Source organism: Anoplopoma fimbria, chromosome 18, assembly GCF_027596085.1.
Source record: "Anoplopoma fimbria isolate UVic2021 breed Golden Eagle Sablefish chromosome 18, Afim_UVic_2022, whole genome shotgun sequence".
Classification (NCBI taxonomy): Eukaryota; Metazoa; Chordata; class Actinopteri; order Perciformes; family Anoplopomatidae; genus Anoplopoma; species Anoplopoma fimbria.
In genome coordinates, this window is record NC_072466.1 from 3,998,164 (window position 1) to 4,136,452 (window position 138,289).

The 138,289-nt window shown below is 40.1% G+C and overlaps 7 protein-coding genes across 10 annotated transcripts; 3 read left to right on the top strand and 4 right to left on the bottom strand.

Moving 5' to 3' along the window:
• Positions 1-29,731: 29,731 nt before the first annotated feature.
• opn8a (opsin 8, group member a) lies at positions 29,732-44,235 on the top strand. Its single transcript, XM_054619053.1, has 4 exons — positions 29,732-29,804; positions 37,263-37,556; positions 39,885-40,210; positions 43,882-44,235. The coding sequence occupies exons 1-4, from the start codon at positions 29,732-29,734 to the stop codon at positions 44,233-44,235; spliced, it is 1,047 nt and encodes a 348-aa protein (XP_054475028.1).
• A 6,983-nt stretch (positions 44,236-51,218) lies between these two features.
• opn8b (opsin 8, group member b) lies at positions 51,219-63,252 on the top strand. The gene is made up of 4 exons (XM_054619055.1): positions 51,219-51,288; positions 59,657-59,950; positions 61,303-61,631; positions 62,920-63,252. Exons 1-4 carry the CDS (start codon positions 51,219-51,221, stop codon positions 63,250-63,252), a joined length of 1,026 nt encoding a protein of 341 aa, XP_054475030.1.
• A 4,878-nt stretch (positions 63,253-68,130) lies between these two features.
• On the bottom strand, positions 68,131-84,600 carry mmut (methylmalonyl CoA mutase). The gene is made up of 13 exons (XM_054618267.1): positions 84,521-84,600; positions 81,769-82,203; positions 80,920-81,287; positions 80,663-80,820; positions 77,343-77,514; positions 77,018-77,266; positions 76,677-76,788; positions 74,558-74,673; positions 73,020-73,135; positions 71,929-72,060; positions 71,681-71,828; positions 69,834-70,001; positions 68,131-69,326 (listed from the first exon to the last, which is right to left on the bottom strand). Exons 2-13 carry the CDS (start codon positions 82,163-82,165, stop codon positions 69,198-69,200), a joined length of 2,265 nt encoding a protein of 754 aa, XP_054474242.1. The 5' UTR covers positions 82,166-82,203; positions 84,521-84,600; the 3' UTR covers positions 68,131-69,197.
• Positions 84,601-86,456: 1,856 nt separating this feature from the next.
• Positions 86,457-95,682, bottom strand: fkbp1b (FKBP prolyl isomerase 1B). Its single transcript, XM_054618522.1, has 4 exons — positions 95,489-95,682; positions 94,836-94,883; positions 87,990-88,102; positions 86,457-87,283 (listed from the first exon to the last, which is right to left on the bottom strand). Exons 1-4 carry the CDS (start codon positions 95,523-95,525, stop codon positions 87,155-87,157), a joined length of 327 nt encoding a protein of 108 aa, XP_054474497.1. The 5' UTR covers positions 95,526-95,682; the 3' UTR covers positions 86,457-87,154.
• Positions 95,683-96,307: 625 nt separating this feature from the next.
• On the top strand, positions 96,308-101,439 carry wdcp (WD repeat and coiled coil containing). 4 transcript variants are annotated; one of them, XM_054618518.1, is made up of 4 exons: positions 96,308-96,415; positions 97,058-98,999; positions 99,621-99,741; positions 100,614-101,438. In XM_054618518.1, the coding sequence occupies exons 2-4, from the start codon at positions 97,077-97,079 to the stop codon at positions 100,805-100,807; spliced, it is 2,238 nt and encodes a 745-aa protein (XP_054474493.1). In that variant the 5' UTR covers positions 96,308-96,415; positions 97,058-97,076; the 3' UTR covers positions 100,808-101,438. The 4 variants fall into 4 exon arrangements, with proteins under 4 accessions (XP_054474493.1, XP_054474492.1, XP_054474496.1 ...); XM_054618517.1 differs by having other exon boundaries at positions 96,336-96,399; positions 100,614-101,439; XM_054618521.1 differs by lacking the exon at positions 96,308-96,415 and adding an exon at positions 96,534-96,569 and having other exon boundaries at positions 100,614-101,439.
• A 245-nt stretch (positions 101,440-101,684) lies between these two features.
• mfsd2b (MFSD2 lysolipid transporter B, sphingolipid) lies at positions 101,685-121,465 on the bottom strand. Its single transcript, XM_054618724.1, has 15 exons — positions 121,428-121,465; positions 120,318-120,710; positions 116,262-116,387; positions 116,047-116,171; positions 111,017-111,140; positions 108,926-109,004; positions 108,630-108,805; positions 107,248-107,338; positions 106,359-106,480; positions 105,788-105,871; positions 105,280-105,363; positions 105,030-105,139; positions 103,267-103,410; positions 102,872-103,048; positions 101,685-101,874 (listed from the first exon to the last, which is right to left on the bottom strand). Exons 2-15 carry the CDS (start codon positions 120,690-120,692, stop codon positions 101,826-101,828), a joined length of 1,866 nt encoding a protein of 621 aa, XP_054474699.1. The 5' UTR covers positions 120,693-120,710; positions 121,428-121,465; the 3' UTR covers positions 101,685-101,825.
• Positions 121,466-125,400: 3,935 nt separating this feature from the next.
• On the bottom strand, positions 125,401-131,214 carry ubxn2a (UBX domain protein 2A). The gene is made up of 7 exons (XM_054618898.1): positions 131,082-131,214; positions 130,746-130,808; positions 129,970-130,072; positions 128,843-128,952; positions 127,634-127,771; positions 127,006-127,167; positions 125,401-126,308 (listed from the first exon to the last, which is right to left on the bottom strand). Exons 2-7 carry the CDS (start codon positions 130,787-130,789, stop codon positions 126,125-126,127), a joined length of 741 nt encoding a protein of 246 aa, XP_054474873.1. The 5' UTR covers positions 130,790-130,808; positions 131,082-131,214; the 3' UTR covers positions 125,401-126,124.
• Between the last annotated feature and the right edge of the window lie 7,075 nt (positions 131,215-138,289).

Consider the following 138,289-nt stretch of genomic DNA (forward strand, 5'->3'; position numbering starts at 1 on the left):
ATTGTTGAGAGCAATTTGCGGTTTCCATTCTTAAAGAGGCACCATCCCAGTGGCAAATGAAATAAAGTCAGTATCCCTTTTCTGTATCCCCCCCCCCCCCGTTGTCAATATGAAAAAGCTGGGTTCAATTACGTCTTTGGCTTTATTCTGGTATCACTTCCAAATGATTTATTTAAAATGGGTTGGGCAAAAAATAATTGTATTTTAATTCTGCTCCGTGTTTGTGTAACACAGAAATTAGAGCATATATCATTTTCCGAAATGCAATGATGAGTTTGCAACAGCCCTGCGCAGCAGCCTCTGTATAGCATTAATATGAGAGCAGTTACTGTGTATCTTCAGTAAAAAGTACTGTGTGCAGTATTATGTATCCTGTATCTTGACTTTACTGAGGTTTAATTAACCTGTCTATCAAAAAACTTCTTTCCAACACACCTTTGCATTTACAAAGTTCATCAGCGCCAAAACACCAGTATTCAGAGGTTTGAAAAGAGAAGCTGAATGGAAGCAAATAGCATCTGGTTTAGCAACACACTGTGAGCAGAACCAGCAACAGATCAGCATACATGAATACATTTCATCTGGTCATTACTGTGCAGTCGTGGAGCCAAGCGCTCCAGCCAGTTTCCAGCCTCCTGTCACTTGCCGGTATCCGACACTGATGAAAAATGCAGTGTGTTTCGATCACCACAACATTAGCATTCTGTTTTCTCTATATGTTGAGATCCGATGACTCCCAAGTGCTGATCTAGTATGATAAATGTAGTGCTGTTTAACAAATACATTTCTCTTTCTTTTCCTTGGGTCATCTGCATTTGCCTGTATAAGTATAAGAGTGGATTTGTGACAAAGGTCAATCACTTAAAACTTGGAAATTTTAACCAACCAGAAATCAATTATTTTCATTTTTAGTTAAAAAGTTGTATAAATTGTAGTATACAGGACGGGAATAACTCACTCGGAGGCCCCCAAAAAGAGAAGAGTAAACAGTTGGGTCCCTATAACACTCTCTAAAATAGTTTGTGATTGGTGGTGATCATCTGATTACACTAAAAGTTATTTATGGATATGAACAGTATAACAAATATGAAAGGTACGATAACTAGATTTTGACAGAAGGTGTCTCTACAAGGCGTGACAGGATATCAAGATTTGGTTAAAATGTGATTAATCTGAAGAGAATCCTTTTAGAGAAATGCTAATGACTGCTTTGTCAGCTCCATCTGTCTAAATAAATGATAAAGTTTGGCTCAATATCACTGCACAGCAATGTAATAAAATATTAAGGGTGAATAACTCTGAGCGCCCTGGTAGCTGAGAGCAGACCACATACCCACTGAAACCTGGTTCTATTTCTGCTGGGAAATATTTGAAATCCCACTCTAAGTACCTGTGTATTTATATCTATAAAGATGTATTTTGGTCTATTATTCATTAGTGCAATTTAAAGGGCTACGTGTGCTCTTCATAGATGTACAGCAAGTGAAAACAACTTTCCAAATACTAGAACAGTGATACATCTGGACTTTTGTGCATCTTTGCTTTAATTTATTGTTTTGGAAAGTACCAGCGTATGTAGTGTGTACATTCGAAACACGGACACATCTGCAGCTTCAAACTACATTAATATACATTGGAGCATTTGCTTTTGACCTGAAGGCCAACTATTCAATGATTTTACCCCCGACTTGAAAATGACGGAACTACTGAATATTGCATCCATCTTAATGGCATTGTTTACTGATGCTGTATCCTGACACACCGACCCTCTGTGAGTTTTTGACTGTGTGATATGCAACTCCAGACCCGTGGCTATTAACTCCAGCCTCCTTTCATCTGTCTGTCCTGTCTTTTTTTTGTTTTGCTCTCTGCCCCTGAAGGGTTGTGCTCACGCATGCCACCCTCATAATCAGCCATTCTGATATTCAAATGAGTACAGAAAAACATTATTCGCACATGTGCAGTTGATGACCAGAATACATCAAGGGACAGCTGGCAGGAAAATGGCCTCTCATTTTTTTTTTTTACTTTGTAAGAAAAAGGGGGATAAAATGAATAGAAGTGAAGCATAAGGAAGAAATATCGTGAAAAAAGAAAAAGAGGCCAAACTGAGGGAGCAGTAGAGCTGTTAAAACACGGCCAGATTACACGACCGTCTGAGCAGGAAGGAAACCGGGCTTTATACACTGCTCAATAACTTCCTGTTTAACATCCGCAAATCACAATCTCACAAAAGGATTTGAAAAAATAAAAAAACGAGTATACCAGAGACCTGGTGTCATCTAAACACTGCTTGTGTATTTATGTGACTCCACTTGTAGGAAGTTGACCGCCACCAGGTTCCTCTGTGTGTGTGCGTGCTGGATGGGATGTGTGTATCATACAGAGGAGGATGTTATCAACATGGCAGTGATGAGAGATGAATGGCGTCCCTAAGGGGTCGGCTTAAGCCCCTGCACATGTGCAATAGCCACTACCACCCACTAAAAAATATGACTCCTGGATACTTTTCCGACTTCTGGCTCTGTTCATAAATCAGCAGCCGGACAGCGAGGCCCTGGCTCTTGGCAGAGTATCTGACGAGCCTCCAGTGACTGGGCCTGTCCGTCATCCTGCCACTGCTACCTCGGGCCGCTTAATTAATGTAGCAATTGAATGCTGCATATCATAATGAACACACAGCCCCCTCTATCTGAGCCTTCCTGGGCTTGTTATTCTTGGTCCCCGTTAAGGATACGTCCCCGTGTATGTTCGTATATTTATAGGTAATGGATCTATTAAAATGCATGAGAACGAATTAAAAAACAAATAAATGCGAAGGTGCTCGAAGGAGCCCGGAATGTTTGGAAAAGGGATTTTTTAGTTTGATGTGTTTTCACAGGGTAGCTGTCGAATTTATCACTTTCACTTTTGTTGGTGTTACTCCGTCGCCTCATTTCATCATTGAGAACACACAGGCTGTTTTCTGCTGCCGGGATTTTTCATTTTATACGAGGATTCCTGCCCGCTGCAGTGTAAAATATGTTCAGGGAGCTCACTTTAAAAAAAAAAGTTAGCTAACCGGTCCAATAGAGAAGAAATAAAAGGCTCACTTTAACCAACCGAGTGATGACTGAGAGCTACATGTACCTCTTTTTCCACCATTGACCGTACAGAATATCTAACCTGTATGGAGGGTTATAACTCCTTGGGCTCATTGCTCACACTCAGATGGAGGGGTTTCTCTAAGCAAAGGGGGGAACTGTATCAATCTGACAGGCACAGGTAGAGGTTAATGCCTTCCCATTTGTAACTATTTGCTCTTTGTCATGCCACATCCCTCGGTTATAAAGACTTCATAAATCACCTGCGTCGATCCTCTGCGATTCTAAAACGAGAGACAGGCTGATTTACGGCTACAACTTCTAACAGACTTCTCATCCTTTATCCTCCTGTACAGCCCCCCCCACCCCCACCCCCACCTCTTTGCTGAAGCAACGATTCCCTTAACTCTTGTTTTTCACTCTCTCCTCTCCAGGTGTCTGGACTCTGACTTAGCACCACAGCTAGCCAACCAACACACACACAGGAAAAGGATCTACTTCTAGGGAGGGCTAATAGGATGTGACATCATTTATGGCTGACTGGGGGTAAAATGTGTGACATGCCAACCCTCTAAGGCGGGTATGTTTTTCAGTGAAATTTTTCAAAACCTGTCACAGAGCTACTCAACAGAGTTTAAGGCTGTTTTTTTTCATATTTGGTTCCTTATAGCCGTCCAAACGGATGTGAACACTCCAGAAAACCTCAGACCCTCCGAAAGGAACCGTAGGCTTTCTGTTAGGGATGCCACATTTGACCAGTTGTTGATAGTTATCCGTCAATATTCAGTAAAAAGAAGGATGTATGGAATACCCTGCCAAGCATGCTGCCCCTGCGACACCAACAGCACAAATGTCCTTTTGCGCACTCCCAGATCGCAGTCACACACTTTTAAACACAGAGTTTGATATAAGCATAGTAGTTTTACTAGATTTCGACTTAATAATCAGTGAAAATACCCATACTGAAGTGTTTATGTAGATGGCCTTGAACACAGATCAATTGTAGGATTAAGTTCTGGACCGATTTCAAGATCAGCAGGTGGGTTTATTAGTAGTTTAACTTTTAGAATCTTGCTAAAATCACATATCAGCTATCATAAAGTCCTGTGGTTGATTCATTGCTTTCACACCACAAACAAACTGCACCAGAGTCCACTTGGAAGCGGACCAAGACCCATCTTTTCAAGCAGTCTTGGTTCGAAATGAACCATAATAACGGTGGATCGGCCCCGCATTTGTTTTAACCACACCATATGGATAAGAGGACTGATTTTGGATGGTTCTATAAGTGAAAACACCCTAAAATGAAGCTGAATCACATAGCAGTAGAGTTTCAAATAGCAAAGGCCTTGTATGGGGTTTTTCTCTGCCTTGTTTTTGACAGTGGAGCATCTCCCTCTGTCACAAATCTTGCATTTTGATCAGGTCGACCTTGGCCTCCGCTTGGGAGGAGGGCTTGTACATACATTTGGCGATCTTCCTTCTGAATTATGACCCTGAGCTTTTGATGGCAAAGTAGCTGCATGCACATGATGCACTTTCCAGATCAGGAGAAATAAATCAACAAACTGGACGTCAAGTCACACACTTGAGGAGCACTAAGGGGGCTTTAACCTGTAAATCTTATGTACCTGCTGAGATTATAGACCTCTGCAATATTAATATACCTCTCATGCTTAAATAGAATTCTATACAGTAACCAGTCAAACACTTGTTCTTTTTTTTTTTGTTTCAGGCCATGTGCTGTTTCTCAAGCTTCACTGTTCTTGTTGTACTGGGAAGACCTTCAATGAATCGACTTTGAACCCCAATCCAATTTCTCTGTGCAACTCAAAACCATAGAGTGAAATTTTTTAAAGAGTCTTTGTTTCGGTCATTGAAGAAAGGAAACATTCTTTCTTGGATATGTTTGTACTGAAAATAGTGGACTCTTTGTTTAAAAAGACTTTAATTGTATTGTGGCTCCATGTCTTCATTTCCGCTGTGGAGTTGGGTAACAGTATATTCTCAGTTTGCCTTCGACCGGGCCTTTACGTATGCGTCTCTTTGTGCATTTGCAAATCATTGGGGAAGCCTTAATCTTCAGTACTTGAGGAGAGAAGGGGGCAACCCCAATAATCTTGTTTGACAGCTGGGTGCAGAGGCGGCAAGGCGATGATTTCCCACAATGCAACAGTAAAAACAAACTATGTGAGCGTGTGAAGAGGGGTGGAGGGCGCTGTTCACCACATTTTGGAGCAACGTATGTATACACTACTCCACATATATACTCCACATGCGCATGCTATCGGCCGTTAATCCAGTCCACTTCACACACGTGTGTTATGACAGGCACAAACTCCTCTGTTTCCAGATTTCTCTCACTTTCGGTCTGTTGTTCTTTCAGTGCAGGCTGATGGCTTTTAATCCTGGTAAGACGGGTCAAACCACTACTGCTACCCCCATCACCACCGCCATCCCGAGATCAGGGATATTTACACAGGAGGAGAGAGCGTCTGTGTTTGCCTCTTTAGTGGTTACTGTCAAACCATCATGAACCATTCCTGATGATACGGAGGGAGGGGAAATCTTTTATGAGGCACCAAGATGCCCATTTGCTCTGTATCACGATTGTTTTGTGGCATTGGAGACCACTGCCATTCCTGCACTGCAGCTTTTTTTTTTGGTATTTTTGAATTATCTTGACATAGTAAAGACACACTGGTCACTTTATACAAATATATAAATACATAATCAGCACTGAAATCTGTTTTAACCTGAGTGCAACATACTACTCTCCTTCGGCTGTGTTTCTGATACAGGTTTCCCACCTGTAATGTACTTTCTGCAAACTTTATGTTGCATTTTACAGAGGCAAATCACTTCAATACCTCAAAACTATACTACATTAGATTGCGGTTTATCTAAACACCGTTTGCATTAAAACCAGCATCAACCACACACACCGACATGCTAGTTAATGAAACAAACTGAAAGCTGATATCCATGACTTTTCTCCCATTATCGCCTCCCACAGCACAAGAAATATACAGCAGTTGTGCTGGAAGATTCTGTGGAATTCTGTGTTATATATTAAATTCAGTCAATATTAAAATGGTTTGGTTTTTAAAACATACTACAAATTGCAAATGACCATCCTTATAAATATAAATGTCTGAAAACATCACTTTTGGTAACTAATGTACCTTAACACACATAAAACAGCAAAGGGAATTATGTTTTTTACGAATATTTAAATATTTGAGTGGTTTTTTTTATGTAATTCTGGTCAAACATTCCATGGACTTCAAAGCTCTGTGGGCTCATATGAACGAGTCTCTACTGCACAATTTATGAATAATAAAGACTATTTTAAACTGTGATTTTGCACTTGCCTCTCTAGCGCTCGGGTTAATGGTCAAGCGTTACCGCAGTGTGCAGCGGTCGCCCCTGTTTGGCCGAACTTAACAAACCTCATTATTAGACCAGGGAATCTCTTTATGACAGCCACTTCTAACTAATGGCTCACTCCTCACAATGGCTGGACACATAATGCTTTCACCAGCACTGCTCAGCCTCTTGCTTGTGAGCTGTTGAACAGACACGAAACACACAATGTGAGCGTGTATATGCGTGTGTATGCGTGTGTATGCGTGTGTATGCGTGTGTATGCGTGTGTATGCGTGTATATGCGTGTGTATGCGTGTATATGCGTGTGTATGCGTGTGTATGCGTGTATATGCGTGTGTATGCGTGTATATGCGTGTATATGCGTGTGTATGCGTGTGTATGCGTGTATATGCGTGTGTATGCGTGTGTATGCGTGTATATGCGTGTGTATGCGTGTGTATGCGTGTGTATGCGTGTATATGCGTGTGTATGTGTGTATGCGTGTGTATGCGTGTGTATGCGTGTGTATGCGTGTGTATGCGTGTATATGCGTGTATATGCGTGTGTATGCGTGTATATGCGTGTATATGCGTGTGTATGCGTGTATATGCGTGTGTATGCGTGTATATGCGTGTATATGTGTGTGTTCATGTATGAGCGTCTGCTCTGTCGATACTGGATCTGCAGGACGTAGTATGTTGACCCATGGGACGGGGGACGGGGGGGGTTCACACCGACGCACACGCTACGACACACAAACACACGCTGTGGTTTCTCCTGCGGCCGCTCAGCTCATTCAGGCTGTGACCACCGTCGGCAGCCCCCACCCCCAGCCAGTCCTGCTCCCCCATCCCCGGGGATCACACAGCGTTGCTGGGCACTCACATCCTCGGCTGTGGGCAAAGAGCCAGCAGCTGGGGTTAAGGCTTGGGGGAGGTGGGAGGTGGGAGGTGGAGGGGACGCATGAAGGGCAGAGAGAGTAATCTGAGAGGAGGATTCATTAAGGAGGAAAGAAAAAAAAAAAAGGTGGATGTGAAGAGGCAAAGGGAAAGAGGAAAAGGTGGTGGTCACCTATCACATACTTTATCATACACAAGAGTTCCAAGTGTGCCTGTCATCCCGGAGACTGAAGCAGGAGAGCTGAAGAGTAAACGTCTGTGTGCTGATGGAGATGAGGCGACGGTGACATCGGCTACACTGTGGCTATTGTACCAGAGCGCCGGAGGAGTTTACTTTAGGTGATCTCTCAATGCAAATTAAATATATTCAACATCAATGTTGTTACAATTATAAAACAGAACTAATAGAACCAACAATATATCCGCATAATGTGCAGTATTACTTTGTGAATTATTGCATTCCAATATCATGTGCAATAGTATTTTAATTAATGAATCTATGTGCAATATAACCTTTGACCAATATTTAATATTAATGACATTATCTCTCTAAATATCATGCTCAATGTTACTTTTCTAATTTAGTTTCCATTAGGCACTGTTGTTAGTATTACTTCCTGTACACTTTGTTTTTTTACTCTTGTATTTAATCTTTGTTGTTGTAATTTACTTTCTCTTATTTTATTTACCTTACTCTTATTGCTATTCAATTTTATGTGTCAGTATTACTTCTTTCACACTTAATAATTGTTATGCTATTGTTCAAATATGTTTATGTTTTTGATTCTATTCTTCTGTTTTAATCTTTAATGAAACGTGACACACGAATGTCCGTCGGGACTAATAAAGTTATATCTTATCTTTTATTTGCTTTTCCTGACCAAAATAAGCAACTGTAATGTGTTTATTTGAACATTACTACTATAACCACCATGAAATGTGTTTGTTTTCAAGTTTCTTGCCTGTAAACTATTATTCTAACAAAATGTGTTTTAGCTTCGTCCACTATTGTTCTGGGCTCCCATCAAGGGATAGAAGAAGCTGTGTCATCACTGGGGAGGTAATAAAGTGGGAAATCTCATGCTTGCCCTCTAGGCCTTTTAATCCCTTCTTTTCCTAGACACACATCAGCACATTTAGGGTGTGAGAAGGGAAAGAAAGAGGCGAAGATGGGACTGAGAAGTGTAGACATTGAGCAAGGACAGAGATGGAAAGATAGCAGTAAGGAGCAGCCTGTCAGGAGATCAGAGAACTGGAGATCATTGCTCAGCAACAAGTTCCCCAGCATCCTTTTCCTCAGTTTAGGCCCTGCCAGCAGCCCCACATAAACACGGCCGACCTGTGGAAAGTTTCACTCCTCTCTGGAGGGTCCCCTTCTCTCCTCGCTCATTTTATATCTGTCGATCTGGCCCTTGACTTTTCTTGCCTTGTTTTAGGAAAATTCCGCTGGTGGTGTGATGGTGTGCGCCCCTGCAGCCCTAGCGTCTGCCATGCGACTGTAACGGAGGCAAATTTCCAGTTTGTGTTTGTTTTAGGCAAACAGATCAGTTGCCACTTCATCCATTTAGTTTACTTCTCTGCCCTGGAAGTTGTACCAGACGCTGGCGTGGGCGCGTGGGCTCCTGAAGCCCAAAAATCCCCACCCCCACGCCCAACCCGTCACCTCCCTCCCTTGAGCTGCACTCTATTTTTTAACTTCATGTGACAAAGTCTTTGATATAAGGCTTGAAGCCAAGAGGGAATGGGAGATGGAGACAGGGAAACATTTGCATAGGCTTGTTAAAAGTCACCAATTAGGAAAAAGGCCTCACACATAGTAGCTCGGGCTTTGCCAGGGCAACGTCTCAAATCAGGACAACATCGCCATCTGCAGGACAGGAGTAGGACTGAAAACAATAAAACAGTTGTTCCACATCCCAGTGCTACCAAAATAATACAATTACAACAAAACAAGAAAGCTTTAGTTTAGTCCCGACACCACAACTTCAGGAAAAGTCAAATTAATGTCTTGCTTTTTGGCCTCCTCAGCTGCAGGTGGCGCTCCGATTCCATTCCCCGTTCACGACTGCGGTAAGAGCTTTGGATGGCGGCCTTGTTTGTTTAGCCAACAGTGTTGACGCCCACCCACAGGTGCCAAAGGTAAAGGGAGTACCTTGCCAGCTGTTTGCAAGCCACAGCAGCCCCTGCACTGCTCGGCTTCACCCTGCTTGACTGCCTGATCTCACAGGAAGGGAGGAAGTGGTTGAGTTACCCAGCAGCAAATTTGAGGTTTATAAAAGGGAGAAGGCCGTAAAAAAAAAAAAAAAAAAAAAAAAAAAAAAATCCAAGTGCAGTTTCCTTTAACTCAGCAGCTAGCCAAGGTGAGGTACTCATACTAATCTGTAATTCTTTCATTTTCATTAGTCAACGTTGGGATTGCTCTCAACACACAGTCAGAGATAATGGAGAAGAAACATAAAAACGCTGCCGTTCTTGGTGTTATGATTCAGTGGCGTGCTTAAATAGAGAGACTTAAGGTAGCAGTTTCAATTTCACGGACGCTTGATTGCCTTGTAAAGTTAGATTCATTACACTATTAATCCGTTGTTACCTGTGTCACACCAGGGAACCACCCACAGCGACCACAGGCAGGCCACACACACGCTCTCCGCGAGACCAATAATCAAAAAAAATGTTGCTTATGACATCCGTCAGCGCTCTGGCTAGCTCGCAAACGGTGCACACATAGTCTAACTGCAGGGGGAAATACCTTTTCATTCCTTGTGATAGCATAAAGCTGCATTTTATTTGAGATGTGAAATCAGTTAGGCATGTCCAGCATTTGCTTACCTTAGCATGGTCCTGCCTTTGCCAAGAAGTAATGGGAAGTGGGGGTAAGGTAGAGAGAGCTGGCAGCGTAGCCCGGCTTGTTATTGCCAGTACAACAGAGCTCAGTTCACACTCAGCTGTGGCATATTTAGAGAACTTCAAGTAAAGCAGCGAGAGGAGAAAAAAAAAAAAAGCTTTTAAATCAGTTCCACTCTCCAGTAAATTACAACCCTGCATTTTTAATTTCCTCTCTCCATACAATGTTATTCATTGGCATCCAAGCCAAACACGGGGCCCCTGCAGCCAGCAAAGCTCTGCAGGACAAACTGTCCTCTCATGCATTCGCTACCTGACAGGAGCACAGGGGCGTGACTGTAAAAAAAAAAAAAAAAAAAAAAAAAAAAAAAAAAAAAAAAAAAAAATATTCATTCCTTGATGTAGAAATGAGAGGTGTGCGAGGTGGAAGGAAAAAAACCGGGGGAGGAAAAAGAACAAATAGAGACTAATTGTGTAGATCTAATCAACACTAAATGTTTACATGCCCAGAATTTCATCATAAGTGGTTTGAGATAGTCTAAACCTGATCACTGACAGCACTAATTGGCAATTAATTTAACATGTTTGCGCAAATGAAAACTGCGGTCAAGAGGTGTCGGCAGTTTTTAAGAAGATCCAGACGTGACTAAAAAGTCCTGCAACATACTGAAGATACAAAACTGCTGCCACGTCGCATGCTGAATTTGTAGACTTTGCATACCAATATTTCATGGCAATAATATTGCAATTACACGCGAAGAAGAGAATGTGCATACCCAAACATGCTTAGTCCACGCCTCAGGAAGCTGTCTAAGCTCCCCCAACCACTAGAAAGAGACAGACCTGGCTGCTGAAATAACATTAAGAGCCTGTTGCTATGATAACAAAGCCTCATTTGTTAGAATTACATATCTAAATACCATCTGAAAACCGTGGCTCATTCTGATTAAGCAGGGTCTTGTATCAGTGTAACATTTCAAACAGCTTTAACACCCACAGTAGTGTGTAGGCCCCTGTACCGTATATCTCCTGTTTGCAACCAAGCGACCCCTCCAGTCTGGAGTTAGATTTCATGTTGCATTGAGCAGATGTGTTATCAAGTCTGAAACGGATTTTGTTTTACTTTATCTGAGCCTGACTGAGTGTCAGAGGCTGATGCATTAGCATTATGCAGGAACAATATGAGTTAAAGGGGTCTTTTTTACCGTCACAGTATGGCTGCATTTGTCATCAGGTCTGAATACCGTAGGACTGTTTGACAGAGATGTCGAACAGGTTTCGAACATGAAAGAGGATACGAGATCTCATTTAGCGCGCCAGACTGCCAAGACTCGCCGTGGTTCTGCTAATTCAGCTGTTTCTGTGCCACACAGGGCGATAGGATAAGGCACCTGGCTTTTGCTTGGACAGGCCTTGCATGTCTCCGTAATCCGGAGAGACAGCGAGGGCAGGGCCCGAAGTCCTCGTTAGATTTAGCCCAGAACACAACAACATAATCATGTCGTTACCCTTGGGCCATTCTGCCACGTTGTTGTTGCGGGTGGGAGACACTGGATTTGATTTCAGCAGACTGAGCTGACCTCTGCTTCACGGCCCACCAGAACAGGAGGGAAACTAAAGCAAGGCCGTCCTCTCCCCGCTGGCACCCGGCCAAGCCAAACATTTTAACTTTCATAGACAAAAACAAAGCCGTTTCGCCTTTCTTTCCCCCCAATTTCTCCCAGTTCTAAAATATATATGTTTTTTTTATAAAGCATTGAGAGGACATGTTTCTACTAACTTTTTTTTGGTCTTGCAATTTTTTGTGCTGCCGTTGCAAAATTCTCCCGAAAAATTCCTCCGCACACCCCCTCCGTCTTTCTGCTCCAGTGTTGATTATTTGCCTTTTTGTCTTTTCTTTCCTCCTAAATGTGTTATTCATCCTGTTCCGTGTGTCTCCAGGCACACTTCAGAACTGGATATAAAATAAACAGTTGCGTTTTTCACCCCTGTCGCTGGGCCCTTGACTGCATATACCTGTAACAATAAACGGCTGGGGTTCTGGGATTGTTTATACTCATCTCTAGCCGTTCGAGGACAGAGGCACAACAGGAACTAGACTGTGTGTGTGGATTTGCTAGGCGGACGCCCACAACGAGGCACAGGGTTGGTGGATGCTACTAGACCATGATAGAGCGGAGGCTGCTGGCAGGTAGTGTGGACTCTGTCTGGCAGAGCTGAAGTTTACCTTGGAGTGACACCAACCATCTGCATGCTATAAGGACTAAATTGCCAGCTTGATGTCCAGCAAGCGAGACAAAACCGTTCCACATACATGAGAGTGTGTGTGTGTGTGTGTGTGTGTGTGTGTGTGTGTGTGTGTGTGTGTGTGTGTGTGTGTGTGTGTGTGTGTGTGTGTGTGTGTGTGTGTGTGTTTGTGTATGTATGTGTATGGCTGCGTAAGAGAACCAGACAGAGACAGAAATACTAAGCCGGAGCAAACGGAGCCATTGCTGTGCAGGAGCCATCTCGTTCTGTGAAACTCATTGGTCCATTTTACTGCTTTGTTTATAGTTAAAGCTGCTCTTATCACTTTTTTTTTTTCTTTTTTTTTTACACAAAAAATCGGATGAAATGACTATCTAGAATGTGAAATGGGCAGGGAATTATAACTGACATTTCAGTTCTTCTACAGAGCCTTTTAAAGTCTCTCAGCTCATGGTTTTGGTTATATAGAACGCAACTTCACTGTTTTGACACTAATGACCTTTCTGAACTGTGCTTTTACTGCTTTTACTAAGACCTGGTAGGTCCTTTCAGACCAGTACCGTTGACTCAGTACTTTAGTTATGTGCATTGAGCAATTACAGCGTAGCTACAGAGCCTTTGTCCGTATCCTCAAAATTGAAACTTCATCTTGGGGCGACATGTTTCCAATGCCAGTAGAAATAGTCGATACCGTAGCCTAACGTTAATGAGGTTGAAGAAAGTGTTCCCCTTTTTAGGATAAAACATTTAGGAGAGTAATTTACACTACAAACCTTTAACCACAGAGATCATTGCTCTCTATGAATGAATGAAAGAAGTCTCCTATTCCGACATGACACGAGGCAAAACCATAGGCTGTATATAAGAAGTGGACGTAGTCATCGTGACATCACTCATTGGTTTGTGGACTGCCGTTTCGAAGCCTTGAGTTTGGTGATTTTGCCATGTTGGATTACGGCCGTCACCATGTTGTTGTTTTTTGCAGCCAAAGAAACGGGAGTGACCATATTTGGAATGTGGAGAAGTGACATAGTGACACAGGTAGCGTTGGCGACTGCCTAAAGCATACCCTGCTTTGTGGTGTGTTTGACTCTAAATGGACCATAATTTACTAAATAAACATCATGCTGTATTGAAGAAGACTTGAAACTAGAGATTGAGATCATAAACTCATGTTTACTGAGGTAATAAATCAAGTGAGAAGTATTGGTTTCACTTGGAAGAACTGCTGGTTGCCAACTCGGCAAAACAAGGTGGTGCGATCAATCAGAACCTTTGTCATGAGTATCTACAGATGGACTCCTCACGTCAACTCTAAATCCAGCTTTATGTCACTGACCTCTTTCACATGATGTGTTTTGCACCAGGCAAACAGGATGTGCTGCTTGGAGTCCAAGTCCCTTCCTTTTCTCTGTTTCATCGCCTTCTGTGTTGATCCTCTGTGTATCAATAAAGCAGATACGACAAAAAAGTACACTGTGGACAGACATAAGACAAAGGAGGGTTACAGTGAGGTAACCTTGAGAATTGGCAGTTTGTGCTATAAAGTGTCTAGCTCTAGCAAATTCACTAAATCTAGTTGGGTTGGTATGCAGAGAAAGCTTCATAAATAATCTTCTCAGCGTCTCAAAGCACAACACGCCGGACAGATGCCTTCAACTCGGCTGACAAGAAAAATGAAAAGCCTTCATTACCCTTAAGTCATCCAGGGGAAACAAACTTTAACAACTCGAGACAATCACAGTATGGATGTCGTTTGGCCAATCCACGGCCAGCTCCGGGGTTCTGATGAGTTTTCCAGAAGGATGTGGGACTCACAAGTGTGGCAGCTGCTTAAAATAAAGTGACAATATTTAATGGGGTTTCAAACCTCAGCGAGTCACTGCATCCTGCCAAACCCCCTAGTGATGGCACACACCCAAACCCCGGTTTTATCGAACAGGACACGGTGGAGTGAGCTTGTTCTCTCAGCTCGGTGCCATTAGGAGGCCTGGATGTAGTCGACTGTGTTGGAGATTTTGCGTTTCCCATCAGCAGGGAGGGTTTTTTTTATACGTGCACATACATCAACGTACGTAAAAAGCTCTCCTGACAATCGACGGCATCAGAAAATCCTGTAAAGTCGAGTCAAACCCAACAGGTTCAGGTCAATTTCTGAGCTCTACGGCAAAGCTGTTTTCATTATGATGATAAAACTAATAATGAAAAACACTCTCTGGGGGTTTTCACTTCATCCTGTATGTGACTAGAGTGTAATGTGTGCAATATCGCTTTATCTCTTTCGACTGTCTCTGTTGCAGGCGGTTCGTCTTGTGATCAACGGCGGCTGAAAGAGGTGTTCAGTCACACACATGTGAGAGAGAGAGAGAGAGGGGAGGGGGGGGGAACTCAGAGACTAACAGGAAATGCAATTACTGTCTGTCTGGGCGCAGCATTCCTCAACAGTATGGCCAATTTCACAGCAATTTCAGTGAGTCAACAGGTCGTATGTAATCATAATGAGCACCTGAATGTTTTCGCACGGAGCGAAGGGCCCCTTTCGCGGTTTTATCCCCTGACCATTTGATGCTTCTAATCATCTGCAGGCTATTCAAACTGTACACAGGAGCTGCGGGCTCGTACAAGTCCCTGGAGGAGGCCCACCGCCCTCTGTGTTTGTGGAATACTGTCATTTAAACACTGTGTCAACAGGGATCAGGTTCCCCGCATGGGTTTTTTTTTCTTTTGCTGAAAAGGCTGGCGGCGTACAGCAGGGGTGGACATTGTGCTGACAGTGTGCTGTCAGGGACTCAGGTAGTGAGTGGGTATTTTACGCTGCAGGTCATTATGGCACCACACTTTTCAAGTTGAGTCTGACAGGTTATGGTGAGACTTTTGTGTTTGGGACTGTGCAGCAGATAGCAGTTTTAAAATGAATGGCTGCAGGGCGGATTTGATACCTCTAACGTGTAGTCTGACCCCTCACTGCATCAAACATACAACAGACATACAGAGCTTTAGGGATTTCTGAGACGACTGCAATAAAGCTGCTACTTTGCTTACAGTTGTGTCATGTAAATATTACATTCATATGTATAAATGCACACATACAAATCTCAAACACAGTATATTTTGTCTATGCTTTCACATCACACCACACATGCAGTAAATGATTATAAGTTCTCTTAGAAGGTCAAATACTCCGGACAGGGCATTCTAGTGCCTGGCCGTACGATGGAAAAGAACAGAGACACTTAAAGAAGGAATGTGCTTTTACTGCAGAGAAAACAGATAACAAAGGCCCTTTTTACGACCAACTGATGAGGCCTTCAGAAAGTCTAAAAGTCTAAACCAAGAGCTGCCTCTCTCTTTTTTGGACCTATCATATTCAACTCATAAAACCTATATAACATGATGCGCACTCTGTATAAGCGCCTTTTAGTTGCTGAACTTCTCAGTACTGCTAGGCCCGTGCACGTATAACTGCTGGGCGATATACTCCTGTTATCCTACAATAAATGTCACATTTGTTTTAAGACGAATCTGGTGTAGAAGTCTCTCTTGTTTTCCACTCAACAGTTGCCTAAACAGCAATGCAGAACAATACCTGTAGTAACAACTTCCAACAACAGCATAGGTGTTGTTTCTTATTTTATCTTTAATAAGTTCTTTTTTTCAAAATTCAGAAGACATATGCAGATATTTTAGTCACAATTACATCATCAAGTTGAGTTGTTATTCTTTCTAATACCTATGCTAGTTTGAGCAATGCTAGTGGCACTAGCCAAAGGACCAACATTCATGAATGAATAAAGTAATGAATCCTATGGACTATGATGATGACACTTCGTCTATCATCATAGCAGATTGACTATTTATTAGTGAAACACAGTTCCAAATATTGGACAGATTTACATGACATTTGGTACAGATATCCATGGTGCCAAGAGCAGGAAATTGGTGATCGACTGACTTTCCCTGTAGTGTCACGAACAGGTCAAAGTTTTCACTTATCCTGTGAAATATGTCAACATCTACTAGATGGTTTGGCAGAAAGGTTTGTCCAGACATCCACGGTTCCGAGATGATAAATCCTACTGGTATTGGTAGCCCTCTGACCTTTCTTCTAACACCACCATGAGGTTTGACATTTGTGGTTTTGATTGACATGTCTCAACAGCTACTCGATCGCATCGACTGTACATAAGAAGTGGACGTAGTCACCGTAACGTGACCAATTGTTTTTTGGACTGCCGTTTTGAAGCCTCGAGTTCAGCGTTTTGGCCGTCGCCATCTTGATTTACGGACGTCGCAATCTTGGTTTTTGCAACGAGTGAGCTAAAGTTACCATATTTTGCAATCACAGTAAGTCCGTCCTAAAGCATACCCTGCCTTATTGTCTTTTTAACTCTAAATGGACCATAATTTACTAAATGAACATCATGCTGTGTTGAAAAAGACTTATAACTAGCGATTGAGACCATAAACTCATATTTACAATGTTTACTGAGGGAATGAATCAAGTGAGAAGTAGAGTCATTTTCTCATAGACATCTATACAACCAGACTTTTTTTATTTGCAACCAGAGGAGTCGCCCCCTGCTGGTCAGTAGAGAGAATGCAAGTTTAAGACCCTTTCGACATGATGTTGTTACCTGCTGGATTGCCATGAAATTTGGTACAGATATAAATGTCCTCCACAGGATGAAGTGAAACTAGAAGTAGAACTAATGCTATTCCCATCATCCTCAGCTGCACTGAAGTTGATACAGATTTGCAAATATTAGCAGCATGCTATCACACTAAACAATGCTGAACATGGTGAACATTATACCTTATTTACAGCAGTATGTTAGCACCCTCATTTTGAGCATGTTAGCACCCCAAAATGTCCCTTTAGTTGATAGAAGTTCAGCATGACAGAGACTGAGCATTGGTCTTGTTGATTTAGCTGCTGTCTCAGACGTGTCACAATCCACAAAAGTATCTGAAATCTTATCAACCATATCGGATTTTCCTGCTTTTTGAAATGTTGCCTTTTTCTCTTGATAAAATATATTTAAAACAAAACGTAGAAATTGAAGTAGCTGCACGCATACAGATACAGCAGAAGCCGACCCACAACTGTATCGAAGGAACACACACATGTTCACTGATACACAAATGTACACTGATACACACATGTACACTGATACACACATGTACACTGACTGCACACAAGCAGCTGCTGTGAGTCCAGGTCGTCTGTGCATACCTCTGTCAGTGCCAAAATGATTAAACAAATACCCCCTTTGTGCGCAGCAGCCTTGATTAAGCTGAGTTGTATGTACCCACTGAAAAAGAAATACAGGAAAGTGCCTTTGGTGGTGCCAAAATTCACTTACCCTGTTAAAACATCGCTGCTGTCAAAGTTGTTTTTACTCTCTCACATGGAAACTAAATTTATCAGGCCCCTCCTGAGCATTCAGGCTTTAAAAAAAAAAAATCTGAATGAGTGTGATTATTTATGTGAAAAATAAACATTGAAACTGTATCTGCATTAGTGGTCACAGAATGCTGACACCAATAAATTTCAGCAAGGGATCATTTGCAGTGCCACCAGAGGAGTGGAAATAGGCTTGTTGTGGTTTACTTAGTAGATTTCGGAACATGATACAAGCCCAATAGGATCTGACAAATGATACACCATTAAGGAAGAGATTTGTAATTTAAAGATATGCGTAACAGTTGTCTCATGAAACTGTACTCAGTGAGATTCACAATTACAATTATATCCCACTTTAAGATTAATTAGGATTTCATTAGCTTGCAAGTCATTTCCTCCAACATCTATATCTATGTCAGATTGATGTGCCTGAATAGAAGAGCGGACTGGAGGAGAGTAACATTTTTGACCCAACATTAAATCCATAACTGCCTAGAATCTATATAAGTAAGAAATATCATACTGTATAATTGTACATGTATTGTGAGCGAATGGAATGAATGAGATGAGCAATCCTGCTCTCTAGTGGTGGTAGTCGGTCTTGCAATTTAATGACTAATTATTTTTTCCCCCATTCCTACTCTATATATAAGTTTAGATCTGAAACCAGATAAGCACCAACAATATTGATTAGATCATCTTTCTTTTTTTTACGCAAAAATACACAAATATTCGGGTTCCAGCCTCTCAAATTTGAATATTTGGACATATGTGTATGTCTTTTATGGTGGAAAAAATGAATTTCTTTGGGTTTTGAAAAAAAAAATAAGACATTTGAAGATGTCACTTTCTGGGAAAATGTACATTTGTCAATGTTTTTGGACATTTCATAGATCAAACAATAAACCAAGGATGACGTTAGCTGCAGCCCTAATTAATTCAAAGTTTCTCAAAAAACAACATTTGTATAAAATCATTTCTCTTCCAGTAGACGTAAAAAGGGCAGGAATTCATATAAATTTGCTGAATGTATCAGAAACCCTGAGACCTGGTTGAAGCTTACATCTTACACTTCTCTGCATTACTGAAAATACCCCAAAAAGCCAGATTTATATGCTCTTAAAGAAACTTTTAAAATAGCCTATAAAGCTACTTTCACATTTGAAAGCTCCTAGAAAACAAGAGCTGATTGTCTAATATTACATTTGATGTCATGCAGGCTGTAATGTGTTGTCATCCATATAAGTAGCATCTACTCTCCATTTATTCTCTTACACACTCAGACAACGCCTTTCTAGCTTAGCATCTCTGTTTGAGATGATGGATCACTAAATTATGAATGACCCTCCTTTTGGATTCTTTTGATTTCATATTCTGATAGCTAGATACTGTTACGTTGCACACACACAGCAACCGAATACATTACGCCGAGGCCTTCTGAAGAGCCTGCATTATTGAAGTGAGGTTTCGTTTAAAACCATGTTCTCTGCCTCTCTGGAAGTTTTAGCAGAGACGGTGTGGCACCATTGCACATACCATGGGACTCTGATAAATGGAACGCTCGCTTAAATGTATCATTCATGAGAAATGCTTGTAAGGAGAGGTTTAACTGCTCAGCCTGTCTGCCTTCATACTGTTTTATTTTGTTTTCATGGGTGCTTGACAAGACTGATAAAAAGGCTCCTCCTATTAGACATTGCCTTCCCTTTGAGTTGCTGCAGGTCTTTCTTCTTTTTTTTTTTTTCCAATAAGCAGATCAATAGCAATCAATTACATTACATTACAGTCATTTAGCAGACGCTTTTATCCAAAGCGACTTACAGTCAGTAGTATGTTACATATCATTCACCCATTCACACACTGATGACAGGCTACCATGCAAGGTGCCACCATCAGACTCTAACTAACATTCATGCAACATCCAGTCCACACCGATGGCAAGCCTTCAGGAGCAACTTGGGGTTAAGTGTCTTGCCCAAGGACACATCGACTGCCGAAGCCGGTTATCGAACCACCGACCCTCTGATTGGAGAACTACCTTGCTCTCCACTACGCCACAGCCGTCCCGTGTCAGCCAAGGCCAGGCAGAGATCAGAGCATTCTGTACTCTTGTACTCAAAAGATACTGTTCTAAAAATAAAAATGACAAGATTCAAGAATTTCACCTCACCTTTTGGTCCAATTTGAGACCGTTGAGCAGCCCATGATGTCCATCCTACCAAGAAAAAAAACATGTAAGCATTACATTAAAGCCACCAATCTTATTTTGAAGTAATTTTCAGATTCATTTCTGCTCTATCAGGTCATTGAAATTGACATTCACAAATTTGCTATCCATGTTGGTGCAAGTTATTCGTATCATACAGATTGGCTATCCTCCTCCTTGCTAGTTTTTTTGCATCCAACTATAAGGCTTTTCTGATTACCATTTACGGTCAGTAGATTCCAGATGTGGCCAATGACGAGCTGAGGTTGCATGGTTACACATGCCATGGCTTAGCATGTAAACAACTTAGCAGGGGGAAGTATTTGTAGATGCCTTATATCACCATGTTTCTCTCTAGCTCTATAGGTGATGGAAAAGTAAAAGTTTGTGACTGCATTTTGCAACAGTTTTGACATATAAACACCTGGTAACACACACACAACACACACACACACACACACACACACACACACACACACACACACACACACACACACACACACACACACACACACACACACACACACACACACACACACACACACACACACAGTCACAAGGTGAAAAAAACAGCTTCACTGTTGCAGCTGGCACCCTTTCTCGAACTACACCCATCTTCAAATTAGTCCTTCATGTTGATCTAAAATACACAGCTAAGTTTTCAGACCAGGAGCATAATGTGGGTGGTGTAAAGTGTGTGTGTGTGTGTGTGTGTGTGTGTGTGTGTGTGTGTGTGTGTGTGTGTGTGTGTGTGTGTGTGTGTGTGTGTGTGTGTGTGTGTGTGTGTGTGTGGTGGGGTGTAATGTCCCCTTGGCCCTACTTGCTCGAACCACACCCATCTTTAACCTCCACCACACACCTGTAAACTGTTGTGACTGCATTCTGCAACGGTTGCTAAATTGCTTTTATCATTTATAGATCTCATACATTGCTTCTTTCCCTTCAATGTGGTGCGTAGCACTAGATGGCGATGTCACTGCAGGAACTCAATACCTACCTTTATACCGATGCCTACAGTATATACATTACCTAGTCTTGTACTGTGTGTCTTTGACTATCAAGCTCACTTTGAATCACTTTATAAAGTCATAGAAAAAAATGTTTCATACCTTTTTAAAACACATTAGGATTTGTTTTCATGAATGTATTTATATATTATTCTTTGATAGACATTTAATTTAAGTAAAAACATCTGTCTGTACTGATGTTGATGGTGAGTAGAGAAGGGGATACACAGTACAAACTGTACATATGATGGCATATCACGTTGCCAAGCCAATTTCTATCTATAATTGAGATCAGGATGGAGTTATTTATAGATCCCCTGGCCCTCGGGATTACCCCTCAAAATAATCTAACAGTGACATTACACAGAAAGGAGTAACCTAGAAACGGGCACTCAATGTCACACTATGCACTCCCTCTTCACGCCTGCCATTATTGACCCCTCTTCTGTCGCCGAGTGTGTGAAAAGAACAAGCTCGCATGAAATTTCAGACACGGTACACAATTTCTTGTACACGTCTCTTTTTTTCGGAAAAGGAGTATTCAGGCAAATTACTTCTCAGGTTTGCAGCTTTGGTTGCCATGCCTACAGGCGTCACGAGAGGTTATTTAACCAGATGCCTGCAGTATTTCCTCCTCAAATGGTTGTTATAATAACATCAGATAGCGTGTTAGTCATAGTAGTAGTCACAGGAGCCCTTTGCAATTATCTGTAAAATCTGCTTCTAGATTGTTTCTTAATTAACTACATGAGTGAATCACATATTTGAACAGAGAGCTTATATTACAGATGAAGTCATTTTTATGCTCTTTCACTGTTAATTGATACAGTTCATTACAGCTGTAATGAATATAACACACTTAATGGAGTAAACCACCCTGAATAAAGTCTGGGTGTGCCGCTACGCATGGTTTGCAATTCAGCTTACTCTTAGCATGTGCCAAGATTATCTATGTTTTAATTCATTAAGAATGAAATAGCCATCTGATTAAAGGGGTGCGAGGGTGTGATTTTTAACTTTAGCCTTGGACCTTTCTTCCCTTTTTCATACTTGAATCTTGGAATAACGATCTAAAAGTATTTTCTTAAGAGGAGATCTGTCTTCCAAGACAGTAATAATAGTTTTGAATGCATCATAATTACAATATGCACGTCATTTTAGCTAATTAACACAGCCCTTGTTGATTCACTGATGATAGATTTATTCAATGGTATTTAACTAGCAATTAAACATGTGTTTTTTCTCATCGGGCTCTCAAACAGGTGTACTGTCCAGTTGAAGTGTTTACAGTTTTCCTAGAGCATTTAAAAGCTCCTCCTGCTAATTGTATAAGAGCAGCTGATGATATTTTTGAGGAAAGTAGCATTTGGGTTAAAAAGTATGGGTGAAGGGGGAAACCGTAAATTAGAGTAAAAAACATTGTTCTTTGTCTTAGTTTCGTGGGTTACTCTTCAGCAGCTGAACCAGATACATTCCTGAGATAAGTATTAAACGGATCGATTTCTATCTCATATGCAGGACTTTGTTTACCATATTGCAGAAAAGAGAAGCGTGAGAACTTATTTTTATTGTTCCCATTGGGCATTTTTTTCTCTTACTCAATATCAGATATTTTGCAAAATCTTGATATCTTAAATTGCCCGCAGACATCTTACTTTTTTTTTTTTTGCATCAGTATGCACAGACACACTCATACAGCTAGTTGGGTTCCTTTAAAATACTACTTTAACACGAAAACTAAAAAGACGATGGCACAATGTACAATTGGAATGCCACATTTATGCAAAACAAATCCATGTGGTGGATGGAAAAACCCTCCATCACTATTCTTAACTTAATCCAACAATATAAATCAGACCACTATGAAGCTGGAGATAACAATACACTCATACATGCTGATGGATCAAACCCTCTGGTAATCTCCAGAGACATTGACATATGTCTGAGTGTGTAATCTTATAAACCAGGATGAGGATCAGAATCAGAATAAGGTTTATTCCTAAGTAGGTTTTTCACTAAAAAGGGTGCATACCATGAATTAATGTTGATGAAATGGAAATACAGGCAAAGTAATGCAAAAGTCAAGAACTTAAATATAAAATCGGAAAATTGCAATAAAAATATTTGTAAAAAAAAAAAAAATACCAAAAGAAATATGTACAATATTACAGTTTAGAGTTCAAAAGTTCATAGTAAAGAGAATATATGGAAAGTATACGGATAACAGTCCAAGATGAGTTAGATTTTACTCATGAGTTTCAAGTTAATAGAGACCGATTGGAAATGGCGGAGGTGAGAATGGATTGATGATGGCACTTTGCCATCTTTAACTTTTCAAAGGAAGTACATCCTCTCCTGTTTTTTTGATGAGGGAGCAGCTATTCAGCTCCAAGTTGTTGTGTCCGGATTACCAGACGATCAACCTCCGATCTGTAGGTGGAATCCCAAAAGATATGAGTCAGCCAACATCAGGAACTGGACGGACTGGTTACTGGTGCATTTACTGGTGATCCCGGAGTCAGCCTGTTATAATCCCTCTCTGGGTTTTCCAGATAAACAGTATCTGGTGAAGTAAGCATTCACATTGGCCTGGGGCGGAACGTTCATAACCGACCAGTATGACTGAGGCAAACTCACAGAGGGGGGTAGAAAGGTTTGCAGACAAGGATAAAAGATTCCAGATCAGGAGAACGGTGCTGCAGAATCACTATCACACCACTACAACACTACAGCGCACCAGACACTGTTATTGTAAAAACGGATTCCTCCACCTTTCGGTTTGCTGTTTGCCTTGCCTCTTAATCCCCTTTTGAACAGCTAGAAGCCCTCCAGCTGCAGCGCAGAGTCTGCATCAATCCACTGAGCCAATTCTCCATGAAGCATAAAAGGGAAGATTAAGATTAAAAAAAATGCTGTTTTTCCACCACCAGTATAGGTTCATCCAGTTTACATCCAGCATGTTTCCCTCTCCTACTGCGTTTTACTGCATGGGTAAAAGTGAACACACCTTACAGTAGAATGTCCAATAATTCCACAGATGATGAGGAAAAACAGGAAATGTATCCTAAAGTTACTGGGCAAGTTTTGTACTAAAATGACAGTAACTTTGGAAGATACCCACTTTTAATTAAATAACTCTGATTGCTGAGGTCTCATTGTATCTTCTATTGAACTTTGGAATACATTTTCACACATAACGTAATGTGGATTTTGTTCCCCATCTCTTATACTGGAATCACATTAGGAAGCAATTACTTCATAGCCAGTATGAAGAGGTGCGAATGTTTAAAATGATCCTCTTTTCATGTACATATACCAGTTGTTCAAGACAACCTTGAAAAAATAGTCTATACGTAACTGCAAAAATACTAAAACAATGAGTTTTGTAAAAGTCAAGCGCTTTAAATAGGCCACAAGTAAGAAGGAGTTGCTTTTGGCTTGGCCATAGAAGGTTAATCCCCCCCCCGACATGCATGCATGCATCCTTCATGTGGTGATATTGGAAGAGTCATGTGGTGATATTGGAAGAGTCATGTGGTGATATTGATGTGTATGCTATCAAGGGCTGGATAAGCCACTCGGGTGATACTTACATGAACATCAGTTTTGAGGTCAATGAGGTGCTGTGGCCAGATCTCTCAACATATTGCATATAATGTTTATCATCCAAAAAAGTACAATGTTTTGCACTTAGAAAAGTTTGTGAGCATGTTCGCATTGCCACATACCAACGTGTCAAATTCATCCAAATTACACAACACAGTGGTGACACACTTTCTTTCAAAGGTGAGTGACAGATTAATAAACCTACATAGCTGATATTGTATTGCTGGTTTTATTACGGAAATTATGAGCAGCCTACGATGCAAGTTCATTTGAATTTGAGCTGTAAAATGCAGAAAAATAACGTCTATTTGTGCAAAGACTGAAAGATACATTCACATACACATTTTTAATACCTAACTACACATGTGTAGCTAAAGTTGATTGAGTGTTACGTTGCATAAGTTTACGACAAACGGTCACTTCACACTGCATCGCCATGGCGCTAAGCAAGGAACCCAGTAGTAGAGAACGTACTAGGGACATTTCGAGGCAAAAGTAGAGCAGAGCCAATACCGTGCCTTGTGGATAAACTCTTAGAACAACGAGAAAGGGTGCACACAATATTTTGACACCTGTAGGTCTTAGTCAGGGCATTGAAGAAACAAAATGGGTGTGGTCATACATAACTAGTAATAACAGCCAATAGGAGGCAATCACATGACCAGGATAATAACATAATTATCATGAATCATAAATGAGAGAATAACACCCAAAGATCTTCTATAAAGGTGGCAAGAAAAACAAAGACGCCTACACAAAAAAGTCTATATCTTCATTTAGACCAGGACACTTAAACCCATCCAGTTGTTTGGATCCAAAAGGCTTGCCTCTGGTTAAGTTTCTGTATCCAGTTAACCATCCTTGACCTATGGTTGAATGTGTTCAATGCCCTCTATGGGCAACTAGGAATCATTAGCATTCATTAAAGTGTCTAGCTATAGGCAATCACAATTCCCAGTTCTAATTGCACATGCTCTGCAAGGTGACCCTTCAGGCATCAATTCATTACGGCCAATGTAGAAAAAGCCCTCCTCACGCGACAAGACTGGTGGCGTATGACTGTTGTACTCTTGCATTTAAAGAAATCCCTTTGTTCTTAAGTTCTGTCTGTGTTGACATCAGGAAAAGATTTAGTTGGCATAGCATTAGCACAGTGAAGGCAATGCATACAATTAAAAAGGTGCCAAATGGTTTGGTCAACTATATTTAACCTGCTGGAAGATATGAATGATAATAACCCCTTTAGCTTGGGGGCACGTCTAAAAGAAAAAATAAATCTCAATAATAGCACAGTTGCTTTTAGCAATTTGTTTGATTTGTTCAGCATGTGTATTATAAAAATGACAAGGCTCTAGTGCAGGCTTAGGTCTGATGTTTGTGTTGGAATTGGCCAGTTGGGCAGTTTTCTATAAGGTGCCGGGGATGAAAAGATGTGTTAGCTACTACTCCTAAAGAGAGGGGTATGTAACTGTCCATTAGTCCACTTACAAAAAGAAAGAAATCTAAGAACATATGCTGTCCTCAGAGTAGGTAATAGAGAGCCTTATATTGCAGTTAATGGAGTTCAGATATATACACTTTCTTTATCTATAGTGACAGAATGAGACCGCTGGGTAAATGGACTGTACTTATAGAGCGCTTTTCTATTCTTCCAACCACTTAAAGCACTTCAACACTCCATGTCATCATTCACCCATACAGACCAATTCATACACTGATGGCAGGGGGTACCATGCCAGGTGTCACCTACCCATCAGGACTACAAAAAATCATTCGTACCCATTCACCCCATTCATTTGGGATTCATTGAAGAACCCATTGACATGGACTAGCAGAGCCGGGGGTTTAAATATACTGATCTTCTGATTGAAGGACGACCCTTCTCTCCCACTGAGCCACAAGTGCCCCCTGATATCAGTCAAAGTGGCAATCCTAGTAAACACATCAGTGGTTTAATAAAGGAATCCACATATTTAGAATATATTAAGAGTATGATTGCCTGATATAACGGCAATAACAGGATGTTGATACAGCCCTCTTAAAGAGCCTCCTTCAACAGAGCATCAAACTGTTCTGACATGTACAACAAGGGATTTCTGTCAAGTCTTTTATAATATTTGGTGAAGAGTTGGTGACTATATTTGTCCTTGGATAACACAACTAATGATCCACCCTTAACCCCTGGACTAATGATGATATCCTGATTATTAGAACGATAAGTAAAGGCTACGGCTCTTTGTTAGGTCAGTAGGATTTGGGAGTGAAAGGGTTAACATTTAAAATTTGGTTAACCTCAGAGTCCACTTCCTTAGTAAACGTAATGAGCACTGGGTTGGATAACCGTGGGGGATATCAGTCATTTTAGGGATAACCAAGTGAGTAAAATGATGTGCATTGTTGATGTACCACGTACTGAGATGGAAATTGCATTAAAAGCAAAGAAAGGGTGCTCGCTCCGAGCCAAATAATGGACGACAGCTCTCACGTCAGCAACAGGTGTGCATAAACGCAGTCCATTATCAAGTCCTTTCCAAGGATAATGGAGGATGACGTGCTGGAATGAGACATGTTCACAGAGGGGGTCATGCTCCCAGACCTGTGAGTTTTACTTGAGCGGCTGGGCTGTCATTTGTGTCTGACTCACGGAACGATTTCTTTCTTTCTTTAGTGGAAAACGTTTGACGAGACTATAACGTGGCTCGTCTCGCCTGAAGCCAAGGACCTATTCCCATCCCACAGCTTAGTTTGACAGCTGCTATATCGCTGGCGGCCCCAGTTCAGCTGATATATGTACTTCAATTTTTACTTGCTCCTATACAAATTGTATTATTACGTAGTCGTTATCAAATAACAAAAAAAGAATAAAGTTGATTGTGATGGCTTCCTTCTTTATTTCAATTTAGCCATATTACTATCACCAAGAAACGTGCTCAACAAGGTTTTGCTACTTCCATCATCAGCTACTGAAATAAAATATGCATTGAATTATTATTTTGCTAGATTTACTAGCCCAAAGTGACACTTTACTTCCAATTCAGGCAATCCTTATTGTTGAGCCCCGTAAGGCATTCAATATTTCAGTAACACAAAATAAGATTGAACTATAAAAATGGTTTGATTCAGATCGTTTGAAACTGTGTTTCTAGGTCAGGACTCCACGGATTGAAAGTTCCACCTTGACATTTGCTGCCAGGTCGCACAATCGATGGACCTCAAGAGGGAAAGTTTGACTCTAAAGTGCTGGTCAAAGGATTATATAATAAGATCAGCAGCAGGAGGGTGAAATGTTCCCAACATGGTTGTGACATTTGCCAAATTCGATATTCCATCAGCGGAATGAAAGTTCCGTCAGGATCACGACCATTTCAGGGCAACAGATAAAATAAGATAATCCTTTATTAGTCCCGCAGCGGGGAAATTTGCAGGATTACAGCAGCAGAGAGGATAGTGCAAACAAGAGACATAAGTAAAAAAAAAACAAGATCATAACAAGAATTATAAATAAGAAAATAAGTAATAACATAGTAAAGAATATTAAATAAGTAAAAAAGTAGAAAATCCACAATAACAGGCGTTTCATTTTAACGAGTGACCCTGTAAACACCTACATGATCTGTTCGTGTTTTCAACAGCTGCCGTCACTACGAGCAACCGCTTACCTATATACCTATATTACCATACCTATATATATCTGGCCAGTAAATACTGGGAACTTACTAATGTATTCTATCAGCGCATTGTTTACAAACTGTAAAAAGGCTCTATAGATTAGCATGCGACTTCCAAGTAGAACTGCAGCATATGACGATATGGAACAATTTGACGACGGTACACGGTCCGAACAGTTAACTCATAACTATGAGCAGCATTTTTTTAATACATCACTGAGGCACTATGTGAACTCTGATGTTTTCACTGCCCTTTTCACACATAAAGAGGTGCAAAGATCTCACGGATAAATGTGGACAGGGTGCAATGTAAAGATGCTGCAGGCTACATTAACCAGGGTCGAGGGTTCAGTTATCCCCGGAGTCAAGACAAGACATGAGAGAGCAAGACTTTAGAAACTTCAAAACTTGAAAGGGAATTAACAATATCCTGTTTGTATAAAGCTTACGAACTAGATGTTCCTACTTCTGAATTCAGTAGTTGTGAATTCAATAAGATGTGTATATAGAGTGTTTGAAAGATAAGAAACGACACCCTCTGCATCTATGAAGATCCCATTGTAGTCCATTGCTGAACCGCTTGCACTCACACATAAACGAGATTCACCCACACACATGAGAATACACACATTATATTCATGGACACACAATGGCCTTGTTTGCACCATAAATCATCCCCCCCGAGTATGATATTAATCAGATTCTATCTTATCTTCAATTCAATCAAAGGCATAATAGACAATAAAGCCTCTGTCCCTCCTTCATTTTCCATGAATATAGCCTAATTTTTTTACATTAATTAATGTAAGAGATAAAAAGCCGTGCAGTGTCTTTTGATGAATCACTTTTTCCACAGCCAGCCAGGGACCACATCATATTGCATAATTACCTTTGGCTTTTAAGGATCCAGCCTAGGTGTCTGTGTTTGTGCATACGTGTGTGTGTGTGTGTGTGTGTGTGTGTGTGTGTGTGTGTGTGTGTGTGTGTGTGTGTGTGTGTGTGTGTGTGTGTAAATGTGTGTGTGTCTAAATGTGTGTTTGTCTAAGTGGAGTGGTTTTTTGATGGGATGAGCATAATGTGTCACAAAGTGAATGTTAGTAATCAAAATCTGCAATCGCACTGTGAGTGTGTGTGTTTTTGGCTTGAGTATGTAGCCGTGTGGAGGGGGCCGTCGCTCTATACCGTACGGTTAATTGTCCGTGGTTAATGCCTGTATAGGTGTCAGATGCAGCATCACCCTGAGAGAAGATGAGGGCTGACAGGAGAGACAGGAAACGCTTTGCTCAGTCCTTCAGACATTCAGTTCAAGAACAATTGGGAGCAGACTAGAGAATCTGTTAAAGGTGTTGTTGTTGTTTTTTCCCTACTGGAAGTCATTTGTGACCAGACTGGAAAAACATGGATGATAAATACATGTCCAAACTGTCACCTGCTGTTGATTTTTGGACAGGGATGTATCTGATGATAATTGGTAAGTACATTGCTTACTTATTCTATTTCAATATGTCAACTTGTCTCGAAGATTTTCAGCTTGCATTGACCTATTTTAGGATTTTGGAAAAGTCACACCTTCTCTGTCATATTGCTTCAGGCATGAAGCTTAAACCCAGCTCCTCGCTGGAGGTCAAAAGACACATCAGGATACATGATTTCATTGTTAAACTCCCTTCCCGTCATTATGAGCTTGCCATTTTGTGTATGCAATATCATTAGTTTGATTTACTTCCTGCTCCTATAACTTTAAAACTGTCTGGGAAAACTTGGGTGTGGTAACACAATATCTTAAACATTGTCTTCCGGGTTGGCAGAGTGTCTCCAACAAACACTCTACATTATTGATTTTTCACTCCAAACAGTAACACGTGGTATAACATTTAATAGGATATCCTTTGATTATGGTTTAACAGCCTGAAAATGAGAGCTCATTATCTCTTTCAGCAGAATGAATATAGGTTAAACATCGATGTGTACATGTGCACAAATATCCTGGTTATGTTCTGGATTTTTAAGCATCATGGTTATGTTTTGTGCATTTAAACACTGGATTTCAGAAACCTGGATGAGCCCTATTCTTGATTTTAAGAAACCTGGATATGCTAATTGGAGTGCTCGATAGCAACCAGGATACTGTGGCATGTAGACACTTTTTCAGTTTCTGATCACTGAGGCTCCTAGCTTTTTTATCAACTTGAGTTATATTCTAGTAGTTGGTTCCATCCACCAAGAATATGACGGTAAATGATGTAATGATGACCAACAAGGTGAAATAGAGGAAAAATCTGACTGCCAGACACCAAAATGTATTAAATAATATAGCTACTGTTCTTCTACTAAATGACTGAACTCTATTTTGCATTGGTGTTATTGAATGTAAGGGATGAGTCACACTGACAGGGTAGATACTACTGCAGCACCTGCTCTCTGTGCCATCACGCAGAAATGTGTGTCTGTGTGCGTGTGTGCAAATGTATACCTGCAAGGAAAGTTCGGTCAGTTCACTTCCTCTCCTGCTGGCGAGGCTTTGCATTAAATGAATGGCTGATGACTCCACGCGCCTGCAACTGGTTAGCCGTGTAGCCATCTCCCCTTGGTGTTGTTGTCATGACCACAATAGATGATCCAGCTCCCAGGTAGAGCATAGGTCCATTTTGAGGAGATCTGGAATAAAATAAGGACCATCTGTCACTGGGGATATATTCAGACGTTCACTTAGCAGCTGCATTTATCCAAAATGTCTGTGAGGTTGAGATAAATGCACCAAATAAAATAAAACCTGCAGAAATGAATAATTTCAATGTTAACATTGAAACTCAAATCATACTGTGTGAAGTGAAAGCATGCAGTAAATACATGTACTACTTATTATGTAACACTACCTCCTGGTGAAGCCAGGTGCAAAAAAAAGTAATCATGGGATAAAAAAATCCATCAAATGATGAAAGATCTTCAATCGAGCTGCTGTGGACTCCCCTGTTGTTAACTTAATTTGCCACCAGCAGTGCAAGCCAAACTGTACATATGAAAAAGGTGGTCGTCATATAATTTCATGTAACCTAGGCATACCAAAACGTGTGATGTAAGATAAAAAGCGTTGCAGCTGCTGGTTAAAAGTGATTGGAGCTATAAAAAAAAAGCTATATCTTCCAACTTCAACACTGATACACAGGCAGTTATATATCTCACAGTAAATACAGTTATTTAAAAAAAAATTGCCACTATATTGTCAAATGACAAAAACTGGATGAAAACTGAAACATTACTGCAATGCTATGGAAAATAAAAAAAAGCATACTTTCATGTCACTATAAATGAACACTAGCTACTTTCACTGATATTTTTGCGTGACTAGGTTATGTTTAATAACGTCATAGCTATGTTTTGTATTTAAAATACATGTCAAATATATTAAATAAACCCAACGGCTCACAAAATATTAACTGTCTTCTCTCTGAATATGCTGTATAATTTAAGTTTACCGTGGAAACTCTACTCTCTGAGAACAGTAAATATAGAATAACCTAAAGCTACAGCTAACTAGCGTTTGCATCCTTTTGCCAACTCTGGTAAAGGCAAAGCTAAATTGAAATGAATGACAAGGACTACCGTATTTTCCGCACTATAAGGCGCACTTAAAAGCCTTTCATTTTCTCAAAAAACGACAGTGCGCCTTATAATCCGGAGCGCCTTATATATGGATTAATTCTGCGAGAGAATTCAACGTTAATGAATCAATGGTAGGAAGTGGAGGAAGTTTGACTGACTGACTGTTTTGTTTCGCTTAATGCGCCTTATAGTCCGGTGCGCCTTATATATGAAAAAAGATCGAAAATAGACCATTCATTGACAGTGCGCCTTATAATCCAGTGCGCCCTATAGTGCGGAAAATACGGTACTTGAAAAACTGAGTATTTTCCTCAGCTCTATGCTATTTGCTCCCCCTACTGGAGACAGTTTGTAACTACAACAACATTATGAAGCATAAAAGATAATAAAACTATATAAAAATACTTTACATATTAGGCAATTGAATTGTCACACAACCCTATTACGAATACATTATTTATCAAATAGGCAGCAATATCCAGCAAAAATATCTAATAAAGCCCACTGTAGTCTACTCTAAACATATTAAGCAAGTTTATATAGCTAACGGTTTAGTGGAGGTTTTGGCTTGTTACAGAGCTATTTATGTTAGAGATACACGTTTCGGGTGGTCGTAAAAGACAACTCCAACCGAGTGCTAATGTAGCTCCATAATCTGCTGGATGCACTTGATTGCCACAACACTTTAGCTATCTGACAGTGTTTTGTGATCTTTTTTTCACCCCCCATTCACCACCCAAAAGAAAATCAATTAATGCAACTTGCAAGGGTTGACTCAGGAAGCACACTGAGTCCAAATCCAATAAAAGGGATTTGCTTTTAAGTGCCTCGTAGTTTTAGTCTACAAATCCCGCAAAATCACGTCTGATCCTTTGAATTTGGTTCGGCCCCCTTGTGAATAAAGACGGCGACGAAATTATTGATAGCAGGCTATCGAACATTTTTGCTTATACTGAGTCGCCTGTGCATATAACATTTACAGTCACTTTCAGCATGTGTTCAACAGAGACGGCCTTACCAGTAAAAATCACCATTTCGGTGCTACCAGAAAGGGTCAATTAAACAAGTTCTTAAGTCTAGCTTTTTTAATTATATAGATATTATTATTTGATCCCCATTCCATCATTCTTTGGACATCATATAATCTTTCTAGTGTGAAAGAACTAGAACAGGCCTTCCAACCAAACCAGTGTATTTTGTATGGTAGTGGTTTTCCAAACTGCTCATGACAGTTTTCCTAAACCTAATTAGGTGGTTTTGTTGCCTAACTAAACCTAACTCTACCTAGTTCATTTAAGGCCAACCATGATGTTTTTCCTTAACTTAACTAAGTGGTTTTGTTGCTAAAACCATGTTTTCGTTTTAAAGGTAATGTCGTCCCCCAAAAAAATGTATACAAAACCAGTATATTGCATTTCCTGACTATTTCACAAACTGCTGTGAGACTGTGTTGCTCCAGAAGAGTAAATGAGTTGATCCAAAGCCAGAGGCTGATATACGACAGCAGCAGCAGTTTGTAATTGATGCTCATCCCTATTGAACTGGTCCTGTCGCTCAACCAGCCTCTTACTATTCCCCGTTGTGTTTACGCACAGTAATGATTCAGCGGAAATCAATCACCACACGGTTTGCCACACTACCCTGACATAAGGTTTGAAGCCAAAAGGTCAATCGTTTGCATAGGGGGGAGACACATACATGAGGGTTATTCCCCTAAGCCTTCAAGTGAAGAGGCATGGAATCAAACTGCAACACAATCCACTAGAGTTTTTCCATCATGGTGCATTTGGTTTCCACTGAATTTATCCCCACATATTAAACATTTCCTTCATCCTCGTTGTTTGTCAAATTAAACATCTCAAAATGAACAGCGTATAAATACGGAAAATGTTCCCAGTCAAGAAGAGTGACTGATTGAATTGGTTTTTCAAGCTTTCTGTTTGGTTTCACGTTGTATAGAAAACACATTGCTTTAGTTTGTCTGCCTTTATGAAGGGTGGACCTCTTTAATCACAGACAATTGGGCTGTTGGGCCACATTAATAACATTTTTACAAAACCTTGCAGAGGGACCCCTATATTGTCAAATGACAAAAACTGGATGAAAACTGAAACATTACTGCAATGCTATGGAAAATAAAAAAAGCATATTTACATGTCACTATAAATGAACACTAGCTACTTTCACTGATATTTTTGCGTGACTAGGTTATGTTTAATAACGTCATAGCTATGTTTTGTATTTAAAATACATGTCAAATATATTAAATAAACCCAGCGGCTCACAAAATATTAACTGTCTTCTCTCTAAATATGCTGTATAATTTAAGTTTACCGTGGAAACTCTACTCTCTGATAACAGTAAATATAGAATAACCTAAAGCTAACGCTACACATTTCAGCAACAGCTAACGCTAGTTGAACTTCAGCGCTCGTTAACGTTAAAATGTTTTGGAGTTCCCTGCCCAAGTTGGTAGCACCGAGTCATAGGTGTTGGTTACCACTTGCGAGATGAGAAACACATAAAGTGAATTTGAGCCGGCAACTCAACTCTTTAATTTTTTCTTTCAAAATGCTAAAAGCATGACCATGTAACGAATGCATCAGTAATTTATCAGCATGTGTTGAGTCAAACGTCCCGACGGTTCAAGGTGAGTGCTGCAGAGAAAAATGATCTTGAGAGATGATAACCCCTGAACAATATTAACTCATATTAACCACATTCACCTCGTCCTTTCACTGAAATTCTCATTACTTCTTCCAACATCTCCTTTCAGATAAGTGCCTTAGTGATCAGATCTAAGGAGGCCTGCTTTCGTTACTGATTTGGGTGTTGGGGTGTCGCTTCAGCTCGCAGATAAGACATTCAGCTGTTTGGTATTCTCCTTGAGAGAAGTTGCTCAAACAGCAAACATTAATCCAATTTACAAGTATCCAAACATGGGAAAGATTTTATCATCCTGGAGATCACACACACAGCAGCATTCTTGAATTTGTATTCAGCATGCACAAGCAACAGATGCAATACTCTTCATTTCCTGCAATTACGATAAAGGTCTGAGGCTCCAAGCACTTATTCATGTACACAGTCGTCACCTGTTCTAATGGAAAAGCACGGATGTCTTGTTTATTCAAAAATGATAGTAAAGTTTATGAATAAGGTACGAATGCAAAGTACTCGGTGGCTCTGGGGGAGAAAAAAAAATCCATTAGGACTACTTTGGGGACAAAAACCTGACATGCTTTTTCACAGATTAAAATGAACACATGTCAGCATAATATTGCATTTTGCATGTTAATTAAATTCCCATGAGCTTATGTAAGAGAGAGAAATTATGTATAGGAGGGTGAACCCACAACACATCAACCAATCTCACTAATGGAGAAGACATTGTTATATTAGCAGTCCTTTGGTCATTAATAGTAAATTCTATTTAAAGCATTGCATGCGATGTAAAATAAATAATAAAATAAAATATTTTTTTACAATTATTGGTTTACTGCTTTAAAATTGTAGATAAGGTTCAATATAAATTTGTGGAACCCAGCAATTTATCGTCTTCACTTACTTCACTACCTTTATATCAAAAATCTTCACTACATGATTGGAAAATTCAATAAAGAACACGGTTTAAGCTGCACTTGACATGGTCAAATATGAATATGAAAAATGTACAACATGTGGGAGATGTGTGAACATTTCTGCCTGTTTCAACTTTTAATTTGAGAATTATGTTAACTAAGGAAGTTTTATTTAACACATATTTAAAAGGATCATTTGAAATTTTGATTAATGAACTTATTAACCTTTATTGCCGAGATTTAAATGCTGAAGATTGATACCAGTCTCATATATATATATACAGTATATATATAAAAAGATAAATTCTCCAGTCATTGTGCTAAACTAAGCTAACGGACTGCAAGTTGTAGCTTCAAATTTACCGTGCAGATATGAGCCTGGCATAAAAAAGACTTACAAAAATATCTAACCATTCCTTTATTTAGTTTTGCCATAAAATAAGAACGTATACAATGCTCAAATGAAGGGATTCAGATAAGTGCTAAGCAAGATGCTAGGATGCTTTAAGAGAGATAAGATAAGATAGATAATCCTTTATTAGTCCCGCAGTGGGGAAATTTGCCTATTTTATATATGTATATATATATATATACCCTAACACATGTTTTTATATATATATATATATATATATATATAAAAAAACATGTGTTAGGGTTGAAAATGTCAGCATACATAGAGTGGTGAGGTGGGTGTATAATGTGAAGGTTGTGACATTGGCCCACCAGGAGAAAACAGTGAAGAAAAGAGCATCTATGATCACCGGCGGCAATCTCAATCACAAGCAGCAGAGCCTCCAAGCAGTACAGCGAGCGAGGAGATCAGGAGCACAGCAGCGATTGTTCAGTGTACTGGAAGGGTGGGTGGGGGGATGGGGGTGGGGTGGACGGGGTTCACAAGTATTGACGAAGCGGCTCAGTGCAACCGTGCTTTAAAAGAACCACATCTCAGAATACCCGACACTCTAAAGCTTAAATTTAGAGTTCAGATTTTCCTGCATGCGTGAATTAATCCTGATCCGTTGTTGTGAAAAGATCATTTTAGAATCACTATGAATCACCATAGAAACGGTTGTCAGCAGCACACACTGTCACTGGACAATAAGTGTGTGATCATTTTTATTTGATATTTGATATTTGATATGTTATATCCTATCCCTATGTCTTAACTCAAACATGCACTATTTTATGTCTTAGATTCTCTTTTTTTTTTAATACTTGCGTGTTTTTTTATACATATTTAATGAGCACTTTTGAAGGGAGATCTAAAACTTTCACTGCCAATAACTGATTCTCTGTGGTAATAATTGGAACTTGCACAGGGAGCTGCGTACTTTAAAGCAGCGCTGGACGCGTTTGATCAGATTAATGAGGCCCTTTTCTCTTTACGTTACATTAATTAATCTCTTGTCCCATATGATCGGCACAAAAGCAGAAGTCAGATCCACTAATAACGGCCTTGTCTGCTGCACAGTAGATTCATAGAATCAGCTGCGGGTTTATAGAGTAGAGTTTATATTCAAGTAGCATTTTTGCAGAGAGAAGCTGGAACACAATTTCAAATGATGAATTTTTTTTTTTTACACACTCAAAACTTCTTACTCAACCTGCTGTGGGGCTTCTATTGCTGACCTTTTGACCTCAACCGATGGGTGAGATAATAGCAAATCTCTCTACTGGATAAGGTTAATTATCAAAGTTTTCTGTTGAGATGCCACTTGTTTCTCTCTCCCATTTCCTTCCTGCAGCTACCCTGTCTGTCTTTGGGAATATGGCAGTCCTGGTGAGCGCCTCTCGTCGCGCCGCCCTGCTCAAAGCTCCCGAGCTGCTGACGGTGAACTTGGCCGTGACGGACATCGGCATGGCCCTCAGCATGTATCCTCTGTCCATTGCGTCAGCTTTCAACCACGCCTGGATCGGAGGCGACACATCTTGCCTCTACTACGGCCTGATGGGCATGATTTTCAGCGTGACCAGCATCATGACTCTGGCTGTGATGGGGATGGTCAGGTACCTGGTAACAGGAAGTCCACCCAAGACAGGTAGTGTAATCTCACATGGCCTTTAGAGGGGCTCAGAGATTTTAATGAATACCGGCCGGCGTGATAAAATCTATGTTTTAAGTGAGCAGTAAGTCTTATCAAAGGCCACAACCTTTTTATCTTAATCGCCTGGAAGCCTTTCAGATGATCATCAATCATAAACCTTTTCAGTGTACTGACAGGGATTATTGATGAGATCAAACACCTCACATGAGCCTAAGTAATTTAGCAATTTTCACCTTGATTTATTGACCTGCTTTTGTTTGACTAACTCCCGGTCAATTTTTTTTAAAACTCACTGAAAAAGATAACATAGAAATGTATTCATTCTTGTGCCAGAGTTTCATCAAAGATTACAACAGAAGAAAATCAAAAAAAACAATAGAATAAAAACATAAACATATATAAACAAAATATAATGACAATTGTTAAGTGTAAAAGAGGTCATACTGACACCACTGCAGAATAGAATAAAATAGCAAAAAGAGCAATGTAAATAAATAGTAAGTAAAAAATTCAACTAAAATACAAAAAGTAGAGTAAAATTATAAAGTGTATAAGAAGCGATACTAACACCAGTGCCTATATGGAAACTAAAATAGAAAAGTAATATTGAGAGAGATGAAAATGTATTAGAAAGATAAAGTGCACATATATTCATGAAAATGATATTGCACGTTATTGAAATGTAATATTCTCTAGCTTTTTCCGTGGGTTTGCTGTCTTCTTTTATCCCTCCACTCACTGAGGGATCATTCTTGTTAGGCACATGGTTTTAATAGGACCCCGACTGATGTACACTGACGTGCTTTCTTATCTTGTCATCAAGTCATGTTAAACAGAACATATGGCAAGATTCTATAATGACCATTAGTGCAGCAAACAGCCTTTCAGTCAAATTAAGTGTCCTTTATCGTATCCCACATTTATCACCTGTTACTTCTTAGCCTATGTATATATATACCTTTTATATTTTAAAGCACATCAACAGGTGGTTTTGAGATCCAGATATTCATTAAGTCTAAAGCCGCATGCAGTATGGTATGCTGCAGATTCCCCTGTGGGCTTTCAGTGGTCTGAGATATGAAAATAATATAACGACATGACATTCAAAGTCATCCTTACATATGAGCCTGCCCTGATAATTTACTCAACAGGGAATAAAGCAGAAGAACAGTCCGTGCCAGTTTGTACTTTGCGTGGGAAATGGCAGCCAGATTGCCGGGGATGAGTTCGTATATAAGCTCATGTCTTATTTTTTTTTTAAAAGCGATGTGGGTATAGCTGATCAGTGCACTGTTAGGAGGCAGGTTTGCATGCCAACGGAGCTTTGAACCGATAGTTATTTATGCAATTGATTATTGTGTGTACATCACGGGAGGAGGCAGCTTCTGAAAAACCCACTGAGCTTCAAACATCCACTGGTATTACACACAAATTACACTCTGATCGCCCGGAAGATTGAGCGCTCCTGTGCTTTATCGGAGCCAACTAGAAGAACAAGTAAAGTTTCGATCAATGGCGTTTAGTGTTAGTCAAGGCAGAGTGCTATAATCATGCTATTAGCATTAGCTAAATTCATGCTTCACAATCACTGGGTCAATTATGAGCTGTTTGGCGACCTACTTCCTGTCACATTCATGCAGATCTGCAGTGTGACAATTCTAACGCAGCCCAGAATCCATCAGAATTACGCCCATATTAGATGATCTCACATTCAGGATTTAAAGGAGCAGTGTGTGGGATTTAGAGCCATCTGGTGGTGAGGTTGCAGATTGCATCCAACTGAATACCCAACTTCACCATGTATCAGACTCTTCTTTACAGGCTGCCCCACCAAAGTTAAATATTTATTTTCATTTACTTGTTGAACTTTAAATCATACGTGTTTCTACTTTGAATTTTACAAGGATGTTGTTATCATTTGATATGGTAAGAAATACACGTAAGTGACAGATTGCAATCACTTTAAGTAGACTTTGCGACCATTGGTTGCAGCTGTTAGTAGCATCTGGAGCAGAGTGGAGCATCACAGTTTCCCGACGGTGTTAAGTGGATTATGTTGTGGAACATATTGTGGATTAACATGTGGAATTTACCAATGTATCAAGATAGACTGCTATACTTTTAGAAAGAAAGGAAGTTGTTTTCACCAAGTTGTACGAGTTAAATTTGATCAATAGAAACATTTTTAGTTTTCACCTACGAGCAGTTTTGGATGCTACAGAGTTGATTTAAACATTTACTGCCTAGCCTAATAGTACAGTATACAAGTACAATAGTACCATATAATTGATTCAGCTGAATCTAAAATTTGTTTGTGCACAGGTATTAAGTTTCAGAGGAGAACCATCAGTATTGTGATCAGTGCGATCTGGCTGTATGCCAGCCTGTGGGCCATTTTTCCTCTGCTGGGCTGGGGCAGCTACGGGCCAGAACCGTTCGGACTCGCCTGCTCGATAGACTGGAACGGCTACGGGGACTCCCTGAACCGCTCCACGTTCATCATGACTCTGTCTGTACTCTGCACATTCATCCCCTGTCTGGTCATCCTCTTCACCTATTTCGGCATTGCCTGGAAGCTGCACAGGGCCTACCAGTCCATCCAGAGCAACGATTTTCAATACGGCAATGTTGAGAAGAAAATCACTCTTGTAAGTATCAGACGACCGATGCTGTGTTGACTCCGTACATTCTGGTTGCTTTCCCTAATTGGAACATTTTCATGAGACAAGAAATCATAACATCATTTTATGAAATGCAGGTAGTGATTAAGACAATGGATGTGTGAGATGCAGAGATGTATATTTATACACATGCTATATACATATACACATATATATATATATGTGTACACACACACATACACATATATATATACACATATACATACACATATATATACACATATATACACACATATATATACACACACACACATATATATACATATACACATATATACATATATACATATACATATATATATATATACACACATACATATATATATATACACATATATATATATACATTTATATACATATGCACACATATACATATGCATATATACATTTATATACATATGCACACATATACACATATATATATATATATACATATGGGAGACATTTCTGTAGATCTTCAGTCTGTTGTATGTTCTTTATTTTTATAAAGCATAATATTATTTATAAAACTTCACACTATGACCATAGCAGTGTTCAGGCTTTATCTGGGCAAAGCAGTATTTCACAGGCGTACGGATCGACTTGAAAGTGATTTCAAAGTAAGCGGGATCATTCTGACAACACTGACAAAGAAGATTGATTAAATGCACAATTCATAATCACCAACACACAACCAAGACAATAGAAGAAGGTGAAGCTTTTCATGCCAAGGACCCTGGGAAAGGATTCTGAAAGGAAGCAGCTGGCATTATTATTATTATTTCTTTATTGCTCAGCTCAGCTCAGCTCAGATCAACCAGACGATAGTGAAATTGTCAGGTTCAACCACTCCTTCGACTTCATTGTGTAGAGTTGGTGGAAAACCCTCTAATCACTTTGACATTTTAGGGAATTATTCACTTTATTGCCCAGATTTAGAGAGGAAGATTGACACCACTCTTGTGCCTCCATGCTAAATGAGTTACTTAATGTAAAATGTAGGTGCAAACGGGGTAACCTGGCTCTGTCGAATTGAAAAAAGATAAAAAATAAATCTAAATTTTGATTAAAATGTTAAATCTCCTAGCTGCCAGCAGCATCTTGCCGTCACTGTTTGGTTGCTAGGCAGCCGGCGAAGTCTCCAGGAAGCCACTGGCTTTTAAGAAACACCTCCTAAACCACAATTTGTCATTGTTACTTTTCTGTTTCTGTTTTCTGTTTTTACCTCAGACTATTTCCCCTGCTTCAAGTCTTAATGCCAACAACAACAAAAAGTGAATAAGCACATTTATCTATAAATGGGTCACATATTTATCGTTTCATTTTCAAATGAAGGCAAAAAAAAATCCTAAAACACTAGGCACTTTATGTTTGATCAAACAATACTCCAACAGTAGTAAATAGTGCATTTCTAAAGAACAATTTTCCACATTAATTCACCTTAAATACACTTTTTGTACCCTAGTTAGTAGTGATGGTAGCAGGAGGGTATACCTTTGGATAGACTCAAAATAAACAGCATGAGAATAATGCATGATGACAGAACAACGCAACGATTTGTCTCATTTATGTTTTTGAATTACAACAGACGTCTATAGCACAGAGTATAAGTTACTGGTTTTGGTCTTGCGTTGGTGTTTGTTTTGGTCTTTTCATGTGATTTTTTTGATAATAACTGAAATATAGAATATCCCCAGATTTATCCTTTAATTCACTTATGCCTCCAACACCCTTAGATTGTATGTATAGATTAAGCAAACAAGTGCTTTTTGTCAATTTTGGATCCTTTTTTCTTTTTTGCTTTTAACTATTTACTCTGCTTCCAGTCTTCATGCCACCAACAAAAAAGTGAATAAGCACACTAGTTCTTAAACAAAATGCGGGGATGCTCTGATTACAATGCCCATAGAGGGAGATTTACAATTTTTATGTTCAGAAATCTGAATATATTACCTTTTCCAAGTGGTTTTAGAATCAGGGATTTCACCTTTATTAAATACAATCACCTTGCTGCTAAAAAGCAAGGTCTATTTTACAGAATGAGGGACATGAGATAAAGAGTGGTCTCTCTTGTGAGAAATGCAGAAATCATTAGCTTATCAATCCCCTTGAAATGGAAATGCATTACATCTGTAAGCTCTTAAGGTGCATTATCTAATCACACAAATTGTACTACCCTTGGGCATTTACTTTTATGCGTGCATATTCATGAGCGTGACAAAATGCGTGCATTGAATTGAATCAGCCCGTGAGTGTTTTTTGCAGCAGATTAGAGAAGGCAAAGGTCAGCAGTATATATATATATATATATATATATATATATATATATCTGTTGTTAAACTCAGGGTCAGGCTACAGGTGAAGTGACGGGGGGGGGCTTGACAAAGATCAGAGGGGAAAGTGTTTCGCTGATCTGCTGATTGTGCTTGACAGAGCGCACAGGGTCGGCCACTGGTCATCGCTTTTACACATCTGTGTTCCTGTAATCACAACAGATTTGTTTGTGTTGCCGCGTATGCCCTGCAGATATGACTGTTGGGTGTGTGTGTGTGTGTGTGTGTGTGTGTGTGTGTGTGTGTGTGTGTGTGTGTGTGTGTGTGTGTGTGTGTGTGTGTGTGTGTGTGTGTGTGTGTGTGTGAGTGTGTGTGTGTGTGTGTGTGTTTGAATGGATGTTTGTACCTGTAACATTCACTTTGTTCTCTCCCACAGAAATGCAATTTCTTCTTCTTACAAAATAGGTTCCAATTAAATAAGAATCAATCAGCGAGAGGTGGATTTAACATTTCCCATTAGGAAAGGTTTGGATGCTTGTCTTGATTGTCTGAATACCTGCATCCTACCTTTTAGAAAAGATGTCCACTTGAATTAAATAAATGGCTTCCTTTTATCTACCTGCTTTGCTTTGGTGCCATTTTTATTTTAAGACCACTTAAGCTAGTTTCCATCTATGACGTGTTCCATGAATTTACCGTTTCGCTCTAGACTACTTTACGGCCAGCACACGGCTCCACATACCGCCTCAAAGTTACTTAACAGGATGTGGAAAGTACTTCACTGTGTACTTTTTTCAGTGGATAGCAGTACATTATTTGACCATTTATCTTTTTTCGTCTCTTATGACATTTAGTTTCTTATAGTTCAAATGAAACTCTTCAAAATCAGAATCAGAATGTGAATTACTAATTTCATGAGAATATTCATGATGTAGAATATTCAAAAGGAGGAAATTACAGTCCTTATATAAACTGCAATAGGAGATCGGGAGGTGGGAATAGCTTAATGGAGAGGACGGATGTGCCCTTCCTGTTCATCACCAACCATTTACCCATAATTCCACACATATAATGACAGACAGTCAGATCTCTCCCGACCTCATCCAGATTTCACTTACCTGACAACAATGTCTGCTGTTTTGTCTCGGCCTTATAGCCATGGTAACACAATGATATATAGATATATACATAGGTGTGACCACCAGGGCTGAAAGGCTCAGTTGCTTCTACAGATTGGAGGAATCAGCACACGGGTCAATGATATGATGATTTACGCAATTTATGTTCCTCTCTACATCTTTACTGAACTAACTTATTCCACATACCCTTCTGTTTTATTCTCTTTCTTCCTCATTCCCTTTTTTCATTTTGCTCTTCTTTCTCCAGGTGGGTGTGATGATCAGCTCAGGTTTCCTTTTTGCTTGGACCCCCTACGTGGCCGTCAGCTTCTGGAGCATGTTTCACTCCCAGGAGCACATCACTCCGTTCGTCACTCTGTTGCCGTGCCTCTTCGCTAAGAGCTCCACCGCATACAACCCTTTCATCTACTTCATCTTCAAACGCACCTCCTGGCAGGAGCTCCTCCACCTCCAGAGAAGGATTTTTTGTTGTTCGCATCGGGCAAATTCCCCTGCTGAAGGGAGGAAGCTCAAAGGCGACATGGTTTTTGAGAATGGGATGGATGAAACCTGCGTGGGTCCTGGCAGACAGTCCTGGAGTCAGATGATGCCTTTGGGCTAACACATGTGATGAAGTCTACATTCCTTAATTGCAGCTTTTCTCAAATCGTCATTGGAGAAATGCATTGTGGGAAATTCCCTTGCCATGCGCCATTAAACACTCTCATGTTTAATGGTAAATACGTAGCTAGAGCAAACAGCCGGTTAGCTTAGCTCAGGAGAAAGACTTGAAGCGGGAGAAACAGCAAAATCCACCTGCTAGCACCCTTGAAGCCCACTTATTGGAACATTACAAGTCTGTTGTATCTTGATGCAGAAGGGTTTTCGGTTACGGTTAAAAAAAACATTACAGTTTTACTTAAAATAAGTATAAGTAGCAATGTAACGTAAGCTACCTTCGTAACGTCATGTGACTGAAGCCCATGCTCATTCCAGTTGCACCAAATAGCGTCACAGGATAGTGTCGTCAGTAAAAAAAAAAACACCCTACTTTTGGTTTCACATGGAACATGAACTGAAGCTCTTAAATTAAATGGTGCGATTCTACAAGTGTTTATGTGCCAGACTATTTCTTGGACCTGCTATCTGTTTCCCAGTTTTCTGTCTTGGTGCTAAGCTAAGCTAAGTGGCTGCTGGCTCTAGTTACATATTCAATTTATAGACATGAGCGTGGTATCAATCTTCTCGTTGAAATCTCTCCAAAACAAGCAAATGTCAAATTTCTCAAAATGTGGTGGATGAAAATGAAACAAACTACCAGTTTTTTTTAAGCTCAAGCTAGAAGGTCACCACAGGGGGAACCAGAAAATGTGGATTTGATTCCTGGAAAGCAGAGCGAAACCTGCATGAGAGACGCTAAAACATAATTGTTTGTGAGTTTGTCAGTTCGTCTCCTTTCATCAACTTTGTGATGAAAGGCCTCCTCCTCAGTTTTCCTCCGCCGTATCGCTTCACCCCAGCATGCGTGGTAAACTGGCATCCTCAGAAAATTTCAACTTTCAATTACGGTGTGCATTTAGCACGCACAATGGACTCACTGATATACAAAAAAAGTTGCTGCATGTTCTGAGAGATTATGCTAATTTGAGCTTCAGAAAGAAGAACATCTTGCAGCATTGGTATTTATTTATTTTATTTCTACACAAAGAGCGTAATTATAGCGCTCAGAGAAAAGATGCAGACTGGAGAGAAAACAAATTGGAGTACTCACAATGGTGTATTACAGAATTAACTGAATGACCTGAACAAACATCAGTCAGTCATGAAAAATGCACTTGTGCTTACTTGTGTCTGTGAGTACATATAAATAAAAACATTTTTTTCAAAGCTTTTAGAGTCCTTTTCTATTCTGTTTTCCACAGCTTGTGTCCCCTAACTTGGATAATAATTTGTTGGATTGGAAAGCTGGTTTTCTCCTCTTAGTGGTATAGCCAAGTTGCTTTTGTTTGTTTATTTGTTTGATTTTACGTTTCAGCTCGATACATATGCATGCATATATTTAATCTTAAGGAGTTCCGTTTTCCGATTGAAGCTGCGAACTGAAACAAAAAGTTATGTAGGTAAAATAAACATGAGTATTTCGCAGTTGTCGCATGGTTTACCCGTCACTAATGCAGTTGAAAAACGGAGTAAATTAATTACACCAGAGCTGAAAGCACGCCGGCTGTGCTCATATCAGCACCGCGTCAAGGGAGGTTTTGTTTCTCAAAGCTTTGAAAGCTTTGAATTGCCAACCTAAGTGCCCAGCTATCTATAGGTACTAACACTCTCACATATGATATTTCCTTTGACATTCTGAGCTTATATATTATTTTTTTTCAATCAATAAACATCTCCTTAGTTTGGATTATAATTATCTTTAGGTGAGAAGAATTCTACCAATCAATACAATCGTTTGAAACCTTCCCATGTGGAAAGGCCTCCTTTTAACGCTTCATTACGGGGTCATTATGGGGTCTGTTTGTCATGAAAACAGGAGCAAAGTTGGGTTTTCTTGAGGAACTATGTATTGCCCAGTTTGTTGCATTTCATTTACTTAAATTAAGATTAAACATGAGCATTTATTGAAGGCTTCATTATTATTTGATAACCGCTAATAAATAAAACAATCTGTAAAGGGGCAAGAAAGAACTGACTTTACAGTTGAAAAAAAAGCATCACCATTGAACCCTGTAATGGGCGGGTTAAGTTAGCTCCAGGGTCCAATCTATGTTGAACACATGGTACCTGGTAGTGGTCTGACATAGTAAACATAAGACCATGATTCATTATCAGAGAGCTAAATGAAACTGTGACCAAAAGGTCAGGATCACACGGTTTTATTTTCCATTAGGAGGTGGGGGAAGGTAACTATACAGTAACCTATAACAGTGGTTACATAAAATAAAATTAATATTCGGTTAGTACGAAGTATACAAATATATTACCGCCACGGATTATGCTACATTACATATATTGTATGCTTTTAGTTTACCAAGTAAGTTTAATGAGGGAAACTGCAGAGACTATGGAGAAAAAAACATTGCATGATGTGCAAAACACCAGCAGTAATACAGATGCATAATTTAGTGAAAAAGAAAATAATTTAATGGGGGGTAATTGGACACGCTGGGTAGTAATTGTGGGGGGAAAGGTCCGTGTGTCAATAATTAACTGTATCTACAACACAAAAACATATCTTTACAAATGGATATCTCTCCTCCAACAGCTGGGAAAAACAAAAAAATGACAACCTGTTACCAATCTGCTTCAAGCATGCGGCAAAAAGGGTTTTTCATCCGTTTATTCGACTGAATCTCTCTCCACCTGTCCTGCAAGTAATTTGCAATGCATCAAATTGCAATGCACAAATGATCCACCCTCCCGCTCAGGCCCACTAATGATGAGCAGATACCTGTGGTAATTAAAAGTACCCCGTGGAATTTATATTGCAAACACAACCTGGTTTGTTTACATTCAACACTTCTGTTTGCCTCACCATACCATTCCAAAAACCTGTGTCCAAATACTTTTTTCTACCTCATTTAACATTCAAAGCGTGTCATAATGGTATGAAAACCAGCATAATTAGATTCATGCTGCACTGTCTAAACTAATAAATGTGGTTTAGAAGTCCAGGACACGCGTTTGTCCTCCAAGGAAACCGATGGATATGTATGTCTTTCATGCCTCCACATGCTCATATATCTCACATATATCAGCCAAACAACTTTAATGTTCTGGTTCCAGACCTTTAGCGGTTGGAATAGTTGTCATTCCCACTCACATCTTTTCCCAGCAGAAATCTCTCATAAATGTATGCAAAAGAAAAAAACCCTAGACAAACTAGAATTACTGCCACGCACTTGAACGCCTCCGCAAAGCAGTCAAGTTGCAGTTTATATCCATGTCCGTCCAAAGTGTCGTCACTTTAATCCTAATAGAAATTGTCATAATACGCAGATGAATTCTTGTAATCATTTATACGTATTACTGTAACCACACAATAAATAATTGAACACTTTTTTCCCTCCAAGGAGAAAATAAAGCCAAAGGTAGTTAGCAGCTCCATTCAAAGGAAAATCAGCCCTAGTGTCAGGCTGTCAGCACCTTCGTTTAATTACACATCACCTTTAAGTTTCACAGACAGGGCCAGGGAAGAAACGCTGAGGTGGGTGTTCAGGGAAAAGGACTTTTACAATTATTAATTGTAGGCACAGGAGCTCCTCCTCATCATGCAACTCTTTTTTTGTCTCCGGCTATAGAGTTGTGTTTATAGAGAATCACTTCTATCAGATAAATCAAACAGTTTCTGACGGAGGATTTGAAAACTGATGGTCGAAGTTAATAAGAAATTCTTTCTTACAAGCAATCTGTATATAAGTGACAGAACGCATACACGAGCAATGGAGTCGCCGAAGTATAAATCAAGCGTTAACTATGAGAATATAAATAATGTGTGCAGGAGATGTGAAGTGTTTCCAATAATATGACTTTAAAGAAATGTAAAAATATATTTTCCAAACCCTGCGCACCTCTCGGCCCAACTTGCCTCCCTGCTCCACTTTCAATACAACACAAGGACCATCAGCATCTTAAAAACAGTCTCTGCATGGAGGAGCTTCTCTCAGGTTTGTCATTGGCTGGAGAACTAGAGGAGAAGTGTATTCTTGAGTCCTCATGTGCTAATGGTATCTCAAGAGAGGAGGAAGAGGAGGAGCCTGGTGCTCAAAAACGTGATGCAGCATGAAAACCCTTCTAAAGCCAGCTACTTGGTGTGTTTTTCAACTGACAACAAAAGTGTTAAATCATAATCAGGTTGTATGTGATAAAAAATCCCTTGTCACTGCATATGAAGTCGCAAATTTAAATAAAAACATGCTACTCCTTATGAAAGTTTTATTATTCTTGGGTCTGAATCAGATTTCTCTTCTGATAGATATGATACACCAAATCCATGTCAGTATGAATGTGCTTCATAGACAGTTGTCATACAAGATTAGCATAAAATGAATATTATTTTTTTCCCATCATGCATAAAAGCACATAATATTCCTCCTATAGTTTCATTGTATGAATTGTACCTTGGTGTTATTCTTGGACTACAATGCCACCGTATCTGAAGTCTCACACTGCTCTTTTCACATTCAACCTAGTCATTTTCAATGCAATCACTTTCACAGGAAGCTTTCATTTCTTGGAAACAGCTATCAGGACAATGGAGGAGTTCTCCACTTTATGCTTTCAATACACCAGATTGCTTTTTTTAAAAAAACATAAAGTGAGTCCGGGGGCCTATTTTGTTCCTTCTCCTGAACCAGTACGGCGTTGTAAAAAGGTTTCTAGGACCCAATTAGAAAGGAGAGGAAAGAGACTGCAACATTTCAAACAATGGAAGTTACAATATATTCAGAGGACAACAACAACACCAACACAGGTCATGGAGGGTAAACACATTGTGTGTCTGCGGACTGTAAATCGGCCCTGTGAAGCCCTCATTAAAAGCGGCCGCAGGCTTCTGTTTAGGGTCCCGGTGTTCCCCAGACTCTTTTAATGAAAGCATTAACATATTTTTGACACCTTCCCCTCTGGCTGGATCTGACTTTTTCCGCCAGACAAAACAACACTCCAATCAACACCTTTCACCTTCAAAAAAACTTGCGATGTACCGTTCTCAAACTTTAACACTCTGGTTACTGTCACGCTGTCCCTTTTCACTCTCACCCAATCTGACGCTGTGGTAAAATGTTACATCTGCGCCTTGTTCTGCTGTCAATCACGGACATCATTCCTGACAGACTGCCTGGACAGTGATGGTCTCCACAATGGATTTTTTTATATTGAAGGTCCAGACAGTGATGCAGAGAATCTAAAGTGACAAAATGGCGGCTCAAAGAGGAGAAACTAGATCAATCTCCGAGATAAGGCCCATTTGTCGGAGAAAAAAAATCGTAGTTGCTTCCATGCGATTGATTGTGTCACTCAAAAGCCTGTGGGGTTTCCAATAAGAGATAACCATCATTATAAAATAATTAGCTTTCATAACTGTGGCTCATGTTGATGCATTAGCTTACTGAGGTCCCTCTAGATAGTAATTAATTTAGATCAACCGTGACAGCTGTGAATCCGTTTGATGGGACTCTAGTGACGTAGCATGTTGTGTCGTATGATGTCAAGGTGCTGGAAGTTAACAGTTAAAGAATTTTTTTTCCTTCTGAGCATCATCTTGTTTTGCATAACTGAATGCTGGGAAGTAATGACCACCCAAAATTAGTTTTCATTTAATTTGAATGTATTCAATAAATGCTGCAGTTGGTGTTCAGTGTGGTAACAATATATATATATATATATATATTATTATATATATATATATATATATATATATATATATATATATATATATATGTTACCACACTGAACACCAATTCAGCTAAGTGACTCCACACTGCTAGGAATACAATTCTGCAGGTGGATTTATTTATAATTTATCTTGGTTTTATTGAAATTAGAACAGAATTATCCTACTAATACAGAAAATTGGCCTGAAAAAAACAAATTCCCAGAAAAAAAGACTGAGAACTTGGCCACGGTTTCAATGCATGCCCACAAACTGACTAAAAATGACACACGAAATTTTAAAGGATATAGAAATGATCAAAATAAAAGTAAATTGAGTGCACAAATTAGTCATTTCACACTGAAAATACACTCAAAATAAAAGAAAGTAAGGTTTAGGCTATGAAGTGAAGTTAAGTTCACTGACGAGGGACGAACTTACAGAAAATATCAACATTTACTTCCAGTTTCCCACGGGACACACACAGTGATCGTCTATAGTGAGTCCTGTGTTTGTTATCCACTCCCGGCTTTCCTTTAAGCAAGAAATCTCCTTAAGTTTTGGCAACAGACCCTACTTTGTTAGCTTTAGGAAAAATATCATGATTTGTGTTCAAAGAAACCCTTTCTGGCAGAAAGCCCTGGAGGCAAACTTCTAAAAGAAGTTGGTTTGTTAAGCAGCCATCTTGTTGGTGTTTGCAACCAGAAGTGACATAGTTGGGTGTAAAAAAGGCTGAGTAAAGGCATGTTTAGCAGGCTTAAATAATTTGCTTCACTTTTCACACATGCACATGTCTGTATAGTTTACACTTGAGCTGGCTGCATGGCCCCAATGGCTGCCCTTTAATGTTCTTTCTTTTTTCTTAAATGTTTTAAATATTGGATAAATGGTATTCCAACACTGCCTAGTAGTTTAGAGTCTCCTATTCTCTCTCACATGACTGATCCAAAAGGTCCAACCTGCAGTCACACGTTGGGGACGCTTGATGGTAGCCCTGCCCTTCACATGTGGAGACCCTCAGCCTCGCACCTCACACCGTCCACAGGCATCCAGCCGCAGAGACACCAGTACGCTGCTCCCACAGGCTGCTTCAGCACAGATGGATCTGACGCAGGAGCGCATCAGCAGCGCCACATCTCACCTTCTTTTCTCCATCCCATGAAGACGGATCCTTTATTCTCTGCCACTATTATTATTATTATTAATATTAATCTCTGATCACAGTCCTAATGGATATGTACGACTCCGCGTTATCACCGGCGGTGGACATCGGCGCAGGTTGTTTTCTGCTGGTTGTAGGTGAGTCCAAATCTTGAGTAAAGTAAAAGAAAAAGAAGCTGCCATAGTTGGCTCAGTTATGTGGGAGGGAGAAATAGTTATACTGGATTCCTTTGTGAATCTTGTAAACTTGTAAACAGGATTAAACTCTAGATTATACATTTCCATAATCCATTTTTACACATTTTAACCGAGACTGCTGATGGATAAAAGGCTCTTTGAAATACTGAAATAAGAGAAGTCTCCTAGTTTTCCCCTTCTAACGTTTCCCCTCTCTACTGAAACTTTCTTTTCTGACATGCTGAATCATTTTCAAGGTGTTGCTTAAATGGTTATCCAAGCAGGGTCCCCACATGACAAGCATTGCTTTTAAAATGAAGATGAATGAAAACAGTGATTAAGGTTATAAAATGTCTCCAGAGAGGACTCATCCAAAGCAGATGACTGTTTGTGTAAGAGCGCAGCCTTTAACCCTCAACCTTTCATATATAACATATGGCGTATCCATGCAGTATATGTGTGTGCAGTGATATAATGGAGTTAATTGGTGGAACCATTAAGTCCCTTCATGTGGACCATAAATAGGTCAAATTGGTGAGCATTAGTCCAGTGGGTGGTATTCTCTCACTGATTGTGCACAGCATGGAGGTTTTCAGTGAGATGCTGTAACTGGAACACCACACGTGTCCTACCTTCATTTTTCATTTCACATATCTGACGGTAAAAAAACAGCCTCAACCTGAAATCCCAGCCGATAAGATCAGGCAGGAGGTGTAGTCAGCTGTAGGACGTGACTCACAGAAACTGCAGTAAACTTACAGAATAACAGAGAGTAGATGGATATGTATTTACAGAGCTTAATGGAAGATGGGCTGTGTGGGCTCTGGACAAACACACTGTGCTTGCATTGGCCCGAAAGAAGCAAAAACACACAGCTGGCCCTTGATGAAGGAAGGGGCAATGCAATAAGAAATCCATCATGCGATAAGACCTCCACAAAGTGAAGTGATTTTGCTCTGTAACGGACTAAAGGAGTCTGTGTAGAGCTCCTTGTTCAGCGTTGACATTCACTTCACATCTGCAGATCATCCCTTCTCATTCCTCCCTTATCAACCTCTAGGAGTGCCGTGGCTGATTCGGTCTTTGTAGTGGATTTGATATGAATAAAATCAGACTTTATTTGGAAATGTCAACCAATTCAACACCGTTAACACAAAGACTTTTTTTATAACATGTAGTAGGTAAAGACCTCAGCTCTAAGTGCCCCCTGTGACCTTTCGTTTTTTTTGGTGCAATACGACAGCAGCCAATATGACATAAGACATGGGTCGACACTTCTATAGCAGGAATGCTATAATGACCTATCATTTTTATAATGGTGTTAGTTGACCTTTGCTGGTGTCTTTGTATAGATTGTGGCAGAGAGGGTGTGAAAATAAAATAATAAATAAAAATAATAATAATGTAAGGGGGAAAAAAAAGGAAAAAAGAGATTCTGTTCCAAGAATTGTGCCGTGTAAAAGACATTTTGCTGAGTTGACGATTACTTATTATGAGGCGTGCATTACTTATTTATTTCCCATCTTGTTCGGGCTTTTGCCAAAGAGGTCGTTTCTGATTTCTTATTAAAGGAAATTGGCTTTGAGGATTATTCTAATTCAGGTTGCTGTAAATTGAAAATGAAATCAAACTTTAAAGGGGGACATCTGATGCTTATTTCAAGCCTCATACATGTTTCAATGTAAAAACAAACTCCTTCTTTTTCTCATAGTGCCTGTCTGAATACACCTGTATTGACCCTCAGTCTGAAAGAGCTCAGTTTTAGCCCATTTCAACGGAATTGCGTTGCTTGGCAACAGCTTGGGTCTGTGTTTACTTCCCGTCAACTGATGTCATTCACATATGCTGCAACCTAAACAGACTGGGACACATTTCCATATATATATATATATATATATATATGTCACTGTTGTGACAGAACAAACGAACTGAAATCCCGACGGCTCGTTTAAAGACAGTTTTCTGAAAACAAGCGGCTTGTGTTTCTCCATAGAATGAGCGTTTTGATATTTTCAGAGCATTTATAGAGCACTTAGACCTGCTTTATAATAAATAAATAAATAAATAAAAAAAAAACATGAAAATATCTATTTTTTACAATATGGGACCATGACATAATATTACAGAATCTGAAACGCTTTAGCTCTCAAGTATGCCAAATAATATGATTAACCTACAACCAATACAAGGGTATGTTTAAATATATCTGTTATTAAAGTGTCTATTTCAAGGGGAACGTCATACAAAACACAGACAGAATTTTTCTCAGAGATGATGTGAACTGTGAGCACACTTCATGTAATTAATAACCTGATTGCAATGGGCTCTCGAGAAGGTTCAAGCACTCTGTTGTGGCAGAGGCTGGGGGTGGGGGGGGTGGGGGTGGGGGTGGGGGTGGATGGGGGTGAGGCGGTACATCTCATCTCCTTTCACTTATCTGCTGCACAGGCAGGATGAACATGTAATAGTTACTTCTCTGATTAGCATCGGATTAGAGTGTCAGACTGTAACATGACAGCTCTGATTCGTGCCAACGGGGTCGAGCCCCCATGCTTTGAATGGGGGCTTGACGAGGCGGAATGATGGAGCTAATAAAGCTTTCAAAACAGACACAAAAAGTATCACACTGAGTGTCCAGGCAACGCTTGTAGACCTACAAATCCTATTCAAAGGCTGCTACAGAAGCTCCAAACACGACAACATGTCACAACAATATTAATGCAGTGATAGATAAGTACAGCTTGTTTGATTGTCAACATAATTTAAACCTTTATATCGTAATAGAACTACTAATGTCAATATAACAAAGATATGAGGTGACCCTTCATAAATCATGATGCAAGTTACAGTTGTTTTTGATATAACTATAAATGTAACGATTAAGTGTATCGCTAAGTAAGGCTGACAATTACATTTTAATTAAAAAAGCATTAAGGACGCTCCAGTGCTCTAACAAAAAAACAAATCAGACTACGCCATTTAAGCCAAAAGAAACAGTCCCTTAGGTCATATATTATTAACAGTGTCTTTATCCCTGACTTTGTACGGTATAAAACGTTTCCTCCTGCCTCTGGGTGGACAACGCTGCCAGCTACTACTGATTTAATATATTAAAAAAGAAAAAAAAAAGGAAAAGAATAAATACATAAATTTAGAATATTATATATTTAAAGTCGGCCCCACTTTTGTTTATTCTCTATCCACAGGGCCTGGATTCAGCCAGGATACACTGAATGAGTTTGAGATTCCGTGGGGATCTTTTGGCCATTCATTGGAATAATGCATCACATGCATCACAAAGTTTAATAAACGTGCATGTTGGGGGGAAAAAAGTACGATTCTGGGGCGTGACAGATGCACACTGCCCTCCTATTATTGGTCATTCTATACGGCTTGACTGTTCAGAACATGAAAGGCTCCATAAGATGTTAAAATGTTGAATTATTTATTTATTGCATCTCATTTGTAGCCTGATGTAACTTTCGAAAGGGGCCCCCGAAACACTAACATCATATAAAACTCGACTGTAGTTACTAACTGTACTTCTACTTCAGAGGAAAACATTGTAGCAGACAGATACATGTTACTGGTTACGCTGCAAATTCAGATTTGACACACAAAAATATAACAAATATGATGCGTTATTATTATTCATTACACCATCCAGCATCATATTAGAATGAACGCTCCACTTTGAACATAACCTCTTTCACTCTTCACTTGAAGTAAATAATGTGTTCTTTGCTTTGTTGTTAGATAATGATTATCGCCTGGTGACATATACAGTATATTTTTGTATGGATACATTTTGAATTCAGAGAAAGATGTTTGTTTCCCTTTGAGTGTGTGAAATGTCCATAACATCCATCTGTCTTCCTGCCAAACCCTTCATTCTTCACCCTCCCCCACTGCTGCATTAATATGAAGTAAGCATCCTCATCTGACTCTTCTTTTCATTTTTTCAGTATAAAAATGACAGTTTTACGACTGTTTCTCCAGGCAGATGCCCCCTTCTTAAAAACTTAACTTAAAATATGTGCCCTCTTGGCACAAATCATTATGCCTGGTTTAAGTGAATGTCCAAGAAATTACTTTTGCATTCTGATTCTGTGTTTGGTCTGCCTCATGCTGTCAAACATGATTAATAGGGTTACTACTGTGTGTGTGGCCTCCCATTTTTCTGCTTGTAAGATAAGATAAGATAAGAGAAACCTTTATTAGTCCCACAGCGGGGAAATTTGCAGGATTACAGCAGCAGAGAGGATAGATAGTAAAAAAAATATAATATAAATAGAACTAAAATATTATATAAACATTGTGGTAAGAAAGTAGATTTCCTAGACTTATTAATTATTATTTACTGTGTGATTACTTATTTATTACACTTGTTTTGATCTTCTCTTCCACTCATGTTTCTTGTTTGTTCGTTTGCACTATCCTCTCTGCTGCTGTAATCCTGCAAACTTCCCCGCTGTGGGACTAATAAAGGATTATCTTATCTCATTTTATCTTAATAAGGGCTGGTGCTTCATAAGCTTAATGCATTCAGAATTTCATAACCTTCTTTTATTCTGCATAACATGGGCTCTTTAAGATCTGCATCCATGTCCTCCTCACTTGAGGTGTCCCCATTGATTCTCTTTAGCTTTTTTGTGCAGCACGGTTAGAGCGATTGGCCCGGCTGCACTTTCATGAAAGTGATTATCGGCAAGCGAGTGTGTTGATGGGTCACTGGTCATTGTGCTTAAGTAGTCCCACGGCTCATGATGTTTAGATCTAGAGTCAGAAAGATAGCGGGAGCAAAGGAGGTTACAGACTGAACGGGTCTGTCTTCGTGTTAGGAGATACAGGAGAAAAGGGGTTTCAACTTCAGGTTTATCTCAATTTTAACACATATAATCAAAACCTTCAAAATAAGATAAGATAAAATAATCCTTTATTAGTCCCGCAGCGGGGAAATTTGCAGGATTACAGCAGCATAGAGTAAAGTGCACACAAGAGACATAGTAGAAGAAAGACAAGATAAAAATAAAATGAAATAAAAAACAAGTATTATAAATAAGCAATAAAAATCCACAATAACTGAAATATCATATGTACAGACAGAAAAACTATTAAAGCTATAATTTCACAGTGTATTGTATTGCACATGTGTCATGTGGTCATGTGGTCTGCTGGGAGCAGAGTTGGTTGTGTAACCTGACAGCAGCAGGAAGGAAGGACCTGCGGTACCTCTCCTTCACACACCGGGGGTGAAGGAGCTGCACAGAGCTGCCAGAGTGTCCCGCATGGGGTGGGAGGTGTTGTTCATCAGGGATGACAGCTTGGCCATCATCCTCCTGTCTCCCACCACCTCCACCGTATCCAGTGGACACCCCAGCACACTGCTGGCCTTCCTGACAAGCTTGTTGAGTCTCTTCTTGTCGGCTGCTGAGATGCTGCTGCTCCAGCAGACCACTGCATAAAAAATGGCTGATGCCACCACAGAGTTGAAAAAGGTCCTCAGAAGTGCTCCCTGCACTCCAAAGGACCTCAGTCTCCTCAGCAGATAGAGTCTGCTCTGACCCTTTTTATGAAGTGCCTTTGAATGATTAGTCCAGTCCAGTTTATTGTTCAAGTGAACACCCAAAGTAAGGTGATAATGATATAAAAAGCCTGTTTTAATTTGAAAGGCTATTAGCTTACCAGCTCTCTCTCTCTCTCTCTCTCTCTCTCAGCAGTAGGGGACATTCTGCTTTAACAAGATAAGTTACGGTGTCAGCAAGAGTGCAAGCGTTTGGAACATAGTGCTCAGGAGTTCAGGATGCTGAGAAATTATTCATCTGTCAAAACCATTAACTGAACCTGTTCACCTTCAAGCTATAGGCTAAAGAGAGTGAGCGTATAGAGTGCTGATGGGGTAACATGAAGGTTAGCATCGCGCTGGTTTCCATCACAAAAAGCTCTTATGGGATTTTTAGATAATTGTAGATCACAACCTCTGTGGCAAACAGACTTTTATGATATTTACATATTCGTTTAACAAGGAAATTTCCCTAAATGAACAAGACTTGAAGACTCTTGGAGCATAAACGAAATTGGCAGAATTGAAAAGCTTAGGCTAAAACAAACTTTACCGTGGTCATGTTTTCCCAGAGTGGTATTCACTGATGTATTTTATATCGTAGATGAAATATTAAAATATCTTTAGCTTGTGTTAACCTCAGACCTTATTTCTGGCGTCTAACTTCGGGAAGAAGAAAAATGAAGAGCAAAAAAAAGATATTTTCTGGTTTTAGGACTAATTCTTGCAGCAACTCTATAGGTTGGAGGTGAAAAGCCTCAAGCTAAGCAGGTCGAGGTTCATTGTTTTGAAACTAGTGTTTACTCAACCACTCGATATCTGTAACTCTAGTGTTAGTGGTAAGGTTTAGTGAAAAGGATAATTAGTCTGAATGCACTGAATGCCACTTCAGTTTGTTTGGCTTTCTCAGAGTTGATGATAGTGCTAGTTGCCACCTTACACATATAATTGGTGCTGGAAAACTGGAAAAATTGAGAACTCTGAAAAATTGGCATATGAGTTTGTGAGGTGTCAGAAATGTATTAGGCTTCTGGAACTCCTGCGGTACACCAAACCGCAGTTGGTTCATTGCGGGTTTAAGTGTAAGAAAAAGTAAAGTTCAAAGTTTCAAATCTAAACTATTAAAATAACTTGCAGCCCTTCACCTCGAACTAGTAGAGAAAGCTAACACAGTAGCAGATGTTCGGAGGAGGTGTTAGTCCCCACGGTTTTGCTCCATACATTACTAATGGCCATGTGGGCCGAGGTGAAAGAACTAATGCAATTTTAAAAACCTAACAGGAGCACTCAATTCCCTCTGTGCCTCTGTACTCTTCTTCTGAGCCGGTCAAGGCGTTCTTAAGATAAGATAAGATAAGATAAGATAAGATAAGATAAGATAAGATAAGATAAGATAAGATAATCCTTTATTAGTCCTGCAGCGGGGAAATTTGCAGGCTTACAGCAGCATAGAGTAAAGTGCAAACAAGAGACATAGTAAAGATAGACAAGATAAAAATAAAAAAATGAAAATAAAAAAAACAAGTATTATAAATAAGCAATAAGAAACAGTAGAAAAACAACAATAACTGAAATATTATATTTACAGACAGAAAAACTATTTTAACTATTATTGCACAGTGTATTGTATTGCACAGGTTTTTATTGTCATGTTTTTATTGTCATGTGTCATGTGGTCTGCTGGGAGCAGAGCTGGTTGTGCAGCCTGACAGCAGCTGCTCCCTGCACTCCAAAGGACCTCAGTCTCCTCAGCAGATAGAGTCTGCTCTGACCCTTTTTATAAAGTGCATTTGTATTAGTCCAGTCCAGAGCCAGAACGGTTCCTCGTGGGGCCCCCGTGCTGCAGGACACCCGATCTGACTCACACTCCCTTATCCTCACATACTGTGGATGGTTGGTGAGGTAGTCCAGGATCCACGCAGTGAGGTGGTGGTCCACCCTGGTCTGCTCCAGCTTGTCCCTCAGAAGCAAAGGCTGGATGGTGTTGAAGGCACTGGAGAAGTCGAAGAACATGACTCTCACAGTGCTTCCAGCCTTTTCCAGGTGAGAAAGGCATCTTTGTAGTAGGTAGATGACAGCGTCATCCACCCTGATGCCAGATTGGTAGGCGAACTGAAGAGGGTCCAAAGAGGGTCCAAAGATGAGATCACCAGGGGGCGGAGGTGCACAAGGACCAGCCGCTCCGCTTCTTGTTCTGGAAATGGGATTGACTGCATTTCCTGTACCACTGTATATAAATTGACACTTTTCCCAGAGGTGATGTGATATGAGGTGTCCGGACGGATGCAACCCCTCAATGCAACCGTTAGCTTCCTGTGGTTTGGGTAGTTGGACAAAGTCAGGCGCTCACTGTGAGAGCTGCAGATGTACTATTAGTCATTTACAATGTTTTCCTGCTCCAAACAACAAAAAGATAACCGACTTTTTTTTAAGCTTCTCATTTTGTGCCCTGAACAAATTGTGTCTGTTCCATGAGGGGGAAATAATTATGTTTAAGCTGTGCTGGCGAAAAACAACCCTTGGGCCTCTTAGAAACAGTTCTAACTGGGACAAGGCCGTCTGTTAGTTTGTGTTTAGTAAACTGTGTCTTGAGGTTTGCCTGTAGGGACAGCATTACCCAACACAGAACAAAGATATTCTGATAACTCTAACGGCAACGAAAAACAGCTCCACCTTAATTAGGCACTTTTTTGTGAATTACATCACCATTGTTCATTCAAACTAATGTGTCCTTCTGTCATTTACCCCCCTTCCTGTCTGTCTCAGCTGTTTTCTCCATAGTAGGAAACCTGCTCGTCCTCGTCATGGCAGTCAAAAGGTCTGAGAGGATGAAACCGCCGGAGCTGCTGAGCGTGAATCTGGCGGTGACAGACCTGGGAGCGGCCGTCACCATGTACCCGCTGGCCGTGGCCTCCGCCTGGAGACACCGCTGGGTCGGCGGAGACGCTACCTGCGTTTACTACGCCGTGGCCGGGTTCTTCTTCGGCATCGCCAGCATCATGAACCTGACCGGCTTGGCCATAGTGCGCTTCATTGTGTCCCTCAATCTGCAGTCACCCAGTGAGCAAATCAAGGCTGGAAAAACACACTGATAAAAATACTAACTGATTTCTTTAAAGAGTTGTCACTTGGAGAACTTCACAATGCAAATTATACGCAGCACCTTCTCACTCGCGTGAACCCTATTTTCAATGCTCCAAGAGACACTGCAATTATTATTCAAGGGGTGAATGTCACAGTGGCGAGGGATTTTCTAGCAGTAGTAATGAAACCCTTATAAGACCTAAGAATACTGCAGAGGATGTAGCAGTCGCTCTCTAAGGCTTTTGATACTTGCACTTCAAAAAGGAAATAATAACCATCTACTTTGTATTCAAGACGACATTCGGTTGCTTCCATTTAAAATTGTCTCAAAAGTAGAAGTAGACGAAGTATATGGTGTACATTTGATTTTTATTCATTTTTTATTAAACACAGATCCCCGTGGAAGTGGAGTCTCTGAGCGACTGATTTTTTACATAGTCACTGAATGTTTCGTTCTTGTATGATTCTCTTTTAAAGCAGTAGGTTGGCATTTTGGGAAATAGGCTTTTTTCGCTTTATTGCCAAGAGTGCCCTATCAGATTCTCTGCAAGAAAGCAAATAAGCGTCAAATTGTCAAAATGCGATGACTTTTTGTTATATGATCAACAATTCAGCCATGTTACCAGACAGGCTTTCTCATTAACCTCTTGCCGTTACATTAACATACATCTCAGAACACACTGTGTTGACAGCTTACCTTTTTCAAACTGACATTACCAACTATGAGCCTGAGAGAAACAGGCTGGTTTGACAGCTCAGGCAGGAGATGGAGGACTTAACAGAAGAGGAGGAGGACGGTATAGGCTCTTGACCCCAGGCTTACCAAGGAGAACCTCCTGTGCTTTATCTGTACATCAAACATGTTGTTTATGTACATATTGTGCACTTATCTCACGTGGACAAATTTAACAAAAACGTGGGAATGTTTATATTGAGGCAACGAACTGCATCTCGTGCACACACATTAGTAAACCGTGGCCTCAATATATAATTAGTTTTTCTCTATATGGCCACTCCTTTGCTCTGTAGAATGTTAATAGTTTTTTTTTAGATTACTTACAGCTGATCTTAATGAGACGTATATTTGCATATATGTATATGCAGATATGTACTTGTGTATGTTTGTGCATATATACGGTTCATACTATATTGTGTGTATTAAACTAGATACTGTTGCCTTTTTGCAGTCTGCATGTCTTTTGCATAAAATATAAGCTTTTACCACATAAGCGCCTGAATAAAAATGGCAGCCTGTCTTTGATGTAAAGTGTAGTTGAACATCAAAAGAAGCAATAGAACAACCAACCTTTCCTTTGTTCTGTCCGCAGATGAGAAGATCGGCTGGAGGAAGGTGAAGCTGCTGTGCTTGTGGACCTGGCTCTACGCTCTGATCTGGGCCATGTTCCCCTTCATGGGTTGGGGGCGGTACGGCCCTGAGCCCTTCGGCCTGTCCTGCTCTCTCGCCTGGGGACAAATGAAGCACGAGGGCTTCTACTTCGTCGTCTCCATGTTCTCCTTCAACCTCGTCATCCCTTCTGTGATCATCGTCTGCTGCTACTTCGGCATCGCCATCAAGCTTTATTTTACCTACAGAAGGTCGGAGACCAACAGCAACCGAATCCCCAACATTGTGAAGCTCCATCGGAGGCTGTTGGTGGTGAGTCACTCCATCCGATTCCACCATGCTGTCATGCTACACTGCTACAAATGAACCACAAAGTTGTCACTCAACTGGTGATAGCAATGTGCTTCCTTGTGTGTGGAGGAAACATTAAGTTGTTAAATTCGTACTCATTTAGGGACTGGCTAGCTCACTGATTCCACCATGTGTCTCCTTTGAGTTTTAATGTCATCTTTTAAGTCCATTATCGCCCCATACTGGACTGGAGTGGAACAGTAGATTGGCCGTAAAAAAAACAACTAAATTCTCCACATTAATCCTCCTACCCATAAGTAGTTTATAAGAAGATTGTATTTCCATGATGTATTTCCGAACAGATTCCCTAATGTAGTTTTATGTAGCTGTTTGGACAATTTAGTCATGAAGCTACTTTTAACTATTCCCACTATTTACCCACCACATTTAGCTAAATGTTACAATCATTCATCCATTTACTACAGCTTATTATTTAAACCTGCTTTTTAACCTACCAATTTCATCAATTTATTTAGCTATCTATCCTATGCCCACTTGGTACATTTTCACACTCCCTCAATCGTAACACGTATCTCAATATTTAAAGATATTTTTTAAATTAATTGGAATTTTTTTAAATATCTTATATATATATATATATGTGTGTGTGTGTGTGTGTACTATAGACATATGTATACATGTATATACACACACATATATGTATATAATTATTATTTAATTTTTTTTAAATAACCCTTTGGAGTACAAGAAGCCTACCCATATGCCCACTTTTGGCAAAGTAAGCTAACAGTAACTTCTTTTGTTTTCGGGAATTACAAAAACCTAGAACTAGTTAACTAGAAACTAAAAAAAGTTTCTGTGCAGCTGCAGCAGGTTTACAAGTCGTACATAAAAAACAGACGGGTAATATTGTGTATGTGGCCCCGAAACCCGCAGACATCTGTGAATTGTTTAATATCTGGTGGAAAGTGATTATTGTTTGCATTGTATAATTAACAAGGTCAATACACGTCAAATTCATTACAAAAACGCAACAGATGGAAGGTGTAGGCGAAATTAAAGCGCCATCCAAACTAAACAAACAAATGGAAAAACAACAGATTTCTGTATGAGAACACGGGGCAAAACATCTGTGTGTATGTGCTGTACATGACTTAGTAGGCCTATGCATTGACATATAGCTCTTCAGCAACTTGCTAAACATCAGAATACAGAAGCAGCTTTCGAATTCGACTTTTTTCACATCTTGTGGGATTTTTGCTGACTCTTTCCTCTTGTTCTATTGCAGATCGCTGTGCTTATAAGCTTAGGCTTCATTATCTGCTGGTCGCCCTATGCCATAGTGAGCATGTGGTCTATTTTACACGAAAGCAGCAGCATCCCACCTCAAGTCAGTCTCCTGCCGTGCTTGTTTGCGAAGAGCTCCACCGTATACAATCCTCTGATCTACTACATCTTCAGCCAGAGCTTCAGGAAGGAGGTGAAGCAGCTGTTTCTGTACTTCAGCTCTCCCATATGCAAAGTCTCCAACAGCATCAATGACACCAGCATTTATATGGTCAGCACTAATGTTAAGTCCAATGTACATGTAGTGTCTACTACACAGGAGATCCCGGAGTGAAAGACAATGGTTTTTTTATTGAAAGATGAAAAAAAGACTTTTTAGCCCTTATAAAGTGTTATCTCACAAATGTTGTATGTTTTGTATTTTGTCCAGTACAACAGATGTGTGTGCTATTATTACGTTACAAGCAGGTTTGTACTGGCTTCTTATGTGTGCGGCCACAATGAATAAATGGGAGGGCATGTTTGCACAATATGTTAAATGCTGTGAAAGTTTAGCCAACTAAGCTTTAGATTAGAATTAAAAATTGTAGCCCAGAAATCAAAGGACTACTAACTGTTGAGTAACAGCAAGATGTGAATGAAGAGAAAGTGGCACGTGGCAACCACACAGGATTTGAGAAAAATCAAGCATTATTTCACACATTACAAACCAAAGGTTGTACAGCAGAACATTACCACACAAAAAAGTATTTTGAGCACAGAAGAAAAAGAACAAAAAGTAGAGGTGTTTACTTTAAAGCTTCTGGCTTCAGGGTTTGTTTTTTGATGATTTTTGTGACACCAAAACAGTATTTTCCAGGAAGAACATTCAGAACATTAACCAATTCACTACTGTATGTGCTAAATGTTAATTAATTGACAGATGGGTAGATCATGCTTCATAAGTCTGCCTCTAAAAATGTTTACAAAAATAACACATATTGTCCATGTTTACCCCATCTAATGAATGTATGTCGGCTTCTCCTACCATTATTTTGCAGAAATCTAAATGTTTTATAATGTTGGATAAGGAATGTGACCGACTTGTATTTTAAAGATAACGTAAGATTGTCACTGTTATTTAATCTTTTTACTACAAACCAATTTAGACCAAAACCCAAATTGTATTTATTTAAATTGTCACATATAGCCATTGTAATGCAGGAGTATGTCAACCAAATGCTTTTAAGGCTCTTTTTTGCACAGTTTGATATTTTGTGAAATATGCTCATTTGGTTTCTTATTGAGGATTTGATAGGAATATTGACACCACTTTCGTTTTTTGTGTATGATAAATATAATTGCCTGACGTCCGCTATCTTAGCCTAGCATAAAGACTGGAAACAGGGGGAAACAGCTAACTTAGCTCAGTCCGAAAGGTGACAAAATCTGCTAAAAAGTACTTTAACGATTATGTTTTTGTGTGAAGAGAATAAATGAGATAACGCAATGATGTTTAAATGACTAGTGGGGACATCGAGCGAGAACGCTGCAGATTGCATCCGCTAATCCGTCAATTAACGTCCACCTAAAACGCTTGTTTTTGCCGCTGACAGGCTCAGATTGTTGTTATAAGTGTCTTATAACATTATGAAAAAGGAAATTTCGAAAAATATGGATGCAAGGCCAGATTTCAGAAGGAAATTCTCCTGTCTCCTTCTGTTTCCAGTCTTTATGCTAAGCTAAGGCAAGCTAACTAGCTGCTGGTGGCGGCTTTATGTTAATTACACATATATGAGTGGTTTCAAGCTTTTTGTCTAATTCTCAACAAGAAAGCAAATAAGTCTATTTCCCTAAATGTCTCACTTTTTATCTTTGAACATTTTTGAACATGGAGTTGAGCTAGACAGTTGACGTGTGACTTTGGAAACAGTGATTAACAAAACAGTCCAGTAACTCCTCAGTTCTGGAGCTTTCGACCGCATCTCACAGTCCTCGTTAGTAAATTGTGTCGCAGCTGAAGGCGTCAGAATAAACGAGTTACCGGACCTTGAGTTGGGATTGTTTCGTCGGTAGCAATGGAGTTCTAAGGCACAAAAAGCTACCTCAAGCTTTAAAGATACAGTTAGTTCTACAGTATATTTTGTTAATTTGGCTTTTAAATTTGATTTTTTTCATAAAAAAAAAAAAAGATAAAATCAAGCTTTATCATTTTAAATCCTTTGCAGCTTTGTAAACACTCAGAACTATGAAAAGAAAAGCTCTTTAAGAAATCAGTGTGTAGCCGATTTTCATCGTGTCACCGGGTTGTTTCCCATGATAGTTTACTGCCTGGAGTCACTAACAGAACAACGGCATCTCATTGTATATAATACATAGTTCATAAAAAAAGGATTTATGTGTTGATAATCATTTAATGTCACTACACACCCCTCTGTGAGAACTGTTCCCATCTTGCTTTACTCAGGAAATATCATTTTTCTCATATATTCAACTGCAGTCTAGAAATTCTCCTTTCAAACTTTCCCATTTCAATGAGCTTGACTGACTAAACGCTGTTAGTTTTTGCTGTGTCATGTGTACCTTTTGTTTTGCATCTTGTAACTACTGTTGACTGTGTTGAATTATTTCAAAACAATTGTGAATGTAAAGCTATGAACCTTGAGCATATTTGTGTGTGCAATCCATTGGTCATGTTTGGGAATAAACACCGAATGAATCCAATCAAATAGCGGACAATGAATTCACTGTGACAGTATCACTCAATCACACCTCAAGCCTCCATTAGGGAAAAAAACAAGACAAAAAAACAGCAACTGTGTGACTTGAATGCAATCACCTTTAGAGCAAGGGAAGGAGTTTCTTGAAACTTGAAAGTTTCTGACAGCGCATTGTGCAAAGGATGGCAATGTCAGTCAGAGAGTGTATAAATCCATAATCCTTAAGTGTGTCCAAAATGTTAATGTGTAAATTTGCATACATTACACACTCAAAAATGACCATACTGTTGCATGCAAAAAATGAAAACCTCAAATGCAGCTTCAGTGCAACATCCTCTGTAAAATCAAATTAAATAAACTATGTTTACATGTGTGAAAGGGGATATGTGGACAACCTCATCCTGCAACATCAACCTTTGGAAATTCATGGCGAGAACATTCTCAGCCTAACTGGTATCTTTTCTGCCAGGCTGACACAGAAGCGTGTGAAATAGTAGTACACAAATGAATGTGTTTAATATACCCACAACAGGGGTTTGCAGTAGTACTAGCCATATGTATAGCAACATGACGCTAGCAGCTCTGTTAGGCTGCACAACGGCACAGCAGGGCTTTACAATATACGCTAAAGATAGCATGCTAGCATATTCACAGTGACAATACCAGCATGTTTATGTTTCATAGGTATAATGTTTACCTTGTTCAACCATCTTAGTTTAATGTTTTTACATAGGTATAATGTTTACCTTGTTCAACCATCTTAGTTTAATGTGTTAGATTTGCTAACTAGCAATATATATATATATATAAATTATGTTTTACCAGTATTTGGTTAGAAACCAAAGAATAAAACATATTATCACAACAGGTCTTGTGGATTACTATTCATATGTAAAAAAGGAGTGTCCTCAAGTGATGTCACTTTTAAAATATATCATTTTAAAAAGATATTTTTAAAATTCATTGGAATTTTTAAAATATCTTAAAATATATATATATATATATGTGTGTACTATAGACATATTTATACATATATAGACATATATACATACATATATATACACTTTTATACATAAATATACATATACACACATATATGTATATAATTATTATTTCATTTTTTTTAAATAACCCTTTGGAGTACAAGAAGTTGTTTTCGGGAATTACAAAAAACCTAGAACTAGTTAACTACAAACTAAAAAGTTTCTGTGCAGCAGGTTTACAAGTCGTACATAAAAAACAGACGGGTCATTTTGTGTATGTGGCCCCCGAAACCCACAGACATCTGTGAATTGTTTAATATCTGGTGGAAAGTGATCATTTTTTGCATTGTATAATTAACAGGTTCAATACACGTCAAATTCATTAAAAAAAAACGCAACAGATGGAAGGTGTAGGCGAAATTAAAGTGCCATCCAAACTAAACAAACAAATGGAAAAACAACAGATTTCTGTATGAGAACACGGGGCAAAACATCTGTGTGTATGTGCTGTACGTGACTTAGTAGGCCTATGCATTGACATATAGCTCTTCAGCAACTTGAGTGTCCTCAAGTGATGTCACTTGAGTCAGGCTTGGTTGGGGCTGAAAAAATATATATGCATAAATATAATTATGACGAAAACAGATTTGAAAGTGATACAAAATTGCATTGTTGCATTGTGGGTAATGAATGCACAAGGTTTTTTGACAGAGAAGAAGAATGCATGGAATAAACCAAAAATTATCACTGGTCCAACAATGTTATCATATGGGTAAAATTCTACACCAGTTGGACACCCTTTATTTTCACAATTAATTCTAATGGAGGCATGAATACGCCAAATTTCATTGCAATCCATGTTCACTCTGGAGCAAAGTGTTGGACAAACCAACCACCATCGCCATCTTAGTGCCTCGTATGTTCAACCTGAACTCAGAAATGAACTCATATAGCACCATAGGAGCTGCAAAACATTATGTTGTAGCTTAAATATGGAATTAAATTTAATTAAATGTGCTGCACTTAATTGAGCAGAGGAAAATTAGGTTCTAGATCGCTCAACTTAGTGGTTAGAAAATGTAACACAAGCTCACCAGAGACTAAAAGCTCCTCAGTCAGCATGTACCTCCCCAACTTCTCATATTGTACTCCGATGACGAGGTGATCAGCTCCAGGTGGGTGGCTTCCCATCACCTGTTGTGAATACTGTCATATGGGAGTAGAAGAAGTGGAGCCACCTCCAATTACTCTTTGACTTACACTAATGCTTGATTTCCAGTAATCTGAAATGACTGCGCTCATAAGTGCTGCAAAGGTCAAAGTATTTTTACAAGTACATATGCTCTCACTCCATTTAGCCAATTACCACAATTTAGTAATTAGTAATAACGTTAATGTCAAAACTGTGTCATACTAAATCATATTCTCAATTTAAAAGAGCTCTCCCCAGCTTGGGTTTGATATATACAATATATAAATATATATATAGCCATTCAGTTCAAACGTACCAGGCTTTAAAACACATTGAATTCACCCACTTTATTTCCAAAAATGATTGAATTTCTAAGATAATTCACATTATCTTTAGGCAAAGTCACATTTCCAAAGTTCCCATACTTTATTGAGACCAAAGATCGCTTAAATCTGATTCAGTGTCACATGTACAAAAAATACTATTTCCGAATAGATTGCGATCACTGTTCCGTAGTTTTATCTCCGAGCTGAAGCTAGTTGAATTAAACATGATGCTAGAGGGGCGTGAGAACAAAAGAAGGCCACTTTCAAGATAGTGATATCCATTAACACAACACCCAGGGGAGATGAGAGGTTTGTTTTGATGTGAATTTCTACCTAAACATCTCCAACAAACTGGCACTGATAACACCCTGCTACGTAATTGGAAATTATACACATTTGACAATAAAAGCAATACAATCGCAGTAGCTTTTCTAGTGCGGTGATGTAATGTTTCATCTTGGATGCAACAAAAAAAAAGTGCTCCCATCTGAAGCCATTGTTTCACTCACATGGAATTGTATTATGTTTTTTTTGCATATACTAATTTAATTAAATGAAGTGTAAGAGTGATTGTTTGATAGTCTGATTTCAGTCAGAAATATTAAAGTATTCCACTCATATTCTAGCATTTCTAGGATATTTACAGGATATCAATAAACCTGTAACCACACACACACACACACACACACAGGCAAGTGTGCAAAGGCTGAAATCAACATTTATCTGATCACAGAGGTTATCGGGGTCAAGATTTCTTTAGTTTTTAAGTTATACAGTCAAAGAGCAAAACCAAACACAATGTTTATGATGTTACCTTTGTTTTTTGTGAAGTTACAAGACCGAAATTGGCAAACTGTGAGGAAACTATTAATTATTCAAACCAAATGTCCTAAAATTGCAATGTTAATACAATATCAAAAAAAATTTAATCTTTTTGACTGCTGTAAATTCTGCGTTTTAACTTTTTAAAGTCTACAATCTTATGGGACACAGATTCTGTACAAAAGTGTGAGCTCGCACTTGTGGCTTTTGTGGTTGATACAGCATGAATACACAGTTCTTCAGGTCGTAGTGTGAGTTCACATGGCCTGCCGGATGCTTTCCAGGCTCTTCTCAATGCTGTCTATCACCTCCACTGCAGCCTGCGGGATCCTGGTTCCTGGGCCGAAGATGGCGCAGACGCCGCTCTGGTACAGGAACTCATAGTCCTGCGTACAACACAGAGGTGGAACACAGTTCATGCAAACTGAAGGTGAATGAGAAATTCATGTAGAGATAGAATGACGTGCAGAGTCTCTATGTGGTTGAAAAGAACAGAAATTAAAGAGTTTGCACAGCATGTGAGCAAGGACATCCGTTAGTGTGGTAACGATTATCGTCATGAAAGATTGGATCTTTGTCCACATGATGGCAGGATGAAGTTTTATATTCTTATTTGTGTGCTTTCAAAATAATGCTACATATTTGGTTGTCAGTCGAGGAAGTTTTCCGTCAGCTTCTAATATCAACATGAGCTGTGTGGTTTGTTGTAATCAAGATGACAGCCTAAGATAAAATCATCTGGGTCGCCTTCTAATTATTGAAATGAAATGCCTCGCACCCCCGACCTCGATCCCTGCCCTTATCGGAAAACGTTCACCCAACGCATCCACAGCCAACACTAAAAATAGCTGCATTCACAACAATCCGTTATCATCATGGAAGTCAAAGGTTACCTGTGGTGGGATGACGCCTCCGCAGATGACCAGGATATCTGGTCTATTGAGCTTCCGCAGTTCCTTGAGGAGCACCGGGACCAGGGTCTTGTGGCCTGCGGCGAGCGTGCTGACCCCGACGCAGTGCACGTCTGCATCGACCGCCTGCTGGGCGACCTCGAGAGGAGTCTATTCAACCGAGAAACCCGAGAGTGAGACGTGGGAAAACACAACGAAAAAACACACAACTCTGAGTGAGGTGTACGAAACAAGAGAGAGAAACAATGTGATGCGATACCAACACCATAAAGCAAAAGAACTGAACTACAATCTTCTCAAATGTTTCATTCCATCTCCTTTATATTTCACCCATCTGCATTAATTAACTACTCCACTGAAAACCAATCATAACAGCTCACATCAGTTAGTTACTGGGCTGCACTACTGTAAGCTATCACAGAAAAGACAGCTTCATCACGATCTGCTCAGGGAGCCGTCGGGGTATTCATTACATTGATCCTCACAGATAACGTCGATCATCAGAATATGTGCTCATCAGGGTGAATTGGAAGCAGTCTTAATTGGCTGTTTGAACTCTTGAACTCTCATCACACAAGTTACAGCTCATCTGCATCTGCTGTAATCATTTTGAAGCTCAATGTCCCCGCCTCCTTTTGCATTTGGCTTGCTTATATGATTGATCGTTATTTTTTTTGCCGTCAATGAAATGTTCGGTAGGTCATCATTAAATGGGGTTACATTTTTTGGGGTGGTTCTATTTATACTTTAACACGGAGAATGGAAGAAATCAAACTGCGTACAGAACTGTCTAACAACAAATATCTTATCTTGTCAAAGCAGGAAAGGCACAAGTGTGACATCAACAAGGCCTGAGCCTGTAAGCTCTGCAGGACCTGGTCCCATGTAGTGACCCACCTGAATGGAATGCAGCCATTAATAATTGAAAAGGTATTAGCTGCATTTGTGTCCATCAAGTCTAAATGTCAGTATTTGGCTATTTTGCACTGCCTGCTAGATACACTGTCAGAAAGGTCTGTAAGCCGTTTTTTTAACCACAAATGTTTTGGCATTTTCAATTTAATGTCAAAACTCCCATTAAAAATATGATCAAATAAATAAAAATGGAAGTAAGGGGAAATCTATAATTACAAAAGGGAAATGTTTGTGACTTCATTTAATTGGAGAAGACCAAGATATCAGTGGAAATGTCAAGAATTTTCTTAATCTTATACTCATTACATTACATTACATTTCATTACAGTCATTTAGCAGACGCTTTTATCCAAAGCGACTTACAATAAGTGTATTCAACATAGGTATTCAAGAGAACTACTAGTCACCAGAAGTCATAAGTGCATCTCCTTTCTTAAACAAGCATCTTAAAGCATAAGCCAGAGCAAAAGTATAGTGCAGAGGCAAATTACTACGAAAACAATAATTGCAACAGACTAATACGAATACAATAGGTGCTACAAACTAATACTCAACAAACTATACAATTCACTTGCCTGTTAACAGTCTATTTTTACCATACATTAAGTATTAGTACATCCCGATACACTCAGCTTCAATAAAGCACCAATTAAGAGCCCTCTTAGTGTCGGAGAGTTTGCATATTTGTATGCTCTTAAATACAAAGAGCTGTTTGGTAGAACACTGTAAGAAGAAGAAGGCTAATAAGAATAAGGCTGCATCTATTGTAACATCTAGTCCTTACCTTTTATACTGTAACTATATTTGTTTACATTTTAGGGCATTTACAAATACATCTCCATAACTGACTTAATAGATTAAATGCATGTTCTATGGTATTTTTTTTTTACTCCTTTCTACTGTCTGACACTGACCTGAAACAGCGGTCCGATGTCCACATCAAAGCCCAGGTCAGCGAACCCTGTAGCGATGACTTTGGCGCCCCTATCGTGACCGTCCTGCCCCATCTTTGCCACCAGCAGTCGAGGGTTCCTACCTTCGTGCTTCTTGAAATCTGCAACTCTGCATGCATGATTTGAAAGAAAAATAAATGTAATCAACCAGTGGAGCAATCAGTCTGTGCATAATGAATGTAAAGATGCTAATTGGGTTCATTTCCTACCTATTGAGGGTCACGGAGATCTCTTCATGCTCGCCGTATTCACTGCGGTAAGCGCCGCTCACCATCCTGGTACTGGCCTTGTGTTCGCCAAACACTTTCTTCATGGCATCAGTTATTTCACCGACCGAACATCTGACAAAAAGAACAAATACAATCGGCATCTTCCTCAACATGTTCCACAAGGTAATCTAGTTATTCAATTTAAAAAATATCCTTCTTTTTTGCATTTTTTCCGTTTCATTTATAGAAGTCTGTGTCACATGGCAGAAAGACTTGTTAACACTGTTGCCGTGAGGATAATAAAATAGCAATGATCAAGTAAATTCTGGGTAATTTGCAAGTCCGTCCATCCATTCTCTTCAACCACTTATCCGTTTAAGGGTTGCGATGATGGCAGGGTAAATCACTGAGTCATCCATTCCTTTTGCGACAGTACAATATTATATTGAGATGATTGAAGGTCTAATGGGATTAAACTAGAATGGGATGTTGAAGTGGTTATAGATGAATTCGAGACTCGTGACATTAATCTCTTTTATGCCAAGCCAGTGCCCATCATCATGTGGGTTCTTTTGTTCGATCTTTCTTTTCGTGGAATAGTCAGTTTCAATCAGTTTCAGTGGCTTTGTTAGTTTTTCAACGTGTGTGTGGGCCTCATGTACAAGCCATTCTTGGTTATACCAAAGAAGACTTCACTTCAAATGTGCCGGATAACTTCAACAGACGTCACTATTAAGTACAAATATAATAAAATATTGGTTTTGGTACGCAGTGCGCACAAAACTACAGATATTAATAGATAGTTCCTCCTTTTTAATCTGACTTTGGTATTCTGGCAGCTGTAAAAAGACATTTATGAAGCTTGAATTACAACATCTATATCCAAATATTTGTAACTTGGCTAAACGTAGAAATCTTATTCCAAAGTAGTTCAATTAAATCAGATTTTTAAGGAAGTTTCTCACAAAATGAAAAGAAAATCCGACAATTGCTGCATTGACACAGGCGGGTTTGACTTTGACATTAACTGCTGTATGACCGCCTTAGTGTAAAGAAATATTGTATGCGTGCACGTGTGTGTGTGTGTATACCTGGCTCGTGACGCCTCCACGGCCAGGCCCAAAAGGTTGCCCTCCCCGGTTCGGGCACACTCCTCAATGGCTGCCAGGCACTTTGTAGCTGCCTCTGGGTCACGACTTTCTCTCACCTACAACAGAGAAAAGAGGGGCAAACATGATATTTAAAGTTTTGATCTGCCCAGCTAACATGTGTTTAAGTTCTCTTTAACACAAAGAATTGAAACCCTCCAACGGCTTTTCTTACAGCAGATATTTTGATTCAGCATCGAAGAAAGAGCTCTGCAGTAAGAGAGCATGCACAATAACAGAACCCTGGAACTGCCAGAGCAGAATGGAATGCGGCCCTCATTAATTTAGTTTATTAGTGGCCCCTGTGTTAGACAAGTCCAAATGTCAGACTTTGTCCATTTTGCTCTGCCTGGTAGAAAGGTATTATGACAGAATTCTAAAGGTTTTTGGCATTTTCAAAATGCAAACATGTTATTCCAAATTTCAATTATAAATACGATAAAATGAGAACATAGCGAGAAAACTTATTATAGTTGTTTATGTTTGTGACAGAAGTTGTTTCCGAATGTGAAGGGTGAAAACAAATTACTAACAGAACTTCCTATCTTGATTACTTACATAAAGGCAATTATTTTTTGAATTACAAATTTCCTGAAATGTTATGCTTAAATATGCAAATTAAGGATTACCTAACTTTTGGTGAATTTAGGAGAGGTGGACAGACAAATATAGACTAAGTGTATTAATTGTGTATTTTTGGATGTTTTCTTTCCACTAGTCTAAAAGAAGACATGTTATGAAAGCAAAAATAGCAAAAGTACGTGAGAAATAACGTTTTTGCCTATATGTCAAGCATAAATATGTTAAAGATTACATTTAGCATATTAAAAAATAAAAAGTTGATCAAATATTCCATCATGAATACTATAAAATGAGAATATATAAAGTGAAGCACCGATCACTGAACCCACAGAGACTTTAACTGACATCGCCCTGAACAATCAGCTGAACACAAACAAGAGACAAAGATGAAGAGTGTTTGCTCTGCTTACACAAAACACAGTGTCCATAAATAGACCTCAGTTATATACTCTGTGTATATATATATATATATATATATATATATATAAACAAACTGAATGACTGGAAAATGTTTTGTAATTGCAATTCTCTCTGCTCTCTGGCTGAGCTGTGATGCGTATAACTCCCTCCACTATCGCCAGTCTGTCTTTACTGTCAACAATGTAACAAGGGAGAAAATGCCAAAACAAACAAACCCCAAAACTAATGGATGATGATGATTGTGTGTGTGTGTGTGTGTGTGTGTGTGTGTGTGTGTGTGTGTGTGTGTGTGTGTGTGTGTGTGTGTGTGTGTGTGTGTGTGTGTGTGTGTGTGTCATTGCAACACATTACTTGAAAGTTTCCAGTGTGGGAAAAGTACCGTCTTCGCATGTGATGATGTATGTGGTCTGACAAACAACAGTGGTATTCTTCAGATAGCATACATTTATTATCTCCTCGATGTTGAAAAGAACACTGACCTTTTTCAGTTTGTCAATCTGCTTCTGACGCACAGCAGTGTTATCTATAGCAAGCACCTCCACGGTCTCCTCTTTTTGCAGACGGTACTTGTTCACCCCGACGATGACCTCTGATCCTGAAGAAAAAACAAGGCGGGGGGGGGGAGAGTTACAGCTACATGAATCATCAGGAAACAAAGTAGCAACCCAATCACACATTTGTGAAAACTTTTTTCAGGGTGTTATCCTTTGAACTTTGAGATAAACACGACTGGAAAACCAGTTTTTATCCGAAGCATTATCAAGACATACAACACGGCAGCGAGCATAAAAGAGCAATGTATGAGAAAAAAACAATGTCAGGGTGTTATCCAAAGAGCAGAATAAGGAACTTTCAGATAAACAAAGGTCTAGAAAAAGAAAACAAAAATTGGTTGGACTGCAATACACTTAAAGAAAACCCCTCGAGAGAAGATTACAGTCTGGAAAACCAATTTTGAATCTGAAGCATTAGCAAGACATACAACACGGCAGCGAGCATAAAAGAGCAGTGTATGGAAAGAAAATTAAGCTGACACGGAGCCTGAACACTTGGGATTACTAAAGCGCCATCGCATCTGACCGTATCTCAGCTCATCTCCTCTCCTTTAACAGTTTCATTTCCTGTCTACATCCTTCAGAAACCCTTTCTACACACTTCAGGCTGAAAAACAGCCCTTAGCTGGGATATAATAAAAAGAATTCAAGGCTTGTAACAAGCTATGCTTTACCACTAATCAGTGGGGATAACTTCAATTATCTGAATCTATCTATACATAATTGAATTCTCAATGTCAACCCCACTGAAAACGATGTTAATTTCACCATCTTACGGACAAATACAAATATAGATTCCCTGTATTTCATAGTATGTTGACAATTTATGTGTTCAAAAGATGCAAAGAAAAGCAGAGAGAAGCAACTCCAACTATTCCATAATGTGGAATCCCAGGATCGGACCGCATGAATCTGAGAGCATCCAATCAGAATTCAAGAACCAACAGAAGTGGAAACCAATGTAAACAACAGCAAAGATGTGCTGCTGGAGTGACAGTGTATGCCAATGAATATCAATGAGGGGGGGCTCAAGGGGGTTATGGGTGAAAGCTACACAGTCTGTAAAGGTTCATCAGGCTCCATCCGTCCGTCACTTCTGGCATGATGTGACGTAAGTAATGCGCACACATCTCCGAGCTCCTCTTAACCTGATCCGCCAGATGCTTTTTATACACAGAACCACCTGAGAAGTCGTCATTGGAAAATGTTTGGAATATGAAAGGCACTTTCAAAACATACTTGACATGTCCAACAGTAAGCATTATGCATGTACGTCTGTATATATATATATAAATATTAGTAGTTTAACGGACCACTGTCGATCCAAGATCGGTACGGATCCCCCCCTCACGGTTAGGCATGCATGTGAACCGTGGATTAATTACACAGTTTAATGTTAACCATCACAGTGTGAAATACAGTGTTACTGACGATATTCAGTAAAATATGCGATCAGGACATCAGCATTCATGCTTTTCTAGTCGCTGATCTCTGATAATATAACATAGTATTCAACTAATCTATGTTTAAATTGAGAGGAGGAGAGCTGCTAACGTTAGCCGTGCCGCTAATGTTCAGTTACATTATGATTCAGTGAAAATTATTATTGGGTGACAGTAAATTATAACGTTATCATGATGTGTTCACATGAAACCTTGTAAAATGTAGTGTTGGTGAAGAACTTGAATAAATACAGTTGTTTGGAAGACATTTTTGTGATCTGTATCTGCCAATATGGATCAATCTATGATATAGGCAGGGGAAAAAAACGTGAAGAGTCAAAACCTATAACCTTAAAAACAGGCTTGTGTTAAGACAATGATTTCAATATTTCATGCCAAATTTGGCAATAAATGGGAGGAATTCAGACATGATGTAGGAGTTGCAAACTTCAGTTGATTAAAACCTCCATTTGACATTCCATCGCAGCGCTGTTAAGTGAAGCATGAAGTACCGGAGGCGGAGGAGGATAAGAAGATGAGAGAACGAGTGGCTTTAAGGCATTAAAGGCTTATGATATATATATATATTCATACAGTAGTACCTGAGTCAATGCGGGCCTGCCTGCGAGCAGCACATTCCTCAATACGAAGTTTAGGGATTCCCTCTGCCACGGCTCTGGCCATGCCTCCCACCTCTTCAATTTCCTTAATGAACTATAGGAAGGAAAACACAGCTTTTAAAAGGGCGACTCAATGATGTGATGGATAACTTTTGTAGATGTGTATAATGACATTTATCTCACAAGACAACATGGTTTAAAACAATTTCGACAGTATTTAAATTGTGTATTATAGGCAAAAATGGACATCGTAAAAAATAAATGAAAACACTACTCCGATGACTTTGGAAGTGAGCTTCAACCCATTTGTCCCGATGACAAACCTTTAAAGCTTTGTTATAGACGTCGTCCGTGAGAGCCTCCATCATGTGCGACCCCCCCCAGGGATCGGCGACTTTGGGGATGCCCGACTCCTCCTGGATGATGATCTGGGTGTTCCTGGCGATGCGGGCGCTCTTCACCGTGGGCAAACCCAGAGCCTCGTCGAACGAGTTGGTGTGAAGCGACTGGGTGCCCCCGAACACCGCTGCCATGGCCTCGATCACTGTGCGGACCACGTTGTTGTACGGATCCTGAGAGGAAGTTCTGATTAGTATCGTGTGTGGGTTTGATCTCTATACGCTTTGAGGAACTCCAACGTGTATTTACTTGTTCGGTGAGAGACCAGCCTGAAGTCTGGCAGTGTGTGCGGAGGAGCAGGGACTTGGTATTCTTGGGCTGGAAGTTGTCTTTAATGAGCGTGGCCCACAGTCGCCGGCCGGCCCTCAGCTTGGCAATCTCCATGTAGAAATTCATCCCAATACCCCAGAAGAATGACAACCTGGCAGCACACACAAAACAATTTAAAAAGAAAAAGAGAGAAGTTATTCAAAATAAAAGGAAAAATGAAAATGAGACCAACACAATAGAATTGAAGGGTATTTGTAAAAGCACAACACAATTAAATGAGACCCAAACAGCCCGCTCTTAAAAAAAAAGCAATTTTCTCTCATCAAGCCTTTTGGCTGAAAACAAACAACTTCAACGTAGCTACAGAGGAGTCATTTCTCCCTGAGCAGAGAGGTAAGTGCTCTCCCTCTGTGTGTGTTTTCATCCAAGCATCTCTATGCTTTCTTTACATAGCCAGGCGTGCTTTCAAGAGAATGCTAGTGCATGTGAGCGTGCCACAGTGGCTCGGTCATACCAAGATATACACATACCAAGATATATATATATATATATATATTTTGGTATGTGTATCGCTGTAAAGAAACAAGAAACTGACTGACGAAGTATGTTAGATGTAACCTTGAGAGTCTCTATGGCATAACATCCTATTGTGGTCATAATGATATATATATATATATATATATATATATATATATATAGATATATATATATATAGATATATATAGATATAGATATATATAAAAAATGAGCAATCCTTATAAAGAATGTCATGTATATGGTACCAGTCAACGTCTATGAATCAAATGTTGAACTCTCAAACATCCAATATGAGTTATAAAGCAAAATGGGAATCAATCAGCTGTGTAAGAGCCAAATTCAATTTGCAGTTACATTTTTTTTTGTTGAACTTTCATCATACGTGCTTCTACTGTGTGCAGACAGCCAAACAAAGTTATGATGCTGCACAGCCGAGGTGGAATCAATCATTATACATTTTTTCTGCACCTGCTTCCTTCCTTCCTCCACATTTTTCAGACTCTTAACCTCCACCCTTAAACTGTACCGCGTAAGCTCTTCCCTTTGCTCCAAAAACACAATAAGACGGACACAGACAGCCAGACAGGTGGCATTAAAACGTATGGAGGTACAAAGTGAGTCAGAAGAGCATCATTAAGTTTCGGTCTTTGTGTGAAGCCAAGGTTAAGCTTTGATAGTGGGTCCGACCAACAGGAGATAATAGCTTAGTGTTGGAGACACAATGGAGTGATTATTTCTATTGATTCAGAGTGGGCGTCTGTGAACGGTCATTCCGTGGAGAAAAGTAGAGCTAGACTGGGCCTTCAAGGATGTTCCTGAGGATTGCATGCACAAGTAACTCTGCTCTTATGTGGGCAATTGACACATGAAGAGAAGATAATGGAAGCACAATGAAAGGAAGGGGAATTGGAGGGAGGGCAGGGTTGGAGGAGTGGCACAGTTGTGTAATTGACTGAAAAGGACCAGCAGGTCTTCATTATAGACCATTCAGTTAAAAAGAGGAGCTCAGGAAAAAGGTCATTCTACGGAGCAACAGGCAGGCTGAGCCACAGAGATTCACATAAAATATGCATTATGGATAACAGTTTGAATACTGAAGACATGTCGCACTTTCATCCAACTTTATCTCCTTTTTTTCCCCCCCTTTCTTTTGAATCTATACTACACGCTTTGTGTTAAATTGGAAATATTTATTTAAACCAAAATCTGACATGTTTGATTTGACCAGCAGCTTTTCTATCTGTCTTTAATTGTTATAATGATAATGAAGAAGGTATTATTTAATGCAGTTAAATGCCAAATAAGTTATTATGCATGAATAATCATGCACAGAGTCACTGGAATATTAATAACAGACCAATATCCAAAATGGAAGAATATGTGAGTTTCATCATTAACAGGACATTTTAGTTACCGAGTAGTAATTGAGTGACAGCACGAGCGTCTGTTCAAAAATCGAGTGTAAAGTGAACGTAGTCACATGAAACCAGTAATTATACCAGTAACACCATTTACTGACACTAGTGGTGCTAAGAGCTAAGTCACACCTTAGAAGCAGGTGTCATGGCCGACGTGTTGGCAGTGGTCAAAATGTCACGTTGTCAAGGAAATATGTGAAGGAGAATTCATAAGGATTGAGTAAAAAACAACCTCGGAGCCCAGAGAAGACTCCACTTTCACTGAACTTCGTCATTATGATGCAAAGGCAGATGACACTGACACTGACGGAGAAGGATTACAAAAAGCTCAACTCGAACACGACCCCATGCAATCTATTCTACTGTATTATGCAGGCTGTATGAAGAGCTCCTTCAGTGACGGGCTGCTTCACTCAAGGTGTTAAGGAGGGAAACCGGAGCGCCTTCCTTCCTGGTGATGTCACACCTAACGATCAACAATGCTGTCAGTAGAAAGTGACAATTCACTCCTGTAGAATATCGATGAAACTGTTCAATATCAATATTTCCTTTGTGCATGACGTAGAAACAACCGTTTGGTTATATATTGCTTTTTAACAGTTTAATATTTTATCATAGGCCTAGCTTCTTTTTTGTTTTACTGATGCTTCTTGTTATTGAGAATGAGAATGTGTTCATTGACAGTTTGCTATATTTACGTTCTTTTTTTTTGTATTCTTGTTTCATTTTTTTTTTTACTTATTTGTTACATGCATACAGTAATTAAATACATATAAAATGAAATGAAATAGTTGTCACTGTCTATTCACATTCATCAACATGATTCCAATCAGGTAGACTGTATGAAGGAACTGTGGGGCGGCATTATCTTCCTTCCTTTGGTAAAGGATGGTGCGGTGTTTCCTATGCTAGAGGAGCTGAGAAAGGATCATTGAAGCACCTTTCCTTAGCATTTAGAGAATTAAAACCGCTCTTATCATGGCGGCAGCTTAGAAAGTTAGGAACCTTCCTTAGCAAAAAAGGACCCACTGGGATCTGTTAAATTATTTATCCTCATATCTATCTACAAAATTTGACTTTTAATTTATGACATTACTTTTTAAATGTTCACCAACAGCACATTTATCATTTTAACTTCTCTCACACACTACTTTTTAATCATCAAAGGTATTCTGTGGTAGACTTAATTTATATTTGTGCAGCATTATACAAATTAAGAAGGTATGAGCTTAATTACAGCTCTACCTTTATGAAAAATGCATTAACCGGCCGTAACGGCGAGCTATAAATATGCAAATCAAAACTCTTCTTCTCCACACTTAACAAGATATGAATATTCTGTACCTTGGGGCGAACTCATCGATGGTTAAGCCTGCTTTCAGACCAGTGCGGCAGTACTCCAGGCCGTTAGCGATGGTGTAGGCTACTTCCAGGATGGCATCAGCTCCAGCCTCCTGAAGGTGGTAGCCACTGATGGATATGGAGTTGAACTTGGGCATGTGCTGGTAACATGGAGAGTCATTCAAATCAGCTAAACTCCCAATATGATGAGCATTACATTAACAACACCACATAAAGTAAGCACTGTACAAGCATATTACCTCGGAGGTGTAGGCGAAGATGTCTGCGATGGCGTGCATGGAAGGCTCCGGGGGGAAAATATACGTGTTGCGTACCATAAACTCCTTCAAAATGTCATTTTGAATGGTTCCAGTTAGTTTGGCTTTAGACACGCCCTGCTCCTCTCCAGTCACGATGAACATCGCCAGCACAGGGATGACGGCTCCATTCATTGTCATTGAAACGGACATCTTCTCCAGTGGGATCTCATCAAACAACATCTTCATGTCTTCAACTGTGTCTATGGCAACTCCAGCCATGCCGACATCACCGTGGACTCTGGGGTTGTCCGAGTCGTAGCCGCGGTGGGTTGGGAGGTCAAACGCCACGGAAAGGCCCTGCTGTCCGGCTGAAATGAAAGAGCAAAAGAGACCGTGGATCAGAGAAAACTGGGAACCGGAGTCATAGAATGGAGTTCAGAGAGAGAACATCGACAGACAGCCTGAGGGAACCGACAACACCAAGGACTCCACTTGGAATAATGAAATAGTACATAATCTGTCTATATTCTCAACTATTTTGGCTTGTGCCCCTTTTAAAACTGAAGCGTCGTGTGTCCTCTATGACACAACACAGAGGGGTGAACTTTGACGGCAATTTTCCCTTTGCATTATATTCCCTGGTTATTTAAATTGACTGTATATTTGAATAAAAAGTATTTGTGGTTTGAAGAAGGTAAAAACTCCTAATGCATCTGTACAGTTTGGCAATGCCAGAGTCATTTTAATCTTTCGTTCTTCTTTAAACCACTTTTATAACTATTCCGTGTAATTCAAAGTGCAACATCTTGTATAATGAAGTTTGAATCTACAGTGTTCAGCAAGATCTACCTTTGATGTTATCTTTATAGAACTTGTTGCTCTCCTCCACAGTGCTGAAGCCAGCGTACTGCCTGATGGTCCACGGTCTGTTGGTGTACATGGTAGGATAGGGCCCCCTAGTGTAGGGAAAGACTCCTGGCAATTCATCCGGCCTGTCGGCTGAGTCTGCTTTGGTGTACACGGGCTTTATGTTGAGTCCCTCAGGCGTGCGCCAGATCAGATCTTCCGGGTTCTTCCCCTTCAGCTGCTTCTTGGCCAGTCTGGCCCACTCAGGATGCAGCTCGTCCTGGTCCCGACACGGTGCGGAGGTGTGGAGCAGAGAGTGGTGCGTGTGCGCTGAGGAGACGGACGCTCTCACCAGGCGCCGGGCAGCCATCGCTGCACATGCCCTCTGTGCAGTCAGCATGCTTCTGTGTTGAAGTCAATCAGACGCACATGGATCACCTGAGGGGGACAATGACAAACAGATATGAAGTGGGGGAAAGTCTTCTGATTACATTACATTACAGTCATTTAGCAGACGCTTTTATCCAAAGCGACTTACAATAAGTGTATTCAACATAGGTATTCAAGAGAACTACTAGTCACCAGAAGTCATAAGTGCATCTCCTTTCTTAAACAAGCATCTCAAAGCATAAACCAGAGCAAAAGTACAGAAACAAACTAATACGAATACAATAAGTGCAACAAACTAATACGAATAGGAAGGAGCTGTTCCTTTCACTGCCCTGTAGGCTAGCACCAGAGTCTTAAACGGGATGCGAGCTCTTACAGGGAGCCAGTGTAGAGAACGGAGAAGGGTTGCATGGTCTGATGGTTGCTTGTTAGGAGTCAGATAGTAATGCCAGCACATAATGCATCCTATTTAAACATCTATGGAGATAATGTTACAACAAACCCTTTTATAATGTGGCATCTTAATGGTGCTTAGTTATGACACAAAAACAGTGCTTCAAATACATGAATTATTACCATTACAATATTTTTTTGCAGCTTGGATATAAAATAAAATAGTCCCGCAGCGGGGAAATTTACAGGATTACAGCAGCATAGAGGAACAAGATCAAAAATAAGTATTATAAATAAGCAAATGAGCAATAAAAAAAACAGTAAAAAACAGTAAAGAATCCACAGTAACTGAAATATTATATATACAGACAGAAAGTATTATAACTAATAGTTAACTGCTCTGGTTTATGCTTTTAGATGCTTGTTTAAGAAAGGAGATGCACTTATGACTTCTGGTGACTAGTAGTTCTCTTGAATACACTTATTGTAAGTCGCTTTGGATAAAAGCGTCTGCTAAAGGACTGTAATGTAATAACTATTGTATTGCACAGTGTATTTGTATTGCAGAAGTTTTTAGTGTTAGGAGTCAGATAGCAATGCCAGCACATAATGCATCTTATGTCAACCTTTAAAAATGTGGCATGTTCATGTTGCTGATGAATTACTACCATTACAATATTTTTTTGCAGCTTGGATATCATCCACAAAGCAGCATTTTAGTGTAGTTTCTTTCTATTTGCTTACACCCTGTGCAGTTGACTTTGTTGTGTTGGATGATTGACATGATGCCAACCCTTAACACAACATAGTCTGACCCACAAGTGACCTTTACAGACAAATAAACCAGTTTAAAGAACATCTATTCCCCCCCCATGTGGATATACTGTACATTTTTATTCCTGTTCTATCTTTATTTTGTTGTATAGTATGTGTATTTATTGTCTGTGTCTGTGTAGTTGTATAGTATGTGTATTTATTGTCTGTGTAGTTGTATAGTATGTGTATTTATTGTCTGTGTCTGTGTAGTTGTATAGTATGTGTATTTATTGTCTGTCTGTGTAGTTGTATAGTATGTGTATTTATTGTCTGTGTCTGTGTAGTTGTATAGTATGTGTATTTATTGTCTGTGTAGTTGTATAGTATGTGTATTTATTGTCTGTGTCTGTGTAGTTGTATAGTATGTGTATTTATTGTCTGTGTAGTTGTATAGTATGTGTATTTATTGTCTGTGTAGTTGTATAGTATGTGTATTTATTGTCTGTGTAGTTGTATAGTATGTGTATTTATTGTCTGTGTAGTTGTATAGTATGTGTATTTATTGTCTGTCTGTGTAGTTGTATAGTATGTGTATTTATTGTCTGTGTAGTTGTATAGTATGTGTATTTATTGTCTGTGTAGTTGTATAGTATGTGTATTTATTGTCTGTGTAGTTGTATAGTATGTGTATTTATTGTCTGTGTAGTTGTATAGTATGTGTATTTATTGTCTGTGTCTGTGTAGTTGTATAGTATGTGTATTTATTGTCTGTGTCTGTGTAGTTGTATAGTATGTGTATTTATTGTCTGTCTGTGTAGTTGAGCTGCTGCAACACTTGAATTTCCCCCATGGGGATCAATAAAGGAATATAATAATAATAATCTATTCAATGACATTTGAGAAACACAACAAAGAACAAATGTTATGTAATTGTTAAAGTCATGCTCAGTAGCTGGATGACACTTGGACTGTTATGCACACATGACACCTGCAGTCAGTCAGCCATACAGTCAGTAATCAGTACAGGTGTGTGCATGTTTAACCTGCATGTGTGTGATAGCTTAGCATAGCTTAGCATAGCTGAACTAGCCCTTTAAGAAACCTGAAAGAACATATAATGATTAAATCCATATGTACATATATAACATGCATATCCATGAGGTTAAATACAGCTCATATAACTCATTTATACATAATTATTATACAATTTCCTGACCTTGTCGTCTGTTATGCTTCCTGCAAAGTGGCTGGAAGGCGTGTGCTGGTCTGTCCAATGACGTTTCATAACATCACCCGTCAGCCAATAGGAAGCCGTCGTTCACCTGTGAACTTTGACCTCAGAACCCGGAAGTGAATGTCCAATCCAAAGAGTGTTGAGTTTGGTAGAGATAAGCAAAGCCTGCTTTTATAAGTGCATTACAATTATTGTGTTTTTTTTTTTTTTTAGTTGTTTTTTTTAGTTTAGTTTATTTGCACAGTTGAAAAATATAGAAAAACATTACATTGATACATTATATTGATAAAATTATATTTTTTTATGGATTATTATTATTATATTAGGTTTTTTTTGTTTAGTTTAGTTTATTTGCACAGTTGAAAAATATAGAAAAACATTAATATTGATAAAATTATATTTTTTATGGATTATTATTATTATATTAGGTTTTTTTTGTTTAGTTTAGTTTATTTGCAAAAAAATATAGAAAAACATTACATTGATACATTATATTGATAAAATGATATTTCTTTATGGATTATTATTATTATATTAGGTTTTTTTTTTTGTTTAGTTTAGTTTATTTGCACAGTTGAAAAATATAAAAAAACATTACATTGATAAATTATATTGATAAAATTATATTTTTTATGGATTATTTTTTTATGGATTATTATTATTATAAAAAAACATTACATTGATAAATGATTTTGATAAAATTTTTTATTATTATTATTATTTTTTTTTGGTTTAGTTTAGTTTATTTGCACAATTGAAAAATATAAAAAACATTACATTTGATAAATTATATTGATAAAATTATATTTTTTTCATGGATTATTATTATTATATTAGGTTTTTTTTGTTTAGTTTAGTTTATTTGCACAGTTGAAAAATATAGAAAAACATTATTTGATAAATTATATTGAAAAATTATATAAAAATTATTATATTAGGCATTTAATTTATTTGCACAATTGATAAAAACATTACATTGATAAATGATTTTGATAAAATGATATTTTTTATGGATTATTATTATTATATTAGGTTTTTTTTAGTTTAATTTAGTTTATTTGCACAATTGAAAAATAATTATTATATTAGTTTTTTTTTTTAAAACATAACATTGATAAATGATATTACAGTGCAGGAAGAGGCAGAAAGCCCACTGGGCTTATTTGAAGCCTCCACCTATATAATATTTTTTAAAAATCACAATACTATAACGAATACAAAAAGAAAATACATATGGTATGAAATATTGTTGAAGAAGCATTTTTACAAGATATGATTTATAATAACAATACAACCTGCTGTCAGGTTGCACAACCAGCTCTGCTCCCAGTAGACCACATGACACTAATACACTGTGCAATACAATAGTTATAGTTTCTGTCTGTATATATAATATTTCAGTTACTGTGAATTCTTTACTGTTTTTTTATTGCTCATTTGCTTATTTATAATACTTATTTCTGATCTTGTTTTTTTTTTTTTTACTATGTCTGTTTGCACTATCCTCTATACTGATGTAATCCTGTAAATTTCCCCGGTGCGGGACTAATAAAGGATTATTTTATTTTATCTTATTTTATTATAAACAACAAGAAAACAAAGGGGGAAAAAATGCAATGAGTCAAGATGTGAATGAGCATGAGTGTGTGTGTGTGTGTAAGTTCATATGTGTGCATTTATGTGCGTGTGAGATTAAGCCGGGTTTGTTCATCACATTTACTTTGTAGTCACAGTATATAATTCATTATTTGTGCATTAAATGAAGACTGCGATGGTGCATTTATATACAAATCTGCCATTAGGAGGCGGTGTTTCTGCAGAAGACATGCTGCCAAACATACTGTAACTCATTTTTATGTTCTTTCTATTCTCATTCATCTCCTCCCTCTCGAATCACACACAGGACACAGACTTCTCAACACAATACATGCCATTTTTATTCAAGAGTTGGTCAATCAACTGTAATAGTAGCAATGGCTCTCATAGGAGTTCTGTACAGTATTGGATTGGGTTGTTTTGGACAGTGGTACACTTGCAGCAAATGTTTATGAGGGATATAAAATATATACTACACATAGCAACGTCATTCAGAGCATTCAGCAGGTCAAACCTTTATCAAAGTGGCAATGCAGACAGTGGTATATAATGCCCAGTTAAGACGGAGCAGAAGTTGTGTATTTTTTCGACATCGTGTACCCTTCCTCTGTTGTTGAAACTGTAAGGCAGTATATGTTTTGATTGCAATGTAGTACGGCTTTTCATCAGATGACTGATTTCCTCATGGTTCAAGAAAAATGTACAACTTTAAATGAGATTAAACGAAATAGCATCTCTGGCTTTACAAACAGAAACCGAACGGTGGTGTGTGTGAGTGAAAAGAAAAAAAAAAAGTCCTTGCATGATGGGATTTTTTTTTTTCGTGCAGGATGTGGTATGACAAGATGGCGACAAAATCAGCAGTAGATACATTGAAGTATTGAAGTAAAGAAGACTGTAGAAATCAATGAAGAGTGGGTGGATGGTGGGAGGCAGCCGCTGAGTATGGTCTCCCTGTGGAAGCAGGTTGTAGCGATCGCAGCCTCATTAAGCTTCAACCTTTGTATTTGACCTCAGGCATCACTCCAGCTTCAGCAGTTCCACGTCGAATATGAGCGTGGCGTTCGGGGGGATGACCCCGGGGTGGCCTGTTACTCCATAAGCCATATCTGGTGTGCAGGTGATTTTTGCCCTCTGGCCCAGGCTCATCTGGAACATAGGAGAAAAGGAACAACCACTGGTTTGTTTGTTTGTATCAGGAGAATATAAAATTCAACACAGAGCAAAATCAAATTTGCTTTAGATAAGAAATGCATCCTAGTCATCAACGTCTTTATTTTGTTTTTCTACATGTAAAAGCAACTTCAAGCATATTTTTGTTTTTTGTTTTGGTGGCAATAGTGTGTTAAGAGTTCCTCTGGGAAAATCCTAAATTCATCACTTGATAGCCAAACATTTGCAATATCAAATTGCAATGCTTTCCTCGCACTAGAAATTTAAACCTATGAATGATATTAAGGAAACACTAACATTGTGAAAAGGATAGGTTTGGTAGTTTTTGACATTAAAGTGGTACTCCAAAAAAACCCAATACCATGTTAAAGAGTGTGTAGTTTCACTTTAAAAATGCTGCCACTTAGCATTTAAGACTGGATTTTTCCCCTTTAGCACTTTAACGTACTAACCTGGAACACTAGTCAAAAATATTTAAAGCAATCTATCCTTATTACTGTTATGTTACAGAGCAAAACAACTAAGAATAACAGCAGTAACTAAATGGTTGGTATGACCCCTTTACATACCAAATACCCCTTTAAATCACAAATATAAATGAATACATGGACTTTAAGCTATAACCAAAAGGGTTAAATGTAACATATTAATGTAATGTTGTGTAATAAAGTGTCTCTCTTACCTGTCCTACTCCTTCCTCCCAGCCCTTAATGACCTCACTCCGTCCAATCTTGAACTTAAATGGCTTGTTCCTGTCTCGGGAGGAGTCGAACTTCTTCCCATTCTGCAGCATACCTGCCAAAGAGGAAACTACATTAACGAAATTCAGAGAGCAGTGACCCCAATTTAGTGGAGAAACTACCCATTTGGATCATCTGATATAAAATAAAGAGCTATTTTTAAACATCTGCATAGTTAAATGCTCTTATGACGAATGCTGTACATAACCTTAATGCATTATCGCCCTTTTATCAGAGCGTGACGCCAGATCAATGCACGCCCTTTTCCTCCCTAGCTAATGTTTTGGAAAGAGGCAATTTAAGATGAAAAAGGGAATAAAAGTCACTCTGGCTCCAGTCTGAGGAATTAATCTGGCGGGGGCTTTCTTATCAGGATGTTGGGTCTGTTTCAATTATGCAAATGAAAAAAGGGAATGTGAATCAGGAAGCATTGGCCTGGTTTACTGGATTATTTTTAAAGTTAACTAGGCCATTGAGCGCCTGTTTCTAGACCACAGGGAGAAAAGGGTAACAAAGGCGGAGCAGTGCCGGACTGTTCCTTCCTTCAGAACAATGACAGACTGTTCAGATATTAATATTTGGGTCATTAAAACACAACTCAAGGCATTTGCACAACTTCAGTCACCTTAGCTGTTCTCCATTAAGGGAATCCAAGCTGCCATTTGAAGCAATATTGATATAGTGATACTGATATCCGCCGGATACTGACTCAAATAGCTTGTTTTGGTATCGGTGACAATAGGCCGATTTGGTATCTGATACCATTATTTTAATCAATAACAAATCAGTCAATTCATAACTGTGTATTTATAGTTACATTTTGCTTTACAAATGAAGGAAAGCACTGTTTAATACATTATGTGTTGTCTTCTCCTGGTTTTCAAGTCTACATTACAGTAATGTGATGTAATTTGTATGAATATTTGTTTTATTATTTACCCACTCAGTCATTATATCCACATTACTAATTATTATTTATCAAAAACATAATTGTTTAAATGCGATTAATAAAGCACCAGTGGTCAACCCTACAATACTGTCTCAATAACGATAAGAGGTAATTGGAAAAAAATATTGTGATATTTGATTAATATCAACAACAAAAGATCCTAACACAGGTCACCAACAAACAAATACAAGCATACTGTAGTCACCAAAAAACAATGACCATGAATTTTTCTAATGATTGTTACACTATTAGTCTTAATCTGTATAAAGAGATCAATATATAATAGTTTTTCCTTGTCAATATCCTACATTATAACGAGCCATCCGGGAGAAATACATAGTTTATGTTATACATTCATAAGAAGTCAGTAGTACACGATTCAGTCTGTGAAATTAATGAATAGATTTCGTTATATATATATTATTACTTGTTATTTAATGCCCTGCATTAGACAAAAGCGAATGTTAATTGTTTCTCAATAGAGGTTCCAGAAAATGCACTTAATTATGCTATATATCAAAATGATGATATAAAATGACATATACCATGACTGAATATTTTATCCTGATCGCCAAATCCTGATATAAATAATAATAAAAACAACTAGTCGCGCAGCTTTGAGTCAATGTGGCATCATGGGAAAAAAACATTCACAAACATCCACTTGCATTTTGGAGGTTGATATGTGATATCCCTTTGATTTATCTTTCTCATGTAGTAATTCAAGTGTGAATACTTGGCCTTTGAAGGTGTGTGCTCGCCGAAGTCTTCCAGTCATATGAACGTTGGTACTGTACTGCTTCTCCCCTTTCACCCCCCCGCCCCCGAAACTTAGCAGGTCCATCATTTCCAAGTATCACAGCAGCCCCGGATACCAGCGGACTGGGCTCGGTCCAACCGTGGAGTCACAGAGTGCACTCACCGAGGCAAAGACCACCTGCTGCAGGGCATTCGAGTAGCGTGGAGGCAACTGCGGAAAAGCAGGTTCAGTTTCCGTCAGAAACAGGTTATGTTCGCGGGTGGGAAGCCAGTGAGGGATCACGTCCTAGTCGTTGCACTAATTAGTCTTACTGGTTGGTCTGCTCAGAAACTGCTGGCGTAAAAGTGTACACCGTAAAAACTTCTGTATCGTTAAAGGGCCCCTCCATGCTAGGCTGAAAGAATAGCTAACAACTCAATCCTAGCAGCGGCCTGCAGAGGGGTTATCAGCAACAGGGACTCTACATACTGGCAACTGGCTAAAACCAGTTTGAGAAAGAAAGAAAGAAACATTGGAGAACAAACTACAGACTACCAACTACAGATGGTATTGCAGGATGTACTGTTTCAATTCTTGCTACAAGATCTATAAAGACAGGAAAGGCCTAACAGGTGCTTGTTTCACTCAAGAATGTCAGACGTCATGTCTCTTGCGGGAAAAGCAAAAAAAACATCCCAGACTCCTCCTACACCCCATCAGTGCTCCGTTATCACTCTTTGGACAGCAAAGCACGGGTGGGGTCTCTGCAAAAAAAATAAAAATAATGAAGCAGCAGGGCCCCGTCCCTTCCTGAGGCTGACTCCCACACTCTCTCCTCGTTAAAGGCTTTCACTTGGTGGTGTAGGGCTCTGGCTAGATCTGCCAAAAAAGAAATCTGTGGCGCAGAGGGGTGGGGTTATTTTTACTCAGTTTACTGTATCCTGTCTCACCCCCGTCTGTCTAGGCCGGCTGCCAGCACAACATCCCCTCCCTCCCACCCTCCCACCCCCACCTCGGCCCTAGTGTGGATGAAATGAGATGCGTGTAAAGCTATCTGTCTACAGACCCATATGTGCTGCTGACGTTCCACAGCTGCAAACGCACACTCTCAGTGGAATGAATAATAATATAATAAAGATAGTTGTTATTACGAGTATTTTAAGCTAAGACAACAAACGGCAAGTTCTGATACCGCGGCACTGAAAGGCTGAAAGTGATCCTCAGCAATGGCTGTAATTATACACTCTTTGAATAAGGGTCCCAAACAGGTTCTTCCTGAAAGGCTCAGGTTCTACCGAGAAGCATTTGCTATTGAAGTACAGTTTTTTCGAGTTTTTTGAGGGTTCTTTGTGAGAATAAGTGTTCCATTGAGAACTCTATTTAGGAGAAATAGAGTTCTTTAAGGATTGTTCAAAAGCATGGGTCTTGTTAGTATCCATAGAAGGTGGAAAGGATAGAATTTCCAGAGAGGGTTCTGGTGGAACATTTCACAGATTTATCTAGGTATAACTCTTTATGTTAAGTTCTAGACAGAAAGATTTGGAAGAGTTCCTTTTATTTTTACTTATCACAAAGGTAGAACCTTTAAGTAAGGTTCCTGGTAGAACCTTAATAAAAGGTTCTATCAGTAACCAACAAGGGTTCTCCCATCAGGATCATCCGAAGAATCCAAATGGTTTTAGCTAGCACCTTTTATTTAAAAGAGTGTACATGCCAAACATGAGTCAAAACTGAAAAGGATATGGGGTTTCCTGGCTCTTCAGTGGACGTGCAGGGACTGCAGGGTAATTATTCACGTGATGTGAACGACACTGTCATATTTCTCCTCATAACACTATCCCATATTTTCCGTTTGGGGCACTGCAAGAAGATATTGTGCCAACTCTCTATCAGAAAAACAAAAAGACAACTCAATATTTAAAGATGTGCTGTTCCACCAACCAGGACACCTGGAGGCCGTCATTCAGCAAAACCTCTAACTGATTTAGGATTTGTTTTTAGAAGCTGTATATCAACTCTTTTCCTTTCTTTCTTTAACTCTGCAATGTTGGGATTGAACACTTCCCACGGCATTCAATCACAAGTTTGAGTTTGTCATCTCCTGACATACAACCCTGCGTTTCAGTCTCTATCTATTTCTGTGTCACACACACACACACACACACACACACACACACACACACACACACACACACACACACACACACACACATACTAGACAAGAGCCATTAGGGTCTCAGCTTCAGCACGTTTCATGGTGGAGTCTGGAGCTCAAACATGGTAAGGAAAGACGTCCACATTTAGGCATGACATCATATCCAGTAGGCCTGTTGCTCCGAAAGCTCACACCTCTTGTCAGTGGAGACGGACAGGGCTGTTTATCCTCACGGCCTAGAGCCAAACTTCATCAATCGCAGAAACCCAAAGGCTGCCGTTGTTTTATTTAATATTGACCAATATTGGATCTGCTTCCATTTTTCTTCCTTCAGGAATGAGCTTGAGTTTTGCAGGATTGCTGGCTCAGCTCGGCGCACAAACAGGGAACAAAAAGCCAAATTTTTTTCCAAATCTACGATCTGCCCTCGATTTACCATTTGGCTTTTCAAGCTTCTAATCAGTCGTATATACACTCTGTAACTGGCCCAGGCAGCTCAGTGTACATGTGTGAAGATATAGCAAGGCCTGTGAAAGATGATCCGTGTCTGCTCGTCTGTGCAGCCATGACAGAAAAAAGAGAGGGTGTGTGAAGGAGTGGGCAGCTTTTCTAATTATTTTCGTCCATGCAAGAGCCCTTACTTACCTCCTCGAGGCAATAAGCACTCTGCTAATTTGGGCAACTACAAATCCCACAAGAGTCAGAGGGGTGGGGGTGGGGGGGGTCACTCACATATCTGTCTGTCTCTGTGCTCTTGTGTATGCATGTAACAAAATCCCAAAGAAGGTCAAAAAAGGTAAAGCAGTTAGCAAGTGTGTCGAAAACATGAGTGGTTTCCAATCCCATTATGAAATGGGAAATCACTCTCCTGACCCCTCGCTGATTCTCTTACTTGGCGTTGCTATCTGGAAAGCGTACACCAGCACAGCGGAGGGTGCAGTCGGTGTTTTTTGCACGAAACAGCCAGCTGGATGACTGACTCTGGCAGGCTTATTCCCAGATCTACAGCTAAACTCTATTACCAGCACTATCTCTTTATCAGATCTTGAACTAATCTTGTATTTGAGCTTTTAAATAAACCAAATGTGGGTTAGTGTCCCGCTCTACTACAGACTACTGACCTGAAGAGTAAGTATGTAATCCAGAATCCTCAGTTGTTCAGCTTTCATACTAATTTCTAGATAACTAGCCAACACCGGCTGAGCATACCAATTACAGTTTTTTTGTCGATTACTAAAACGCAATTTCTAAAACAAAGGCATTCTTTGTCCCAAATATACACATAAAAACAAATACACAAAATATCTCACAAATCTTTCAAAAGCTAACACTAAATTCAAACTATATGAACTCTTGTTAATAGTATATGTCAATACTCATAACAGTATCAGACCCAATAACTTGAAGATGACATGAACATAGTTACTGTATTGTGAACTAAATACCATATATTGCAATTACAGTCAATCCCATCTTCTTTGTGCGAATTCTATCTACAGTGTTCAAACTGTAATAGAGATTAACAAAAAAGAAAATTATGAATCTGAGTACTTTGACTTCTTTTTGCCTATTAAAGGAAAGTAAACGAACAACTTAAAAAACTGTGGGTTTAAAAAAAAAAAGATAAATACATCTTTGAGGAATCCTTAAATGATGAGTGACTTGCTGTGACGTACTTACTACACAACTAACACTACTTATTATAATACAAACTCTCATTTTCTCCAACAAGACCTCATTCTTCAGCTAATCTCCGAGCTTCAGCTCAACACTAAAGTATTATAAATACATGGTGTACGGCTCTGCCTTTAAATACCGGCGCATTCTTTTCCATTTACCCGCTGCAAACGCATTTCCCCTGCTGACACAATAATATATTTATAGCTCTTTTTGTGTTCCATGGACAAGGCTCTTGCTATGACTTAGCTCTGCATTTCTTTGCGATACCGGGAACTTATGGGTAAATTCTGTTAGTCACAAAAGGGAAAAAAACCAGTTTGGTGACATTCAGGAAAGATGATCAGTACAATAGAAAACAGATGAAAACAAAGCATGAGTGTCTACCAAACCCACACAATCCAGACTGAGCATCGATCAGGCCCAAAGGAAAATACTTTTTTCTCCACTGTCCTAAATAGTTGAACACATCAACATTTATTATCCAGAGTTAACCCAGACTATTATCACAAATACATTAGGAAATTCCGAGAAAGTAAGGGAAGCCAAATCGTCAATATCGTAACAGATAACGCACATCCATTTTAAAATGCCTAAAATGGGTGTGCGTTTAGCCTTGATGTTTCGCCAAATCCCAAACATCAAGGCTAAAAATTCACACCCACATGCAGTAGAATACAATAATTCTCACCCACAGTCAAAACCTGTTTACTACAGAGTCAGGGAGTGAGCAATAACTGTTATAGCCGTGTAATAACAGATGCCCAGACAGACTGATGACTGTGAACTAGGTTTTGTTTACTTTCTGTCTGACCTAGTTGTCTGGGCTGCCAACCCCGGGGCACCGAATAACCCAATTTATTCTTCACGCCTCAAAAAAATAGGAGACAAACATGAAAGAAGAGTATCTGTTTGTGCGTATGAACATGTGTGTTCTTTGTGTGCAAGTTGGAACAGCCTCTAAACAGTAATCCAAAATTCCTCCAACAAAACAAAAGGAAAAATATCATATTATTTGGGTGTGGTGGCTGCCGCACCCTATCTATGGAAACTTAAAAGCGGCACACAGGTGCATACATCTCTTGCAGACGGTTTTTGCACACTTTAGAGTGAGCTGGGCTGCAAACTGAGCCGTGCTGCGTTCAAAATACTGTTAAAAAAACAAAAACAAACGTGCAAACAGAGCCAATTTCCTCCTCTCGCAACAAAGAGACAGGAAAGATGTCTGGTTCCACGATTTGCCAGAAGCAAAGAAAGGGGTCAGTTACCTATGTAATGCACAACACATGCCTGGCCCTTCTTTGGAAATGTTCTTCCTGTTGAGAAAAGAGAGAAATGACATGTTAATTATTGTTATCTGTACACCTCAGAAACTTATTAACAATGAGTGTGTTAAGTCTGGTGAGGAGCTCCTGGCAGGAATACCATAGGAATGTAGACGCAGACATGCTGAAGTCAGATATGCATGTTAGTCTCATCCACATTTTGAAACTTAAGCCTGGAGGCTTCTTTCCCAGACCAAGGGGCTATAAAACCCTCTCTAAGTGAGTTATTACTGCACTTGACAAGGAGACATAAAGCCTTGAGGACTTTTGCAGGTCTCCCTGGCATGAATACACTTTTATCATGTGCAATTTTCCAAATTTAAAGAGACAGCTTAACAATAACAGTGTGGAGTAATCTGGAAAGATGCAGCCAGTGATGGGCTCTGCAGACCCCCCCCTATAATAACTACAATATCAACAAAACAGTAAATTGCAACCTATCTGACAAGAAACCTGCAAAATCTCTGCATGCAAAATTATATTTTATGCACATTATGTTGATATTTGACATTTTCCTTGGGGGAACCACAGACACCCCACCACCACTGCCAGCCACCCCCGCATCAGAGCCCTCTCAAGCGGATAGATCAACTTACCATCACCGGGGGATATTGTCTCGACCTCCACGCCCATGGTGGTGCAACAGTAGTTCAATAATTAAGGTTTGCACAGCCAATGTCGCCCGTTAAGCAGCTACAACTCGGGCTGTGTGCTCGGTGAGAACCATGCATGCAGGCGACACCACGGATTCCCAAGATATTTCCTAGTTTGCAGCGCAAGACAGCGTCGAGATCTAGAACTACAAACGTACGTCGTCTTCAGCCCTGTTTGCGTCACACGGACGTGACGCTAAAGTTGATACCCGTTCTTTTATTTAATTTTATTTTTTCATTTTGTGGTTAGTTAACGTTTTATTCTTTATTATGGTGAATAAAAAATTTAAAAAATTGCTCATTCGCCGTTTAGTACAATTCAACTACATTTCCCAGAATGCAACGTGAACGTCAGGTTTTGGGCGTTACGCTAAAGTTGATACCCGTTCTCTTATTTAATTTTATTTTTTTAATTTTGTGGTTAGTTAACGTTTTATTCTTTATTATAGTAAATAAAAAATTATAAAAAAAATATTAATTGCTCATTACACACGCAGCGCCATCTAGTACAATTCAACTGCATTTCCCAGAATGCAACGTGAACGTCAGCTAGTTTTGGCCGTTACGCTAAAGTTGATACCCGTTCTCATATTTAATTTTATTTTTTCATTTTGTGGTTAGTTAACGTTTTATTATTTATTATAGTAAATAAAAAAAAAAAAAAAAACTATTAATTGCTCATTACACACGCAGCACCATCTAGTACAATTCAACTACATTTCCCAGAATGCAACGTGAACGTCAGCTAGTTTTGCTTCCGGGTCCAGTAGAAATAGCACATTTCAGACACATTTGAACCGGTAAAACGTGACTTAATGGACGGGGAGACTCGCTCTGAGTGGATTCCACATGAGGTTGTAGTTTTATAAGGTATGGACAGAGTAAACATACATGTTTGTTTATATATTCACATGATTATTAGCTATTTACTAAGCTGCATATGATGCTAGCTAATGGCTAACTTTAGCATAACAGTGAGTATGAACTGGTCGCACAATGATGACGTTTACAACCTCACACCAATGTAATGCAACCTTTCCTGTGTGCATTTTATTATTTATATATTATATATATTATAGCCTCTCCATACAGTATGAATACACTGAAGTAGAATAAATATTATTATATTATTAAATATTTTTATTGAGGGGATGATTTAATTGGCCCAAAGCTATCATGGCAGTTTCATCAGATCTAAGAGAGTAAATGGTGTGGTGAGACTCCCTCTGAACACACAGTGATGTTAAAGCCCTAAAGGTCCTCACAGGACCGGTGTGTTGTTAAGGTCATTCTGTGTAAGCAGCTAGAAGTGTTCGTCACCACTGCCTCAGCTCAGGCAGAGGGGATTAAGGCATGTACTTGGAAGGAGAGACGAGAGGCTTTCGCTATTCTTAACCTGCGTAGGTATAGGCATAGGCAACAATAGCTTCTCCTGTGCCGGACCCACTCAGACCGGACAGGTCTCAGTCATCAATGTGAATCTTCTGAGTCTAATTTCTTTGATTTTTTCAGAGTCTTCACACCTGCCAGGATGGATCTTGGTAAGGCAAAGCTGCTTCGGACGGGTCTCAACACCCTGCACCAAGCCATCCACCCTGTGCACGGGATAGCGTGGACGGACGGCAAGCAGGTCTGCCTGACCTCCCTCTTCTTAGTCAATGGAGAGCTGAATTTCGGGGACACGAACGTTATCGGGCAGTTTGAGCACGTCCTGGGGCTCTTCTGGGGCCCGCTGTGCTGCTCGGACTCCCCCGCCCTGCTGGCTGTGCAGCACAAGAAGCACGTTACCGTGTGGCAACTGCAGCTCAGCGCGCTGGAGCAGAACAAGCTGCTGTGCACTCAGACCTGCGAGATGAGCGAGCCTTTCCCCTTGCTCTCCCAGGGCTGCGTGTGGCATCCTAAACTGGACATCCTGGCCGTGCTGACCAAGAGGGACACTTCTGTGCTGTTTTCTGTCAGAGTGGACAACAGGAGGGTTAAAGCAGACATCAAAGTTAGTGGACTCATCCACTGTGCGTGCTGGACTAAGGACGGCACGCGCCTGGTGGTGGCTATAGGAAGTTCTCTGCACTCGTACGTCTGGAATGACATCCAGAAGAGTCTGGTGGCGTGCTCCTTCTGCCCCATCTTTGACGTGGGAGGCTACATCTGTGCCATCGAGGCCACGGGCGAGGCTCAAGTAGCGGTGGCGACAGAGCTGCCCCTGGACAAAATCTGCGGGTTAAATGCCGGCATAGCCTTCGACATGGCGTCAGAGGTGGAGTCCCTGCAAGGCCACGGCTCGCACGTGAGTATCTCAGAGGAGGACAACGTTGTGGAATCGAGAAGAAGATCTTCTGAATCGGAGCGGTCCTACATCCCCAGTCCAGGCCCCCTAGACCTCACCCACCTCCTGGCGAGGCACCGCCGCTCCGACCCCAGCCCCCTTCTCCACCTGCGTCGCAGGGACACCATGACGGGCTCTGGCCAGGACTCCTCGCACCTCATCCTGGTCACCTACGAGCGCAAAGTCACCACCAGCCGCAAGGTCAGCATCCCCGGGATTTTGGTCCCGGACATCGTGGCGTTCGACCCGCGCGGCTCCACGGTCGCGGTGGCCTCCAACACCTGCAACATGGTGCTGGTGTACTGCATCACGGCCTCCGCCATGCCGAACATTCAGCAGATCTCCCTGCAGCCCAGCGAGAGGCCAAAGGGAGTCTGCTTCCTCAACGACAAGATGCTGCTGCTGATGGTGGGCCGGCAGAAGTCCAACGACCCGGCCTTCCTCCCATCCTCCAACACCGACAAATACATCCTTCGTCTCATAGCCAAAGAGCTGCTGCCCGATGGAGAGGTTCCAATCACACCACCCCCCTCTGCTCCCAACCGTGAGACGGCTGCTTCTAATTTCTGCGCACGGATTAGGAGGCACTCGGAGAACCTATCTAAGGACGACAGGGAGCGCCCAGTGATAAAGGACTTGGTGTTACCGGGTGGGGGAGTCTTTCGCTCACCGGGCAACAGGCGTACGCTGGTGGAGGAGGTGAGGAGCGGCGAGCCCAGCCCCGTAGCCAGCTCTGTCGACTTCTTCGACCGAGCCTCAGACAGAGCCCTCTCCAGCACCTCCTTGGTCACGGTGGAGAGTTTCGACATGGACCACGTCAACCGCATGGCCAGCCTGGCGGTGGCCGGCCAGGCCAGCAGGGACTCCAGCCGGGCCAGCTCTCCTCGCCACGAGCCCTCGGACAAGCTCCACACGGACCCGACTCTGCCCTATCCCGAAAAGGCCATGGCCCCGGCCAAGGAGCGGGGACTGGAGCAGCTGGTCCACAACATGGAGAGGCTTTTTACGCGCTTTGCAGACGTACAGCAGTGCCTGATGGAAATTAAAGATTATAACCAGAATGGCAAGAAGGCCCCGAGTTTCTACCCCAGCGCCTCTGAACCCCCCTATGTCAACGTCACGTGTCAGGTACAGTTCTACTCAACACATTTTCTCTGTGTGTTTGTAACAGATAATAAGCCTAAACAGGGAGGAGGAAATGCTCTTTCATTCTACATTCTCTGTCAGAAGCAGCTTATGCATGAGAGGCTTAAACAGCTTAATCAGCGGGAATTTAAGGATAAGACAACCGAAATACCTGGAATCATTTAATGTGTTACAGACACAAGACTATGGTTTGTTTGATTATCAAGTATCAGATCAAGACAGGGGTTACCTGTTTATATTATACAGTACCAGTCAAAAGTTTGGACACACCTTCTCATTCAACTACTTTGAAGAATGTAAAATATAAAACATATTCTGGTTTGTTGAGCATTTGTTTGTTTACCACATAATTCCATATGTGTTCCTTCATAGTTTGGATGTCTTCAATATTAATCTACAATGTAGAAAACAAATTAAAATAAAGAAAAACCATTGAATGAGAAGGTGTGTCCAAACTTTTGACTGGTACTGTATACATATATATATATATATATATATATATATATATATATATATATATATATATATATATATATATATATATTAGCATTGAGCTTGACTTATTTTTTTTTCTTTACTTTCTCCTCCTTTGTGCGTGTGCAGAAGCAGTTATCAGAGAATGTGTTCATCGATGAGCGGAGGCCGGTGCTGCTGTGTGATGGGAAGCTGTGTCTGCGTGCCCTTCAGGACCTCTTCAGCCTGACTATTGTGGAGATGATGTATGGTATGTACAGCGTTGTTTGCCTCTTTTTCTAAATGGCACTTCCAAGGCTCAGTTGCTTTTCAGTTTGGTGTCATAAAGTAGGGCTGGGGTGATAATTCAATACGATGAAACGGCGTCTAAATTGATGGAAACGAGCACATACTAACTCAAATTTCAAACATAGTCAAACAAATATTGTCTTAATAAATTACGTTGTATTTTTGTGCATGCATGCAAACAAAGTCAGTACTAGTTTCTTTGTCTATAATTTCACTTGTAACTGTTGCAAACTTTTCAAGGAAGTGTATTTAATTCACTTTTCCTTGACATTGCGGCGCCTCGCAGCTAGCGTTGCATACAACAGCTTTGTGCCTGTGAGATTGTTGTGACAGAGTTTACAGCGATAATAAATGAAAACCACTTAGAAGGAACTCCTCTGGGGAAGTTCTCTCCCCTGTGAGGATTCTCAGCAAGCTTGTGTGATTGGCTTCCTCCCTTGCGAGGTCAAGTGGAAGTCATCAGATAGATAGATTGTCCAAGTTACTCTATTTCAGTTTTTTGAAACCTTCAAGTTCCCCTTTCAGGATAGATTTGATTTGATAAAGAATCTCATATTGTATTGTACAACACATTCTAGCATTGTTGTCCTGTTGCTGAGCATACGCTATAATTGGAAGTGATTAAAAGGCTAGGTCAGATTACAAGGTTTAGAACAAAAGCAGCTTACTAATCTTTAATGAGCATAGTGTTTAGTTGCTGTAGCAACACACTGTCCTTAACTGGGACACAGCAGCAAGCATTAGCTATCTCAAACGCTTAACTTGATAATGAAACAGACGTCAGATGTATAGAGAACCAACGTGGAGCCAACAGTCTTTGTGTTGTCTTTGCAGGTCCGTTGTGGGTCGTGCTCGTGGCAGACGCAGACGGCTTTGTGCCTCTGACGTTCAAGCCCAAAGAGGAACTTACCGTGCGGAACGGGAAGCGGAAATCTAACCTGAGGACTCCTGGGAGTGCGGAGAACTCCGTCCCATCCAGTCCAGCCCCCGGCCAATGCCCCAACCTGCTCGCAGACTTCTCCACATAGTGCCTCCTGACACACGACTCAGTTTATATCCTCGTAACTTCCAATATACAGATAACACATTTATTTTTCTATTGAAGAGCAGTAGCGAGGTTGAGAAGGGGCTGCCTATTCAGATGTGATGTTTACAAGTTGCTGCTTTTGAAATGACAGCTTAACCCAAAGAATGTGTTTTCTTTCATTTATTGTTGACAAAAAGGCAGTCCTGGTACAAGAACCGATAGAGGCTTATGTATGATGTAAATGTTTTCTTCTGTATTTGTTATTACTGGAGCACTGCAGAAATCCTTACTTGAATGAAATCAAGATTTGACCCATAAAACTTCTGCATTGTCACTTTTATGCTGAATGGTCCCACTCATTTGATCTAACATTGTCATGCAACACTCTGGGTTGTATATAATCATGTCTAAAATGTTAATAAGAACACAGTTGAAGCACTTTTTCTTCCATACTTATAATGTTACCAAGCTCAGTAACACAACTGACCACTAGAGGGGGCAAGACTCAACAGAAACGTTCCTGTCATTGCTATACATTGTCAATAAGAGCTCTATTGAAGACCAAAAAAGTGTGAAAGTATGTCTTGTTTCAAAAACAAAATCTTTCGGATGCATTTTGAATATTAAATCTGCATTACTAGAGTGCACTCCTTTTGTGTGTAACTTATTTCACCCAACAGAAACACAACACCCACATTTATTTGGTCTATTAACCAACTTCTACAACATTTATTCATTTCATATCATCAGCCCTCAATAATCACATATGGTAAATAAATAACAGTGTTGTAGAGCTAAACACAGCAAATAACGGTATACATTCATTTATATAAATTAGGTTATCTTATTATATATTTATATATCCAAGATGGCTGTACAGTACATGTGAAAATGAAACAAAAAAGTTTACATTAAAACAGTTTAACTATATATCAGTGTAATATACACTAATGGTCGACTTTCCAGCGGAGGTAACTGGAACACTTGGCTTTGTGGATTCACTTCATTCCAGATCCAGGTCACACATTATTCAAATCTTCCGTTGTTCTGGAGCCGATGCTTTGCTTTCTGTGGGGAGACATCAATATGTGGTATTAATAACAGTGATGGAAAGTAACTAAGCACCTTAACTCAAGAAAACTAATTCACTTTATAAAATATGCACTGTTGTAGATTAAATTACCCATCAGTGGAGGAATAAAATCAACTCGACAAAATATTATATTTATTCTTAGATGTAAATTATTCTATAATGAAGAACTAAAACTGATTAGAGACATTTTGCATAATATTTTGAGTTTATTTACTCAGAATACTTTTGATCTAAAAGTATCATTTTAAATACAGGACTTCAACAATGCTATCATGATTAAATATTTTTTACATTGTGGTATTGCTACTTTTACTTTAACTAATGATCTCAATACTTCCTCCCCCACTGATCAATAGTATATTAAATGATTATAGCTTTATTGGAATAATGTCACAGCTGAACTGGTGGCAATAGCTTGTTCCATGGTCCAGATAATAAATGAAAGGGACGTAATATATATGCAATATATGCAAACAATATCAATGTCATTGCATTGATTAAAGGGGTACTCCAGCAATTTAGAGAAGCACTTTCATAAAATTGGAGGAGTCACTAGAGTCAAAATGAATAAAGAATAATTAAAATCAAACCAGCAGGGGCTGCTGATATCCTGACTTTTATTCAACTCAATGGCGTCTTTTATTTTTACCCTTACTGCCTCACATAAGTGCCCATATTTTTTAAACACACGTTTGTAATGCATACTTTCTGTTATAGATTTTCCGTCTCAAACACAAGACAAACTTTCTTAAGGAAAATTACCATAATGACATCATCAGGGTTAAAGAAAATAACCCTGATGATGTCATTGGGGTTTTATCAAACTTTACACAGCTCCCTCCAGAGCTACTAAAGATAATATACAACCGCATTTACAGGCTGAATAGAGCTCCTCACGACGAGTAAACTGAACCTAGTTTGTAAATATGTTTTTTTACCCCCATCAGGTGAACATTTATGGTTTCTGCTCACCGTAGCTCATCCAGGCAGAGTCTGTTCCTGAGCCGTACGTCTTCGCTGATCGGGTAGAGCAGTAGGATCATTAACCCCGTCACAATGAAGGCCACGGGGGCCGCACCGATCAGCAGCTTCAGGGTGTACACTACAGGAGCAGGCTGCTTGCAGGCGCCGGTGTCATACCCTGCAAATCTACACACACACAAACACAGAGATCCAATTTACTCACAGGTTACAGGAAATCGACATCCCAGCCTGACGCTGCAATACTGCAAATGAGGCCAACTGCACACCTTTCACATAAAGAATCCTACATCAGGTCTGGGGGTTAATGCATTTCAGATACAGCTGCAGAGCATCATAGAGTGTGTGAATTAATGGAGCATGTCTGAGAGGAAATGCAGACTTACTCCAGACAGAGGGTGGACACTCCCAGGGAGATTCCCGCAGCGAACTTGGTGAAAAACACGTAGAAGGAGTAGAAGATGGCCTCGTGGCCTTTACAGTAGGGGTTGGCCAGTCTGAAGTCATCCACCACATCCGGCAGCATGGACCTGAATTGCACACAAATACATGCAGAGTTGAAGATAAGATAAGATAAGATAAGATAAGATAAGATAATCCTTTATTAGTCCCGCAGCGGGGAAATTTACAGGATTACAGCAGCAAAGAGGATAGTGCAAACAAGAGACATAGTAAATAAAAAAAACACAAGATCAAAATAAGTATTATAAATAGCAAATGAGCAATAAAAAACAGTAAAGAACAGCAGAGAATCCACAGTAACTGAAATATTATATATACAGACAGAAACTATTATAAATATTGCATTGCACAGTGTATTAGTGTATTAGTGTATTAGTGTCATGTGGTCTACGGGGAGCAGAGCTGGTTGTGCAGCCTGACAGCAGCAGGAAGGAAGGACTTGCGGTACCTCTCCTTCACACACATTAATCAGTGTTTTCAGTTTTTTTGGGGAGGATTTTGGGAGTCTTTGTCTAAGACATGATGCTTGCCTTAGACCTCCCTCACGCTCTTACTTTAACCATCCTTCACAAATCGGTAGCAGGTCGTCTTATAGCTCTCCGATAAACTCGTGGGCTAAAATTACAGTGCTAATAACAGGATTAGACGATGAGCAGCATGCGGTTCCACCATCCTCAGCCCACAGAGACGATAAACAATCAGCCCCTTCCAAAATAAACATGGCCCCCGTGGGAGGCCCCTGTAATTTGGGGTTTGAGGGAGGAGACCAAAGACGAGCGAGAAGCGAGAAGAAGACTGCTCTACCTCCGGCGGCGTATTAGCTCTGTTGATGGTAGAGAGGATTAATAGTAGACATCGCCTCTAATTCATAAAAATGACATCACTTTCGTGACCGTGACATGACCCAAGTGAAGGGACAGGAGCCTCCAGGCAGCGAGTCACCACTAACAGCAGGTTTGGAGCCATATCATGGTTTGATTAATGGCGCTTTTCATCAAATCAAAGGGACTTAACATGAGCAGCGCAACCACTGCACAGACAGACTTATAGAAGGACGGCAGTTACATAAACAATGTCAGAGACTCGTGGGTTTGGAATATTTCAAGGGTATGAATCCATATTCTACGGATATAAAGTAAGCTGTAGCATATATTTTTTAATCGTCTTTGGGGGAAAATAAACTTGGCAGATGGTTGGGAGACGCCCTGGACAGTCGGCACAGACGGACTCTCATATTTAACAACATAAAGGGTCTACAGTCCACCTGGTTTGCCTGTTTTTTAAACTGCTGGAGGAAATTGGAGCACCGTGTTTACGTGATCTAGTAAAATATTATTTAGCTCCAATATTTAGACTATTTTTTGAGATTTTTTGGTGTTTTTGAATAAGTTATTTATGTTAAAAGTGACATTTTTCTCCAGGAATAAGGTGGGAAGACCTTTCCAATGAAATGAGGGGAAATGAGTAACCCCCACTACAAACAACGAGGAAGCTATCACATCTGGATCTAGATTATCCTACGGACATAAAGATAGTAGACCAAGTAATGTATATACTCCTCTTGGTTCCTGTGCTTTGCATGTGTTCATTTTCTCCTTTTCTTTTGTAAAATGCCTAAAAAGGTTACAAATAAAAAAGTGACAATAAAGAAAAAGCGACACTCATCTTGAGTGAAGTATGATCTCACCATGGCAACAGGAGCGAGGCAGCCACACTGAGTCCAGATGCGACAGCCACGACGTAGGCCACCACGACATTGGGGATGAAGACCAGCATCAAGGTGAAGGGCATTATCCACTAGATAAAAGAATAAAAACTATTTAAAAAGTCTTATAGAAGAGGATGCCACATTCCCATCTTCATCCACAAGATGGCACAAACATCAAAGTGTAATATTTGGAGTTGAAAGCAAACCAAAATAAAAACAGTAGACTCACTGTGATTCCGCAAAAAGCCGCCGTCTTCTTCCCAAACCTCTGCAGAAACCACTGCCACAACGGGATGCTTATCACCGCGGAAACCTGCGTCAACATGTGCAAGTGGATCATGTGAAGGGAACGGTTTCGGATGTGATTCAGTCTCAGTAAGATAGCCCGGGAAAGATGATGAAGGTGATATATGTGTGCATATGACATGTAAGGGTGTGCAAATGTGCAATGAGACACAGTTTCCTTTGTCAACATGAGATATTTGTCACAAAATGACAATAATCTGTGATTCATGTGAAACAGCTGCTGTGGTTCAAGTAAAGGTTGAATGTGGTCACAGGGATAACAGTCATAAAAATAGTACCAATTAAGGAGTTATGAAGTGACAATGTATGCAGTGTTGCTCAAGTTGAATCTTCTTTTTTTTCATACTGCTATACCTTTGTATTTTAGAGACATGGCATATATATCTTTGGGTGCTTTGTGAGGTGCATCAGGGGTAAAAAGCTGCACTCACCAGGATGGTCAGCACAATATTCTGGAAGTGATCCCTCAGGTCGGCGGCGTAAGTGCAGAAGAGGACGAAGTTGCTCTGTACCAGCTGCGGAAATCAGAGATCGAACGTTCAGAATATTCACTGGTGTCTTGTCTACTCAGCACTGTCGCTGGGCGCTCAGCTTGCTGACTGCTGACGGCGTTTTGCAGTGATTTATTCCCAACCCCCGGGGGCCTCACAGGGATGACAACTGACACCTCCACTGAGATGAGAGTGTGCGCAAATATATACGGAAATAGATCCGATGCAAAAGTTGGAGCAGTCTGGAATTATTTGAGCTGCCTAAACCCCAGGTGTCAAAACTGAAGCGTCAGGCTACAAGTGACAAAGACGTCTATCGCTCTCGGCAGACTTGAAAACATGCTTTAAACCGTGAGCCTTCAGTAAGTGCTCTTCCATATTGATCAAATCAACATCGAGCGCCAGCAAATTCTTCCCCATTGTCAGGAAGCAGGACTCCATTTGCTGTAACGTCGAGTGTCGTGTCTGAGAAGCGCTTTAACAAAAAGTAAATAGATGTTCTTTTTTTTACCTGAATGGCGACAGTGATGAAGAGGAAGGCGGCGGTGAGAGTGAGGTACGGCCCGTGTCTCATCACCAGGATGAAGCCCTGGTGGAATGGGATCTGCTTCTCCGTCCTTGGGGCGTACGGATCTGAAATGTGATGAAATTAGATGTGGAATTAAGATACGAGTATGCAGCATATTTATCGAATAACACGCAGTAAGAGAGAGGAGATGGGTTTTGTACAGAGGCATTCCTGGAACTGCCGAGCTGCATTGCAGTGGATGCTGCTTTTCAATTTATATAATAAAGATCAGAGAATGAGAGCAAACGCTGGCAGATCCCCAAGTAGTTCAATGACACTCGTACTGAGTAGGAAAAGTGCAAAAGTGAATGTTATTAACTATAAGTATGACCCGCGGCTACTAATTTCATCTCTAGCTCTACTGATTTAAATCCAAAATGTGTTCCCAAATGTGGAATAGCTCATTAGGGCTGATTTTCATCACTGATTTATGTATGGTTTCTTTTTTTTTATTAATCATTAGCCTATAAAGTGCAGAAAAAAAAACATGTTCCCAGATCCCAAACAGCCCAGAACCGGAGGATATTTAATTTAAAATGTTGTAAAAAAATAACATTTGAGAAGCTGATATCAGATAATGTCTAACACTTTGCTTGATAATTGATTTTCAAGCATTTTAGTGTTGCACTTACATGTTTGGAAACCGATAAAAAAACGAGAATGGTCAAATTCAACAGCTCCAGTTAGTCCGGCCAGTCTCAAGCCCAAAAAAAAGGCATCGTACTACTGATTTGACGGATTTGTTGTCTGTAAACTGAACTTTATGCATGAAATTGGTTGAGTGAAGTCATTGTTTTCTCCACCATCAGCACCAAAGAGAAAAAAGCCTCACCGTCTCTCTCTTTGACCCCCAGGAACATCACCAAGGTGCAGACGAGAAACACTCCTCCTATCACACCGGCCGCTATCATGTACACCTCCTTCTGCAAGAGAGAGAGAGAGAGAGAGAGAGAGAGAAGAAATGAACACACATGTAGCAACAACAATCCGTCTCTTCTTAGACAGCAAGCACGAAGCCGGTCTATTCTGAGCCTCATCTTAATCTTTAATTCATAATGTTCTCAAATGCCCCTAAAAAATTGAAATGCCTCATTTCACCGAGCTATGCGTCCATCACAACGTTATTTACTGCTCTGTGTTTGTTTTTCCTGCAGCAGTTTAAATAGCAAAACTCCACCGCAGGCCTCTGGCTGTACAAATACAAGCATAAACAGCAGGAAAACCTCAAGTACAGCTGTATCCCCAAAATACATGCTGTAACCGTTTAATGCACCACCTCGGCAGGAACCGCTCGGCCTTACACAACCTCTGTTTGTTTGCTGTTTTTCAATGTGGCTGAGCCAGCGCTGCATTATTATTTATGCACATCAAACACACCCTGTTTCCGAGGGCAGACCCAGTTTTCCCAGACGGTGTGTGCCACCCTCACCACCAGGAATTTAGCGGGTGGCTGCAGAGGGTTTTCGGGCGGTGAGCGGGTCGCCCCACGATAAGGTTCAACCAAAAGTCCAATCGGGAAAAGAAACCATTTGAAGCCCAAATAGCTGCGGTGCAACCAAAAAATCCAGAGGCAGGACAGTTGGGACTCGTTTCATCCTCACATTTTGAAATCACAGCAGAAGTCGTGTTTATTCACAGCTCTGCAAACTGGAATATTTCATATCATATTGGTTTTCCGTCCAACTTCACACTGAACCGTGAAGTCAAACACCAATATTCCCAACATATTAGAAATCTGGAGTTCTTTGTTCCTAATGTTGTAGCGGGGGTATAAATAGGCCCCCTAATGACTTACAGACTGTGGAGACCCCTTGAATGTGGGGGCCACAGTTTTTTGGAGCCTGATGTGAGGGAAGAACCCCCTTTTTGTGGTTCATGAGAGGAGAGGGGGAGCCGGCTCAGGATGTCGGGTTCAGATATCAAACAGTGATATCTGAACCCGACAATCCCACGGGTTTCGTGGGTTAAAACATGAGGACATGTTGGATGTGAGAACCTGTAGACGGTCCGCAAATATGGACCCAATTTTTGAACAATCCTCCTTTTCATTCAGCGTTGCTTTTTGAGATATTTTGGCGTGAGTAAACTGCCTCAAGCACACAAACTTTAAGTTAAGTGTGAATGCTGATGACAGCCCAAAGTTATTTTCAAAGCGACTCCGTGGCCTACTTCGAGCACACCTGGGCCTCCTGGCCTGGCACCGGTGACACTTACCGAGTGTGACAGGTAGTCCTGGGAGCGCACCAGGCTCTTGACGATCCCGCTGCTGTTGCCAAGGTAACCGTCAGTAATGTTGTAAGGCGGGCAGTGCTTCAGAGTGTGAGCGCTGGCCACGATCTGGCCCTGGATGGCGGCGCCCACGAGCGTCCCCAGCACCTCCATTGTCATTCCTGGCATCACACGAGGAAAAAAAAGATCCAGATATCAGTTCCTGCACTTCAAAGCAACTCACACATTCTTAATTTGCAGTCATTAGCAGCTGCTTTTTAATGCATATTAAAAGAGCTCACGGTAAGCAGTGGCCGAGTCTCGTTCCTTCTGGTCGGTGCTCAGGAACATGGTGAGAGCAGAATAAGGCACGTGGAAGCACTGAAATGGAGCAGAATGACACAGTTATGGTTTGGGGTGAATAATAAATACAAAGTCTGGCACAGCAGCATCAGAACAAGTCTCATAAGGTTAAAGAAAGATAATGAATTTTGAGATTTGATTTATTTCTTAGCGTGGTAGTTAGCTCTAGTTGGTCGGTCCAGATTAAAATATCCTAGCAACTATTCAATTGGATTGATGTGACATTTCCGTACAGACATTTATGGTCCTCACATGATGAATCCTAATGATTCTCCTCCAGCACGGTCACAAGGTTGATATTTGCAGTTTTGAGGGAAGTGACTCATCCACACATTCATGTTCACTTTATGATGAATCGTAACCACATTGGTCGTGGTTTTGATCTAGAGCCATGATCAGGTCAACATTTAGATTTTTCCAATACTTTGGTTTATGACTAAATACCATTGGTGGAAGCGTTTGTTGGAAGTGGCTCATGCAGCACAATAAGTTTGGCTTCCGAATATAAAATTGAGATAAAATAAATAAAGATATTCTGTGTATTTACATGAACAGAGGAAGGGAAATAACTCTGGATTTGGCTATTGGTGCATTTTATAAATTTTAGTACCCATGATTTAAATAAGGGCTTTTCAAGTGTTTGTACTGGGAAGATAATTTACCTAAATAAAAAAAATGTACCTTTTTGGGCCCCATTGGAAATTGTAACTCCACCGGCCATTATTTAAAATTTGCTGAAAAGCCCTGCACTGGCTTTTTAAATACGTCCAAAAGTGATGACATTCCCATAAGATGCTGAACATTATACCTCTTAAACACCAGCATTGTCATCGTGAGCGTGTTAGCATTCACATCAAAGCGTTCATTTAGCTCATCCTCAGCATGGCTTCCCACTCTTTAGTCTGGCGTACAGCATTTGACTCACAATTAAATGGGAACACCCAAGATATGTTTAGACGTCTTTAATCTACAAGTGCCTGAGAAAAATGCGCAAAAAATTAAAAATAATACATTGCAATCTCTGCAGTTTCCAATGTCGGCCAACCTCAGCTCTCTGTTTTTTTCTCCTTCCTCACCACCTCTCCCAGAGAATAGGCGAGCTTCACTTTGTAATTTACACAAGGGCTCAGTCAGCACTGCGGAAGCCGCGACGAAAATAAACGCGGGCCGTGGAAGGATTTTCTAAACAGCATGTCATTTAAATGGGGCCTTTTTACCGGATCGCAAACATTTATAGAATTGAACCTGTTAAACCGTCCGCTTGCAGATGGAGGTGAGGACTAATAAATCGGATAGAAGCCCCATTATAGCTTGATTACATAAACAGATGACTTATTGCATCCTGACCTCTGTTTACAGAGCGCGACCCTCTGAACGATAACAGCTGGCCTCTCCCAGCTCACTTCACACAAACACACACACACACACACACATCCAGAGACAATGAAGGGCAGGCTAAAAGCGGTAACCAGCATTTACCCAGCGAGAGGCTTCCTGGCAGGGCCGAGCGTATACTTATCAAGTAGTTAGAATGACATGCCATTACAGCTCGCCGCAGTGTGACTGCAGCGGTCTGGGCGCTCCGTAGCACATGTTAGATGGGTTACCCCAGAGCGAGGAGGGAGAGAGGTGAACGGTCTGGACCATAATAACAAAAGGCGACCTAAATAACTACACTTCCCCCTCTTTGAGATGAGCTATCTGAGAGCTCTGGGGCTCTAATCTGCTGCATGTCTCACAAATCAAAGTGCAAAACCACACCAGGAGCTGTCGGAGTCTGACATGAGATGACTGTAATCATCTCCTCTTTTATTTTGCAATGTTTGCAGCATTTTATCTATATTGTTACGTAATGTGTCTTCTGACTATGAGCTTCATCACTAGGAGCTTTTTATCTCCCGTTTCCCATCTCGCCGTCTTGTCTTGCGCTGCTTGTCAAAGTCCCGCTGAGCGATTTGAAGCACGCACACGGCATTTCAGATTTCCAAAAACATCACACGCACTCCCGGAAAACAGCGTTTCGCACTTACAGTGATGAGGGTCTGGTAGAGGCAGTAGAAGCCGAGGTACCAGATGAACCTGCCGCTGATGAAGGGAGGAACGAACCAGAGGTAGAAGTAGGAGACCACCAGGAACGGAGAGCAACCCACCATCCTGAAAAAAGAACAACACACAGACACATGTCAGGTGGGAATAAACACTGAAGGCAAACTGTCAATCTGAAGCACACATCGTAATTTCATCTCAATATTTGTTTCAAGCAAAGATGGGTCAACGCAGCCATCGTCACCATTTTAAGAGAAGGGATGACAGTGGTTGTGTTACATAACTTTCATAGCAGTGCAGTGCTCAAAATCAGGCCATATTTCTGGCGGATTACAGGGACGCTAAGCTGACAGCTCAATGATTATGTTGTTGTAAGTATGGTAGGAATCTGTCCTGGGAGGAACGGGTAAGCAGGGAAATACCACAATATTTAAAACCCCATCACGCACACACACACACACACACACACACACACACACACACACACACACACACACACACACACACACACACACACACACACACACACACAAACACACAAACACACGAATATGCAGAACACACTCAAGCAAACGCTGCATGAAGCAAATCTGCTGCGTGGTGCTTTTTGCAGAACTCTGAGTGATTCTGTACGTGGGCCGTGTATAATTCATAGGCAAACAACCGGTGTGTGTTGTTATGGTTGACGTTAAATGATAAACAGCATGACACCAATATATCATCCACCTTTTTAAAGAGCATAAGGAGTTTGTTTGTCATGCAGGTGTATAGCCTGGAACAGCTGCATATTTTACAGGTATAAACAAGGGGACCGATTGGGGTTTTGGTGACTGTGACAAAAAAAACAACCTGCAGAGGGTTTTTCTGAACTCTGACCCATTCCGACTGCACCAGGAGTTGTGAACAGAGAAAGTGGGAGAAAGAGGCAGAGGTGGTGGTGGTGGTGGTCCATTTTCTAGCATCGTCCAGCCTGCCCACCTCACTCTCCTCCTGATTGTTTGCTCAGACAAAGGCGTCCGACAACGCTGGTGCTGCAGTATTGACCGCTCAGTCATGGGAAGCGATTGAAAGGGCGGTTGATGAATGGGACGGTTTAGAACGTTCCTGCAAGATGACTGTGTGTTTCGGGGGAAGAGGCAACAATGGCACTGGCATATTTTCTCCCACACAGTCATGCATGGATACCTATTGGCACCTGTCCCAGTCGTTTTGCACACGTCTTAATTAAGCCAGGGCAGTTTGATAGGAAGTTGGCACACGTTTTTTCTCTCCTGTCTGACTCGTTCCTGCAGGGGTTTAATTAGACAATGTGCAGAGGAACAGAAGGGATTTAGAAGAGGTTAGCGGATGAGAGTGTGCATACTTAATTGACTTTGAGATTTAGTATTCATACAGTGAGAAATACTGTATATTTTACTTTCCAATTTAAGATTTTACATAAAAGATTAAAGATTAAAGCAGTAGTATCAATCAATCAATCAATCAATCAATCAATCAATCAATCAATCAATCAATCAATCAATCAATCAATCAATCAATCAATCTAATAAACGTTTTATTATGATATAGTAGTCACAGGGGCTAAGTAAGTAGTAGTATTTTGCTCATAATACTTAAATAATAATATAATACCTTTTTATTTAATCTAATGGAGTATTTTACACGGTTGTACTGGTACTTTTACTTCATTAAAGGAGCACTTCTTCCTCCACTGATGGCGGAGACAAAAAAAAGTTCTTCTTGGATTGTGCATTATACTACAATCACAAAATAATAAACAGGGCAGCACCCAAGAGGGCGTTTTGTTTTGTTTTTTAACCAAAATGACTCCATCCTAAAGAAGATAAAAATCACTTTATGTCTGGCTGTGGATGTGACAGCCAGTCGGCGGGTGAAACCGCTTCCTGCTGGATGTGCAGAGGGGACTTTCCAAACAGAAAAACTGAGGGAATGTCTTAGAACCTCTTCAAAAATAAACTGATGAGCCCAGATTTAAAATACCCATATTTATACTACACAAAGTATTCACATGGGCACACACACACACACACACACACACACACACACACACACACACACACACACACACACACACACACACACACACACACACACACACACACACACACACTGAAGCTTCTCGTGAGTAATCAACACTGATTTAACCACCATCAGCATCTGTGGCTGGTCACAGTGGACCTGTTCCCCCTCCAGCACTGTCAGCTCGTATTTAATCTTTGGTTTATAATGCAGTAGGCATTACATTCTGAGTGTGTAATTAAAGTAAGTGTCACGCTAGCATATTCAAAAGACATATACTGCACACACACAGACACACATGTACAGCCGCTTATAGGATCATCTATGCAAAAAATGGTGATTTGTGGTAATAGCTTCGTATAATCCACTAAGAATAATTTCACTGAAAGGCCGTGAGATACTTAGCATCTTGTGTACAAAGAAGAGCTGGATGATGCCCAAAAGTGAAATGAGGTGTTACAGAGATGTAATAAAATGTAATCAGTGAGGCATGTTGGCAACACCACTCGTGAAAGAATGCAGATGAACTTCCTCGTCTTTTGTTTTCTGGCCTCCAACGGCAAAACCATTACAATACAGCCCACGCCCTTGAAGAATACACTATGTAAAACTCATCAGTGGGAGAGTCAGTGTTATTAAAGCACAACGGCTGTTTATTCAGCTCAATCCTCAGGTGAGAGGCTCGGGGCAGAGAATAACTTAAAAAAACAATCTGAAACTGGGGCACATGGTTTGTTTTTTGGTTTAGACTTCGCACAAACACTAGCATGATGAAGCGACCGTGATTATGTCTGAGAGAGTGGGAACAAACCAAAACAAAGTTTCATAATCTGTTGACAAATGCAGTCATTTATGCAAATTTCTGTATGTCAACAGCAGCAAGGAGAGGAGGATCATTGAGCCCAAGTTGCACAACCATCTCTGCTCCCAGTAGACCACACATACAAAACAACTGACAATATAAATCTGTGCAATACAATAATTATATATATATATATATATATATATATATATATATATATATAATATTTTAGTTATTGTGGAGTTTTAACTTATTTAATATACTTTACTGTGTTATTACTTTCTTACTTATTTATAATACTTGTTTTGATCTTGTTTTTTTACTGTCTCTTGTTTGCATTATCCTCTCTGCTGCTGTTATCCTGCAAATTTCCCAGCTGCGGGACTAATAAAGGACTATCTTATTTTATCTTATTTTATCTTATCTTCGATAAACAATTAAATGAATGTTCTTTGGCTTCTTTTATTCAATTACTTGTATGTCATCCTTTTTTTGTCTTAAATGTTGAATTACAGTTAGACAAAGCAATTTTGTGGAAGATTTCCCTTGATAGCAGAATATATTAATACTTTTCTGTGGCAATATCTTGAAAGCAGTGATGGTCCTTTCCTAAAAACAGTCTTATTATTACTATTTATATGGAAGACGTCTCTTGTTTGCTGCGTGGTACCAGTCCCAAAGACCCCGGGGCCAAGGACTTCAGCAGCTTCAGGCCGGTGGCTCTAACATCCCACCTGATGAAGACCCTTGGTCCTTGTGCACCTCCGCCCCCTGGTGACCTTCTTTGGACCCTCTTCAGTTCGCCTATCAACCTGGCATCGGGGTGGATGACGCTGTCATCTACCTGCTACAAAGATGCCTTTCTCACCTGGAAAAAAGCACTGTGAAGTCATGTTCTTCGACTTCTCCAGTGCCTTCAACACCATCCAGCCTTTGCTTCTGAGGGACAAGCTGGAGCAGACACCACCACCTGATGGATACTGGACTACCTTCCACAGTATGTGAATAAGGGAGTGTGAGTCAGATCGGGTGTCCTGCAGCACGGGGGCCCCACAAGGAACCGTTCTGGCTCCATTCCTCTTCTCCATCTACACATCAGACTTCAAACATAACTCTGATACCTGCCACCTGCAAAAGTTCTCTGACGACTCTGCAATCGTCGGCCTCATCTCCGCAGGCGATGAGAGGGAATACAGAGAACTGAACCAGGACTTCATAGATGGTGCCGGCGGAACCGCCTCCAGATCAACTCTGGTAAAACCAAAGAGCTGGTGGTGGACTTCCGCCGGGAAAACACTGTCCTCCGGAACCAGTGAACATCCAGGGACAGGACATTGAGATTGTGAAATCTTATAAGTACCTGGGTGTTCACTTGAACAATAAACTGGACTGGACAAATCACACAAATGCACTGTATCAGAGCAGACTCTATCTGCTGAGGAGACTGAGGTCTTTTGGAGTGCAGGGAGCACTGATTTTTCAACTCCGTGGTGGCATCAGCCATCTTCTATGCAGTGGTCTGCTGGAAGCAGCATCTCAGCAGCTGACAGCTGAACAAGAAAGAGCAGTGTGCTGAACAAGCTTGTCAGGAAGGCCAGCAGTGTGCCTGGCTGTGTCCACTGGATACGGTGGAGGTGGTGGGAGACAGGAGGGTGATGGCCAAGCTATCATCCCTGATGAACAATTCCCACCCCATGCAGGACACTGCAATCAGATGTTTTGGATCTGATTTAGGCTGCAGCTCCCAGCAGACCACATGAACAGGACAATAATGACAATAATGACAATAATAACCTGTGCAATACACTACACCGTGGTTAAGAAAGTTAAAAATAGTTAAAACAGTTGTTTTTTTCTCTGTCTGTAAATATAATATTTCAGTTATTGATGTTTTTTTCTACTGTTTTTTTATTGCTTATTTATAATACTTGTTTTATTTTATTTCTTTATTTTTTATTCTTAGCTTGTCTTCTACTATGTGGAATCTGCGCTGGTAGTCTCAAATTTCCCCGGGCAATAAAGGATTATCTTATCTTATCTTATCTTATCTTATCTTATATGCAATCAGATGTTTTGGATCCATCTAAAAATAGAAAGAAAAAAAAAAGATGGGAGTGTGTAAGAGAAATAACAATGATGGAGTTTCCTTCATAGTGGAATCAGGGAGCTCACCAGGGCATGAGTCTGCCGATCTTGGTCCATCTGCTTTTCGTAATGAAGAAGCCCACGATAGGGTCGGTCACCGCACCCCAGGCTTTACCAATGAACAGCACCATGGAGGCCTGGAAGGCATTGATCTGCAGAAGGGGAACAGAGTTAAAACACATGCATGCACACACACATTTTGCTTCTCATATACACACTTTCCTCATGGTCAAACACATTACCTGAGCCACATCCAGCAGGTAGATTTGCAGGAAGAAGGCCGTGGCGCTGGCAGCCACCTCCTTTGGCGCCCCGCCGATGGCGAAACACAGCTTGCTGGATAATGTCAACTTGTGACCCAACACGGTCTGCAGAGACAGAGGTAAAAAACGTATTTTAAGATGATGGTGGCCATACAGGTCAGGCTGCTAATGAGCAAATTAACTTTCTCCACTGCAAGTCATCTGATGAAGACTCTCATTCCTCGTGGGAACGGGGGAATAAAAGGATGCCCAACGCTGAAAAATGCCTGCTGTCACCAAACACACAATAGAACAGCTTAGCGTTGAGGTTTAAACTAAGTGTTAGGTAATTGCTTCTGACAATGTTTTTGCATTTATGGACATAATGCACCATACATTCAAGGCTTGAGTAAACATATTCACCGGATCAGGAAATTGGTGTGTGTACATCCTACTTTTGTAGTTGCTAGTAAATTTCATCATCATTTCAATTCCAGGAATGGGAAATGAGTAGTTTGTCACTTTGTTAGCCAGTACAAATGGATGATTCAGTCATAACACGATAAACTGTAAGTTTGTGTTTATGCATAAACAGTAGTAGTACTTTAAACTGAAGCCGTGAAATCCAACCAACTAAACAAACTTCTTACCTAAACTTTAGACTACTTCCCAGACACACCAACGTGACGCGAGGTGTGTCGCCCTAAAAACCAATTAAACCATGAGAACAGACCTATGACTCATAAATATTGAATCCTGTAGATGCTCATAGTTTCAATTATTTCCAATTCTATTTCAGGTTCTCCTAAAATAACATTCCTTCTCATCTTCATGTCGTAACACAATGACTCATTTCAAAGACAAATGTGCTAAAGTGCTAATGCGTCACGCTGCCTTTGCAATGATGATGTGTGTTGATGATGTGTAGTCTCTCAATGAAACTGACACACACATTGTTTAAAACTGCAACCTTCGATCCTCGAGCTTCCTGTATCTTCGTCTCCCTATAGACTTACTGTAACAGTCAGGAGAGACGCTCATGTATAAAATATGCGTGTGTGTTAAATAGATAGAGGATCAGGAGGAGCCCCACTGCCGGCTGTTTGCATTGTGGTCCGTCTGCTCAGACACCGAGGCCCCTGAAGAAACCCACCGAGTCATCCACAGCTCCGTTTCCCCCTCGCCGTGCTCTGCCAAAAAACCATCACACACGCGACTCTGAGCGGGTGTGATGGTGTGTGTGTGTGTGTGTGTGTGTGCAGCTTTCATCTTCACACATGAATAAGACGAGTCACCACAGTCTGGGGAGCCCAATATTTACGACTGTCTCCTGAGGGCTGTGCACAACCTTTCCCTGTTTCCCCCGGCTCTGTATAACCTTTGGTGTCAGACGAACACACACACACACACTCACAAACACAGTGTCACTCCACATCCAGTGGCCCAGGCTTGGCCCCCACTTCTACTCCAACCCCCCCTTCAAGAGCTTCATGAAAGAGGGAAATCACCAAAGTAACCACAGCCGGCACACTGTTATTACCCGAACCCACGTTTTCCCTTCCTCCTTTCTTTTTTTTTTGGGCCCCATCAAAACACGGAGGGGTTTCGAGAACGACAATTACCAGGAGGAAGGTGTGTAATTATTCAATCTTAAGACAAGCGGGTCAGAGGTATAAGTAAAGGCTGCGCGGCTGGTCCCGACTTCAAAACTCTCTCTTCTCCCACTCTCACTGCAATTACCCCTAATTGGAGAGAGAAAAAATTAAAGTCTTTGGTGTCTGGAGAATGCTGCTTAACTGATGATGTGCAAAAATACTCCATCTCTCTCCGTCTGACTCTAAACTCTCATTCTTTCCCTCCAAACTCTAACTCTCAATCTTTCATTACTGCGTTCTTATCATCAAAGAGGATAAACAGGATTTCCCGTCTACTGTTGTCTGGATGCACAAACAGCACCACACACACACACACACACACACACACACACACACACACACACACACACACACACACACACACACACACACACACACACACAAACACACACATAATTCAGACAGAAACGCTGGCTCAGACTAAAGGGAGCATCTGCAAAGTTAAGACTGTCAACAAGCAAGGGACAAGGACAGATAAGACTAATCTCTAAAGTTAATGAATCCTTAACCACTAGAGGGGAAACTATTTAAAGTGTCTGAACTGCCAGTGATTTAAAATCAGGATTGAGGATAATTTTAGTACAAAGAAAGGAGAAAAAAAAAAAACCTCCAGTGCCAGCTAAGCTATATTCTCCAAATAAAAATGTAAATTTGCGGGCTTAAAAGTTAAGCTGGTAAAATGGAACCATAAAGCAGTTTAAAATGTTCATTCGTTGGAGGATTTTCTGACAATTCTGGCCATCAGGGTCAAACCGAGCGTTCTAGTTATGTTGAGTTGATAAAACAGTAGCTTTGTGCCGCCACTTCAGATTATGGATTATGAGCATGAACGCAAAAAAAGGTTGATTATGTCAGTGATGGAAGCGAGCCATCGAAATGTCAACAGTCGCCAGAAAATCCAGAGATGGACAGAATTTATAGCTCCCTGTGCGTGACAGTGTGACAAAGCTGCGTATGCTGACCATGGACCTATCATTTATTCACATTCACGATGGGAGAAACTGCTTTCATTCAATATGTCCCACTTAGTTTACCTTATATGACTTTTCTCATAAATACAACCTAAAGATTCCTTTTGTGTTCTTCCTTTTACAGGAAATCATACAAGTCTACGTTCTTTAAAACTTGACATTTATCTCATCAAATTTAAAGAAATGAAAAGCAGATTTGCAGCATGCATAGTTTAGAGGGTTTTACTTGTTTTGTAGTTTGAAGAGAACACCTTTCTGTCTATATTTGAGACATGTTAAGTCATGGTTGTTCCCTTTTGATTTTTTAATGAAAACAATGATAACCACTGTGAAAGTAGTGCCCACTTCAGTCCCTACTTTGAAGCAGCACTGGCCCAAAAGTGGTTAAAACATGAGCAGCTACAGCTTAAAGCTATTTTCGGGAAATAAATAACAACTATTTATACTGAAAATTGGTCAACTTTTCTTGCAAATTTGAATTCCAGAGAATCAGCGAAAGAAAAATGTGAATTATTGTGCGTTTCCAACCACCACTCTTTTTCTGAATATTAGGATTTGTGCGTATAAGGATAAACAATGGGTTGCTCCAGTTCTGCCATCTTCAGAAAAAAAACAAAAAACGATCACAATGATTTTTCGTGATAATTCTAAATCCCAGATGTCAAATCTAACTCCACTGAGTCCAAAAAAAACCCCCTGCATATTAGACAGAGCTTTGGCAGAGTTGAGATGAGACAGTTGCAGAACTGGTTAGATCGAGTGATAAATGTGTGATGTAATGCCGTTTTTCACGAGCAACCTGAGTCAACAGAAAAAAGAGTGACTAGCTTCCATGGCATTGCTTTACGACAGTATTTGAGAAACTGTCTGCTTCATCTGGTATCTACCTAAATGTAAACTGGAACACAAACACAAACACATGCTCACACGCAAAAACTTTTCCTCTCTTCACAGACTTATCACCTTCTAGCACTCAAATGGCAGTCACCCATAGCTCAGATATGATAAAGCCAATATGAGATAAGTCAACACAGTTATTCCCTTTCTACTGTCTTGCTTCCTAATATGTGCTTCCTAGCTTAAGTCCACTGATCAGTAAAAAGAAAAAAGAAAGCAATCACACTGTAGCAAATTCATCAGTCAGAACAACTTTGCTCAAATGAAAACAATCAACTTCCCAGGCGTTGAATCTACCATCTAGTGGATTACAGTTCACAGGAAAACAATTGCAAACAGATAAGCGACGCTTTGACATCTTCTTCTTTTACTCCCTCACAGCCAAACTAAGCCTCAAAACATACACATTGGAAATTCTCACTCAGATTTGTGCCCTCACTGTACAACACAGGTCAAAAAACAAGCTGTGATTTACATTTTGGCATTGTATTTGATGACAACAAGGACACAGGAGAAGCACCAGGTGGTCTTACCTGCTGAGGGGTTTTGGGGAACAGCGGTTCAGAGGGCTTGATGAGCTTCCCCGCGGGGCCCTGAACTCCTTTCTCCCCCTTGGCCATGGCTGAGAGGCTGTGTGTGAGACGACAGCCGTACTTCTGCACCGGAGTGTGTGAGGGAGCGCCGAAGTGTGTGTGACTGTGACTCCTCGTGTGAGCGAGAGTTCGAGGAGCCGGCCACTGGGAGGTGGTGGTGGAGTTGGAGGCGGTGGTGGAGGTGGTGTGTGTCAGAGGCTGAAACTGGATGTGGCTCTGGCTCCGGGTGTGTGCGCGGTGGGTGTGTGTGACAACCCCGGAGGCCGAGAGCTCCTCCCGCTCCTCTGTGACAACTCTGCCGCTTTCTGCCGCCATTCACATGCTGTTGTTGCTCTGGAATGAGGCCAGGGAGGTAGAAAGGGAAAAGGGAAGGGCAAAGTCAGACGGACAGCGGTGTCACACACACACACACACACACACACACACACACACACACACACACACACACACACACACACACACACACACACACACACATAATATGCAAAAAACAACAACAATAAAACACATATATAGGCACACACACTCACTCAATGACAGGCATGTACTGCATCATACAAGAACAAGAATGCAGGCACGCAAACACACACACACACACACACACACACACACACACACACACACACACACACACACACACACACAATGACTTTGGATGCATGCACAAAAAACACATAAATGGGACAATGCACAATAGCAGAGATGAATACAGATGCAGGAGAATGTAACAAGAAATCTCTCACACACACACACACACACACACACACACACACACACACACACACACACATGCTCAAACTAATCAACCTTTTCTGAATAAATATCCCACTTAAATTCAAATGACAATCAGGTTAAAATCATCTGCTGTATTTGACATCTTGCACATCTGACTACTATCAATAAAGAGCAAACAGCAGAGATGTCCTGTGCAAGAGTGTGTTAATCTGCCCTCATTTTACCACTACTGTGCATGTAAGTGCATCCATAAACAAGAACCTTTTAAACAGTCATTTTTATTTTTTAAAGGAGAAAACAGATGTATGCTCCTACCTCTTGCTGATGGGGAAAATGCTCCGTTAGTTGTGCGGTTGTGCGGTGATGTGCGGGTCGGTCGGTGGGATGAAGAGGAGACTGCGGAGGATGAGGAGTCGGTCTGCGCGTCTCCGCTCCCGGTTTTGCTCTCAGTGACGGAGAGGCGCCGTGCAGCGGCCGTCACGGTGCACGACACTCATGTGTGTGTGTGTGTGTGTGTGTGTGTGTGTGTGTGTGTGTGTGTGTGTGTGTGTGTGTGTGTGTCTATGATAGGATTATGGCAGTGTGTGTGTGTGTGTGTGTGTGTGTGTGTGTGTGTCTATGATAGGATTATGGCAGTGTGTGTGTGTGTGTGTGTGTGTGTGTGTGTGTGTGTGTGTGTGTGTGTGTGTGTGTGTGTGTGTGTTTTGGATGCAGCACTACAAGAGGATCATGCAACATGTTTCCATCATACTTTATAGAGCTGTATACAGTACCAGTCAAAAGTTTGGACACACCTTCTCATTCAATGGTTTTTCTTTCTTTATTTTTTTTTTTCTACATTGTAGATTAATATTGAAGACATCCAAACTATGAAGGAACACATATGGAATTATGTGGTAAACAAACAAATGCTCAACAAACCAGAATATGTTTTATATTTTAGATTCTTCAAAGTAGTTGAATGAGAAGGTGTGTCATAACTTTTGACTGGTACTGTATGTAGAAAAAAATCTTGTCAATTTACCCTCTAATAGTGTAAATACCTTTATTTTTATTCGGCTTAACATAATGATTTATTTAAAGATTTAAATCAGCCTTAATATATTTAGTTTCATTTACACTACCAGTCAAAAGTTTGGACACACCTTCTCATTCAATGTTTTTTCTTTCTTTCTTTCTTTTATTTTTTTCTACATTGTAGATTAATATTGAAGACATCCAAACTATGAAAGAACACATATGGAATTATGTGGTAAACAAACAAATGCTCAACAAACCAGAATATGTTTTATATTTTAGATTCTTCAAAGTAGTTGAATGAGAAGGTGTGTCATAACTTTTGACTGGTACTGTATGTGTTTTTACTGAGATAGTGACAACATTGTGCAATCATATTATTCTTATAATATTCTACACTTGACAGGGTATACAATAAGCATAAATACTTGTTCTTTGGCAAAAGTGTTATAGTTTTAATATCACATTCCATATAAAAAGCATCCAACTATTTGTTTACAATCACTCACCGATCTGATATCAATCATGTTATGGTGTATCATTATTACATCCACGCTGTCACCAGGCGGAATGTATAAAATGCAGTTTGGTTTCACTTCCCTTATGGAGTGATTCTTCAGAACAAGGAGCCGGAAAGGTGTGAACTCAACAAGGATGCACTCAAGCATGACTACATAGTTCCCAGAATGCATCATCATCATAATCATCATCATTATCATTGTTATGATAGGTTTCACTTGAATTCCACTGCAAAATAGTTAGCAGTAAGTGCGTTTGTATTTGGTTGCTTACTTTTACTGCAATGTCAAGTTTACCTTGTTAGGTTTTTTTAGGTAGGCCTACTTAACGGGCTACGCTACTCTGGATAAAGTTGAGGGACTCACAGGAAACAGATTGTTTTTTTTTAAAGAAAAAAAGATTTTTGTCATCATAGAAGCAGCAGAGGCAGAGATATCAAAACGTTTAGTCTTTCATTTCCATGACCAGGTGTCAACTTCCGGTTCTCAAAAGTGAAGCCAATGTAAAAGTGCCTTAAACTTGCATTCTTTCGAATAGCCAGCAGGGGGCGACTCCTCTGGTTGCAAAAAAGAAGTCTAATAGAAGTCTATGCAAAAAGGTTCCTACTTCTAACTTGAATTATTCCCTCAGTAAACATTGTAAACATGAGTTTATGGTAGTTTCAAGTCTTCTTCAATACAGCATGATGTTCATTTAGTAAATTATGGTTCCATTTAGAGTCAAACAGACCATAAAGCAGGGTATGCTTTAGGACGGGGCTACTGTGATTGACAGGTCAATACCACAGCGTTGTCTGGTCTGGGAGCTGTCTGTGTTTTCATCTTAAAACTTTTATCTCAAACAGTATGTTCTCACTTTAAAAAAACAACTAGATGGCAACGGCCGAAACCAAGATGGCGGTGGCCTAAACGACCAACTCCAGGCTTCAGAACAGCAGTCCAAACACCAATGGGTGCGCCAAGGTAATTGCATCCCTTCTTACATACAGTCTATGGTCCTGCTAGCATTTAGGGGGCTAGCTTGCCAGCTACAGTAATTTACCAACCAGCCCCTGAGTAGTTCCTATACATCACAGAGCCTCTTACACCAAATAATTCATAATTCATTTCACTTTCCACTTCTTTCAAACCACGTGCAGGCTTAAAACATTTAACTTCCGAGCCCTGTAACCCCATCAGGGTTATTTTTTTTTCAAACTGGTGTTGCATGTACTTCAAGCTCCCAGAGACACACAAGACATCATAAATATGATTCACAGGTCGAGTGTCGTCCTCATCACCAGTTAACTGAACTTTATGTGTAAAACCAGTACAGTAACATTTATAATGTCTCTCCTAACTTGTTTTGTGGGGTCTACTTTTTCTTGTATGATTGCTACTTTGTTCAATTTAGTGGGAAATAAAACCAATATATGTAAATAGTTCCATCTAGGCTTGACAGTAAGCCTTTTCTACACATATCTGTCTTGTTTGAAAAAGAGAGACAGTTCCACACATACTTGCAATGCTATTTTTTTAAGGCCCTTTTATCAATCTGTCACTTATGATATATTGAGTGCCTTTCATTTTCCCACAAAGTACTTTCATAAGCAGCTCCTTTGACGCTCACTCTCCACAGTAAGCCTCTCCTCAGAGCATGACAACAAACATGTCATGGAGCCCTCGGCTGGTGAACCCAGACCTCTCCGTGAATCCCAAGCACGCAATCCCCTCAACCGAAACCACATTATCAACAATGAAAAAAAGGCACCGCTGCAGAAAAAGTCCGGCATATGACCTGCATTAGAACGGGTATGTTTCCGATAATGCGTGAAGAGGAATGTGCAAAATGAAAAAGGTTGGCTGGTGCACAAGTAAAAAGGCTCATTCTGAAAGGAAATGTGGGAGTTAAAGGGAAAGTAATTCCCTGCATGCTTAGCCTTATTAAATATGTAGCAGAAAGGAAATGTGCTCTCTTTAACTCTTTAGCCAGACCCCCCTCTGGCTGCAAACCAAACGATGCCCAGAGCCTGCACATTCAGGTCAAAATCTTAAAATGTGGCCTCTCAGAGAGGTAATTCATCAGAGGGGATTATTCAAGACAACTCTTCCCCTGACCTTCACCGTCCCGAGGCTGTCATCTCCTCTCCCTCAGCCGAGAGCAAATACAAACCCTCTTCTGTTCTGCTCACCCCTCCCTCCCGCTGCTTTAAATATTGAAGATGGATAATGGTGTTCGCCTTCCTCTTTTTCCAGAGGCCAGGCGGACTGCTTGGAGACGGAGGAGTGAGCACACGCTCGTGTAAAAAGCACACGCGTGTCCTGACGTATGCCAAGAAACACAAGATGCCTCATTCAAGAGGAAAAGCGGGGTTTCAACTTAACTCAACACAGTGACCACTACGATTACTGTCGTTACACTTCATACAATGAGATACATTCTTCCCGTACCATGTGTTCTAGTGTAAACACTGAAGTCGCCATTCCTGCCATTCGGACTTCTTTGACATCAGGAGCCTCTTAAATCTAAATCTCCGTTAAAATCTGTAGTGACAGCACAGATGTTCCAGAACAACATGGAATAAGGTGCTGCTTGGTGTCATGTCATAATCACATCCAGCTGATGGATGCCTCAATTATCAAATATTTCAGTCAGCAGTCTCCACACCTTGGCGGTAAATATTAATATGAATTTGAACGTTCGAAGGGCTTTGAAAATATACTTCACGTCATTTTGTTTTACGTCAAGAAATCAATACAAATGTGCAGAACTTTGAGGATTTTTATTGTTCCTTGATATACTTTGAAAGGATGCAGTCAAATAAGACAATACATTGTACATTCTGAATTAAACACCCCCCCTCCAAGAACAAAAGAAGGGGAAAAAGCGCAAAAATGGCACAAAAACAGTCGACCCAAATAACAGTAACAAGTTGTCATCTTTCCCCCTTTTAAATCACAATAAAGTGCAAACAATACATATGTTCATCAAATATAAACTATACATAATACAAATTGAAATATCAGCCTCTTATATTTAAGTTTTACTGTAAATAGTGCAGAAAAACTGGTGATCACAGTTTGGGAAGACTTTAAGAGAGTTGCTTGGTGGTGCTGGTGGTGGTGAAGGTATTGTGCATGTGTGTGTGAAGGAAGGAGGGAGAGTAACATATGGTCGACCAACAGATGGACACATCTGCATCTGCACAGGAGACAGGGAGTTTGGGGGTTTGGGGAGATCTGTTGGCAGGTAAACGCTGTCCTCCAGAGGAAGAAGACAGAGAACGCACTGACAACAAACAAACTGATTATATCTCCATTAGTTCTGAAGGTAATCCCACACGGAGATTTAAATATCATAAATGCAGCACAAACTTTAGAATAAAGCTAGATTATGAATTATAGGGGGGCTTTGAGACTGCATTCAGGGTCTTGGTGAGGTGTCAGTGAAGGGGTGAGCGGTGTGTTGTGTGCATTAACGGGGAGGGGGCATTTTAGTCAGGAGTGTCCAAACGGAGCCTCTGTGTTCAGGGGTCTCTGGACGATGACGGCGTTGGCCAAATCGGCCTCTTCTAGACTCAACTCTTTGTCGTTGAGTTCCCGGAAAGGAACCGACGTCGTCAGGACGAAAGGCGGGCAGCTCCTCTGGCAGCGCGCCACGAAATCTTGAACATCGGCGATCCTAGAGGAGAATCAAGAGACAGAATCAAGAGACAGAAACGAAGAAAAAATCAAGATGTAAGGTAAGAAAAACATAAGAAATAATAGCAGAACTAATCGTCAGTAGCAGAGCATCGTCGGCAGACTGCTCTCCCATACTCTTGTGACACATGATGTCTCTGTGTTCTCGTAAAAAGCATCCATTATTAATCACGGCCTCACCATATACGAGCGATCCTATGGCAGCCCTACACTCTCTGAAGGGTGGAGGGGTCCAGCCCTCCCTATCCCTTAGCTAACCCTGTTATATAAATGCTGCATCCCAGTTATGCAATCCCTCTCTGGGGATTTTATAGATCCACTCCGTTGCTACATCTCAGATTATGTTTTCTGCAGCCCCATGCACTGTGTCCGGGGGGGGGATATATAACATGCACGGGGCCTTCAACTCCAGCAGAACAAAGCATTACGTAATCCTCGAACAAACCCCCTATCGCCAGCTTCCAAAGCTAGTACAAACAAAAAAATCTTATGTCATCCCTTGAACTACTTCTTTCCTGAGATGCTCGAGATTATGGGATTTACAGAAAGCATAGCAGGGGTGGAGAGTGTCAAGACACTCCTTGCACAGAATACTTAGTGGATCTTTAATATGAAGGTATGGTTTGATGTCAAGCTCAGATGTGCGGTGAGATGCGTTTGGACTTTGCGATACACACCGATGCGATAGGTTAAACCTCTGCACCAATCTCCTGCCGTCAGCCAACCAGATCTGCAGCGAGGTAACGGGAAGGGCGTGGTCTAGTGTTACCATGGGAATAGGAGGAGATTCTCCATCCTCGTGCACAGATGGTGACCTGGCCACTACTCGGGGCGCAACACTGGGAGTGGACAGGAATAAATAACAGATCAGGAACCAGTTAAAAGAGCGTGCACACAGCTCATGCATTGTGTATTTTTTTATAAGTGATTAAAACTAGGTGTGGGCAAACAAAAACTAACACAAAATATTTTGTGACTCTCTGGACTATTTAGTGTTTATACATTGTTATGGAAATGTTGAGGTTCTGAATTCCTCAGGTCTGTTTGCTCAGATTTGCTTGTGGGTGTTTTGATACCTGGATTTAGAGTGACACCTAGTGGTGTAATGTAGTATAGCATCTTGGAACTTGTGACAGACACTACTTTAAAAACAACAAAGCCACCTCAACAAGTACATTATTGATTATTTGGGACCAAATTTATATGCTAAATTATTATTTTTAAAAAGGTCAAATTGTGTATCAAAATATGTTATACTCAAAAATATATTTCATTTGTAATAATATCACAACAGCCATCTCTTACCTGCCAAGTCGGTACCCTTGGCCGCTGAAGGGGTGAAAGGCCTTTTTCCTGGGAACATAGTTTTCCTCCGTCAGATCCTCCACGCTGATCTCCAGCTCCTCCTCCTCCGCTCTGCTCTCCCACTCTTTGGGAAGCTCCCTGGGGGAGATAAAAGACCGAGATCATGAATGAATTATCTTATATCACCTGTTTGTGGTCTGTTGGAGGGACATCTTTACTGCTAAATCCCCCTTTGGAGACTGATGGGGTTTGACTGTAAGGTAGTACAGGTATGTTACTTTTGAGTAACATACACAGTATACAGTATATACATTTTACATGTTATGTGAAGCGTTAAAGGTGCAGTGTGTAGGGTTTTGGTACATCTAGTAGTGAGGTTGAGTGTGTAGGAGAACTACGGTGGCCTGGCGCAAAATGTGAAAAACGAGATTGGCCCTATGTTGAGCCAGTGTTTGGTTTGTCTGTTCTGGGCTACTGTAGAAACATGGTGGACTCCATGAAGAGAACCAGCTTAGCTTCAAGATATAAAAGCTCATTTTAGGGCCACGCAAATGCATTGATTCATAATTTCAGGCTAATATCTTAAATAAAAATGCTTTTTTAAATTATTTTCCATTACTGCCAATAGATCCCCCCTTAATGTTACACACTGCTCCTTTAAGTGAAATCTGAAAAATGAGAGGTATTTATATTAATCAAACTCAGTGCGTAATTCTGTTTTAAACTGTGGTTTACTGTTATTAAAGGGTTTTTAATTATTTTTATTTTCTCAAGAAATTGTATCAATAAGTCACTGATACAGGCAACAGTGGTTTGTCATGGACACAAGTATAATTTTTCTCAATACAACCCAGCACCAACAGAAACATCTAGTAATAAAGTAGAATGCCACAATAAAAGAGTAGAGTAATAATAACAACACTGCTTTGTTATTTGCTTTTGTTGGCAGGAGAATAATTTGTGTTGCAACACCCAACCATGGCATGTAGCACTGTCCTCCATCTTTGATTGCTTGACAAATGTGAGAGGAACAAATTCTGTTGTTTGAGGCACAAAGAACGTGTTCAAGTAGTTGTTACGTCACCGAAATCAATCAAAGACCCTATCAGAGCTTAATATATTATGTTTCTTTTGTGCTTTAAGGTTGTAAATTCTCACTTAATATAATACTCACATTTAAACATTTTGTCTTGGTCATTTTTCACTCACCCCCTCTTGATGGAGTCCAGGAAGTCTTGATTCTCTGGTACGGTGTAGCTGCGAAACTCCTGATCATTAACGGTGAAGCCATCCTTCCACAGCCTCACCACCATCTCCACCTGCAAGGATAAATGACCCCTGATCAGAGTGAGACGCAATGATCGCTGTATGTGCTGAACTCCAGCGTTTAAAGGAAGGTCAGCACATGTCACTGTAGATCAGAACAATGTCCTGTGAACTCTTTAAATGTTAGCCTAAATGTAATTCCCTACGCTCGTTTTTTTTATTTATCAAATACACATATACACCCCGACAAACATTCCTGTTTTTATCTTTGAGATTTTGGGCTACTTTGCTTCCATTACATGTCTTCTTGCACTCTAGTGATAATGCCTCATTTGCATATTTAAACATAACATTTCAGAAAACTTGTGATACAAAAAAGAATTGTCTTAATGTAAGTAATCAACTGTGGAAGTTTCATAGTGTTATATATTAGTTATATATTAGTTAAGGTGTCTACCCTATTTACCATTAGTCTTGTTACGTATGTTATTTGACAAACATAAACAATGTTTTTTCTCAGATTATGAGCCAGAAATCTTCCCTTCAGTAGCACTAACATACACCGAACTCTTCATTTAATTCCTATATATATTCTGAATGTTTTAACAGGGGTTTTGTCATACATTGTCATTCATATAAATTCATAGAACATTTTATTCCTAAAAACATGCCGAAAATATATAATCTTTAAGAAATGATACAAAGAGATATTCTAAAATTTCCTCTTGATTTTAAACCTGGCTTTTTTAAATGTTCAGATTTCTGTTATGGAAATGGTTTCAAATTAGCAGATATCTTATAATATAAGGGCTAAATTGCATATTTAAACATACAAAACAATTATTGTCTTAATATAATATTAATATATTACGTTTTTTGTGCGTAGGTGTTAACTCTACTAAGGTATTCATCATTCTTAGGCTACAACTCAAACTAAAAAATGTATTTATATAGTTAATTAGATATAAACTGCTGACAATCTGAAAAGAGGTTTGGACATGAATAGGTTTTCCTTTGTCCTCCAGCAGAAATGTGGCCCTGAGAATCAGTGGTGTGAACTATTTGCTGACCTTAGACGTCCCCGAGGCATCGTAACAGATCTTCTCCACCTCATCGAGGAGGTCTTCTACCGAGAAACTTCGCTTCATTGGAGCCTCGTCTTCGTTTTCCTCACTGACGAACCCATAAAGAAACAGACAAGCGTGTAATTCAGTCATTCTAGATTGTTTACTGATTGCAGCCTGCAGTCACAGGCTTTAATGTACAGAAACATTGCATTATTGAGTTCTCACCCTCAAATGATGTTACAGCGTGCAGGCTATGCAGAAAATAACTGCTCTCCTTGACCAACCTAATTGATTTCTCATTCTTGATGCGTCACACTTCATACTGACCAATAAAATCCAGTAATTGAGTTGTATTGCTTTTTTTTTTCAGGAAATACATTGATAGGAGTAATGGCAATGATTTTTTTTTGTGACTTAAAATGGATGGAATTTTAAGTTTTCATTACATAATAATAATAATAATAATAATACACACATGTTGATGGATAGATTGACCAATACTAGAGATAAATAAAGGCAAATTGACAATAAAATAAGGAAATTCAAAATAGTGAGTTATTGCAGTTATTTTGTGACTTAAAATGGATGGAATTTTAAGTTTTCATTACACATAATAATAATAATAATAATAATAATAATAATAATAATAAACACATGTTGATGGATAGATTGACCAATACTAGAGATAAATAAAGGCAAATTGACAATAAAATAAGGAAATTCAAAACAGTGAGTTATTGCAACTCTTAAATGCAGTTGTTCCACATGTGTTGACTTACCAATGCTCATCTTCCTCACCCCCCACAGTGTCAATCTCTTTCATGATGTTGTGTGTTTCCCATCTAAAGAAATGAAAATGAGCAGAAAAAAACATCATAACATGGCACATCACAGCTTGATATGCATATTTAATACAATGCATGATAGCATTGTATTAACAGTTTCAATGCATTGACAATATATATGTATTATTGTTTATTTTATGCAGGTGGGCGTGACGCAGAGAGCCGTGGACGCGCACGGAGGGCCTGTTTATGATAATATGATTAATATATGAACATAGATGCTCATTGTGCATGCTCCTATCAGAAGGTTAAGGTCATATGCTGAGTTACCAGTCCGCGTTTCCTCGGTTGATCCCCGGGCTGCACATCTGCAGCGGCCGTGAGGTTTCGTGCAGCGGCTCCTCTGCTGTGGGCGATGCGTGCGTGTGACGTCAGGGCGCCGTGTGACGTCACGGTGCCGTAAATCGACTCCTCTCCTGTCGTAGTGAAACCAAGCTGCTGGTTGAGACTGATGATACACAGTATTAAAAGACAATGGAAACACCATTAATGTCTATCTATCTATCTATCTATCTATCTATCTATCTATCTATCTATCTATCTATCTATCTATCTATCTATCTCTATCTATCTATCTATTATCTATCTATCTATCTATCTATCTATCTATCTATCTATCTATCTATCTATCTATCTATCTATCTAGCAGTTTATCTATCTATCAGTTTATCTATCTATCTATCTATCTATCTATCTATCTATCTATCTATCTATCTATCTATCTATATATATATATCAGTCTATCTCTCTATCAATTTATTTATCTATCAATCAATTAATCTATCAATCAATCCATCTATATCTATCTATCAATCAATCAGTCTATCTCTCTATCAATTTATTTATCTATCTATATCCATCCATCCATCCATCCATCCATCCATCCATCTATCTATCTATCTATCTATCTATCTATCTATCTATCTATCTATCTATCTATCTATCTATCTATCTATCTATCTTCTTCCTTCTCTCTCATCTATCTATCTATCTATCTATCTATCTATCTATCTATCTATCTATCTATCTATCTATCTATCTATCTATCTATCTATCTATCTATCTATCTATCGACCCATCTATATATGTATTTGTCTGTCTCACACTGCATTCACACACTCATACCATAAGAATCAGAATCAGAATCAGCTTTATTCCTTGTATGCATATTATTAGATGCATACAAGGAATTAGACTCTGGTTTCTTACGCTCACTGATACACAGAAACAGACAAATAAACAAAAAACACAAGGAGATCCAAAAACAAAAAATAGAAAAACATTTAACTATTTCGTACACATGAAATATGACATGCAAAAGTAAATATATGAACATAAAACACAATAAAATGTAGATAAAAGTGCAATGATGGGAAAGTTGTAACAGGATATTTTATGTTAATGAGGAAGTTGAGATGTCATTTTATAATTTATAATTAAAAATGATTGCACATGGATTTGTTCCTGACAGAGGATGAATGATTAATTGTTCATAAGAGTGAAGGCCATGGGGAGAGAAGCTGCTCTGGGGTCTGCTTGTTTTGGGTACAGTGCTCTGTAGCGCCTACCAGAGGGGAGGAGCTGGAACTGGTTGTGTCCGGCGTGTGATGGGTCTGCAGAGATGTTTCCTGACTCTGGAGATGCACAAGTCCAGGATTGAGGGCAGGCTGGCACCTTAATGACAATAATCAGGGTTTTATGATATTATCATGATACAGGAAATTCCCTAATTGCCTGCACTAATGGTTGCATTTCCTGTAATCCTTTTATTATATAGTGGTGTCTCTGTGGTAGAGTGAGATAAGACCAGACCACATCTGGACTGAATAATATTATCATCCTCTGTGGTATTTTAATAATCCTAGATATATCTATATCTATAGAGGACTATACACATTGTCCCTACACTCTTTGCTACACCTGTCCCTCCTTTGGACAATGAACAGTGGAGCGCTATAGTTTAATTACATTTATCATGACTCTATCTTGTCATGCAAGTATATTATCATTTTACATTAAATATAATTTTTAAAATAAACACCACAACAAGTCCATCCTTAACTTTACAAAGAAAGTTTTCAGTTTGAAGGATTCCAGTGAGGGACGTTCCTGACTATCTACATTGCAATGCCCCCTACTGACCACCAGGAGTAAATACCGTATTTTCCGCACTATAAGGCGCACTTAAAAGCCTTTAATTTTTGAGCCGGTCGGTCCACCGGTACCGGTACCGTGAAAAACGCCGGTAATCCGGCACACCGGTATACAGGAGGATGAGCCGTCCAGATAAACATCCGTGAAAACATCATGACGTGGCGTCACTGCACCGCGACTGTGACAAACGCGAAACATTAAATAAAGATAATAAAACATTAAAAGAATACCACAGATAATAGATGATATTGCAGCCTTCGTGGCATCAACTTAAGAATAAGAACTTGAAAATTTAAATATATACATATATATATAAATATATTGTGTTTTATATGTATGAACAAATGTCTCAATAAAGTTAGTGAATTTAATTTTTTTTTTTTTTTTTTTTTAAATCTACCCGGCATGCAATGCGCGGTGATCGCCGGAACCTATTTCCCGGTCACCGGGATTCTACCGGGACGCCTCCTCTAGCTCCCAGACGGCTCAACCTCCTCTAGCTATGCTAGCTATAGGAGGTTGAGCCGGTCGGTCCACCGGTACCGGTACCGTGAAAAACGCCGGTAATCCGGCACACCGGTATACAGGAGGATGAGCCGTCCAGATAAACATCCGTGAAAACATCATTACGTGACGTCACTGCACCGCGACTGTGCCAAACGCGAAACATTAAATAAAGATAATAAAACATTAAATGAAGATAATAGATGATATTGCAGCCTTCGTGGCATCAACTTAAGATCTTAAAAATAAGAACTTGAAAATTTAAATATATACATATATATATATATAAATATATTGTGTTTTATATGTATGAACAAATGTCTCAATAAAGTTAGTGAATTTAAAAAAAAATTTTTTTTAAAAATCTACCCGGCATGCAATGCGCGGTGATCGCCGGAACCTATTTCCCGGTCACCGGGATTCTACCGGGACGCCTCCTCTAGCTCCCAGACGGCTCAACCTCCTCTAGCTATGCTAGCTATAGGAGGTTGAGCCGGTCGGTCCACCGGTACCGGTACCGTGAAAAACGCCGGTAATCCGGCACACCGGTATACAGGAGGATGAGCCGTCCAGATAAACATCCGTGAAAACATCATTACGTGACGTCACTGCACCGCGACTGTGACAAACGCGAAACATTAAATAAAGATAATAAAACATTAAATGAAGATAATAGATGATATTGCAGCCTTCGTGGCATCAACTTAAGATCTTAAAAATAAGAACTTGAAAATTTAAATACATACAAATATATATAAATATATTGTGTTTTATATGTATGAACAAATGTCTCAATAAAGTTAGTGAATTTAAAAAATAAATAAATAAAATATCTACCCAGCATGCAATGCTAGCTATAGGAGGCTGAGCCGATCCACCGGTACCGGTACCGTGAAAAACGCCGGTAATCCGGCACACCGGTATACAGGAGGATGAGCCGTCCAGATAAACATCCGTGAAAACATCATGACGTGACGTCACTGCACCGCGACTGTGACAAACACGAAACATTAAATAAAGATAATAAAACATTAAATGAAGATAATAGATGATATTGCAGCCTTCGTGGCATCAACTTAAGATCTTAAAAATAAGAACTTGAAAATTTAAATATATACATATATATATAAATATATTGTGTTTTATATGTATGAACAAATGTCTCAATAAAGTTAGTGAATTTAAAAAATAAATAAATCTACCCCGGCATGCAATGCCTTGGGCGTCACGGAACCTATTTCCCCGGTCACCGGGATTCTGCCGGGAGCCTCCTCTAGCTCCCCAGACGCTCCAGCCTCCTCAGCTATGCCAGCTATAGGAGGGATTGAGCCATCGATCCACGGTACGGTACCGTGAAAAACGCCCGGTAATCCGGCACACGGTATACAGGAGGATGAGCCGTCCAGATAAACATCAGTAAAGAAGCATCATTACAGCACAAGCGTCACTGCACGACTGTGACAAACGCGAAACATTAAAATAAATATAATAAAACATTAAATAAAGATAATAAAACATTAAATAAAGATAATAGATGATATTGCAGCCTTCGTGGCATCAACTTAATGTCACTGTACACCATGACAAGAACTCTGTAGCAACTTTGGGTGGCATCCTAAATTGAATCCTAAGTTAAATGCTGTTACTTAAACTAATGGTGTCTTATGGGAAAGCTTCTTACCATCATTTTTAATACAAATTCATGGGTTTATATTTTGTAATTTAATTATTAATAACGTTAAATATTTTGATATAAATTCATTATTACTTATTAAAACGTCTTCAATCAATTAGGCTAGAATATCATAATAAACACATTTGTACAGATTATGGACTATAATAGAAGCCTATAAATTCTTACCCTAACAATTAATTCTGGTGGGATGTGATCCCAGTGATTATAATAATTGTGTGTTGTATAATAACTGAGAGAAACAGTTCTCACCTCCTCTGTAACCGTCTCAGGCGAGGTGGTGCTGGTGTCCATACCAACCGACGGCCCCGTGGAAAGCTGGTCCATCGCTAACTGTGAGCGGGCTCCCACGCCCACGACTTCCTTCACTCAGCAGGACGTCCACGGCAGCACCGTCTGGTACGACACTTTGGCAGCGGCACCAACAGCGACTCCTTCCAGTTCCAGGTCAGTTCTGGTTCTTATACTGTGTTTACATCGGAAGTGTTTCAGACATCCTTCATACTGGGGTCTGATTGATTAATGATAATTCAATCAAAGCAAACTTTCCTGCTTCAAATCTGTTTTCTCTAACCTTTTTCAGTGTTTACCTACAAATCATTTCGTGTTCTTTCCAGGGTTATGAGAATACAAAGTATATCCCCACCCGGAGTAACAGCCTTCCCATAACACTGCTCCAGTGTAGAATCTATCTTTTGCATAGCAACCAGCTTATCACGAGTTATCGGTAGAGGCAATGGGTCGAGACTAAGGCCAGCACACACACGGCACTGTTCTTAGGACTGCGCCCGTGTAACAGCACCCACTGGAAAAATCCCAGGGAATCTCTCGGCTAACTCATCCTCAGCGTTAGCTTCGGGACAGTCCAATACCTCCAACATAGGCAGCACTCTGCCTCCAGCAATATCATTGCCCATGATAAACTGAACGCCTTTTACCGGCAGGTTATGACGTACCCCGACTTTGAAAATTCCACTGACTAAATCACATTTTAAATGTATCAGGTGCAAGGGGACTGGCACAAACCCCATCTCTATGCCCTGAACCAAAACACTGGAACCACAGAATGAATCACCTGACAATGGCACTGCATCAGAGAGGATAAACGACTGGGCCGCCCCAGTGTCACGGAGAATCTGAACCTTTTGCTGGTCCTTTGGATCACCGGTCAGTGACACGAGACCACTCAAAATGAATGGTTTGTAGCTGGGGTCAGGAAGGTCAGAAATGCACACATTCGGCATAACTGCCACAGAGCGAGAAACTGTACTTATCAATCCAACCCCCTTTGGTTGTTGAACGAGCGGTGGATGATTTCTCATACGAAGCTGACAGTCAGCAATTAAATGGCCAAGTTCATGACAATAAAAACACTCCCGTTCCTCCCTAGAGCGTAAAGGTAGCGAAACTGACTTGCGAAACTGAGTGATGGGAGAGGTAGAGAACAAATGAGCGGGCTTGTGGGTGAGTACAAACTCGTCCGCTAATACAGCTGCCTGGGACAGTGACATCACTTTTTGCTCATTCAAGTATGTTACTATTCGTTCTGATACACTATTCTTAAATTCCTCCAGCAGGACTAACTCCCAAAGAGAGGAAAAATCTGTAGTTTTAGTGGCGGTGCACCACCGATCAAACAAGGTGGCCTTCTCTCGAGCAAACTCCATGAAAGTACGATCAGGAGACTTTTTGCAACTCCTAAATTTTTGTCTATATGCCTCAGGCACTAACTCATACGCACGAAGAACAGTGGTTTTAACAATTTCGTAATCTAGACTGTCCGCCAACGAAATGGACGCCAACACCTCTTGAGCTTTACCAGATAGTTTACACTGAAGCAAGAGGGGCCACACCTCTTTAGGCCACTGCATAGAAACTGCGATGCGTTCAAACACACCAAAATAAGAATCGATTTCCGATTCCCGGAACTGCGGAACCAAAGCCATTTGTTTAGTCACATCCAATGTGCAAAATGAGCTAGCTAGTGGAGAAGAGAGGGTGGTTTGGGGTGAACGTGCTGCACTTGCAGCCTCCAATTCCAACCTCCGTAGTTTCACCTCCTTCTCTGCCTCAATCCGTCGGATCTCCAGATGGTGCTCACGCTCAGCTTGCCTCTCTCCACGCTCAGCCTCCATTTGCAAGCGGGCCAACCTTACTTGCAGACGGGCGTCCTGAGTCGACATTGATAAAATAGGTGACAACGGTTTAAAGCGCGGTAAGGTAGCGGGTGGCTTAGCCTCTGCCCCAGCCTGCATGTCCGCCCTGGCATCACTACAAGGAGAAGCCACAGTCACACCAAGCACCTCCTTGTCCACCAGCATATCCACGACACACTCCTTAAGTCTCGCTTTGAGCAGGGTCCCCTGAACTGGAAACTCAAAATGAGCCGCTATGGCATATAAATCAGCCTTCCGGCATCTGTCAATTCGATCCATAGACGGATCAGCCAAAAAGATACCCAAATCAAAAGCCTCCATAACGAGCCCTACAAAAACAACTACTGCCTATCCTATACACACAAACCAGCTACACTATGCGCACACCTGCATCGAACAACTCACAGCCAGCCCGACGTGGAGTCCTACAATGAGGATCCCGGACGAGCCCCCAAATATGTTACGGCTCCAGGATGTTAGCTTGCTACGTCTAGGGGGAGTAGGGGAGCCATAACACATGTTACTGTTAGACTGGCTGGGAGAACAACAAAAACAGGGCACAACAGCAAACTTGGTACATAAGTGTGTTTATTTGGCGGGCGTTCCGCCAAGGGGAATAGGGAACTATAAGCGGAGCCAAATCAAAGAAAACAAGATAAAGTGACAACTAACTAGTGCACACATACAACCTAGCTAATACATACAGAGGGTGGCCCCGCTTCTAACCTGATGTGATAACAGAGTAAATCTACGTGATGGTAGTGTAAACCCAAGGGTATCTTACCTATTCACCTAAACCCCTATGGCATCTCACAAACAAAAGGCAACAGCATGACACAGCCAAAAACACAGGCAGACAATGGCTTTCCAATGGAGACAAACAGGTGCAAGTTATCAAGGCCTGATGACACTGATTGGCCAACAGACAGCTCCCAGATTGGACAGGGGGTTGGACGATGGTGGAGGAACAG

Bases quoted from the DNA above. Each gene is read 5' to 3' on its own strand.
- opn8b (XM_054619055.1), top strand. From the start codon at position 51,219: ATGGATATGTACGACTCCGCGTTATCACCGGCGGTGGACATCGGCGCA. The intron at 59,951-61,302 runs GTGAGCAAATCA...TTCTGTCCGCAG, and splicing joins CCTCAATCTGCAGTCACCCA to ATGAGAAGATCGGCTGGAGG. The intron at 61,632-62,919 runs GTGAGTCACTCC...GTTCTATTGCAG, and splicing joins TCCATCGGAGGCTGTTGGTG to ATCGCTGTGCTTATAAGCTT.
- wdcp (XM_054618517.1), top strand. The intron at 99,000-99,620 runs GTACAGTTCTAC...GTGCGTGTGCAG, and splicing joins ATGTCAACGTCACGTGTCAG to AAGCAGTTATCAGAGAATGT. The intron at 99,742-100,613 runs GTATGTACAGCG...TTGTCTTTGCAG, and splicing joins TATTGTGGAGATGATGTATG to GTCCGTTGTGGGTCGTGCTC.
- mfsd2b (XM_054618724.1), bottom strand. From the start codon at position 120,692: ATGGCGGCAGAAAGCGGCAGAGTTGTCACAGAGGAGCGGGAGGAGCTC. The intron at 107,339-108,629 runs GTAAGTGTCACC...TCTCTCTTGCAG, and splicing joins AGGACTACCTGTCACACTCG to AAGGAGGTGTACATGATAGC. The intron at 103,049-103,266 runs GTAAGTCTGCAT...GTGTGTGTGTAG, and splicing joins GTGTCCACCCTCTGTCTGGA to ATTTGCAGGGTATGACACCG.
- ubxn2a (XM_054618898.1), bottom strand. From the start codon at position 130,789: ATGAAAGAGATTGACACTGTGGGGGGTGAGGAAGATGAGCATTG. The intron at 127,772-128,842 runs GTGAGTGAAAAA...TATCTCCCCCAG, and splicing joins CTGGACTCCATCAAGAGGGG to GGAGCTTCCCAAAGAGTGGG. The intron at 126,309-127,005 runs GTGTGTATCGCA...ATTCTCCTCTAG, and splicing joins AGGTTTAACCTATCGCATCG to GATCGCCGATGTTCAAGATT.
- fkbp1b (XM_054618522.1), bottom strand. From the start codon at position 95,525: ATGGGCGTGGAGGTCGAGACAATATCCCCCGGTGATG. The intron at 94,884-95,488 runs GTAAGTTGATCT...TTTTCTCAACAG, and splicing joins GACAATATCCCCCGGTGATG to GAAGAACATTTCCAAAGAAG. The intron at 88,103-94,835 runs GTAACTGACCCC...CCTCTTTGGCAG, and splicing joins ATGTGTTGTGCATTACATAG to GTATGCTGCAGAATGGGAAG.
- mmut (XM_054618267.1), bottom strand. From the start codon at position 82,165: ATGCTGACTGCACAGAGGGCATGTGCAGCGATGGCTGCCCGGCGCCTG. The intron at 77,515-80,662 runs GTACAGAATATT...GTGTGCTGCCAG, and splicing joins ATCGATGAGTTCGCCCCAAG to GTTGTCATTCTTCTGGGGTA. The intron at 76,789-77,017 runs GTTTGTCATCGG...TCCTTCCTATAG, and splicing joins TCTATAACAAAGCTTTAAAG to TTCATTAAGGAAATTGAAGA.
- opn8a (XM_054619053.1), top strand. From the start codon at position 29,732: ATGGATGATAAATACATGTCCAAACTGTCACCTGCTGTTGATTTTTGG. The intron at 37,557-39,884 runs GTAGTGTAATCT...GTTTGTGCACAG, and splicing joins AGGAAGTCCACCCAAGACAG to GTATTAAGTTTCAGAGGAGA. The intron at 40,211-43,881 runs GTAAGTATCAGA...TTCTTTCTCCAG, and splicing joins TTGAGAAGAAAATCACTCTT to GTGGGTGTGATGATCAGCTC.